Source organism: Mixophyes fleayi, chromosome 3, assembly GCF_038048845.1.
Source record: "Mixophyes fleayi isolate aMixFle1 chromosome 3, aMixFle1.hap1, whole genome shotgun sequence".
Taxonomy (NCBI): Eukaryota; Metazoa; Chordata; class Amphibia; order Anura; family Limnodynastidae; genus Mixophyes; species Mixophyes fleayi.
The window spans coordinates 104,203,174-104,317,540 of NC_134404.1; the positions used below are offsets into that span (position 1 = coordinate 104,203,174).

General features: G+C 41.2%; 1 protein-coding gene across 1 annotated transcript; it reads right to left on the bottom strand.

Annotated features, from left to right (window-relative positions):
- Positions 1–1,899: 1,899 nt before the first annotated feature.
- Positions 1,900–111,049, bottom strand: WDR49 (WD repeat domain 49). Its single transcript, XM_075200567.1, has 18 exons — positions 110,807–111,049; positions 106,719–107,159; positions 96,314–96,490; positions 92,875–93,049; positions 91,103–91,270; positions 76,469–76,617; positions 73,494–73,727; positions 55,447–55,611; positions 46,931–47,046; positions 46,007–46,137; positions 36,907–37,005; positions 30,387–30,545; positions 26,754–26,941; positions 21,937–22,134; positions 20,609–20,781; positions 8,669–8,775; positions 6,020–6,166; positions 1,900–2,241 (listed from the first exon to the last, which is right to left on the bottom strand). The coding sequence occupies exons 1-18, from the start codon at positions 110,963–110,965 to the stop codon at positions 2,096–2,098; spliced, it is 3,132 nt and encodes a 1,043-aa protein (XP_075056668.1). The 5' UTR covers positions 110,966–111,049; the 3' UTR covers positions 1,900–2,095.
- Between the last annotated feature and the right edge of the window lie 3,318 nt (positions 111,050–114,367).

Below are 114,367 nucleotides of genomic sequence, written 5' to 3' on the forward strand. Positions count from 1 at the left end.
ACTGTGATATCAGAATGTAACACAACACCGGAAACAAAGCTAATAAAAATATATATTAAATATCTATAAATTTATTATAATTAATACAGTAGACTATAATCAGAATAATAGGATTGCTTTAAATATTCCACATATAATAAAAAGCAGCAATACATATCACTGTATAAAGTGTGTATTTAACAGCTCATATCTATATAAAGGAGGAAGCAGAAAAAACTCACTGGGAAAAAATGTCTCTGACAAGTGGCATGTTGAAAAATGCTCCACATTATATTCATCTGGCTCGAAAACCTTAAAAGCAAGCGGTAGAGATAAATTATTGCTGAGTTATAAACTTAGGTAGTATAGCACAAAATATTACATTGTGGATGAGAGGTGGACACGAAGTCAAACCCTCTAGGTTAATCCAATGCAGGACAATGTAGTCCTCAATTAAAGGTGCTTCTCCTACTGCACCGCTGATGCATTTCATGTCAGACAGAGACTTTATCAAAAACCCCTCTATCATTGAGCCTGCTCTCTTTATATATATATATATATATATATATATATATATATATATATATATATATATATCCAGTCATAAGTTTATATTGGGTTACTGTCTTCTGGGATATTAGGGTTCATAAGACTTATACGTTAGACTAATATACAGTCTTTTCCCAAAATTAAGTATCCTTCCTTTAAATTTTCACACAATTTTTTTATGGCTGCAGTTTGAAGTGCAGTTCCAAGCTTTCTCCACCATATGTCATAAGATTGTATTGGGATTACCGGCTTCTGGCGTAGACGGCTGTACAGATCAACCAAGGATATCACACCATTCAACTGTTTTTGGTTCAACTAGCCGCAGTTAGTTTTAGTCACCATGTTCAAAATAAACAAAACATAAAATTATTTTCAATTTAAGTCACTCATGAGGGGATATGTACAAATGTAAAATCAGCAAAAAATGGGTGAACTTTTCCCTCACAGCCATATATGTAGAGAGTGTGCCAGGTGTGTGTGGCTCAGGTGCGGTGGGAAGGAGGGCAGCCTACGGTTCCGGACACTGCCACAGAGTGCTCGCATTAGTACATTGGGTAGCGCAGACTATCATTTTTAGTAATTATAGAAAATAAGAAAGCTGTGCGGCATGTAAGGAAGCATCTATACATATCATGATGTCATGCCATCTGCGATTGTCATATGATGTCACATAAGGTTCAGAGCAAAGTTCTTCATGTAATACATGTGGGCTGAGACCTCTCAGATCAGCTGGGCTACAAAGGGTTATGACATCAATTTTTAAAAGAAGGATAGTAGAGGTGCGTGGTCACACCAGAGGGGAGTATAGCCACCATGTCACCCACTTAGTTACCTGTTTGTGTGGTGCACTCACTAAATTAATTGTCGGCTGTGACGGACTATAAAACACCATTGCCAATTTTCTAGCAATATATTTTTTTAATCAATCCCACTACCTTATACATTAAGTATAGCCCACACCTCTTACATTTTTCCTGCTCATTTTACTTTCTGTTTCATGTAATTGTATATCATTTGTATGTTTCATGGTCCTCTCAATGTACAGTGCTGCGTAATATGTTGGCAGATAATAATAAATATGAACACATAATACGTATCTTGTTAAGCAATGGAAAGGAACAAAACAGTATTCCAGAGAGGCTATTAAGGGTAGATTTTTCTAATCTTCTAAAAAGGAAAAATGGAGGAGTTGCCCATAGCACCCAATCAGATTCTAGCTGCCAGTTATCTAGTAGATTCTAGAAAATGACAGCTAGATTCTGATTGGTTGCTATGGGCAACACCTGTACATTTCCTTCTTTCAAGGTTTGGTACATTACACCCCTGACCTTGTGGCACATGAGCAATTGGTCTTTACTTTTTTATGTAAATTTCAACACATTCTTCCATTCATTTGCATGTATCTTTAAATGATATGTTGATGCTCCCAGAAAATAATTAAATAGTGTAAAATAAAGTAGCTTGTTAGTGGATATTTTATTTCCTGTATTTAATAATCAAACAAGAACACCAACACAAGGAACTATTCACATCCACGTTCGGGGCTCCAAACGACTTTCAGATTGTGCTACTTTTTCTTCTGTCTTGCTGTTCTCTTGTTTCTCTTTATCTTGGATTCTTGAAACATTTTCTCGTTTAGTTGTTTTGCTTTTAGTTCACGTTCCAGAATGTCTCTTGGAAACAGGCTTCCCTCGTCAAACACGACTTTCAGTGCTACAATAGTGATAGAATCAACTTTACATTATTCGTGCGACTGGTTAGAACCCACAAATTCTTTATTAACACCAATGACTGTGAAATTGACTTAGTTTCATTGTAGAACAATGTCTCATTTAGTGAGACATTCGCTGGTGGGGGGAGCAGGGTGGTTAAAAAAAAACCAAAAACATACTCACGTGATCACGGCGTCAGCGTCCCTCTTCCCTCCTCTCTGCTCCGTTCACACTGAATGTCGGACGTGACGTCATCAAGTCACACCCGACATTCAGTGAGTAGCGGCGCAGAGAGGAGTCTGCAAGCAAGTCAGAAGAAAGAAGTCAGAATAGAAAGGTAAGTAAAGGAACAGTGGGGAGGAAAGCAGAAAAACACAGTGTGAGGAAAAAGGGGGGGAGAAAGGCACAGTGTGAATGAAAAAAGTGGGGGGGGGGAGCAGCATGGCACATTGTGAATGAAAAATGGGGGGGGGGAGCAGCATGGCACATTGTGAATGAAAAATGGGGGGGGGAGCAGCATGGCACATTGTGAATTAAAAAAGGGGGGGCAGCATGGCACAGTGTGATGAAGGGGTGCCAGGTGAAGGGGGGAAAAGCAGCATGGAGGGCGCAGGGTAAACATAAGGAGGCACAGAGTGGTGATGACGAAGGGACACAGCAATGTGTGTGTGATGGCACAGGGGCCTTGTAGCAATGTAGTGTGTGTGTGTGTGTGTGTGTGTGTGTGTGTGTGTGTGTGTGTGTGTGAGGTAGGTGGTGGCTAATTAATGGGTGCTATTTTGTTTGTGGGGCGATGGTGGGGCAATTTAGTAGTGGGGACTATTAATTTAAGATGGGGTGGTTTGGGTGCTATTGAATGTGGGGGTGAGTTTGGGGAGAATGAGGCCTCTTTATTAAATGTGACTGTGAATTATTTAATAGCAGTGATGGCTGTGGAAAATAGGTATATTTATTAAAATGTAAATACTATTAATTTATTGCTGGAACTGTTTGCAGGGAAGGAAATAGGTTAATTTATTAAATGGGAATACTATTATTTTAATGTTGGGGCTGGAGGAAGGCCTAATTATTACTCGTGGGTGCTATTGATTTAACGCCAGGGCTGATTTGAATTTTCTAAATGTACCCATTGTTTTTTCCAAATAGGGCCCCCAACATTCCAGAATCCAGACAAGCCGCAAATAAAGAAACCTGCAGCCACAGGTGGTGAAATTGACAAGAACAGGTAGGAGAGAGCAGGAGAGTCTGTGAAATGTTGTGATTCTAGTGGGACAATCCCAATTTTTGGTGAGTGTTCTGCCCAATGTTAGAGGCAGGCCAAGATTGTTAACTCTTTGTATACACACTGCATTGTTTATATACTACACTATGGTGCTAGGTGTCCTGATAGTCAGGAGTGCACAACAATGCAGGTTTTTTTTCTGTAGGAGGGTGGCCTAGCGTTTTTTTAACATGCTAGCCATGCCCCAATGATGCATAGCCAAGTCCCCAATCGTCTGAATACACCCATAGCTACTTTTTTTTTTTTTTGCCATTCTTAACTATAAGGGGGGACCCATGAAGTTGTTGTACCGGGGCCCTGAATTCCTCTTGGCAGCCCTGACTATCAGCTGGGGTCAATTTGCAGGCAGCCAATCAAATCAGAAGCGGATATATAGTGCAGCTGATGGTTATCGTCATCATTACGTATCTCTATGTACCTGAAGGAGATACGTCTTCTAAAATGGCTTATTTGGGGATGTTTCAAAGTCTAATTATGTTGCACCTCCATATACACTTATGGGAATATGCTCTTACTGTACTCAGCTAACCCTTGCTGCCATTGTACCCCCTTTACAGATGCAAAGAGTAACAGGTCTGACATATGCATGGTGCGCATGCCTACTATGGAAACATTTATATGTACGCCATATAAATGTATGTCCAACTCTAAATCATCATCATCAGCTATTTATATAGCGCTACTAATTCCGCAGCGCTGTACAGAGAACTCACTCACATCAGTCCCTGCCCCATTGGAGCTTAGAGTCTAAATTCCCTAACATACACACACACACAGACAGAGACAGACTAGGGTCAATTTTGATAGCAGCCAATTAACCTACTAGTATGTTTTTTCGAATGTGGGAGGAAACCGGAGCACCCGGAGGAAACCCACGCAAACATGGGGAGAACATACAAACACAGATAAATGAGGCCCAATATGACATTTTTATAGGACCACGGACAGAAGCAATAAAAAAATAATAAAATTCAGTAAATATAGTACATGCAAGTAACGTGTTTATTTTAGAGTATATTTTCAGATTATGGAAATATATACAAGTATGGTGTTGTAACCTAATTTCGCATAAAACTACATTGGCTTCTTTAAATCATCAAGTAAATTGTCTGTGTCATGAAACTCGCAACATTTTCAGTGACAGCAGTGGGAACAGCAGTGCTTACTAACGTCTGACAGGGATGTCGTCTACTAAATGGGTGTGGTCTGTGTGTGGTTCAGGCAGATAAAGTGTATGGTTTGGGTGGATCAGTGTTGTAGCCAGATTTTGCGATTGGGGAATCTTGCCAGCTAGTAAACGGCAAATATAATGCATGGGTTCTTTATACATTAGTCTCTTTTAAATGCACGTGCCACATACATACAATTCAGGCATCCATTTCTAGGTAGAACTAATATGCAAGTCACCAGTGACATCACTTCCAAATATTAACCAAATATTTATGAGGTAATGGTTCTTATTGAATTGATAGCATTCTCATGAATATTGGTCCAGCTCACAAAATGGCTAATTGCATTGGGTGTTGGTGACAGCTGAACTAAATTAAAAATATTAAGGGTATTAATTAACAGTTGTAGATGTATTTAATTGAGTGCAATTAAGTGTAATTGTCACTTTAAGACCAAGTCACTGTTCACATTTTTTGGTAATAACGTTTTAATGTGAATTGTTGGTTTCAAAATAGACATTTTATATTGCAATATCAAAGAATAAACATGTTTTTATTTGCATATTATTCTGGACTTGGATATTTTGACACAAATAGTGTATACCCAAGTATATATTTTCAAAACTTTAAAAAGATTATGTGGATGGCCGTGTATACCGAAGTAGGTCAGTAAAGACAATGACAAACTGCTACAGAGGTGGGAAAGAAAGCATGGTGGACTTATTTAGCTGTGTATAAACACTCCGCTTATTTAATGTATATTATTTAGTTCAGCATTACACAGCAGTTTATATACTGTATATTAATATCATACTGTGCATTTACTTGCTCTTTAAATCTGTAGTTCTGGAATATACCAGAAAGTTTTATAAAACATACTCCTTTACAAAGGTGATAGGAACATTGCACTCTATGTAATAGTGTACATAGAGCCCTGACGCTCCGTTCTTGAAGCAGAGTGGCGCCATATGTAATAATGAGGCATCCAACTTGGAACAGAGGAGACAGAGGGTTTTGGCACAGGGAGGATAGAAGGGAGCAAGGCCCTGACTCCTCCTCCAGCCATGTTCCCCAATGGACGGCCACACAAAGCAGTGTCCAAAAGCAAATCCAGAGGTAGAGTAGTAATGTCCCATCTTTCCTCCACATTTACCTTGATACATAGAGGCCACTGTATGCACACAATGACAGTATAAGTGCTTGGAGTACAGGAATGTGTGCACAAAAGGGGCAATCCCATCCCAACACGTCCTAGTACTTCATGACCACTGTCAATGTTAATGGCATTAACTCCAGTTCATGAACTGGAAATCAGTAGGACTACTTACTTTCTGTGTACGTGGGGAATTCTACAATGTCAGATGTTTTATATTCTATCTTCTCTCCAAAGTATTTGTCAGGATTTACAACAAAATCGGGCTTTCTCATTTCATCAGTGTCCTGCAGAGAACCTATGTTTAACAAGCTAAAGGTGCCTGCAATGAGTCGGAGAGAACAATCATTTCACTTGTTTTGTACATTTTCCCAAATTCCGTGTTAATGATTACAGCAAATGTGTAAGAAATACATTCCAGGTACTTAACTTACATCAAATGATTACACAGTATATAAAAATGCATTCCAAAAATACAGAAATACTGAACAGGAATAGGATTAAATGGATATAGATATACAACTCTCAACAGAACAATAATATGTTGTAAAGAAATACAATACCACATATAATTATTATTATGTGGCTTTTGTTACTTCCGATACGAGGGGTCTGTTTATGACCCCAGTGCAGTAGCCATCAATATGTACCTCTTTCAAAAGGGCCACAAATTACTTTTAATTTCATAATGAAAAAGCCCCAAAACGACCTCGGTGCCTACACATTACTCATACCACAATGCCCACACATGACACTCAGATCTCCCATGTCCCATTCAGACCTCTAACTTGCCATCATATGCCCTATATGCCCTCAGACCCCCAGAAGCCCTCATATTCCTTATGTACGCCAAAGCTTCATAACTTACCCCCACATGCCACTCAGACCTCCCCATATGCACATCCCCTATGCCCCCACATGCCACTCAAACCCCCCTTATATGCCATCCAGACATCCCCCTATGCACCCACATTTCACTCAGATCTCCCCGTATGCTATCCAGACATCCCTTATGCACCCACATGTCATTCAGATCTCCCTGTATGCCATCCAGACATCCCCTATGCACCCACATGTCACTCAGACCTTTCCATATGCCATTCAGACATCCCCTATGCCCCCACAAGCCATTCAGACCTCCCCACATGCCATCCAGACATCCCCTATGCCCCTACATGCCACTCAGACCCCCCTTATATGCCATCCAGACATCCCCTATGCACCCACATGCCACTCAGACTTCCCCACATGCCATCCAGACATCCCCTATGCACCCACATGCCACTTAGACCTCCCCATATGCACTCCAGACATCCCCTATGCCCCCACAAGCCATTCAGACCTCCTCACATGCCATCCAGACATCCCATATGCATCCACATGTCACTCAGATTTCCCAAAATGCCCCCACTACATGACACTCGATACCTCCCCACATGCCCTTCAGACCTCCTGACACATGATGTGAAAGCTGGTTGTTCCCATTCAGTCTTATTTTATGCTTTACGACATAAAGCATGGAATACGTCAGAGTGGGGTACAGAGCTGTTCTACGCTAGCTTTTAATTTGTATGTATAATTGTAAGTTTGTATGGTACACTGTTCATACTGATTATAACTGAAAAGTTTATTAAGATTTTCCCCATTGGCATGAAATATATAAAACACATTTTGTCATTGTGACGAAGAGCTTATATTAAAGTTATTATAGAGTTTGTTTATTTATGTGACTATTTTTCTTATTACAACTTTCCTCTCCAGTCTGCAAAGGCCTGAGCAGGCAGGAGGAGTTGCTGCCACTGGGCATGCTGAGCAGTTCCGTTTTAGATTCACTACTATGCCCAGGGTTCTAGTTAAATGGAGATATCACTATTAAAATTGTAGCCATGCTTCAACCTGCAGGATAGTGCATGACCGGAGGGTTCTGGCAACTGTAAACAGCCCCTAAGTGTGTACCTGAAGAGGGCAGAGGACTGCTGGCCAGTACCACCAAACACCCACATTAAAATAGATTTTCATAGCGACCCTGAGATGGCAGAACTAATATAGGTCAGCATAAAGAGTTTGAATAGATCAAAGAAAAGTTTTAATTTTTTCTGCTCTTGGAATTAGTAGTTCTCAACATATTAGCTTTGCGTATTGAAAATGTATTATGTATACTGGATGTAATGTATGCGTTTATTGGTACATAACACATAAATGAAAACAACAAGTTCAATGTTATGTAATTTTCCATTAACTGATTTTGGTAATTGTAATTGTCGTTTAAATGGATAAATGCTGTGCTGAATAGTATGATTTGCTAATAAGTGCAGTGTATGTGAGTAATCTTTTATTTAACTTCTGCTCCAAAGTCCTGTCTTTGGTCAGCAATTATAAATTGATGTAAGAATGATAATAGTGTCTGCGCGAAGAATCCCAGTCTACCATTACCAACTACTAGCATAAATCACTGTCAAATCAACAGCGCTGTTCCAATTATATTCTTACTTTCACCTCTGGAAAAGTTAACAGATTGATAGGCTAAAGGCTTAAGACTAGAGTGTTAAAGTACTACTTTTCCAAATGATATATAGTTGAATACTTGTGGCACTTCAGTATTCGGGAAGTATGTTATCTCCATATTTGTATTTACTGATCACAAGACTGTGTTTGTTCAAATTTGTAGGCGGTGTTTTACATTATGTTTCAAGAGCAAATCAAAAACTTCCTTTAAGTAGCATTGTGACTGGTAATATTTTATTTATGATCCTCAATGTTACAGTAAAAATGTCATAAATGTAACATCAACCAAACAAAAAAATGTCACTGGTAGTGCACTTACCAATTGCATTTTGGACTGAATCCCCAATGAAATCAGAATGTAATTTTTCTTTTAATCCATTTTCTCTGTATTTTCTACCTAAGATTGTGTTTTCCCAGGGACTATGTCTAAATAAATAAAAAGTTTGTGAAGTAAGTAAAGATGTGTATAATGTTCATGTGGCTGCAATATTGTACATAATCAGGTTAGGTCATAAGATCAAATATCAGACATATTCAAAGTAATAGAAAACATAGTGTAAGATGTTGCACTCATCAAGGCTAAATAAATATAACTGAATTAAACATTACATTTATGCATTATTACAGCTCAAGTGTACTCAGTCTTCTTACCACTCAGCTGCATTCAGTCCTCTTACCACTTAGCTGTACTCAGTCTTCTTACCAATCAGCTGTACTCAGTCCTCTTACCACTCAGCTGCATTAAGTTCTCTTACTGATCAGCTGTACTCAGTCCTCTTACCACTCAGCTGTACTCAGTCTGCTTACCGTTCAGCTGCACTCAATCCGCTTACCGTTCAGCTGCACTCAGTCTGCTTACCGTTCAGCTGCACTCAGTCCGCTTACCGTTTAGCTGCATTCAGTCCGCTTACCATTCAGCTGCACTCAGTCCGCTTACTGATCAGCTGTACTCAGTCCTCATACCATTCAGCTGTACTCAGTCCTTTTACCATTTAGCTGTACTCAGTCCGCTTACCGATCAGCTGCACTCAGTCCGCTTACCACTCAGCTGCATTTAGTTCTCTTTCCGATCAGCTGCATTTAGTTCTCTTACTGATCAGCTGTACTCAGTGCGCTTACCGTTCAGCTGCACTCAGTCCGCTTACCGTTCAGCTGCACTCAGTCCACTTACTGATCAGCTGCACTCAGTCCAGTTACCACTCAGCTGCACTCAGTTCTCTTACCACTCGGCTGCACTCAGTCTGCAGACCCATCAGCTGCACTCAGTCTGCTAAACCGATCAGCTGCACTCAGTCCACTTACCAATCAGCTGCACTCAATCCACTTACTGATCAGCTGCACTCAGTCTGATTACCGATCAGCTGCACTTGGCCAGCTTACTGATCGGATGCACTCAGTCCACTTACAGATTATCTGTACTCAGTCCACTTACCAATCAGCTGTACTCAGTGTTCTTACCATTCAGCAGTACTCAGTCCTCTTGCTGCTCAGCTGTACTCAGTCCTCTTACAGCTCAGTTGTACTCAGTCCTCTTACAGCTCAGTTGTACTCAGTCCTCTTACTCTGTTCTTTTCCCACTCAACTGTACTCAGTCCACTTACTGATCAACTGTACTCAGTCCACTTACCGCTCAGCTGTACTTAGTACTACTACCACTCAGCTGTACTCAGTTCTCTTACTGCTCATCTGTACTTTTGATACAAGCACTACATCTTAGTAGTAGTAGCAGTGTTTGCCTGTCAGAAACGTTACTGCAACATAGATTTGAGAGGTCTTCTTATATTGTCTGAGTACTGACTGAGCTGCACAAGTAACAAGCCATATGACAGATTCAGATAAAAGCAACAGACTGTACAATGAAAGTACCAAACTGTATCATTGTATTCTGATGAGTAGCAGCTCCAAGAACTTACTGCTTCATGTATTATTATTATTATTGTAGATTTGTAAGGCGCCACAGTGCTCCACAGCACCGTACAGTAGGGAAAACAGGACATACATTAAACAAGGACATACATAAAACAAGGACATACATAAAACAAGGACATACATAAAACAAGGACATACATAAAACAAGGACATACATAAAACAAGGACATACAAGGCAGACTAAATCAATGCAGACATGAAAACAAAGGGTATGGAGGACCCTGCTCATTAAAGAGCTTAAATTCTAAGTGGAAGAGAGCACAGCTGAAACAAGAGGAGTGAGTGTGACCGTGAGGGTGTATTAGTGTGAATAGTATCATCAGGGATAAGGTACGCTTTAAAAAGAGATGAGTTTTTAGAGAACGTCTAAAGATTTGAAGGCTGTGGAAATTCCTGATTGAGCGTGGTAGGGAATTCCATAAATTGGGAGAGGTCTTGTAGGTGGAAGTGAGAGATGGCTACCAGAGACGAGACAAGGCGCAGGTCAGAGGTAGGTCTGAGAGGGTGCGAGGGAGAGTATTTTGATAAATATGTAGCTGTGTCACGGGCACTAGGAGTCTTTACCCAGGGATCACCAGATGGTAGGCTTACCAGAGCAATGTAGATGGTAATCGAATACTCTGGTAGCTAGGTGATCACGGAACATGAAATGATGGCCGATGAGATGCTCAGGAAAGTCTATGACTATCAACACTGGTAATAATGAGGTAATAATACACAAGGAACTGTATGGACAAGGACACGTGAAGATAGTCGGTGGTCTGCGATAGCAAGTTGTACCACTGCTATAGGGAGGAGGAATGTCCAACAGAAACAAGGAGGTGATGAGAGTCAGCGGTCTGCGGGTAGCAAGTTGTACCGCTGTCTGAGTGAAGGAATGGAATCCAAGTGGAGGTATCCGGGTAGTCAGTGGTCTGCGGCAGCAAGTTGTACCACTGCTATGTGAGAGGATGATGGAACAGGTGATACCGGAAACAGGGATCAGTGGTCTGACATCAGCAAGTTGTACCACTGAATATATATATAAGGAGGTGCACAGGGGAAGACTGCAACACAGGATATACACAGGCACCTTATACACGATCCACAGTAATATGCACAATATAGATATACATATAGATATAAATGACTGAGCAGGTCTGCAATCTAGAAAGTCTCTTGAAGTAGTCCAGCACAATTATAACACAGTCAATGATGGCAATAGGCTCAGCGGATAGCAGACTCCAGAGAGAACCAAACACAGTCCAGCAAGATATGCAATACACAGCACAGTCAATGAGAAGTATGCATACCGTGGTTCAGCAGTAGCAGTCAGATGGGATAGCAGCGGTACCTGAGCGGCGGGAGGCCGCCTGGATAGGAAGTCCCTGGATAGGTGAGGCAGCGGTCTAGCAGGTGCAGCGCACAGGTGAGTAGACCAACAGGGACACGAATTCACAGGAGTCAGCGACACGTGGAACTGGACTCATAAGAGACCCAGGAGAATGGAGATGATCCAGCAGAGGGTAGTAGATGAGATACAAATCAAATGCTGACAGGAGGGTAGAGACCAGTGGAACACGTGAAGGCGTGGAGAGTGGATCAGCAGGAGATGGAGGATAGCGCTGACCACAGCAGCAGGACTCAGCGGCACACGGAGGTAACCAGTAGCAACCACAGGAACCAACAGCGATGGGAAACAGGAGTGCAACGCAGGGCAGGAGCTGTTGATCACGAAGTGTAGCAGATGGTAATGAAAGCGGCAGGCTCGAGGAAGTCACAGCAAAGATGAGATGAGACTGTAGTGCACGGAGGCAGCGGATAGTAATCAGCTGGCAGTCACGATGTTGAACACAGGCGAGTTGAAAGCAGGAGACTGTAGTGCACGGAGGCAGCGGATAGTATTCAGCTGGCAGTCACGATGATGAACACAGGCGAGCTGCAAGCAGGAGACTGTAGTGCACGGAGGCAGCGGATAGGAATCAGCAAACAAACTTGATGAGAAGCAGGTGAGTGAAGTAAAAGCTGGAGTGCACGGAGGCAACGGATAGCAATGAGCAAACAGTCACATAGATGTAAAATAACGTAGAAGTGGTTTAGAAGACTGTAGTGCACGGAGGCAGCGGATAGGAATCAGCAAACAGTCATGATGATACAGTTGATGGTAGAAGTGATATGGAACCACAGTAGTAGAAGTGGTTTGGAAACCACAGGAATCAGCAGCGCTGAATACACGAGTAATACAGGAACACCTTCAGAGACTCATGAGGAATGAGACTCCAAGATCAGGCAACGTGGTGTTGACCACAGGTGCTTAATATAGGGAGTGTTGCCTGATCTGCCAATTGAGTTAAAGGGGTATACACTGAAGTATAGAAAAGGGCTGCGCATGCGCAGACCCTCAGGATGGTGGACGGCCACGGTTCCTAAATGTCCGGGAAGAGGCACTCACGGTCCGGTGAGTGACAGTACCCCCCCTTTTAAAGGTGGGCACAGAACGCCTGGAACCGGGCTTGTCCGGATTTTTGGAGTAAAACTTCTTCAAAAGGGCAGGAGCATTAAGATCTTCAGCTTTGATCCAAGAGCGCTCCTCAGGACCAAAGCCCTTCCAATGAACGAGGAAGTGGAGGACTCCTCGCGAAATTTTTGCATCTAGTACCTCGGTAATCTCAAAATCCTCCTCCTGATGAACTTGAACTGGCTGCGGAGCTGAGGGAGGAGTTGAGAAACGGTTGATAATAAGAGGTTTGAGCAAGGATACATGGAAGGCATTAGAAATCCGAAGACTCTTAGGAAGAAGGAGTTTCACACATACTGGATTGATAACTTGAATGATCCTATATGGACCAATAAAACGAGGGGCGAATTTCATGGATGGAACCTTCAAACGAATATTTTTTGTGGATAACCAGACACGATCTCCAATTTTTAGTGGTGGAATAGCCCGCCTCTTTTTATCAGCGAAAGATTTATATTTGACAGATGTCTTCTTTAAACAGGTTCTGACCTGAGACCAGATATTTTTAAAAGTCTGACAAACAGTTTCCACCGCAGGAACTTGGGTGGGCGGGAGGGCAGGAAATTCCGGAAAAGACGGATGGTGACCGTAGACCACGAAAAATGGAGTTTTGGATGATGACTCATGGTACATGTTGTTATGGGCGAACTCAGCCCAAGGGAGTAACTCTACCCAGTTGTCTTGATTGGCTGATGAAAATATCCTTATAAAAGTCTCAAGATCTTGATTGACACGTTCGGTTTGTCCATTGGATTGCGGATGGTAAGAAGATGAGAGTGCTAATCGTATGCCCAAGGTTTTACAAAGGGCTCGCCAGAATCTGGACACGAATTGTACTCCTCTATCAGACACAATCTCAGATGGACATCCATGGATACGGAAGATCTCTTTAATGAAATGTTCAGCCAGAATAGACGAGGAAGGCAAACCAGACAGAGGGATGAAATGAGCCATCTTCGAAAATCTGTCCACTACCACCCAAATAGTGTTATGGTTCTTACTAGGTGGTAAGTCAGTAACGAAATCCATACTAATATGGGTCCATGGTTTGGACGGAATGGGTAGTGGTCGCAGCAACCCTGCTGGGGTTCTGCGAGAGGATTTGAATTGCGAACATAATTCACAGGAAGCAATGAACTCTTTGACGTCTCTCCTCATTGAAGGCCACCAGTAACTTCGAGAGAGGATCTCAAAAGTCTTGTGTTCACCGGCGTGTCCAGAAAAGCGAGAGGCATGGAACCACGAAAGGATTTTCCTCCTTAGTATAGGAGGCACAAGGGTCTTCCCAAATGGTAGCGTTCTGGTGGATGAAGCAGCCAGTGAGATACATTTGGGGTCTAGAATGGTATGGTTGGAAACCTCTTCTATATCAGAGGACGTAACAAAGGCTCTAGATAAGGCATCAGCTTTTTTGTTCTTGGCAGCTGGTTTGAAGGTAATTATTAATTCAAAACGGGAAAAGAAAAGAGACCATCTTGCTTGACGAGGGTTCAAGCATTGGGCAGACTGGAGATATGACAAGTTCTTATGATCCGTGAAGATCGTCACCGGATGGCGAGCTCCCTCCAACAAGTATCTCCATTCCTCTAGTGCGACTTTGATAGCCAGTAATTCCTTGTCCCCGATGGTATAATTTTTCTCTGCGGGTAGGAGACCCCGAGAATAGAAGGCACAAGGGTGGAATTTTTGCTGTTCCGAGCGTTGGGAGAGAATAGCTCCTAAGCCCACATTAGAGGCATCTACTTCTAGGAAGAAGGGGAGTGTCACATCAGGCTGTCGAAGGATTGGAGCCGAAGAGAAGGACTCTTTTAATGTTTTAAAGGCTTGAATAGCCTCAGTTGACCATTGCTTAGGATTAGCCCCTTTTCGAGTCAGGGCCACAATAGGAGATGCAATGGAAGAAAAGTCTTGAATGAAGCGTCTATAGTAATTGGCAAAACCTAAAAAACGCTGGATCGCACGAAGAGTAGTTGGCTGGGGCCAATGTAGTACAGCATTTACTTTGTCAGGATCCATCTTCAGGCCAACTCCGGAAACTATATACCCCAAGAATGGAATCTGGGGTAATTCGAATGAACATTTTTCTAATTTACAGAACAATGAATTTTTCCGTAGCCTGGAGAGGACTTCTGCCACATGTTGGTGGTGAGAGGGCAGGTCCTGTGAAAAAATCAATATGTCGTCCAGGTAGACGACGACACATACATATAATAAGTCCCGAAAAATCTCATTGATGAAGCCCTGAAAAACAGCGGGGGCATTACATAGCCCGAAAGGCATTACCAGATATTCGTAATGCCCGTCTCTGGTGTTAAACGCTGTCTTCCATTCGTCACCGGAACGAATTCTGATTAAATTGTAGGCACCACGAAGATCCAACTTAGTAAAAATACGGGCTCCCTTGATGCGGTCAAATAGCTCAGTGATCAACGGAATGGGATACCGATTCTTGATAGTAATGGCATTGAGTCCACGAAAATCTATACAAGGGCGTAATGATCCATCCTTCTTTTTGACAAAGAAGAACCCAGCTCCAGCGGGCGAGGTGGAAGGTCGAATGAACCCACGCTGGAGGTTCTCCCGTATATATTCAGATGTAGCTTGAGTTTCAGGTAACGAGAGTGGATAGACCCGGCCCCTGGGAGGAGTCTTGCCAGGAAGAAGGTCAATCGGACAATCCCAAGAACGATGAGGAGGAAGACGTTCAGACTGAGCTTTATCAAAAACATCGGTAAATGAAGCATATTGAGGAGGGAGTCCTGGTGAAATAGCTGAGATGGAAGCTTGCTGTACCTTGAGAGGAATGACTTGGGAAAGGCAATGATGGTGACATTCAGACCCCCAAGACGTGACTTGAGGGGTGCGCCAGTCAATCTGGGGAGAGTGACACTGAAGCCATGGAAGGCCTAGGACAATCGGACTTGTCGTAACAGGAAGAATTAAAAACGATATCTCTTCATGATGCAGAGCACCAATCTGAAGGGTTACTGGAGACGTACTCTGGGTGATGAGACCGTTGATAAGACGTGATCCATCGATAGCCGTCACAGTAATGGGAGTTTTTAAGGTAATCACTGGTAGAGACCATTGATTTACTAACGATTTGGAAATAAAATTTCCTGCTGCTCCGGAATCAATCAATGCCTGTGACTCAAAGATTTTGGTAGCAAAGGAAATAGTCACATCAAAAGCGCAGACTTTAGATTTCATAGACGATGGAGAGGACTCCAGGGACCCTAACTTTACCTCTCCAGAACTAGTTAGGGCCTGGCATTTCCCGATCTCTTAGGGCAGGAGCTGAGAACATGAGTGGAATCAGCACAATAGATACAGAGTCTATTCTTGACTCTTCGTTTCCTCTCCTCAGAAGATAACTTGGAACGTCCTATCTCCATGGGAATCACAGCGGGTGACACTGGACGAAATTGAGGGTTAGAGCGAAGAGGTGCTTTAGCAGAAGTCGTTTTCTCAGCCTCTCTTTCACGAAATCTCATATCAACACGATGGCATAGAGAGATCAAATCTTCAAGTGACGAAGGAAGCTCTTGGGTAGTCAGTGCATCTTTAATTTTATCGGAAAGCCCCTGCCAGAAGGCGGCAACTAGGGCTTCAGTGTTCCACTGAAGTTCAGAGGCTAAGATCCTAAATTGAATGACGTACTGGCCTACAGTATGAGATCCTTGTCGCAGACGGAGGATGCTGGAAGCAGCGGAGGTCACACGACCTGGTTCATCGAACACACTTCGGAATGTAGAAATGAATTTGGCACTATCTTGTAATATTGGATCGTTCCTCTCCCACAGAGGGGAGGCCCAAGCCAGGGCTTGTCCTGAAAACAAAGAGATAAGATAGGCCACTCTGGAACGATGGGTAGAAAAATTTTGAGGTTGGAGCTCAAAATGGACTGAACATTGGTTAAGGAAACCCCTACAAGTTTTGGGGTCTCCATCGTACTTTGACGGAGTAGGCAGGTGAAGCGTGGAAGCTGTAGACACCTGGGATGGCAATAGGGAAACGGAGGAAAGCACAGGAGCTTCAGTAGTAGCTGTCACAGTCTGTCCAGATGTTCCTTGGGAGGTTAATGACTGATAACACTGAAGTAGCAGCTGTTGGCGGGCATCCTGTTGCTCCACACGGCTAACCAGATGTTGCAGCATCTCTTTGGCGGTAGGTTCCACATCTGGGTCTGTCATGGCCTGATCTTACTGTCACGGGCACTAGGAGTCTTTACCCAGGGATCACCAGATGGTAGGCTTACCAGAGCAATGTAGATGGTAATCGAATACTCTGGTAGCTAGGTGATCACGGAACATGAAATGATGGCCGATGAGATGCTCAGGAAAGTCTATGACTATCAACACTGGTAATAATGAGGTAATAATACACAAGGAACTGTATGGACAAGGACACGTGAAGTTAGTCGGTGGTCTGCGATAGCAAGTTGTACCACTGCTATAGGGAGGAGGAATGTCCAACAGAAACAAGGAGGTGATGAGAGTCAGCGGTCTGCGGGTAGCAAGTTGTACCGCTGTCTGAGTGAAGGAATGGAATCCAAGTGGAGGTATCCGGGTAGTCAGTGGTCTGCGGCAGCAAGTTGTACCACTGCTATGTGAGAGGATGATGGAACAGGTGATACCGGAAACAGGGATCAGTGGTCTGACATCAGCAAGTTGTACCACTGAATATATATATAAGGAGGTGCACAGGGGAAGACTGCAACACAGGATATACACAGGCACCTTATACACGATCCACAGTAATATGCACAATATAGATATACATATAGATATAAATGACTGAGCAGGTCTGCAATCTAGAAAGTCTCTTGAAGTAGTCCAGCACAATTATAACACAGTCAATGATGGCAATAGGCTCAGCGGATAGCAGACTCCAGAGAGAACCAAACACAGTCCAGCAAGATATGCAATACACAGCACAGTCAATGAGAAGTATGCATACCGTGGTTCAGCAGTAGCAGTCAGATGGGATAGCAGCGGTACCTGAGCGGCGGGAGGCCGCCTGGATAGGAAGTCCCTGGATAGGTGAGGCAGCGGTCTAGCAGGTGCAGCGCACAGGTGAGTAGACCAACAGGGACACGAATTCACAGGAGTCAGCGACACGTGGAACTGGACTCATAAGAGACCCAGGAGAATGGAGATGATCCAGCAGAGGGTAGTAGATGAGATACAAATCAAATGCTGACAGGAGGGTAGAGACCAGTGGAACACGTGAAGGCGTGGAGAGTGGATCAGCAGGAGATGGAGGATAGCGCTGACCACAGCAGCAGGACTCAGCGGCACACGGAGGTAACCAGTAGCAACCACAGGAACCAACAGCGATGGGAAACAGGAGTGCAACGCAGGGCAGGAGCTGTTGATCACGAAGTGTAGCAGATGGTAATGAAAGCGGCAGGCTCGAGGAAGTCACAGCAAAGATGAGATGAGACTGTAGTGCACGGAGGCAGCGGATAGTAATCAGCTGGCAGTCACGATGTTGAACACAGGCGAGTTGAAAGCAGGAGACTGTAGTGCACGGAGGCAGCGGATAGTATTCAGCTGGCAGTCACGATGATGAACACAGGCGAGCTGCAAGCAGGAGACTGTAGTGCACGGAGGCAGCGGATAGGAATCAGCAAACAAACTTGATGAGAAGCAGGTGAGTGAAGTAAAAGCTGGAGTGCACGGAGGCAAAATAACGTAGAAGTGGTTTAGAAGACTGTAGTGCACGGAGGCAGCGGATAGGAATCAGCAAACAGTCATGATGATACAGTTGATGGTAGAAGTGGTATGGAACCACAGTAGTAGAAGTGGTTTGGAAACCACAGGAATCAGCAGCGCTGAATACACGAGTAATACAGGAACACCTTCAGAGACTCATGAGGAATGAGACTCCAAGATCAGGCAACGTGGTGTTGACCACAGGTGCTTAATATAGGGAGTGTTGCCTGATCTGCCAATTGAGTTAAAGGGGTATACACTGAAGTATAGAAAAGGGCTGCGCATGCGCAGACCCTCAGGATGGTGGACGGCCACGGTTCCTAAATGTCCGGGAAGAGGCACTCACGGTCCGGTGAGTGACAAGCTGGACAACTAATATCTGTTAGCTGGACTGTACAGGTAGTAATCCTTACCCCTATGCCAAGATTAAGGGGTTGAATAGCTGCAGCACCACTCAGACTGTTTATTTAGGGAAGAGTATTAGATTAGGATTAGGGATATGGTCATGGTTGGAAGTTATAACAAACATTTTGGTACTTTTTTGGGTATAAGTGTAAGGGTACGACTACAAACAAGTTTTGTACAGCAGAAGGATTAATTGCAGGTAGACATTACTGGAGATATAGTAGAAACAAAATAGAGCTGAAAATATACATGTTAAATAAATACTGATTAATTTTATTTGCACTGCTATTTTCAGCAGAATGGTAATTTTCTTTCACACTCGTATCCACAGCTGTACAAGTCATGCTATAATATCTAATCTCAGGTTAATACACTGAAGTTGATCAAATTTAGCATGCTACTATTTGTGTTAATTATCATATACCTGTCTGGTGTATGATAATTAGCACAAAAATGGCAATCTTACTCAAAGTTGTTGACTGTAACAGCTGAATGAGTACATCTTTAATGTGCATAATTATCCCTGGGGGCGCAAATGTTAATTTAAAGGTATTACATTGACACAGCACACATGACATTATAAAACGTGTTATCTTCAAGGCACATGGCGCACTATGAAATGTCATATCAGATTACTTATTACAGTGTTCATGTTTACAGGAAAATGTCATTTTTTTAACATGTCAGATTAATCAATTCTAACTCATGGAGCAAATTAAGTTCCCTCAAATAAGGTCTAGAAAGTGCCTAAACACTGTGGGCTCATTTAGAGTTGGAGGCATTTGGGCCCCCAACGTACAAAAGACACACATAAGGAAAAGAGAATTTGTGTGCATATGTATAGTTAGATGCAGCTCAAGATGCATCCATCTCAAACACAATAACATTTGCGTCAAGCTTACAAGTGTGCATGCACCCCATGAAAGAAGTTGTAAATACTAAAGTCGTATTACCCTACTTTTACGCAATGTAATAATAAAAAAGTCACATATACACAAAATAGAATAGTGCCATGACAGTGTTATCAATAACTGAAAGTCAGAAACTATAAAAATCAATATACAAATTAAATTAAACACAAACATCTGTTTTTCTGCTAAAAATCAAATGGGAATATTCTTTCCTACAGTAGTCCAAGTGGAAATGACAAACAAGCAATGCATCTAGATGGCCATGACTTCATATAATATAGACGAGGTGATACAGTATGAAGTACTATTAGCTGGGGAGGTCAATCTGCCATCAGCCAATCAAAAACAGCCCATCATCACTTCGTATCCGTGCACCATCCGTCCAGTACCTTTAAGAGATACAGCTCCCAAGAAGAGAATATAGTGATGCCTCCAAGTCTATTTATGTCACAATTATGTTAACGTGCCCTTATTGTACTCGCCCTATTATCGTTCTCTTCTCCAGGAGATGCAAGTCAACAATATGTAAGAATACATATACATATAGGGAGAGATTTTTGGTGTGTATACATATTACGTAAATATCTATCATACGCAAAACAACAGACATGCGCTAACTCTGAAAGAGCCCTTTACACGGTACACTAACACGGTTTACATAGGCATGGCTTCTTTGTATTCGCACTTGACAGATGGAAGCAAGCAGTTATGCAAAAAACATGTCATGACCTACATTAACGTTGCTGTGTAAACTAATTACATTTTCAATAAATGTAAAAAAAAAAGAAGTTGTTACTTACTTAAAGGGCAAGTCCTCTTTATCCTCAGTTAGCAGATTTAGAAAATGAGTTTCAGATTGTACTGCTGTGTCTCTATGGGGGGAGGCCAAGGCCTTTGTTGTTTCCTCTATACTTTCTAATTCATTATCAGCTATAAGGACTAGAGGGCATTTCTCAATCCTCCAGTGCTCTTCCTAAACAACAGTAAGCATGTATAAATTAAATAAAGGAAACCTTTACCATGTTTGTATTGATTGGATTTAAACAAGGATCACTAACAATTCTTCAACTGAAGGGTCAACAACTAACTGAGTTTTCTGCTTCTATCACATCAATGATATGGATGCTTACTGAGAGGTGGAGATGGCTGATGTGATTAAAAATGATTGAGAATTACTGTGTACACAAGCATAGAGAGTGACCCATTCATGTTAATATTTATTCTTACGTGACATTTAATATATAATGTTACAAATATGAAAACTTTATTCATAATATAAACGTTATATGAGAGCATTCTTAATTCATGCCTTATAGAAGACGTAAAGTTTCTTGCCGTCAATGATATGTAAAAAACGCCTCAAGTATCCATGGTGGGCAGCACAGTGGCTCTGGGGTTAACACTTCTGCCACACAGCGCTGGTCATGAGTTTAATTTACACACAGAGCCTTAATCTGTGTGGAGTTTGTATGTTCTCCCTGTGCTTGCGCAGGTTTCCTCCCACACTCCAAAAACATCCTGGTAGATTAATTGGCTGCTAACAATGGCTCATAAATGTCTCAGTTTTTATAGCAGATTCCATTCCTAACCCTACATCCCCAATTGTACTGCATACAGAACTTTTTCTGATTCACATTTTTTTTTTACTGCTGCCCCATGTCATCCGTACCAACATAGGGATCAAAGATTACTATACCAGCTGCATTGTCATGGCCTCTGTGTTCTGTGAGGTGAGGATGTTTTACAAAGTGCTCATCTGAACAAGCCTTAAATGTAAAAAAAACATGCACAGGAAAGAAGGAGCCGTTTATAGGCCTCTATCCATGGCTGATAAAATTTTCAATCTCCAATGAAAGCTTCCATTTAAATGATGCATTAGTGCAAAATTCACAAAGTTGTAACGTAAGAGACAAGACTAATTGCAAATAGTTGATACTGAATTAGCCTTTATGTCGTTGCATATGTTGCTGGACATAACACTCCTTTGGGGGTTAAATGTTGTTGATGTCATTTGACTAACACATCAGTATTGATCATTTAAAATTGCCAATTTATCATTAGATCAGTAAGTCAAATAAAGGGCATTCAATAGGCTCAATTTTCACAAAAGAGGTCAAGAAGTGCTCACCTGTCCAAATACTCCAACTAGATTCCCAAGTACATCACTGACACATATACTGCAGTCTGCAGATGAGGAAAGGATCAGGAGGCAATGGCTGTGTGCGCATGTTTCTAGGTGTGTGACGCAATCAGTGTGAGGCTGGAATGATGCAACTATGGGAGGGAGTTCGACACTCTTGTTTTCACTGTAATCAACGCAGTACTCCTATAGCACAAAATTTTTTTATAGTAAAACACATACAGCAAACGAAAACTTTTTTCATGTGTCATATGCAGGATTCAGCACAAAAACAAAATACTAAAAGATTTCACTGAACTTTAAATACATTAGGAAAATACTAACTTAACTTGGGGTTTGGATAGTCTAAGGAATATATCTTAACCATAGTTGCCTCCTCTTCTGGAATGTCCAGACTCTGGCAGACTAAGCTCCCGGAAGGAATCCCACTAGAGCGTGAGAGGGGATTTGTCATGATGACGCAAACCGTGTCATCGTATGCTTTGTCCTGCCCACTTCTTGTCATCATACACCTTGCCTTGTCCATACAGCCCTCTTTTTTATCTGGCTTTTACATCTCTTGCAGGGCAGAGATGACCAATAGGTAAGTATGATTGTTAATTGGTTAAAGTTGAATTTTGAAGGATACTTTCTGATAGCTTTGGAGGTTGGAACCTGTACTGAGACTTGGGGGTAAATGTATGAATCTCCGGATTCTTCATCTCCGGCGTGTTCAGCCTCTTCAGCGCTTAAATTTAAAGCGGCGCTGCATTGTAAAGGGAAACTTCCCTTTACAATGCAGCACCGCTTTAAATTTAAGCGCTGAAGAGGCTGAACACGCCGGAGATGAAGAATCCGGAGATTCATACATTTACCCCCTGGGGTTTAATTATTTGTGGTATCGGAGATGTTTGCTAACCAAACTGTAAACAGTGGGCTGGTAGACTGTGGTATCAGAGACGGAACTAGCGAGCTGTAGGGCCCAGTGCAGGGAGTCGGGCCCCATTATCTCCCCCAATGCACTGCACCTGCTGCACCTAATTTAGTTCCGCCACTGGGTGGTACGCCATACCGCCACTTCTCCTACTTTCTGCATTGTAAAACTATCAAATTCCATTCACTTACATTCCCATTCCTCTTTGACCACTGACTGTGAATATTTTCTATTGTATTGCATGCATTGCTTCCTGCTCCCTCTGCTGGTTATCCATCCTTGCCCAGCAGTGTATGATAAAGTTGTCCTTACTGTAACTTGTGAAATCAGGAAGTTACTCAGGGCTCAGATGCCATATTGCTTGTCTGCATAGTAATTCCTACCTGTAACATCCGCCATGTCTTTGCCTTGTGACAGCTTTGCGTGTATGCATAATTAATGTAGCTGTTTACTGATTATATGCTGATTTATGCATTTTGTCAGATTGACATTTCACTTCTTCAAGGTTTCCAAGCTATGTATTCCCTTATAAATGTTCTACTCATCTTTGCATATTTAGAGAATTCATCTTATACTATAGGCATTTAAGTATTGATTTCTATTAGATTCTTCCACAATCTGGTAAAGCCTGATAAAAGGAAGACATTGAGCTGTCTGTCAAACTATATTTGTACAGCGCTACGGAATCAGTGGCGCTATATAAATAAATGATGATGATGATGATGATGATGATTGCATCACATGTAGCGAGGGCTGAAAAATAACAAGAAAACCAGAGCTACAGGCTCCTGGTTGGGCTCAGAAAAAGCCTTCATTCTGCTTTTCTGGGAGGGTGACCCGGCATTACTTGACTCCCCCTCTCCCCCCTCCAGGCTGCACCCAGTACATTGGCGGTAGTTCCAACACGGAACACATGGATGTCTGCCGTGTTCCCCTTGCACCTTGCTTTGCAGGAGTATGCATAGCAAACTGCAGATAGAACTACAATCTGTTGGCATGCCACCGTTCTACATTGGTTGGAGACGAGTCCAATATCTCTATAGAAGGGGCAAGATGATGAATTTTAGTTCACACTGCTCCCTGCTTCTGCACAGCAAGAATACAAGAACCCTATAAGGTGACTTTCCTACAAGGTATGCTACGTAAGCCAAATGTAGGGAGTATAAAATAATGAGGGACATGGGTTTTATTTAACTATAAGGAAAATAAAGATCAGGTAAAATGGCTTTGGCTAGTTGATGGGATGAGGCCTTGGGCACAAAGTACTGTGTCTACAGGCTCAAGTGATTTAAACCAGGACCTGGTAAGAAGTACAAAAGAGTTTGTATACATTTTTTTCTCAGAACATTACTCTGACTCACAAGGTCAGCCATGATTAGAAAATAAAACATCAGTCATTGTAGCGAATGCTTCATAACCCTTCAGACCCCAAACACATTACAGAAAAGATTAAAGAAATTTAGTGCAAGATTACAAAGAACGTGTTTTGAAATGTAATTCACCACATCGGCCATTTAACTTGCTTTACATTGTAAAGTTACGTGTTTTTAATGCAAGTGGAGTGGATGTAAAACGGATGTAAAAAAAATTGTTACACCAAATGAGACAGTAAATATTTGCATCTTTACATGTGTTTAAAGATGCTTTACATGCTGTGTTATGCGTTATTTTGAATGCTTCTTTTTCCATTCCAGTGTGTCTGATGCGCTTCAACATATATACATATCAAATGCAAATTAAACTTACATAAACATGGCTTATATGTATTTTAATATGCAGGAAAACACACATTTCAAACATGTAACCTTACTTTAACTAAAAGTGCCATATTCCCCCTATAATAAGCCCATTAGAATTTGTTGCCAGATTACAATGTTGAGGGACAGCACTTTATTTTATAGGCAAATGTGCTTTCCTATCTGCTGGATGCATATACTGGAGAAAGCCTTTATTGTACAGTCATGGGCAAAAGTTGATAATGACACAAGTATTGGTTTTCACAAAGATTGCTGCTTCAGTGTTTTTAGACCTCTTAGTCAGATGTTGCTATGGTATGTTGAAGTAAAATTACAAGCATTTCATAAGTGTCACAGGCTTTTATTGACAATTACATTAAGTTTATGCAAAGAGTCAATATTTGCAGTGTTGACCCTTCTTTTTAAAGACCTCTGCAATTCGCCCCTGTCATGCTGTCAATCAACTTCTGGGCCACATACTGACTGATGGCCGCCCATTCTTGCTTAATCAATGCTTGGAGTTTGTTAGAATTTGTGGGTTTTTGTTTGTCCATCCTCCTCTTGAGGATTGACCACAAGTTCTCAATGGGATTAAGGTTTGGGAAGTTTCCTGGCTATGGACCCAAAATTTTGATGTTTTGATCCCCAAACCACTTAGTTATCACTTTTGCCTTATGGCAAGGTGCTCTGTCATGCTGGAAAAGGCATTGTTCATCACCAAACTGTTCTTGATGGTTGGGAGAAGTTGCTCTTGGAAGAGGTTTTGGTACCATTCTTTATTCATAGCTGTGTTCTTAGGCAAAATTGTGAGTGAGCCCACTGCCTTGTCTGAGAAGCAACCCCACACATGAATGGTCTCAGGATGCTTTACTGTTGGCATGACACAGGAGCAAGCTCTGCACTGTGGTGCCCTGATCTCGCAGCTGAATCCACTTTAGGAGACAATCCTGGCACTTGCTGGATGTTCTTAGGTGCCCTGAAGCCTTCTTCACAACTATTGAACCTCTCTCCTTGAAGTTCTTGATGATCTGATACATAGTTGACTTAGGTGCAATCTTACTAGCAGCAATATCCTTGCCTGTGAAGTCCTTTTTGTGCAAAGCAATGATGACTGCACGTGTTTCCTTGCAGCTAACCATTGTTAACAGAGGAAGAACAATGATTTCAAGCACTGCCCTCCTTTAAAAGCTTCCAGTCTGTTATTCTAACTCAATCAGCATGAACGTGTCTCCAGCCTTGTCCTCGTTAACACTCTCACCTGCGTTAGCGAGAAAATCACTGACCTGATGTCAGCTGGTCCTTTTGTGGCAGGGCTGAAATGCAGTGGAAATTTTGTTTTTGGGATAAAGTTCATTGTTATGGTAAAGAGGGACTTTAAAATTAATTGCAATTTATCTGATCACTCTTAATGACATTCTGGAGTATATGCAAATTGCCATCATAAAAACTGATGCAGCAGACTTTGTGAAAAATAATATTTGTGTCTTTCTCAAAACTTTTGGCCATGACTGTACTTTGTATGTTCATTTGCATGGACTATTTACAGGCTTGTGTTCTATGACAGAAATGCCAGAAAAACTAAAAATGTCAATTCACACTAATGCCTACTATTACCTTGGATTACTACATTCATTCATTAAAACGTTTCCATTTTTGACACATAACATTCTACTTGTCATAGCCTTGTCTATTTCTTAAAGCAAAGGGACAAAAAGTGCTACATCTTTATATTTCAAGCATTTTTTATACTATTATAGTGTTTATGTGCATTGTGATGCACTTCCACTATGAAATGTGCGTACAAGACAGTGTCAACATCCAAGGTAAAGGGCTGTACACTCTCTACTCCTTGAAGTCCATTACAATATCTTCTGCTATATTAAATCTCATCTGTGAGCAGAATCTGGCGCATTATTGTGGCTATCCCGAATTTTCCCTGGAACCATGGTTTACCTTATATGGAAGCTCATTGCAATATAATTATGCAAAAATGTGTGTGATGTAAAAAAGCACAAATGTGCAAAAATTCAAACAATTAAATAATAACCCGCTTTTTTACCAAACTTCTGTATTTTTGTCTTGTTCATAAATGACATCCAGTATTTGCTTATTCATTTTAGAAAGTTAACTATATCGCGGCAGTGGATTTACATTACCTGTATGTTCCAAACTTTTATGCACCCATCAAGGTCGCCTGTTATCAGATAGTTGTTTGACTCATCAATGGTCATAACTATAAAACTTGCACCTTCATGAGCTACAAACTCTGACATTAACTGGTTTTTAAATATGTTCCAAAATCTAACATAGCCAGATCCTCCGCAAGACACCAGGTTTGCACCTCCTGTAGTGGAAAAGTTACTATTAAGATGTACATAATACTAATATTTTCCATGTTAATCATTTGAATGTCTTAATTATATGATAAAAAACATAGACAGACAGACAGAAATTTGGCCTATGTAATAATTCAAATAGGCACTAAACCGCAGCAACCATAGCAATTAGATATTCCCTCAGATCATTCTAGTCAACGTCACAAAAGCAAATGTGTGGTTGATATAGGCTCTAACACTTTTAAATAAACCTTTTAGAATGAAAATCATTTTATAATCTGATAAATATACTTGAAAATTGCATTGTGTGCATTTTCAGGGTTGCTTATATACTTTGTACAAGAAGTAAAATAAAGTCAAAAAGGAAAAACAATTTATTATATTTGAAATGTCATAGGCATGTTTCTCTTTTCCTTGTCACATCTAAGAACATAGGAATTAGGCAATACACCTTTTCTACAGCTGTACCTTGTGAGTTATAAAGAAGTTTGCTCATGAACTTTTACAAACATTGAGCCTGAGTCATTAAGGAAAGTAAGTAAGAGTAAATATTATCCAGGACAAACCATGTTACAATGCAAGGGGTGCAAATTAGTTTATTACTTTGCACATAACTTAAATACTGGCTGATTTTTCATCTAGCACACAAATATTTGATAGATTTATTTTTACACTGAAATTTAAAGTTGATCTAGGTTATGTAATCCCCCAGCTATAAATCTGTCCCAACATTTTAAATTTAGCTTCCCCTCCAATGCAACATGGTTTTGCCAAGGTGCAAAGTTACTCCTTTGTTATCCTTTGCTCTTCTTAATGACTCAAGCCCATTATTTTTAGAATCCCATTCACATGAATAGAGAGGCATTATATATGCCTTTCTCAAGAATCGAAGCACTTTAGACATGCTCCCAAAAAACTCTGTCTGTATGTAGTGTAAAGGTAAATGATGTATTGATATATAAGTGGATATTGAAGAAGAAAAGTGAAAGACAACTTGGGGAGGAGAGGACTGAAAAAAAAAATAGGCAAACAGAAGTATGCGCTATAAACATGGCTGTGCAACTTACAGCATCTTCCCTTAAAGTTTACCCTCTACCTTAAGAGAGCCAAAGATCTAACACACGGTATGAACTGAAGGGCCTGACTGGTCTAATCAAGGATGCCTTTCATTAGACACCGTGTCAGGTTCTCTCCAGGAAGTGACATTCAAAAATGCAGTAACTGCAGGGTTTCATGGGAAGTACCTTCACTGGTCTACTAGTCTAAGTGATAGTGGGGCGGGGGTTGCAAGCTGCCATCTTCTTTAAATAATAATGATTATTTCAGACCATACTTGCCTACTTTTGAAGGCAGCTGTCCGGGAGGGGGTCCGTCGAAGGGGAGTGGCCACGTGTGGTGCTCCGTTTGGCCCCGACCCTGTCAATCTTATGCAATGTCGGCCAATCGCAGCAGGGGGGGACCCACAATGCAATGTTAAGCCCCGCCCCCTCCCATCTTCAACAACGCAGACAGCTGGATCCGGGATTTTTGCCTGCCCTCTCGGGAGTCCGAGAGAACTCACAAAAACTCGGGAGTCTCCTGGACATTTCAGGAGAGTAGGCAACTATGTTTTAGACATATAAAAGTAAGCTCTTTAGTATGTTTTATTAACCTACTAAAGTAAACGTTTACATAAATGGAAAAGAAAACATACATGACTGAAAAAATCCAAGAAAACAAATGAAATGTGAAAGTGGAAAATAATAAAATAAATATGTTGGAGAAAACAAGACCTGCAGTAGTGTGAAGCGTAGTCTACTTCATCAATTCAGTAAATCAACCAGTGCAGCTTTATAATGTATGTATTTTCCATTATTGCTGCTGATGTTTGTTTTAAAATACAGTAATACTGCACAGTGTGTGTTTTGACATAAACACACATCACTCCAGTGTTTCTTTAAACCTGCCAATTATACACATCTGAAATGAAAGAGGCTCAGCCAGGTCTGTACAAATGAGATTAGGTGATATGTGTGAGGTCATTGTACACTGCTGTGCTCTCTGTTTGAAGCCGCAGTGACTGTAGCTAGTAAAAAAAAAAAAGTCTTCATTATTTCAAATCTATAAGCCAAAATGATCTTGAAAGTACCTCTGACATGTATCAGTGTAATTATTACTGTACTCTTCAAAGTGAACCATTTCAAAGCAAATTAAATTCGAGCCAAGGATTTCATTTATTTATTTATTTATTTTAATAACATGACTTAATCAGGAAATAAAGTCTTGCTTATTAAATAGCAGCCGTATCACTTGGTGATACAAGTTATTCTGCCTATTTGTTATATAACTGTGACTTGCACACCGTTTATGGACAGGGCTTATACGTACAGTACAGTTGCTATGTGGGTTTTGATCTTTATCATATTTATATATAATGTATGTACGTACGTTATTACACTACATATGGAGAATGTAATGCATACTTGCCTACTTTTTGGTCAAAGGGCAAGAGCGAAGGACATGACAACGGGATCCACATCAGCCTGCCCCCTCACCCCTCTGCAGTATAACACAATCGCATCCTGGCAGACCATGAAGCAAATGGCGTTATCAGGAACCACCTGGCGAGTCCTGAGGACTCGAATCACATCGCCAAGGCCCCACTCTCTTTACCAACAGGAGAGGCGGCATACCGGGAGGATGTTAGGCAAGTATGATGTAAGACAATCGGAAGATTAACAATTATTTGTTATTTCACCTCCTTGCATGTACATAGGTTTATGCCAAGATCCCTCTTTTGGGTTGTGATAAGTGTTTGTCTTTGTGCAAACACTTAGCACAACCTCTTTTGTGATTTCAGCCCCCGATGAGGATGCACACACTGCGTAGTGTTACTTTTTGGCCATCCCCTTAATTAAATTAATCTTCCTAATTTTCTACAAAAAACAGTGGTCATTGGAAACTCAATTCATCTTTCGCTTTTGTACATTCAAATGGTTTTTAGTATGTGTAAGCTTTTTTTTTTAAATGCATAGAATTGCTTTCTATATGAATTAAGCCTGGATGGTGCAAAATATGTCCCATTGAAAGTACACGTAAATTGAATTGAGGGGGAGGATCCAAAAGGGGTTTAATTTTGCACCCCTGCTGTCGCCACCATCATAGCCCAACGATAATAAACTTCCCATTCAGACATTAATGCAATTATAGGCCCATCGCCAAAATGCATTTTTGAAGCTTTTTAAAAGACCTTTAGTAAATTATCCCATAAAAATCCTTCATTTACCTTTCCTTTAACAACCAGGAATGACAAATTCATACTTGCTTCTCCTATCAAAGTTTGTATATTATTTTAATTTACACTGGTGCTCTAGAGATGTGAGAAGCATTTTTCAGACAAAACTTCTGCTATAGTCAATATGTACTGTGCAAGCAGAGGAATGTGTAAAAATGAAATCTCTGGAAAGCTTTCACCTGTTGCTGAGATATGTTTTCTTGCCCCAAGGAAAAACAATCTTGTTACAGTATTATTGCTGTCAGAGTCTGTGTTGCAGAAGCCACTAAAGGAGCGTGTATATCTTCCAGAAGATGACAATGAGATGCTTCTTTTTCCAGCACTAGGCAGCTGAGAGTCTGTAACAAAAATCATTTTCAGATTGTCTTGTTTATAAATGATTATCACCTGGTTGTATCCGTGCTAGATACTGAAATACCAATAATTCCTTCACTGCCTACAGGTTCGCTGCGTTCACCTGAAATTAATTTTAAATACACAATCATTTAATTGAAGACTATTATATTTCTTACTATTTTGCATTTATAAGGGCTGCATTTTCTGGAATCAAAAGGTTTGTTTTATTATCTGTAATAGTTCTGTTGGATTTGTATGTGTGTTTGTGTATAGCTATAACGTTACAAATAAATATCATCCAGATGCTAAACAGGTTATGACCGATTTCACTTAAGCCCAGATTTAGGAAAGCTGGATTGCTGGGGGCACATTATTTTAACATCTTTCCAAATTTCTACGTTAATAAACAATGCTTTACTTATGAGGTAACATATATGTATTTAATACAAATGGGACCAGGTGGAGCCTAGGGCCATGATACTCTGTGGAAATGGCATGAGGACTGGTAGAAGTATTGGGAAAGGGAGAAGAAGATCTTGGCCTTGGTATAAATTAGAGTGGAAAGAAGCATTTTAATCTCTGGAATGGCTGTTTTCTGGGTGGTTCACATGACTGCAATTGTTTTTGTTCACATATTATTCATCTCTAAAGTATTGTCACTGGGGTGCCGCGGGCCAGCCATAAAAAAAATAAAGAACTGAAACTTACCAATCCGTGCGGCGCCGGGACCCAGCAACCTCCTCTCTCCCGCAGCTGTCACTGAATATCGACGTCAGTGACAAGCTGCGGGAGAGAGGAGGTTGTTGGTTCCCGGCGCTGCGCGGATTAGTAAGTTTCTGTTCTTTATTTTTTTTATGGCTGGCGCGGGGCAGAGTGAGAGGATCGTGGCAGCAGAGGGGGACAGAGTGACAGCAGAGGGGCACAGAGTGACAGCAGAGGGGGACAGAGTGACAGCAAAGGGGGACAGAGTGACAGCAGAGGGGGGCAGAGTGGCAGCAGAGGGGTACACAGTGACAGCAGAGGGGGGCAGCGTGACAGCAGAGGGGGGCAGTGTGACAGAGGGCTGCAGAGGGGGGCAGCATGCCAGGGGACAGAGTGTCTGGATGCAGAGGGGGCATTTTTGCATACAACTAAATAAGTATTTCTGTCCTGACCTAAATACTTATTACAATTTTTTGACCCAACTACTACTAAAACAGGACTGCTCAGTATTTATTTTGGAGGGGTGCCTTGAAAAAATTTGGAGACGCTAAGGGTGCCGCGAACTGCAAAAGTTTGGGAACCACTGGGCTATACTAAGTAATATATTAGGAGAAAATCTGAAAAGATAAAATAATGAAAAGAGTGGTCCCACAATTGTAATCTGTTTACTATATTTTGAGCAGCTATTCCTCCAAATTCTGTATGTGAGCCTTTGGAAATACGTATTTCGTACTCAGATGATTTAAATGAGACTTTTTTTTACATGTTTATATTTTTATGGATTATGCCATATTATATTATGATCAAATGTCATTGCAAGATTATTCAGCCTTGTATTAAATAAAGTGTAAAAACAAAATAAATGGCTGGTCCCAATATGGTTAGAGGATAGTGTTTGAAGTGACATTTTCACTTTTTACACCATTCGCAATTCCAGTAAACTTGCAAATCTAAGTGCAAACTGGATTTTCTGGGGGCAGATTCAAAAACCAGGATTTGGGCATGCACCTATGAATCCTGCACTTTTGTAAATGATCTTCACTATTCTCTATGAAACAGTTTACATCAAGATGTTCTGGTAACTAAACACTTGAGTGGTGAAAAAAAATCTTTAAAGAAGCATTATAGATGGTGTGCCGATGCTAGGTGGGTTGTTGCTAGGTTGGCCGTTGCTAGGTTGGCTGATGCTAGGTGGGCCGATGCTAGAAGGGCCGATGCTAGGAGGGCCGATCCTAGGAGGGCCAATGCTAGGTGTGCCGATGCTAGGTGGGCCAATACTAGGTGGGAAGATGCTAGGTGGGCCAATACTAGGTAGGCTGATGCTAGGTGGGCCAATGCTAGATGTGCCGATGCTAGGTGGGCCAATACTAGGTGGGCCGCTGCTAGGTGGGCCGATGCTAGGTGGGCCGCTGCTAGGTGGGCCGATGCTAGGTGGGCCGATGCTCGGTGGGCCGATACTAGGTGGGCCGCTGCTAGGTGGGCCAATACTAGGTAGGCCGATGCTAGGTGGGCCGATGCTAGGTGTGCCGATGCTAGGTGGGCCAATACTAGGTGGGCCGCTGCTAGGTGGGCCGATGCTAGGTGGGCCAATGCTAGGTAGGCCGATGCTAGGTGGGCCAATGCTAGGTGTGCCGATGCTAGGTGGGCCAATACTAGGTGGGCTGCTGCTAGGTGGGCCGATGCTAGGTGGGCGATGCTAGGTGGGCCGATGCTAGTTTGGCCACTGCTAGGTGGGCCGATGCTAGGTGGGTCGATGCTAGGTGGGCCAATGCTGGGTGGGCCAATACTAGGTGGGCCACTGCTAGGTGGGCCGCTGCTAGGTGGGCCAATGCTAGGTGGGCCGATGCTAGGTGTGCCGATGCTAGGTGGGCCGATACTAGGTGGGCCGCTGCTAGGTGGGCCGATGCTAGGTGGGCCGATGCTAGGTGGGCTGATGGTGCTCACAGAGCGCTTCAAGCTGCACACCTACTCACTGCTATTGGGAGATGCCTCTACAAACTACAAGTGCAACTCATTGTGTATAAATTCCCAAAAGTGTAAACGTCACATCAAAGTACAACCTCCTACCACTACAGTACAACTATTTTTTCAATAAAATAAACTTTTCTGTTTTTCTCCTAAAATACTACTCAGTTTACCTTTATTATTGGCTTAAATTAATCATGAGAGTGAGTTGACATAGGGACAATCTATATTAAATATACAGGCTCTGTGTGCATGAAGCTGTAAATTACATTGGTCAGAGCGGACCTAAAGAGCACTCCTTCACCAAAGGTGCAAAACGTGTCCCATTACAAATAGGATGATACCTGAGCTGGTGCAAAAAAGTCCATTTGTAAGAATGACCATACGCTGCAAGAAGTAAAATCTTGTTTCTGCACTGCTCTGAAATTGAAGTGCATCGATAAGCCTACTGTCTGTGTCTACCACCTTTCTCCATAAACACATGCACTTCACCAGGAATCTAGGTTTTCTTGCACAAATCAAGGAGCCTGCTGGATCAAAAGATGTCTGTGCACTGCCCAGCGGAAATTTTGCACTTCAAAAATTACCTTCAAAATAATTACATTCCTACAGAAGCCTATAAACATCTCAGAGATTAAAGGCAGGGCAACTGGGGCACTAGCACCAGGCCCCAAAACAACATGGGAAATAGAATTTGCTATTAGGCAGGCACACGCAAATGATACGGGTACTGACAGGTATATCTGCGTCTCCGTGCAGGTCTGCCTCAATGCACAATTACAGGAACATGCGCTTACTGTACTTGGACTGCAGTTGTACAGTATGTCTCTTACCTCCCTCTGTCTGCCTCTTCACGGGTAAGGAGGCATAAGTGTCAGGTCTGTATATGGATATAGGTAAACACTTTTTTTGTGCATGTGCTGTACTAACGTGCATATTTTATGCTATGCAAACATAGGTTTACACTCAACTCAGCATGAAACGTCCTTGGTTATTTCAGCCAGCAGATTAAAGCAATAACTTATTACGTGCAATGTTTACAAAAATATCATTATAAACTATAAAGTTAAGCCAAAATTCAAATGCTGATTTGTTTTTTACTGGAGATGGTGGAGGGGCACCAATAGAGTAAGCAAAGGAAATATTTTTACATTTCTTTTTCCACAATAACAGTTAATATAGACTTTTGACTATTTTAATGTGTTGGTTCTAAAATCAGAATATATTACATACAATAATTGACGCTAACAGCAGTCAGCTAGGACATCGAGGGTGATATATAGGCTGACATTTTGACCATGAGTATTGAGAGGCCATGGTCTTCCAGTTCCAGATTCAATTAAACAAATAATAAAGTTATTCCATAAAAAAAAATGTAGAAAATAGAACAAAAAACTATAACTATTAACAAAATAAAGGAAAAATATGCTTTATTTAAATAATAGAGCATTTTCTTTACTTCAGAATCATGGCTATCACCATCTATGGCGATTGCGATAAGGAATACAGGGACGATACTTGTACTGCCACTGTACATGGTAAATAGGCTTCCCCAATGTGATAGCCCGGGGCTTTGTTAAATAAGGAGAAGCCTTAAATTCGGCACGTTTTTGCCAGCATTGCTTCCTTGTTTGTTGATTCCCTAACTAAGCAATCCAGAATGTCACTACTCCTGGATAACTTAACAGTTTCCAAATTTAAGTCCACTTAGAAACAACGAATAATGTGACATGGATAGACCTAAATAACAATAAAGATAATATAATGTATAATTTTTTACGGTGTGAAACATGAGAAGTGAATAAACATGTATTTAAATCAATGTACATTTATTTGTCACTATTTGTCTCTTACTATGTGAGTGACATTATTTTAATATTTCATTCATTGACAGCAATTCATCCCAGGGAGCTCTAGATTCTGCTATTACTTTGATTAGTGACATTTTACGAAGTTGAGGAGTGGATTTTATTGTAGGCCCTCATCTCACCTTTAATAGGTGCATGTAAAGTGCACTTATTTAATTTATTGCGTAAATTTGCACCTTTTAATTGAATTGAAATCAATACACACTAATACTTTTTTTTTTTTTTACATTTTTGGGACTATTTATACTAGATAATCTCTTGTTCTAATAAGAATTATTTGGAAGTAGTTTGGGACCTCCAACATTTTTTGTTGAATGTCTTTATAGATCTCAAATTAAGATTATTAATTATGAATTGGTGTCTATATTTTTTCCCAATTATGTTTTAAAATTGTCACATGCTCTTTAGGTCATTTTCATCAATTGGAGCACTCCAGCGAGATCACAAGATCGGGGAAGTCTCACCAACAAAGGGACCTTTGGGAGGTACGGTTATCTATATATTCACCACAAGGTATTCATGTTCAGTTCCTGAAACTAAAAGTTAGTCCATCACTGCCACATTTGTTTGTTTGTACCTTCATTTCTATGAGCAGACTGTGCTTCCATATAAAGCCACTTCATTTTGATTGTATGTGACTGAGACACATAGTGAACATATTAAATAACAGTTAACCTTTAACAAAACACACTCAATAGGAGTCATTTTTTTTAAAAAATAAATAGGTTACTTAATTGTATGGTAATATTTTAATGAGCTGCTACTACAGCAATAAAAGTGACTTTAGTACTCTTTAACAAAATACAATTATCCCATCGATTTAATCAGTGCCAGAGAGGTTGTTAATTACATCTACTTAATTGTGGAAATATATACATTGCATAGGCAAGAAATATGCAAATCATTTTTGCATGGCATTTTCATAATTAATGTGCATAGACCGTTACATTAATTATAATGTACTTGACCAGGTTCTTTATACAATTATATTAGGAAACAGATCACTGAGCAAACCAGTTGATTGGAATAAAAATAAAATCATAATGCACCCTTGATTTGGATGGTGGATGTTGCAATTACATAGTTTAAATCAACATGTTAGTCACTTGTTCAATTAAAACATCAATTAATACTAGACTAAGCTTGAAACAAGTTCAGGAAGTGAGCGGATCGCAGAGAAGCAGAGGAGTCTGAAGAAAAGCAAAGGTTTGAAAGTTTAATAAGAAAAACAGTGTATAATAAAATAAAAAGCACCAATCAGAAAACACTAACCACTTCATGCTAACACGTGGCAATACAAGTAGATATTTGATTTATCCACCACATTTAAATGTTTGTAATCAGTATTCAGTAATGTTAATGTTAAACACTAAACAATGTAACTTTTACTTGGAATACCATGGCTAATAGCATGGATTGCTGTTGAGGCATTGTAACTATATGAAGTTCTAGTAAGGACCACAGTTCACACTGAGTGACAGATGTTGCCAATAGCAACTACTTTTAATTTTAAAATTAATCTTACATTATTGAATCAACAGCATCTGTGGTTGAAGGGTAGGTAATTGTCATTTACGTACAGAAAAACAACATGCGGCTGAATAGCGGAGAACTGCAAGTGATTGATAGTTATTTCCATTCGGACACTAAAAAAATATAAAATAAAAAAAACGGCAACATGCCCCCTCCCAAAGTCCTCAACTAGTCCTAGCACTGGAAATCTTGCTTGGTTTTAACTGTAACAGGGAACCAATGAGCATGGCATCCGCATACTATAGCGAAAAGGCCCCAAGCTTGCTTCATCAGTATTTGTTATTTAGTTCCTTACCCGATTTTGACCTCAGTGCTTTAGCAGGATCAGGGTGAAGTTTTCTGGAAGCATTCTCTGTATTGTTATTCCAAACTATCATTTCTCCATCATAACTTCCTGGGTGAGAAGATACAAAAAGAACAAGTCAAATCTTGTATCAGATGTCTACAGCAACAGCTAGAAGCTAGAAAATTGGCATGATGCAACATAATGTCCATAAAAACTTAGACTTTATTGATTGGCATTTCAGTGGTAGGTCTCCTATTTATATAGTGTTTTCAGAACAGTCCTGTAGTAGTTTTTTTTACACATGATGGGTCTGATTCATTAAGGAAAGGAAAGCAAAAAAAATGAGTAACTTTGCACCTTGGCAAAACCATGTTGCATTGGAGGGGGATGTAAAGCTATCAAGTATCTGTGTGCTACATGAGAAAACAGCCAGTATTTAACTTATTTGAAAAATAATAAACTAATTTGCACCACTTGCATTGTAACATGGTTTGTCAAGGGGAAAACACTCCTTAATGAATCAGCACGATATCTTTAACTCAAAAACCAATTATATAAGAATTTCAAACACAATTAGGAGGCAGTTTAGAGGTGCAAGGTAAATATGTCTGCTCGCATTCAGCGTTGCATTATCCGTAGGCGTGTTTCAACTCTAAGGGGTAAATGTATCAAAGTCCGGTTTTTTCATCTCGCGGGAGATCGGCGTCTTTGCAGCTAAAATTTAAAGGGGCGATGGCTTGTAAAGGCAAACTTGCCATCGCCGAGATGAAAAAAACGGACTTTGATACATTTACCCCTAAATATGAACATTGCTGATAAGCAAGTTAGTGTTGTATGGAACACATAGAACTAGAACGCGCTATGTGTAGAAGTGGAAAATATGGCTACAGAACACACATTTCAGACGTAACTCTAAGCCCAAAAACATGTGTTGGTAACTTGCATCTCCAGGCTATTACTGCATAGTGCTTGATCAACCCATGATCTGCCTCCTAAAAATGCTGTGCACAACTTCTGGGGAATTATGGGTACAGATGTAAATGCATCTAGCGGAAAGGGGGAAACATCACTTCAAAGTCCTGTCTGTTGTCACTTTACAGGTCGCCTTTTCCATTCATTTCTGCTCTTTTAAATACCTCATTTCACGTCACGAAAAAAAATAAATTACATGTGGAAAAAATACAAGGCATCTTCAGATTAAGCCAAACTTTACACACTCGGTTGCTTCCATCTTGACCTGCTAAGCTATAACTATTACTTTTATAAACGTGAACTGTGCTGCAGATCAACAGATCGCTGAATAGTGCTGCAGATCAACAGTTTACCAGCTTTATAAATCATGTTTTGCCACTGACCATATATACACTATATGGACAAAAGTATTTGGCCACAATTGTTACTTATTGAATTCAGGTTTTTCAATCAAACCCATTGCCAGAGGTGTATAAAATCAACCTAGCCATGCAGTCTTCATTTGCAAACATTTAAGATACAAAATGGGTCGTTCTGAAGAGCTCATTGACTTCAAGCGTGGTACTGTGATAGGATGCCAACTTTGCAATAAAATGGTTTGTGAAATTTCATCCCTGTTGGATATTCCACGGTTAACTGTAAGTGATATTATTAGAAAGTGGAAGCGTATAGGAACAACAGCAACTCAGCCACGAAGCAGAAGACCACGTAAACTCACAGAGCAGGGTCAACGACTGCTAAGGAGCATGAAGCATAAATGTCAGTAACACTCTGCTGATTCCATTTCTGAAGAGTTCCGAACTTCCACTGGCATTAATGTAAGAACAAAAACTGTGCGGCGGGAGCGTAATTGAATGGGATTCCATGGCCGAACAGCTGCATGCAAGCCTCACATCACCAAGGCCAATGCCAAGCGTCGGATGCAGTGGTGTAAAGCACACCGACACTGGATTGTGGAGCAGTGGAAACGTGTTCTGTGGAGTGGTGAATCACGCTTCTCTGTTTGGTAGTCAGATGGGCGAGTCTGGGTTTGTCAGATGCCAGGAGAAAATTAGTTGCCTGACTGCATTATGCCAACTGTGAAGTTTGGTGGAGGAGGAATAATGGTATGGGGCTGTTTTTCAGATTTTGGCCTACGTCACTTATCTCTAGTAAAGGGCAATCTTAATGCCTCAGCATACCAAGTCATTTTGGACAATGCTTTGCTTCCAACGTTGTGGCAACAGTTTGGGGAAGGCCCTTTTCTATTCTAACATGATGGTGCCCCAGTGCGCAAAGCAAGGACTACAAAGACATGGTTTGATGAATCTGGTGTGGAAGAACTTGACTGGGCTGCACAGAGCCCTGACCTCAACCCCATCAAGCACCTTTAGGAGGAACTGGAATGGATATTGCGAGCCAGGCCTTCTCATCCAATATCAGTGCCAGACCTTATAAATGGTCTACAGAATGAATGGGCACAAATTCCCACAGAAATACTCCAACATCTTGTGGAAAGCCTTCCAAAAAGAGTGGGAGCTGCTATCACTGCAAAAGGGGACCAACTCCATATTAAAGTATATGTATCACAGATGTTTGTGTAAATAAACACTGCATAATAACTGCAAAGTATTTTTCAATCTAAGGCAAATTCTTCATAGTGTCCGCAAATACATGTCTTGGATACAAAAAAATCTATTAGTCCAAAACCTAAATGTTCTTCACTTTCATTCATTTCTAAGGGAAATATGTGCTCAAAAGGGTCAGGTAATATTTTATCCTGCTGTCTTGTATAAATAAATTAATTTGCTAAAAGCTGTAATTTTACTGAATAGCAGTGATCCGTGAACATTTTTGTTTTAAAGAAAGATTTTATTATTTTCTGAACTGAAAACCGGTAGAAGAGAAACTATATTAGGGTGGTGTCACACTGGCCTTTTGAACACTTGTGATATTCCATTTAGAAAAGTGCAAGAATTCACAGTGCTCCATGATGACAGATAGAAGTGAATGGAAATGCTCATCCTGTAAAACAGGAGCAATTAAGAAAATGTTGCATGCTCCCATGTGCCAATGGAAGAGTGTTGCCTGTTCACTTCAGTGTGTCAGCATGGAGTACTATGAATGCTTTTGCTTTTCTAGCTGGTGAAGCGCTTTGGTTCAAAACGTCAGGGTGATACCATCTATACTGGTCAAAGACTGATATTAGAATAAATATTTTACCAGAGGATTTGATATAGTTCTTGTTACCATTTCTATATATGAACGTATAGGGTCTAATTCATTAAGGAAAGTAAAGCAAAAACAAATGAGTAACTTTGCACCTTGACAAAACCATGTTGCATTGGAGAGGGAGATACATTTAAAATGTGGGGACAGATTTATAGTTGGGGCAGGGCATGTCCTAGATCACCTTTAAATGTCAGTGTAAAAATAAAGCTATCAGGTATTTGTGTCCTACATGAAAAAACAGACAGTATTTAATTTACGTGCAAAATAATACACTAATTTGCACCACTTGCATTGTAACATGCTTTAGTCCTGGAGAAAACTTACTTACTTATTTTTTTGCCTTATTTTCCTTAATGAATCAGGCCCATAATGTTCAAAGGGTGCACAGGGAGCAGCATAAAAATTAAGTATGGACTTGAATAAAGCCACAGGTACCAATAGAGTAAGCTTTAGTTCAGCAGTAGGCATTAATTCTGGTCTGATTGATGTTTATAGCAGTTTAGTTTATGGGCAATAAATAAGACTTATTTCCTAACCATAACAATACTTTTGGAGAAACTGTTTCTCAGAGACTGCTTCAGGATACCACAGAGCCACCACTGTAAATATAGCTCATTGATAGGAATAAAAAATATTTCTGACAATGCTGGGAAATGACTTTCTTAGACTAGAATACAGGTGCAGTACAAATGGTGCGATCTGGTGCCTTGTGAAGTTAAGAGGATGCAGATGATCGTACTGCTGTAGTCACACCCACTGTAGTGCACATATGGAGTACAGGTAAAGATGAGCGGTGAGATTAGCGCACGTGGTGCTTGTTTGTCCAGTTCATCTCAAAGTATACTGCTCTATCATCATCTGTTATAAGACTGATCAGTCCTTCTATTCATAACTGGAATGCTGACCACATTAGCAAGATTAGCTGTAAAGACCATAAAGCAAGCAAACAAAAATACTTCATTCTATAGAAAACTAATTGCACACATCCTCACAGCCACCAAATCCCTTATAGCCCTCAGTTGGAAACGCAGCACTCCTCCATCTCGGTCCGCTCTTAAAAAGCAAATTTGGCATGTGGCGGCCATGGAAGAGATCACCTACTACTTGCACGATAGAGGTTACACTTTCAACCAAGTGTGGGCTCCTTGGCAGTTTGCAGAACGTTCGTTCCCCTCTGACCCTTAAAGACTTCGTCATGACCCATGTGTGGCGATCAGGACTCTGCACCATCTTCCAACCCTCTAACATTTACAGTTTACCCTCTTCTCGACCACGTTCCTGCGTCAGCCTTTGTGGTCCCCCCCCCTCCCTTCCCCTTCTAACTCTCCTCCACCCCCTCCCCCCCACTTAACCTTCAGTATTATTGGCTTATATACCGAAGCAAAAGCAAAAAAAAAAAGAAGAAAATATGGTCAATTTAAGTTTTAAGTTGTCGAAGTACGCCTTCGCTGGATTTTACTACAATGTTAATGTCCTTCTATGTGTATATTGTAAACGTTTTACCTCAAATTGTACATGCCTTTTATTGACTGACTATCCAAAACAAAAGAATGAAAAAAAAAAAAATATCAACTGTTCTACATTATGCCCATAAACAGAAATAGTAAATGGCCTCAGTGCTCATGATCAAATGTTCCAACGGACGTCAATTAGTGATTTCACTGTGCACTCAGTTGATGAAATAGAGTCCTATTAGTTAATCTATGTGGAATTCTGCAGTGTCCAAAGACATGCGCCATCTTAGCAAAATGGATCACGGCTTCAGTAGATATATAAAACTATGTGATATTTTATAGAGAATTAAAACAAGGTACAATATAGACAGACCATAAAAGTTTAGGGGGGTAGGCATTAAACATGAATTGGATGGTGGACATCCGGTGAAATCCCACATATTTTATAGTGTGTGTATACAGTACGCAATCAGCAGCTAGATTGAAATTCCTTGAAAATCGTTCTTCCTCTGCTCGGCCACTCTGTCAGTCTCTACATTGGTTGCCTGTTTATTACCAAAGCCAATATACAATACTTCTACTCAGTGCCGTAACTAGACATTTTAGTGCCCTGGGCGAGACAGGGCACCGGCGCCCCCCATCTAAGTGGGAGTGGCATTTGCAACATGGGTGTGGCCAACTTAAAGTGGGGGGTGTGGCTAGCACTTTACTGAAATAATTCTGTTACACATATTTGCAAATGCATGATGTGTGTGTATATATATATATATATATATATATATATATATATACACACACACACACACATACAGTGGTGAGATTCAAATAACTTAACAACCGTTTGTCTTCCTTGCCCCTCAAAACACTGAGATATGTAAAAAGGTGCTTTGGGCAATAGAGAACAATAAAATCTAATTTAAATAACTAGCATTTAATAAATATTCCTAAAGAAGGTGTTTGTTCCATTAAGTGTCATTAATTTACGGGAGAGAGAGAAACACCTCCCCTCAGATTATAACTATCATTTATTTAGTACGTGTTAGAAAATAGCTATAATCTTGTTGCTATGGGTAACGCATCCACTTTTTTTTTTTATGTGTTCACTCTTTGTAATGCCTGGCATTTATGTAGTACAACAAAAGTACTTTGTAACTGTTGTTGCCTGAGTGACTTAATAGACAGTTTCTTTTAGGGGTTGCAGCATGTGGCATTTAAAGTACCTTAAAGAAAAAAGAGAGAGAGAGAGAGAGAGAGAGAGATAAAGAGAGAGAGAGAAAGAGAGAGATCTTTCATTCACTTACCCGCAGTGGAACGCATGTGCGTTTCACCAACAGGAAGTTCGGCATTTGGAACGCAAGTTTGCGTTCCAAATGCCGAACTTCCTGTCAGTGGAAGATACGTTCCACTGCGGGTAAGTAAAAGCCTGTAGAAGGGGTGGGGAAGGGGTGTAAAACTCAAGTGCACCCATCCACGTCTAAATCAAGCTCTGTGCATCTCAAAATTACTTGTTTTTCTGCCGTATCTCTTGCTCCAACTACAGGCAGTGGTTATGACAGTCTCGTATGTATTTGCAATCAGGCATTATTAAAGAAAATTGAGTATATGTGCTGTAATCCATATAAATCAGATTATATAACTGTCTAGGAAAGTTCACAAAGTGAAAGGAAAACACTGGTTGCTATGGGTTATAGAATATTTGGACACATATATAGAGGTCTGGAGAAGTTGTATACAAGGTTTGACAACTCTTGCGTTCAACCTTACATGTGTATATTTGTCAGTACTTGTTATTGCTACTCTCACCTTGGTGTTGGAAATTTGCTGATGTGTTTTAAAAGTTCTAAAGACTGTTTTCTCCTTGGTACTGGAAATTTGCTAATGTGTGTGATAGAGGAATTAACCCCCAAGTTAGAGGCATGTATTCATACATGTAAAAACACTGATTGTGCAGAAATGTATAAGATAATGGAAATGCTAGCCTGGACTATTTGTAAAAGACAAACTAAAATATGAACAAAAGTAAGGCAATAAGGCAAACATAATACATTTTACTGGCAGTTTAAACTGCTATTCTGAGATACAAAGAATGCAAGACAATACAATTGGCAATTATTCTAACAAATCAATATTATATTTTAGACTTTGTTCCACTTCAAAACTATAATGTGTCAAATGATATAATGCATTAAAAAGAGACTAGGACGCAATGCAGAAAGATACCAGCATCTGGACATGGGAAGTAAGCTCTGAGGTGAAAGGTCCCTACCTTTAGGAGGTCAGACACTCCGCTGCCTTCCTCGTTACGTGCTCCCGAGCTCCCCCTTGCTCTCAGCTACTGTCTGATAGATAAGAGCTGTGCCGGAGGAATCTGAGGTATGCAGCACTCGGCACAGATAACTTACAAGTCCTGTTGTGAGGAGGAATTAAATCAGCTGTTCTGATGCCACACCAATATTTTATTATCATTTCTTCTGACAAAGTACTGTGTCAGATGATGGCCGTTAAGGCAGACGGGTGACTGTTAATAGTGTATGTGTCTGCCAAGTCATGCCACTGGGTAAGGGACATCATGGGGATTACAGATTTTAAAGTACTAAAGAAAGGGAGCCGCCGCGAGATCAGGTGACCCTTTTTTTTTTCTTTTTTTTTTTTTTTCTTTATTAACACTGCCGCAAATTTTTTTTTTTTACTATGCCGGCGGGGAGGGGAAGGTAGCGGGCGGCTGCTGCGCCCTCTTGGGCTTGCGCCCGGGGCGACGGCACTGCCCGCACCACCCTAGTTACGGCTCTGCTTCTACTAACATACAGAGCCATCAACAAAACTGCACCAAGGTACATCTCTTCACTTGTCTCATAATATCACCCAAGTCCACAACTATGGTGTTTCTGAGGCTGAAGTGCTATGAGATACATAGTGCTAATTAATTATGGCATTTATTTAGTAATCCCTAGCACTGGACAAGTGACAATAGATATAATTCAGCTTTCCCCACACCATAGTGTCTTTGAGGTGAAATGTTAAGAGATACATAGTAACAGTTTATATTTGTTATTAAATAATATCAGTGACTACACTAATTAACCCAATATTAGCCCTACTTTCTAACCTCCTGTAATAGACACATAGGAATGTGATCCACGTCATTATTTATGACAAAATGAAGGAATAGGCTTCACCTTTAATAAAAATTATAAACACATAACCTGTTGACTAGTATATATATCTCGTTTAACTTGGATTTACACAGCGTGAAAATAAACAATGATATATTTTTTAATTATACAAAGAATAAAATAACATATTGAGGCTCGGCATCTTTCTGCCACATTATTAACATCTTTATTTTAACTTCTAATTTTCTTTCTTTTATTATTTCGCTGCAAACGATATTTAGGCCTATGATGGGAACACTATATTTTAAATTGAATAAATAAAAGGTATATTTTAAATAAAATAATTATTACAGAGTGCCCTTGTTAAGCATGTTTCCCTCTATCACATGTGTCTCTAAATTTAACATTTCACATGCAGAGGTGCACCAATCCAGCTATATGATATACTCATTAATGTGATAGGAATATCAGTCTGGATATGTAAATAATAATACTTAGTGCGGTGGTATACAACTCCTTTAACATACAGAGCCATCAACAAAACTGCACCAAGGTACATCTCTTCACTTGTCTCAAAATATCTCCCTACTCGACACCTCCGTTCTGCACAAGATCTGTGTCTCTCTACCACTCTCATCACATCCTCCCATTCCCGGTTACAGGACTTTTTTCAGGCTGCACCTACCTTGTGGAATTCCCTCCCTCGCACAATAAGACTTTCCTCTAGTCTTCAAACCATCAAGCGTTCTCTGAAAACTCACCTCTTCAGACAAGCTTATAATATTCCTCAACCACTCTCTTAACCTCCCTAGGGTACCCTATAACCACCCTCTACACAGCTAGCACAAGAAAACAACCCCCTGACCAAACATTGCTGCTTGACTGGATCATATAGCCCACTAAGCAATCTGGCTGGACCAGTATGTAATACATAGCACTTAACTTCATGTGTCAAACTCCAATTGTCCCATAGATTTAAGTTTGCGAGCAGGGCTCTCTGTCTCTATTACCCATTATTATTTTATTACTGTGTTTGACCCCAATTGTAAAGTGCTACAGCATATGCTGACGCTATATAAATATATGTCGATGATGATGTATACTGTGCTCAAACTTTTCATAAAGTATCTTGTACTTACTGAAGCATTTTTCCAGGCCTGCGCATGCCTTTGGCTACTGCGAAAAATGTCACTATACCACTATAATCCTACGCTGCTATAAAGAGGGATATACTAAAATGATAAATGTAAGTATTTATGGGCAGATCATATGTACCTAGTATTAGGACAACAAAAAAATATGACAATTCATAGTCTATAAAACTATAAAACGGACAAAACAATATGATTTATTTTTTACCTGTGACCAGTATTTGGGGAGGCAAAAAAGCTGCACATAAGATATCATCATGATGTTGAACCCCTCCTTTCCATTCTGAAGGTTGGACGAGAAATTGAGTTAAAGTGTTACGGCGGAAAACTGTGATTATCCTTAAAAGAAAAAAATGTGAGAAGAGCATTCATTATTTTAGTAAGTGGAGCATCTATGTGTTGAAATACATGTTAAGGTTAGAGTTCAACTTTTCATAAATTTCAATTGCATTATTTTAAACAAAAGAATTGCCAAAGATAGTTATTCTTAGAGGAGTCCCTGCATAGAAAATAATTGCAGGGCAACATTTCTGACATTAAGGGTAACAGCCATGTTCTGGAGCAGGCCTATCCAATCTGGGGCTCTGCAGGTGTAGTGAAAATCTGCAAGGCATAGTTAGGAACTAGACAAAGTTAGGATTGGAGAGAGCAAAATGATCTAGGCCAGTAACCAAAGTCAAGGGCTGGAGAAAACAAAGCATTCAAGGCTGCAAAAGTTCAGCAACAAAATAGCAACTGCCAATGGAGTTCACACAGAGAGGCCTCAGAACATTTCTCAGGCAAAGATTGCTGAGAACAGGTGCCCTAAAAAAGAGGATTGCCTGTGCAGGCACTAAGGAGACATGATGTCATAATCCTGCCAAATACAAAAAATGTATTATATAATCACACATTGATACCAAGTGCACCCGAAACACAATGCCAGGACTTAGCAACCAATATGCTGCTGGGGGGAAGAGTGGGGAGGCTGAGTATGCGCACAATAGGGACTTGGGTCAGGTAAGTTAGATACTGTTACACCACGTAACTTGAGTGATATTCTATGGACTACGGCAGAGGTGGGGAACAGGCAGGCGCGTGCCTATTGCTTGTAGTAACTGGAGTCTACATTGTATGTATACAAAATACATACCTTTCCCATCCGACCACCAGTATAGCTCTCTTCAGCACTAGTATCTGCGAGATTTCTGCAGCTCTGTCTCTTCCGGCATTTAATTTATGGTGACAATGTCCGTTGAAATCCCATATCTTAAACAAAACATAGCAATAAAAATCCGTCTGTTACAACCTTACATTTTTACTGGACATATGAACATTATCACCCATTTCGTTTTCTGTAAGCATTCACTTTAGTCCTCTAATCAAACAGTAGAATATAAAAAAAGACAGAAAACATAGCTCTGCAAGCTGCAAATAAAGGATTATTTATATCAGGCTTCCCTAAGGCGCTGTCAAATTTTCATCATTTTCTACCAGAGTCCAGACAGTTGGAAATGTGGAATTTTCTCCAAATATATGTGTACCTGGTTGTTGAAAAAGTTTAAACTTGTAAAGAAATGAAGAAAGAAGTGACATATAATGGCAGTAGAAACAGATACAATTTGAATAAACATTTTCATATGGAAAGGTGATAAATGGAAAACTGAGGTTAAAGAGTTATGTCAGTTTAATATATATTAAATATATATATTGGTTGTTTTGTTTGTTTAAAATAAATCAGTCCATGGTCATTTCCAATATGATTTACTTAACTGCTTCAGAAAGGAAGGACTTGAACGTGTCCACAGTGTATTAGCATGAATAGCTCACTGCTAAGCAATTAACTGTATGTTTCAGAAAACAAACTACTTGTGGAAGACCAGCTTGTAAATTGTGTATACATACCATATAAGTCGTTGTTCTGGACTGTAAAGTATTTATTGGCCTGATTCAGAGTGAGACATACGCCTGTTTGGTTAGTGCATCTTTGTGTTTTCAGACACCATGCATGCATCAGGCTATTCAGGACAGCGACTTTTTTCCACTTACGATTCCTTACTCTTCAAGAGGAGTGACTGGGGAGGGAAGTGGTAGACTAACATAGGCAACGTACAGCAAGAGAGTGCTCGAGCAGTGTGTATGGATTCAGACTGGAACGTAGTCGCAGATATGGCTACAAAAGCGGTTTTATTTGCAGGTAGTTAGGGGCAGGTGTACGTAATGGATGATGAACATCCGAACCAGTCTGTGAATTATTCATAGACTCTTATTGAGACTTTAGTAGTCACTCGGCCATAGATTAAGATTTGCTGAGCGTTTTACAGCAAAGATAACTTTCTTTTTTTAACCCTTGTCTTGAAAGCTGTTCCTGCTGCATTAGTTGCATTATTCAAGTTTAAATGATGGTTCATAATAATTGGTTTCTAACATATAAAATTATAAAATTATATTAGGTTTTAGTACAGATAGGACATAAGTGTCTGAGGGGTGTGGTTTTTTGTCAGGCAGACGCATCTGCTACTCATTCAGGCTTGGGTGCATGTTCACATCTGAATATGGCGTATATACGCATACACTTGCATTCAACTTTTCAATCCCAAGTTGTACTTACTTTCCACTCTCTATCAGGTCTTTAGTGTCGATGTTGTATATGTTTTTATAGTGCCTATAATTTACAGACTACTTTCTGCCACATCTGTTTTACTCAGCGCTGTTCTACAGTTGTGCGATGTTTTCTGTGTTTGTAATTGAGGGAGAGTGGCTCATATTCCCATTTGGAAAAGCCTTTGGAACAGCTTTGGAAACTTTTGGCTAAGAAGAGATCAACAAAGACAGAATCCAAGCAGTGGGACGACAGGCACACAAGAGACATAGCTAGAATTTGAAACAGGGGCTTTAATAATACTTGCATTCTAAGGTGAAATGTATTAAAGTGCAGTCCTCTTAAACCACATACTTTTCAGAGATTCTCTTGGTACTGTTCAAATAGCCAGATTAAGTAAAGACCAAACCATTGGAAAAACGTAGATTAGGCACCACAGTTCCAATTTTTTTTTATGCTATGAATAGAAAGTGCTTAATTTATCATACTGCATTTTACCAAACTGCTGGATAACCTGCTGTAAATATCGTCTGAAAAAAAATAAGTGGTTTTGAGAGGCGAGATAGCTCAAACCACATGCTGCTTGAGCTATCTTGAATCTCAGACAGGGAAAAAAATAAAGAAAGAATGTGAAGAAGACACTCCCTCCCTTCTGCAATAACTAATGCCACTCAATACAGCAGAACTAGTTGGGTCAGTACTGGCTGGAAAGTGATGGTTCAAATCAGCAAGTGAAAAGAGTGGTCAATCCGAGGTCAGGGTCACTAGATGAGGTTCATGGTCAGAAAGCAAGCCAGAAATCTGGTACACAGGAGCTCCACAAAGACAATGTATCACAGAGAACACTGGAATAAAGGAGGCCTAATACTCAGGCACCATACTGTGCTCAGAGCTGGTGTAAAAACTACAGGACAGGCTTGGCCAACCTGTGGCTCTCAGGTATTGTGAAATTTCAAGCCCCAGCATACTTTGCTAGTAGACAGTCAGCTGGTAGCTGGCAAGGCATGCTGGGACTTATAGTTTCACAAAACCTTGAGAGCCACAGGTTGGCTAGGCCTGGCATAGGGGATTCAAAATAGGCAGCCAAAGTGACATCATTAGTCACATGAGAAAAAAATACATAAAAGTCCGTTGATTCTGCACAGCCACCACTAGCAAAGCAGAAGAATGCATCAGGACCCAGAACTGGGAGGAGAGCACCAGACTCCTGGAATGCCAGGAGAGCTGGGACCAGCCTGGAGGGGAAAATGCCAGACACAGTACCAAGACTCAGGCTCCAGGTCCGGTTTGAGGCACTGTGGTTATGATGTAAATTGCATCCAACTGTACCTGAGGTCCACAGAGATGATTTATATTTAGGAACAAATGCAATATGCAATGTGATATATCATAACCTATTTAAAAATATGTTTTATCAAATTTAATAAAAATAAAACATATTTTTCAAACACGATTCTATGAACTAGTAATGCAATATTTGTTTTTTTGTTACTTTTTTCCTTCCAGATTTTCAGGTGGAAGAGAATGTAATTTTCCTATGGCATAAAATATGATTTACACGGCCATTTTGTGTTCTGTGAAACCTTTTATTATATTGGTGTGACCATTATTCAAAGATGTATTTCCTCATGAGCCGTTTACCCAACACAGAGTCCTGCTTTCTGTTTCATTTACATTTAGAAAGGTAAAACCGAAGCGTTCCGTTGGATTTTATTGGTAGTTTTGTTTCATAGGCACATGAAGATTGCAAGAAATGTGTCTCATATCTCTTACATACTGATTACAGCACACTGTCTCCAGTGAATCCCACTTGACTCATTGTAGGATTTGTAGGCCTGATGGAGTTTTAGAAAGGACTGGCTCTGAAGAGTTATATTTAGGTTAATAGTTAATATTTAATAGGTATTCAAAAACAGTATAATGAAAACCCTGTGTAAATGGCTTTAGAAAATAAGGTAAGACCCTTAAACTATTTATCTGTCTGAATTTTAACTTGTGTGGTTTGCATGTCAGTGACCACACCACTTCTTATGCTTGTTGCATTGCCAATGCTTGTTGCATTGCCATAGTTTTGCCAGGAATAACTATTTAAAGAGCAAGTCAAGCCACTATTTTGAGCCAGATAATATACATGAAAGAAATGTTAAGCTCACGGTTAACGTTATATGTACACCATGTTCACCCCTCTGCAGCAGGCTACCATATTAAGAGGTGTTTCATCCATAAAAATAACAACTTGAATCTAATGAAGGGTAGATGTTCAGCAAGAACCCTGTAAGGTATGGGTAGGGTAAGGTAAGGTGAGGTAAGGTAAGGTAAGGTATGGGCTTAGCTGCTATCCGTTCGCACGTCATGGCCCTTTGTACAGGTATCGTTTGTGACCAACAGGTAAGTGGAGTGAGGCATGAATTAAGGTATACACAGATAGCGAATGACCAGGAACTCACTGGCATAGATGGAATAACCAGGAACTCACTGGCGTAAATGGAATAACCAGGAACAGACTGGAGTACATGGAATAACCAGGAACAGACTAAAATAGATGGAATAACCTGGAACAGACTGGAGTATATGGAATAACAAGGAACAGACTAAAATAGATGGAATAACCTGCAACTGTTACGAGCCGCGGCGGTACTCACAGCCGCCGCGGCTCGCTTCGGGTGCCCTCAACGGTCGGAAGCCAGTTGCAGTAGCGCCGCGTCCCGGCGGCTGGGGACAGCCGGGCGTGTGCGCAGAAAATATACATAGCCTGTGGGCTAATTTAGTTTAATATATTTATCAAGCAGGGGCTGTGGGTGATTTCAGAGCTAGGCTCTGATTGGCTGACTCTGGTATTTAGGGCAGTGAGGTCTGAAGCCTCACTGCCGGTTATAGCTTCTGTTTCCAGTCTGCTGACCTGCTCTGCTCCTTGCTCCTGCCCTTTGAATATTCTGTTGGATTGCCTGTGTATTACCCCTTGCCTGGATTTGGACCCTGCCTGTGTTTCTTGTGACCCCGACCTCTGGCGTGTTTACCGACCTTCCTGTTTGCTTGTAACCCTTGACCATGGCTTGTCTATTGGATTCATTGTCTGCTGCCGGCCCTCGACCCTTGCCTGGACTTCGCCCCGCTTTCCTGGGTTCTCCCCAGCCGGTACACACTTCACGACCCTCTGTCAGTCTGCGGCCCAGTCTGTCCCCACCACTAGGGGCTCCAGTGAACACCTGACTGGCAGAGTAGATTCCGGGTTGTGCTGTACCGGCTAGAGGAGTTCCTAACAGGAACAGACTGGTGTATATGGAATAACCAGGAAAAGATGGGAGTAGATGGAATAACCAGGAACACACTGGTGTGGATGGAATAACCAGGAACACACTAGTGTGGATGGAATAACCAGGAACACACTGGTGTGGATGGAATAACCAGGAACACACTGGTGTGGATGGAATAACCAGAAACACACTGGTGTGGATGGAATAACCAGGAACACATTGGAGAACAATTACACCCTTTCAAAGGCTAGTCTCCTCTCCCAAACGGTGCACTATATATAATGAAATTATTGGAGCACACCAGGGAGTTTATTCTGTAATTGCCATAATTGTGTTGTATTTATTGTTTCAACTTATTGAACTGTATGTACTCTTTGGGGCAAGGGGATAGGAATTCTCTGGGTACACTATATGGCATTGCTTGATATTTCTACATGACACATTATGGGAGTTCTTTATCCCCTAAAACAGCGGTTCCCAAACTGTGCGCCGCGGCTCCCTGGGGTGCCGCGGCGCTGTCACAGGGGTGCCGCGATCCCTAGCAAGAAAAAGAAGAGAAAAAAACCCAAACAGACCAAAAAAAACAACTTACCCATCATCCAGCGCCGGATCCTCCTCCTCACTGACTGCCGGGCGTGACCTCATCACGTCCGTCAGCCTTAGTGAGGAGCAGCAGCAGAAAGGACGTGAGTAAAGAAGGTAAGTAAAGGAAGTGAAGGGGGGTGCAGAGAGATACTGAAGGGGGGCACAGAGAGACACTGAAGGGGGACAGAGAGAGACACTGAAGGGGGACAGAGAGACACTGAAGGGGCACAGAGAGATGCTGAAGGGGGACAGAGAGAGACACGCTGAAGGAGGGGGACAGGGAGAGACGCGCTGAAGGAGGGGGACAGAGAGAGACGCTGAAGGGGGACAGAGAGATGGCGAAGAAGGGGACACAGAGTGTGAGATGGCGAAGAGGGGGATAGAGTAATATGGTGAAGGGGCGCAGTGATATGATGAAGGGGCACAATGTGATGGTGAAAGGGCCTAAATACATCTTACGTCATTTTGACCCAACTACTTAAAAATGGGACTACCCGGTAATTATTTTGACTCAGGGGTTGTTAGTGATCGCGGCGCCCGCAGGCACTGCCGCGACTCTCCTGGGTTCTCTGGTGACGTCCCGGCTGTTGCTACGGCAACTGGGGTGCCACTTCCGGTTTCAGTGTCCCAGTTGCCTGGGCAACAACCGGGATGCAGGGGAGCTTCTGGCGCCACGCCCAGCCAGCTGTCAAACAGTCGGGCGCGTGCGCATAGGGGGAGATTGAGTCAGCCGTGCAAGGCTGTAGTAGATCAGTCAATCAGGGCTGATTAAGGACTTAGTTTACCGCTGGTACTCTGCCTTTTCCATTGGCTGCAGGATCTGCATTTTTATTATGCTGCAGCTGAGGACACATTCTAGACTGTTTCCTGATTGGCCATCAGTACTATTTAAGGCAGTGAGGACTGAGCCTCACTGCCGGTTATAGCATCCTGTTTCAGAACTGCTGCCTGCTATCTGCTCATCTGTTTGGTGTGTAACCTGTGACTGATTCCTGTGTTTGACCTCTGCCTGTTCCTGGACTTTGAACCTGAGCTTCTGACCCTGACCGTCTGCCTGGATTCCGAATTTCTGCAAGTGACCCCGACCTTACGCCTGTCCCCTGATTCTGAACCTGAGCTTGAGACCTCTGACCCTGGCATATTCTCTGGACACGCTTACTGCTTACTCCTATCTGGACATCACGCTGCTTTTCGCCTCATCACCCATTCCCTGGGTTCCTCTCAGCCGGTACACATCTAACAACCCTCCGCTGTCTGCAGCCAAGTCTGTCCCCACCACTAGGGGCAACAGTGAACACCCAACTTCGGAGTAGACTCCAGGTTTTGTTGTACTGACTGGGGGGCTCCCTAAAAGGGGTGCCTTGGAAAAATTATGATGACCTTAAGGGTGCCTCGAACTGAGAAAGTTTGGGAACCACTGCCCTAAAACCTTGTAAATTTCATCATCTCTTTGCACCAGGCCCATTTTGGCAGCAGCACCATGACTGGGCAAACTGTCAGAATAGCCACCTTCAAACGCTTACATTATAAGCTAGAGATTCTGCCCTTCTTTTTCTCAGAAACTTTTGCAGCTTCTTGTGGCTGTTAAGATCTTTGACAGAAATAGGATCTCTCATAAAGCACATTTCTAATAAGTATAACTGTGCATCAAACTGAGACATAAATGCTTCATATGCAGGGCCGGAATAACCTGAGTGCTTTCTGGGCTAGAGCTCCGTGGCCTCAGGTATCTGAGGGTGGGCCCATGAAAGTATTTTAACTTGATTTTTTTATTTTTTTTATTTCTGTACCGTCATTATTCATAGGACTGGGGGCGACCCGCCCCAGGCTTCAAATGTCAGGTTATGGAGAATATTAGGCATTTAACAGCAAATGTTATGCTGTTAGCTGCCTGCTTTTACTGTAGTGCTTCCGCGGTGTGTAGTAATCTCCTTACTGAGGAGATCTCATGAGAGTGAGACTATGAGTCAGTCTCACTCTCACGAGATCTCCTGAGTAAGGTGCTCACTGTGTACCGCGGAAGCACTACAGGGAGTGACTGAAGAACGCCTGCAGTGAAGAAAGGACGGATCTGGACCACAAGGAATAGGAGGTAAGCACTTGGTGGGGGAGTACAGGAGGAGCTGAGCAGCTCTATTATATTATGCTGTATTATATATATCAGAGGGGGGCCTCCATTCCCTTAATCCGGCCCTGTTCATAAGCAATTCTGTGGATTTCTTCCGCAAATGTGAAGGATTAGATATGGTTGGCCTCTTTTCCCATAGCATAAAGACGTGAACTCACCAGTCCTCTAGATATAGTTTATTATCTATTAGTGAAAACATCCAAATCTCTCATTTCATTCTGCCCGTGCAACAGCGATATTGAATGGTAAATATTCATGTGGTGGAAAATGTGCTATTTTAATTTTGTTTCATGTGTGCTGTGTGTAAGAGTGTGGCTTAGAGCACCACACCATATGAAGGACCCTGACCTGGCTTCTGTTAAACTGGAGTCACACACATGACATTCCCCAGAATATAGGAAGTGGTGAGCATATATAACAGTGCCATCTAGTGTCTGACATCCATTAAAATGAACTCATTTATCATCACAAATACCACTGTCCAGAAGATGTGGGAAGAGTTGCTGTTGTCTGTAATGAAGTAGGTAAATGATACTGAAGCTGCAGGTGAATGTGAGGTTATGGCTGATCACTCACTGGCTTTGTATTAAATGCCATTGACTCTGCATGATATATGTGCTCGCTTGCACATGCGATCTAGGGGGCAGGGGGTGATTGGAGGAAACCTCATTAACCCCAATGCGGTCTCTTGTAGTGAGTGCATTGGAAAAATGGCATCAAATTGAAAGCACGCTTGATGCTAGTCAAAGCATGTATTTTGCCAGTGGGTAAGGGACCTAATACTGAAAAATTTATTTTACCTTCATGTTTAATATTTGAAAGCTTTATTGTAGTGGTTTATTGGTCAAGTGAGTCCACCAATCATCTTTTTAGGCAAAATGGTTGGATAATGAGTTCTAGCACACAAACAATCTATATGGGAGTACCACTGTTGTCTATAATGTATCATAAAACAGACCAGACATTGAGGCAAATACAATGTTTGTACAGTAAGTGACATATGATATATGACTTGGTTTTACAGCTTTCAATGGCTAATAGCATAATAGCCAAACAACGGATAGAGCTCAATGACATGTTTTAAAGCACGTCCTCCTCACCTTTACTGTTCCATCAGTGCTCCCTGTTAAAAGCCTTGTTTCATTTGCATCTAGAGCCATGGTGCTAATCTCTTCATTGCCATGACAGCCTGAAAACTGTTTGATTTTCCGTCCAGTGTCTATCATCCAGAAAGTAATTGTCGATCCCGTGTCTGAGCTTATTACCTGGAAAGTGATGGGAACAGCGGTTTCACTTGAATATAAATTGTGTTTCATTTTTTTCACCTCCTGGTAACTCCTAAATGAACACTCTCTGCTCATTACTCTTAATATTTAAAAGTGACTATTCAACAGAAAGTACAGTATATAGGAAAAACTATTCTAACCTAGTAATAAAAAATATATTTGAGCAATTACTGCTTTAGTATATATGGCTTTCATAATTGCCAAATATACAATTATAGCACAATCTCTGGCACATGGAAGTTACACTTTATCTGGTAGATAACACAAATGACACGTGTCAGCATAAATCTATAATACAACAAGTTACAGTTAAATTTCCAACTCTTTATAAGAAATACTAGTAAAAAAAAATATCCATTCATTCAATGGAGGTAAAAAGTACAGGTATAAGTATAAAGTAAAATCAGTGGTCAAAGTGGAAATTTAGAAGTGGTGGTATGGAAATTTAAACGTGGCTGTGTGAAAAATCTGATGAGAATGTTAGAGAATGGAATGTGATAGTTTTACAATGAAGGCAGTAGAAAAAGTGGCGGTATAGCATACCACCGTGTACGCCCCTACTTCCACCACTGAATAAAATTATGGCAAGTAATGGTAAGGCTGCTTACGTCAACAAAACAAAAATCTTAGGACACAAAAATCTATATTTCGGCTACACCCTCTATGGGTGACTCATAACAAAATATGCACTTTTTTTTCCATTTTTTGTTTATTTCTGAGGTAGACATTAACATAAAGCACATTGGTTATATTGAGCAAAGTATCGCACAATATGTTTACAGACATTAGTACGCTTAGATAAATGTTACAATCGAATTGCATGTCCCAATAACATGTACAAAGAGCATTTTGGTTTTTTTAGCATTTGAAGAACAAATAGATACTTGCATGAGCACAGAGACACAAGCCAGCACCCTCTGACGATTCCTGACTAACCAGATGAAATTTGTTCAATCGGAGAAGTATGCACTTTTTAATATAACATTTTCAAATTACTGTATTCATTTAGTGTTTTTATGCATGGTACGGTAAAAGTAAATGTATCTGACATGCATGGTTTGATAAAAATAGATGTACTTCTTGCAACATAAAAGTGAATGCGTCACACATGTACCATGGTTAGGAACATTATGATTTATCCTCCAACATATCACACAAAGAAACTTAACCCACCCCAAAATTGCCAGTGACATATTGTGCAGAGAATCCACTGCCACAAATTGTCAGCCATATATTGCACAGAGGAGTCTTCCCCCAATTGCAGGTCACATTTTGCATAAAGATGCCTCCCAATTACTGACTATATATTACACAAAGATCCCCCCATTCAGGACCAGACTGGCCATCTGGCACTTCTGGCATATGCCAGAAGGGCCGATGGCTGTGTGGGCCAGTCCGGCTACCAGCACTCTCGGGTCCCTGCGCTTTATGTTCCGCACGGCTGCGCGATGTGACGTCATGCGCAGCCGCGTAGGAGCCCTCAAAATGTGCGGTTTAGCTGTCGAGGGCCCAGAGTGAATGCCAGCAGGCTGTTGAGGTAAGTGTTTTACATTGTCTTTTTATTTTTAGTATTTGAATTCCTTTCGGGAGATATGGAAAATGGTGCAAGGGGGACAGGGACAGTTACTTGGGGGGTGAACATATCTGCAGGTGGGGAGTGAGTGAACATGGCTGCTGAGGGCGAGTGAGTGAACAGGGCTGCTGGGGGGGGGAGAGTGAGTGATAACAATGCAAAAAGTACTGTAATATTATTATTATCTGGAATAGAGGTGGGCCTGCGTGCTTTAAATGCCATTGCTGATTTTTAGTCCCAGTCCGCCCTGCCCCCCTTTACTAACCATAAATTGACCAGAGAGTCCTTCCCCCTTGACAGCCTCCCTCCATTGCCTGGATCCCCTTCCACTTAGCTGATTTTTTTTTTTTTTTGATTGGTCACATACATGTGCTGCCAATTTGGCCACAGAACATGTCACTTAGCCAAGCACATGATCATCCTGTTTCTCCTTAAAATTAAAACCATATTTAAACTCCCCAGTCTAATGTATCACATAATTGGGCAGGAGGTATGATCAATTGCCCCCGTGGGATGCTAGATGGAGAGAAATGAGGAATAGCCCTTTAAAATCAGCTTTTGACTTTGATGCAGAGCTTGGCAGTACCATTGTTGGTGTTTAACTACAATGCACAAATGTGTGTATGCTAAAGATAGACACAAAGAACCTCATTTAGAGTTAGGAGCAAACCTAGGTAAAAGGTGTATTTCCCCCCCTGTACAAACCATGTTGTGATGCAAGGGATGTAAATACATTTTATTTGCATGCTGGGAAAATACTGTCTGATTTGCATATAGCTCAATAATACTGTTCAGCCTTATTTTTACACAGCGATTTAGAGTTGAGCTAGGACACGCTCTCTTATAACTCTAAATCCACGTGCACATTTTAAATATTCTCCCCCTGCAGCACAACATGGTTTTACCCTGGTGCAAAATTGCTCCTTTTAAATGGATTTATGCCTAACTCTAAATAAGACCCAGGAAACTGAACTATATTACAGCAGCTGACAATCACATTTGAGCAAATATTTGGGTGAAGAGTGTCTGGCATAAAATTTTCTTTCAGCACCCAGACAAATGTCCTAACGTTCCTCATATTTTGGCTACTTTAGTTAACAAAGTCCCTACTTTTTATTATCCATTTGTACCTTCTAGTAGGAGCTACAGTCCCACAACTAGATAGGTTTTATTGAATTTGTTGCTGTCTTCTACAGCAGCTCATGAATAAATATTTGCAAATGGAGAACGTCTTCATGACCTGGTCACAGTAGAAAAGCTATTATAATGTGATCTTCATCACCTGGTTTTAAATGTTTGAAAGTCTGTGATGGCTCTTTTCCCAAAATCAAGGGCGGTCTGTTCCTCCGTCTGCACCTACACTATTCCTTTAGTTTAATCATTTTTTTCCACAGTGGAATGCATAATACATTATATGTATTTTTTTCCAATTAAGACAATGGAAAATATTTCCAAGTTTGATCCAGGAAAGAAAGATTCTTAAACGTGTAATATATGATTAAACAAACAAAACGACCCTCTTTCCCTGACCTTAGTCACCAACTGCAACAATGGACCGCAGTAAACTGGTTAACCATTAATCTTCAAGGTTCATGTGAAACAAGCTTGAGAAAGATTTACCGAGCTATTAAATGGAAAGGGTAAGGCAGTTCTGTGAGCCATAGCACTGACACATGAAAGAAGCTGCTGTTTACTGAGTAATGATTTTCTATTCTAGTGTAGACACCCTGTTTTTATTTCCAGCAGTTGAACTATTTAATTATAAAGCCAAAACATATTCTTATTGGTGTCCATTTGGAAACAAAGACACTGGTAACAACAGCAAAACTGTTCTGCACTGTAGAGCTAGAGAAATAAGGGGGTGTTTATGAAATAAGTACAAGTTCTTTTTTGACTTGACGTAAATATAAATAGCAAAGACCACTTAGTATCTATATTATACCTGTTTAATACAAAATGTAGTTGTATGGTAGGTATACCTTTTACATGCAATATTTTTCAATTATACAGGACATACAGTGGAGGCCATTTAGCTTTGGGTGCGCTGTGCTCCTCGATTTGAATAAATATTCCTAGGAGTCCGACAGGGCGCACATGTTTGGACACTTTTGCCGAGGAACAGAGGGTAGGAGTTGAGAGGAGTGGACGTGTTTCCCCTGAAGTATGGAAGAGGTGCACTGTTGCACCTTATAATACAGAGCAGTATTGCAATGAGGTGAAGGGTAACATTTAATGGGGCGTACCTGGCCATAGCTGGCTGTTCACTGGCTAAAAAAGGACTTGAATCCTGCAACAACTCATTGCTGGTGGAGATCAGGTACCATCCTATACTCACTCCTCACAGAGGCTACCAGCCTACCTGGGCTGTCACCCCAGTAGTTCTAGTATAATGGGATCCTTAAGAACCCTGTGTATTTCATGAAAAGAAAAAATAAAAGATAACATACATACACAATTTTCAAATAAACTTTAATTTAATAAATGACACCCTCAAACCCACTTTCACCGATTATTAAATAGAAAATAAATTCTTCTTTTAATCTTTAGTGATCCGTCATAGTCCATCATAGTCCAAATGGGAAAACATCATCATCATCATCAATGCCTTGCATTGTCACACCTGTGTCTCTTCTTGGCCCCTAAGTATCCTGAAAAGCTTTGTTATGATAGTACTTGGGCCTTGCTCCTTTCCTGTCTCCCCAGCACCTTGTATGTCCTACAGTCAATTTTCTGCTCTGTTGTTCCTTTGTCTATGTTCTGCTTATTTATTGTTCTTAGTTGTATACCTTCATTGTTTTGTCTTCTTCCAAACCAATTAAATATTCTTTGATTACATTTACCTGTCTCTGATTTGCTGCCTGTTTGAACTGGTATGTATACTCACCATGAGATTCCTCTAACCCGAATAATCTAAACTGTGCAGTGGATACTTCATACAAAGTATTAGTCCAATTGGAATATATCTGTTGTTTGTGACGCTTGCCACAGAGAAATGGAAACATCTTTTGGAAAGAACACGTCATCCCTTTACCATCTTCATGGACCATAATAATCTCCAGTTTCTTCAGACAGCATTTTTCTTTTCCTACAGTCAAGTCCATAAATATTGGGACATCGACACAATTCTCATATTTTGGGCTCTATACACCACCACAAAGGATTTGAAATGAAACTAACAAGATGTGCTTTAACTGCAGACTTTCTGCTTTAATTTGAGGGTATTTACATCCAAATCAGGTGAACGGTGTAGGAATTACAACGACTTCTATATGTGCCTCCCACTTTTTAAGGGACCAAAAGTAATGCAATTGCAATAACTGCAATTTTTCTGGTCACCCTGACATTGAGTCATAATTTCCTGAATGAATCCAAATTGAAAGTTGATTAACAATGTCCTCATCCTTCCTTATCAGTAAAACAGTGGGGATGCACACATCTTTGGAGATATTCCTCCTTGTAATAAGTTCAGTTATCTGGGTCATAGTAGACAGCTTTTAGAAGCAGGGCCGGATTTACCGTTAGGCAACCTAGGCACCTGCCAAGGGCCTAGCGGCTCTAGGGGGGCATAGCTGGGGGGGACAGGAACAATTAAAAAAAAAAGTGATGGTGAAGAGGCACAGAAGTGGTGATGGTGATGGGCACAGAGGTGGTGATGGGCACAGAGGTGGTGATGGTGAAGGGCACAGAGGTGGTGATGGTGATTGGCATAGAAGTGGTGATGGTGAAGGGCACAGAGGTGGTGATGGTGATTGGCACAGAATTGGTGATGGTGAAGGGCACAGAGGTGGTGATGGTGAAGGGGCACAAAATTGGTGATAGTGATTGGCACAGAGGTGGTGATGGTGAAGGGCACAGAGGTGGTGATGGTGAAGGGGCACAGAATTGGTGATGGTGATTGGCACAGAGGTGGTGATGGGCACAGAGGTGGTGATGGTGAAGGGCACAGAGGTGGTGATGGTGAAGAGGCACAGAATTGGTGATAGTGATTGGCACAGAGGTGGTGATGGTGAAGGGCACAGAGGTGGTGATGGGCACAGAGGTGGTGATGGTGAAGAGGCACAGAATTGGTGATAGTGATTGGCACAGAAGTGGTGATGGTGATTGGCACAGAAGTGGTGATGGTGAAGGGCACAGAGGTGGTGATGGTGAAGGGCACAGAGGTGGTGATGGTGAAGGGGCACAGAATTGGTGATGGGCACAGAGGTGGTGATGGTGAAGGGCACAGAGGTGGTGATGGTGAAGAGGCACAGAGGTGGTGATGGTGATTGGCACAGAGGTGGTGATGGTGAAGGGCACAGAGGTGGTGATGGGCACAGAGGTGGTGATGGTGATTGGCACAGAGGTGGTGATGGTGAAGGGCACAGAGGTGGTGATGGTGAAGGGCACAGAGGTGGTGATGGTGAAGGGGCACAGAATTGGTGATGGGCACAGAGGTGGTGATGGTGAAGGGCACAGAGGTGGTGATGGTGAAGAGGCACAGAGGTGGTGATGGTGAAGAGGCACAGAGGTGGTGATGGTGATTGGCACAGAGGTGGTGATGGTGAAGGGCACAGAGGTGGTGATGGTGATTGGCACAGAGGTGGTGATGGTGAAGGGCACAGAGGTGGTGATGGTGAAGGGGCACAGAATTGGTGATGGTGATTGGCACAGAGGTAGTGATGGGCACAGAGGTGGTGATGGTGAAGGGCACAGAGGTGGTGATGGTGAAGAGGCACAGAATTGGTGATAGTGATTGGCACAGAGGTGGTGATGGTGAAGGGCACAGAGGTGGTGATGGGCACAGAGGTGGTGATGGTGATTGGCACAGAAGTGGTGATGGTGATTGGCACAGAAGTGGTGATGGTGATTGGCACAGAGGTGGTGATGGTGAAGGGCACAGAGGTGGTGATGGTGAAGGGGCACAGAATTGGTGATGGGCACAGAGGTGGTGATGGTGAAGGGCACAGAGGTGGTGATGGTGAAGAGGCACAGAGGTGGTGATGGTGATTGGCACAGAGGTGGTGATGGTGATTGGCACAGAGGTGGTGATGGGCACAGAGGTGGTGATGGTGATTGGCACAGAAGTGGTGATGGTGATTGGCACAGAAGTGGTGATAGTGATTGGCACAGAGGTGGTGATGGTGAAGGGCACAGAGGTGGTGATGGTGAAGGGGCACAGAATTGGTGATGGGCACAGAGGTGGTGATGGTGAAGGGCACATAGGTGGTGATGGTGAAGGGCACAGAGGTGGTGATGGTGATTGGCACAGAAGTGGTGATGGTGAAGGGCACAGAGGTGGTGATGGTGAAGGGCACAGAGGTGGTGATGGTGATGGGCACAGAGGTGGTGATGGGCACAGAGGTGGTGATGGTGATGGGCACAGAGGTGATGGTGAAAGGGCACATGTAATATTGTGAAGGGGCAAAAGTGACAATGAAGGGGCACAGTGTGATGATAGAGGGACAAAAGTGACAAGAGCACATACTTGGATTTATGCGTATTATTTTTGCAAACAACTTAAGTAAGTATTTCTGCCCTGACTTCAATATTTATTAAGTTGTTTTAAAAAACTACTTAAAAAAACGGGACTGCTTGGTAATTATTTAGGGGTGCCTTTTTCTGCAGCAGGGTGGCCTTGCTCTTTTCACATGTTAGGTACGCCCCCAAAGATGCAAGCCACGCCCTCACCTCCTTTGGTGGCACATGCTTTCATATCTACTTAACTATAGGGGTATATTGTAGGCATGCGGCGGCACATGCTTTCACTTCTACGTAACTATAGGGGTATATGGTAGGCTGCAAAAATATAGTGCTATGGATTGTTTCAGTGAGGGGGCCCAAAAACAGTATCTTAGTATTTACCATCTGCTTTTCTTCTCACAAAGCTATTTATCATCTCTCTCAATGGTCTGCCTCCTCACATTGAATCTGATCAATGTGTTTCAAAGCTTTGTGCAATTTGTTTCAAAGCTTTGCAAAAATTAGGTATAAACTTGGCTTTTCTTCTGTGTACAACCCCTAGTTTAATGGTCTGAATAGCACTAATCAGATCCTAAACACTGCTACCAGACTTATGCTTTGAATACAGAACTGATCTCCAAGACTTATGGAAAGAAACTCGTAATCCTAGGATCTGTGAACTGGGTGTCCTGCAGCAAATACCTTTTTGCAGGGGTACCTGGAAAGAACGGAAATACATTTCATCTAGAGATGAGCGGGCTCGGATATCTGAAATCCGAGCCCACCCGAACGTTGCCGATCCGAGCCGGATCCGAGACAGATCCGGGTATTCCCGCCAATTGCAAAACTGAAAACCGAGGCTCTGAGTCATAATCCCGCTGTCGGATCTAGCGATACTCGTATTCTATAAATTCACCGCTAGCCGCCGCCATCTTCACTCGGGCATTGATCAGGGTAGAGGGAGGTTGTGTTAGGTGGTCCTCTGTCCTGCTATATCTCGTGCTGTGCTCTGCTGTGCTGTGCTGTGTTCTGCTCAGTCCAGTGGTGCTGTGTCCTGTGCTCTGTCCTTCTGAGTTCAGTGTTGCTGCTGGGTCCTGTGCTGTGTCCTGTTCAGTCCAGTGGTGCTGTGTTCTGTGCTCTGTCCTTCTAAGGGCATTGTTATTTCCCCATTATTCCCAAGTTATAAAAAAATTTAAAAAAAGTTATAAAAAAAAAAAAAAAAAAAATTATAAAAAAAAGAAATTAAAAAAAAATATCCAAAAACAATCCTGCAGTATAAGTCCATTGGTACTGCTATATTACAAAGTTCACTGATTCAGCAGTATAAGTCCAGTGGTACTGCTATATTACAAAGTTCACTGATTCTGAAGTATAAGTCCATTGGTACTGCTATATTACAAAGTTTACTGATTCAGCAGTATAAGTCCAGTGGTACTGCTATATTAGAAAGTTCACTGATTCTGCAGTATAAGTCCATTGGTACTGCTATATTACAAAGTTCACTGATTCACTGATTGCTGCATTGGATGCTGTCACAATAGAAAAAATGGTGGAGGATTATTTTGCTGACACCATCCAAATAGACATGTCAGACAGTCCATATTGTTACTGGCAGGAAAAAAAGGCAGTTTGGAAGCCCCTGTACAAACTGGCTCTATTTTACCTGAGTTGTCCCCCCACCAGTGTGTACTCGGAAAGAGTTTTTAGTGCAGCGGGGAACCTGGTCAGTGAGCGGCGAAGGAGGTTGCTTCCTCAGAACGTTGAAAAAATGATGTTCATAAAAATGAATTATCAATTCCTCAATCAAGTACAGCACTGCCCTCCAGATAGTACAGAGGGACCTGTGGTTGTGGAGTCCAGCGGGGACGAATTGATAATGTGTGAGGAGGAGGAAGTACACACTGTAGGGTGAGAGGAATCAGAGGTTGAGGATGAGGACGACATCTAGCCTCAGTAGAGCCTGTTTAGTTTGTACAGGGAGAAATGAATAGCTTTTTTGGTGTGGGGGCCCAAACAAACCAATCATTTCAGCCACAGTTGTTTGGTAGGCCCTGTCGCTGAAATGATTGGTTTGTTAAAGTGTGCATGTCCTATTTCAACAACATATGGGTGGGTGGGAGGGCCCAAGGACAATTCCATCTTGCAACTCTTTTTTTTCTTTGCCAGCTCTTTTTGTGGGGGTCCAAACAAACCAATAATTTCAGGCACAGTTTGGTAGGCCCTTTCGCTGAAATGATTGGTTTGTTAAAGTGTGCATGTCCTATTTCAACAACATAAGGGTGGCTGGGAGGGCCCAAGCACAATTCCATCTTGCAACTCTTTTTTTGCCATTATGTGACCATTCAACAGTTGTTTGAAATGAGCACAAAGTAAAACAAAGTTAAAACAAATTCAACAAATTAAACCAAAAGTAAAATGCCCTGTCATAATCAAAAACAAGAGGTATTGATGTGCTAGAACTACTGTAGTGTTTATAAGTTATAAACACTACACTTGAAAGCTTGAGCCTTTAAATGAAAAAGTCACTCTTCATTGCACAAATATTTGCAACAGGGACAGTTTTTATGTTAACAAAGTCAACAAATAACAAATAACACTTCGACCCTGTCTGTCTTTCACATACTTGATGGGATCTCAATGATGAATGCTATGTACCATGGTCGTCTAAAACAAGAGGTATTGACGTGCTATAACTACTGTAGTTTTTATAAATTATAAACACTACACTTGAAAGTTGGAGGAGGTATTGTGGTACCAAATTGGGTACCGGGGCCACTCCACTATGCAGTCCAGATAGAGGCGTATCAGATATTAAACAACGTTGACTGTTGCTGCCAAATCATAAATTAATGAAAATGACCTGTCATCGTCAAGAACAAGAGGTATTGACACGCTCGAACTACACCCTGTATATGCTGCAGAGGATGTAGGAGCAGGCAGCTTTGCAGTGGAATTCAGACCATTTGAAGGCGGAGGTATTGTGGCCCCGGTACCAAATTGTGTACCGGGACCACTGCACTATGCAGTCCAGAAAGCTACCCCGGTGAAGCGTTTTGGACTAAAAACAATATTGTGAGGTGTGAGGTGTTCAGAATAGACTGGGAATTAGTGGAAATGATTGTTATTGAATGTTTTTGAGGTTAATAATAGCGTAGGAGTGAAAATAAACCAAAAAACTTGATTTTAACACTTTTTATGTTTTTTTAAAAATAAATCCGAATCCAAAACCTTAAATCCGAACCAAAACCTTTCGTCAGGTGTTTTGCGAAACAAATCCGAACCCAAAACCTTAAGCAAATCCGAATCCAAAACACAAAACACGAGACACCAAAAGTGGCCGGTGCACATCCCTAATTTCATCCTGCACCCCTGGTGAGCCAGCGGCAACCACTAGCAGGATGATGTGTGCACAACTTGTGCCTGTTACAGACAGAAGGATCCCTCCTATCATCTGCAATGTAGACCTTACTGTTTTCTAACTCTATATTATTTATGGTTCCTTTTTCCATTTACACACACAATTATTATAAAAAAAAGGTTTATCTTTCTAACCAAACATACTCTGATTTATAGAAACATGCAAATTGTTTTCATGCAAGATAGATGAGAGGTAGGAGCCCTTACTACAATTTTGGAATATACAGGGTGTTTCAAAAAGATGGACCTGATTTGAAATCGCTATATCTCTATATGCAACCACAAACCTCCTATGCATTAAACTCTTATCACTTGAAAGAGCGGGGAATAGAGTTTCAAATGACTACCGCTAGATGTCTCTCCCAGAGCACTAAAGACTACTGTGCAGATTGCCCCCCTGGAAATAATTTGAATACAGAACTGATCTCCAAGACTTATGGAAAGAAACTCGTAATCCTCCTATGCATTAAACTCTTGCCACTTGAAAGGGCCGGGAATAGAGTTTCAAATGACTACCGCTAGATGTCTCTCCCAGCGCACTAACAGCCCCTAGCTTCAGTTGTTCGCAAGCTGACGACCCCGCAGCAAAAGGAATTTTACGTTCTGCAGTTCAGCAATACTGAATTCGTAAATGCGGTGCAGTGTGCGTTTCAACGGCATGAGAAAACAGGCTGTTTATGTAAGGGGAAGAGCACTGGGCGACCATGCACTTCAGAGAAAACATAAGAAGAATTCAAGAGAGTTTTCTGCGTAGCCCACGCAGGACCACTCAACATGCTAGACGAGAACTTGCGATTCCTCATACGACTGTCGTGTGTTAAAGCGACATTTAGTTATCTCGAAATGCTGCAGAACTGGTTCTTTCCACAACTTAATGAAGATTCCGATGACTTCTTTTTTCAGCAGGATAGAGCCCCACCACATCGGCTCCTGCAGGTTCAACGCTTTCTAAATGACACACTGCCTCAACGTTGGATTGGTCTCACGGGACCCCAAGATCTCCAGGCATTACACCCTGCAAGTTTTTCTTGTGTCGATATGTAAAAATAAACAACTGTGTTTTTGTGCCACCAAAATTACGGCAGCGGTGATATCAGTGGAAAAAGACACTCAGAGAGGCGTTTGGGACGAGTTCAACTAGCTTGATGTTGTCTGTACAACAGGTGGGGGGGTACAAAGAGCCTTTATAAAATGGTTAGTAAAATTTGCTAACTCATTAAACCGTTTGTAACTTTTTCTGTAATTGTAACATGTTGCCATTGTGAAAAATATTGCTTTGAAATTGGGTCCATCTATTTGAAACACCCTGTATTTCATTTTATTTTACAATATTAACCATTGGGGTTTTTCTTTTAATAAAACTTTTAGGCGCTTGTACAAAATAATAATCAAACTGTCTATATTTGGTAGTACACATTAATCTCCCCCAAAAAAATCACAGGGTCAATTTACAATGACACGTTAATGCTGTCTGCAAAACTACAACAATTGCAGGGGCTACGATGGCTATGGGCCCTGGATGTCAAGGGGTCTTGCGTATGGTCCAACCTCTATGATAGCCCACGCTCCGCTCTTCTAAGGTCCGGCAACTGTACAGTGAAGAACTTTCCGTTCCAGAACTGAGCCTTTACTTTTTAGATTCACAAAAGCTATGGAAGTTTCTTCACTGCTTCCATTTTGCCTACTTTTTATTTTGGTAAGAAGAGACGAACTTAGGGTGAATATTTTAAATTACTAAATAAAATGTTCATAAGATTTAGACGACTCTCTCTCTGTATCTGTATATACTACAGAACAGTATCACTCATTTACTTCCCATGAAAACAGAATTCAATGTGTACATAAAGAAATGCACAACGTAATTGAAGGGCCATATGGTACCTAGCAAGGTTGTCTAAATCAATCACTTGGATAACCACATAAAATTACATGCAGTTAGACATGGTTTATGACGCCAGTAGAAATTTTGCTGCTCCCTTAGACATCACTTTAATCCTTTTGATGGGCACAATTGGAGAAGAGAACTATATTTTAAAGACATTATTCTATCCTTCACAATGTATAGTACTATGCTGTATGTAAGGTTGTGTGAGTGTGCAGTGCCATCTGATATTTCAGTATATTACATGAAATATTACACTGATATTAGTCAGTGTCAGTTATTTGTAATAGTTTGTTATGAAATAAAGCTGCATACAATTATTCATGTACCGCTGTTGACAGTAAATTGTACACTGTACAGTAATTGTGATATTCTGTTCTGTGTTATAGTTGTGATGGTGTTGAATTAGCTAAATTAAGTAACAGTACTGTAAGTTGTACCTGGGCAATCAGTCAAAGCTACTGAAATTCACATACAGCGCTGTATTCATAAACAGGATGAACAAACATCACACTACTGTAAGAACAAACATCACACTACTGTAAGAACAAACATCACACTACTGTAACAGGAGAGAGGCTGAGTAATGAACAGAATACAAAAAATGTACATTGGACCTCATTTCCAAAGCACAACTGAGTGTGCACCTGAAATCACCAAAGTGCCTATATCTATCACCTGGCAAACTTCTGCAAACTAGAAATGTGGCCAGATTTGCGGCAGGGAGGGGGAATCTGAAAAGTTACACTGCGCAAAAGTGTAAATATCACATTAAAGTCACACCCTCCTTCCGCAAAGTAAGCAATGCCATAAAATATGTTGTGATTTGTTGCGCCCATCCTGTTTTACAGAAATGCATTGTACTTTGTTACATTGCTTGTGTTTCATCAGGGTGGGTGTTAACTGTTGGGGAACAGTAATGTTCAAATAATTACACAGATTCTCAGTGGGATTGAGATCTGGGTCATTCCAGAACAATCATTAGCTTATATTTTCACCAATCCAATGTAGGTTTTGCTGTACGCTTTGTGTTGTCCTGCTGTAATATACATTTTGTCCCCAGTCCTAGGTCTCCTGCAGACTGCAGTAGTTTTCCTCAAATAGTTCTCTATTTCTTGTCTCTATATTTGACAAGATTTCAAATCCCTAAATCAGAGAAACAACCCCATAACATCATGCATCATTATCATCACTGTGCTTCACGGTAGGGAAAGTGTTGTTTAAATGACACTGTGCACTGCCACAAGGAAAACCTTGGCGGTCATCTAAAGGGCCAGGGTTTAGCGGAAGAGGCAATCTAGGAGGGAGGGTGCCCAGGGTGCCTTTGCTGGCCCTGCTTGCATCGCACATACTGTCTAGAGTAGAAGCTAAAGTGTTTTTGCCTCATCAGACCATACATAGGTATATGGGTCCTACACATGGCTGCCGACAAACTGTAGGTGAGATTCCATTGAGTTCTCTTCCAATGGTTTTGCCACCCCCCCATGTACATGTATTTTTGTGAAGTGATCGACTTGTTGACCCATTGGCCATTATTTACCGCCCCTACCAAGAAAGACCATGGATGTAATTTCCAAGGAGCACCCAGTGCACACTGAAAAACACCTTTGTTTTGCACCAATGCACCTCGCCATATCTACACACTCCAGCCTCTGCAAACTAAAAGTGATGGGTAGGGAGGAAGTACGATCTTTAGAAAGTTCACTGTGGAAAAGTCTCCACCAATTTCATTTGAATAAAGCCTTCATTTTTGTTGTAGTAGTAATAGTAGTCAGTTTAGCCTTATTTATGGATTAAAGAAATCATAGGAGTGACCGGACATTGCAAATGTTTTTCCTATGCACTTTTGTGTTTGTGAAGTTTTTCATTGGTCTATACAGAGTGCACTTAGAAATACATCCCTCCACTGAAGGCCTATACTGTAATGGAACCCATTCAGCAGAGGTCCATGATGTCACCACAGAAGTGCCTTGAAAGTTTTGCGTGTCGTAAATAACATCCTAAATGTTAAAGTCAACACGTACGTCCCAAGAGGTTATTGCAGAAAAATGAAACAACAAAAACTAGTTTAAATTTTTATGCTGGATATTCCTTTGTTCCAAATCGATGTAATGCATACCTGCCCACTCTCCCGGAATATCTGGGAGACTCCTAAATTCTGTATAGGTCTCCCGGACTCCCTGGAGAGAAGGCCACTCTCCCACAATTCTACCAGCTTAGTGGACAGGATGGGAGCCTCCGTGACGCGATTCAATTCTTTGCATTGGGGGGCAAAGTGAAGAGATTCACCGTGCCCCGCCGCCTTCGTCCTCACGCTTCACCTCCCTTCCGGGACCTTACAGAGTGAAAGAGTGTAAAGTTGGTAAGTATGATGTAATGTTACACCTAAAATGATACAGTCCATTTTTTACTTAGGACACTTATTGTTCTTCTAAATCTTGTGAGGATGGATTGAAAGATTAATTTAGCATTTATCCATAGTACAATAATTACTAAAAATGTCAGCGCTTATTTGGGGACAACTAGCTGCACTTTACGGTTATAACTGTATCAGCAGCATTGCGCACAGGTTAAGACAATACACTAGAACATGGGCAGGAAGGTGTTTCATTGGCCACTCATCAAACGACTTATTCCAGTATTGCTGTGGGTCACAATCAGGTTGAGATGAACTCTGGTAGGTGTCCACGATCTTGTGCCCGTAAGTTGCAGAATTGAGTCGCTCCATATCCTCATTTGTTTTATAAAAAAAAACTGCTTTATCCTTCCTATCAAAATAAATTTGCTTGGGGGATTGTTAATAGATTTATTATTTCCACTGGAAGGGAGTGTTGGTGACAGTTTGTTGAATATGTATGTTCATTATTACAAGAGATGTTCACTGACCCCTGTGTTCTGGTTTTGGTTTTGGATCTGGATTAACTTTATGTTTTGGTAAAACTGCCCTTGGGTGTTTTGGTTTTGGACCATGATTTTTTTCTAAAATCCCTTTTTTTTTTTACTAAAATCACATATTTTTGCTTTTTTTCCCCCCTACATTATTATTAACCTCAATCACACTAATTTCAAGTCATTTGCAGTCAATTTTGACTGCAGATTTAGAAGAACAAGCCTGCCAAACCTATTATTTCTATTTCAGCAATGACAATTAGCAATGGAGCTCTCCTCTTTGTGTGTTACCTATATAACACAGTACAATGTGACTGCAGATTTAGACGACCAAGCCCGCCAGACCTATTATTTCTATTTCAGCAATGGAGCTCTCCTGAATGTCACTGGAGACTTTAAAGAACACTGCTACCCCTCCTCTTTCTTTTCTACCTATGAAGCTGCCCAACTGCACTAGAGACTGCCAAGAACTGTGTTCCCCCTTCTGTGTTCCTCTGTGAAATGGCGCTGGATCGCGGTGGAGAGCGGTACTTATAGAATCCAAAGCTTGCGAGATCCAAGATCCGACAACGTAACAATGATGTTTTGCCTCGTTTTCAATTCCGAGGGCGCACGAAAGTACTCAGATCTGCTAAGTTCAGGTGTGTTCGGTTCTCGGGGAACCAAGCCTGAGCATCTCTAATTAGGCTGTTGTGAATACATTGACACATTTTTCTCTGACATATTTTCCCTTCTTGCTGCATGAATGACTGTTGAGTTTAGTGTTTTTACAAATACACCGGTTGATATCACAATTTATTTCTATTCCTAGGCAGGTAATGGTGTTATTAACATGTACAGAATTTGTTATTTGGCCAGTCAGTGCGTTTTAACAAATACAACGGTTAAGATCACAATAAATTGGCTGCATATATTTACATCTAGGAAGCAAATGGGGCAAATGACAACTACAGAAAACAATTGCAGCCACTGTGTAGTTGCTATGGTGTAAAGTATATAAAGATAAGAATGGAAAAGGTAAATCAGGCAGACAATGCTGCAGTGCTGTTTATACAGCTATGGAGTAAATGTAGGGCACATAAGTGTTCAGTAGTATGGGCTATTAATAGTCATTCATAGACACTATCACCAAATACAAGGAAGAATTAGTGTCTGATTGCTCCTTTATAAGGCAATAGACAAGTGATATATTTTGTTGCTTGCTAACTGGCTTCTGTATATTGTAATCAGTATGGTTGGAATGATTCTTTAGTGTTGGATGATTAGTTGTTAAAACCTAATGTTGAAAATGATTGTGGCGTACTGTTACAATGTCCAAACCCTGGAGCCAGGGAAGGAACAGTGCATCACAGAGTCATATGGCAAAATGTGTGGAAGGGCCCAGTGATTTCACTCTAACCTCTGCTCTGCTCTTTTTCAGGCAGTGAATCGGAAGCTTTGGAGGGATAGGAGCGGCCCATAGCTGCCGCACCCCCCCCCCCCCTCCCCCACTGCCTGGAATAGGGACGAAACATAAAAGTTTCGGCTTTAAAGACATGGCCATTTTAAATGTCCCTTGCAAAGTTACCGAATGTCAGCGACTTGCAAAATCTGCTGTTTAATGCATTTACCCCAGGGCCCCATAGCAGCAGCACCAGCTGCAGCGGCTGTAGTTCTGCCACTGCCTGGAAAATAACTAAAGAAGCTGCTGCAATAATTCAGATGTTGCAATTCAGGTATCAGTGTTGCACAATGTCCTGACTATAGGGATCTCCATCTCCTATTGTGAGAACAGCTGTTACCTGGCCATCCATGTACTGCTACTCATTTATGAGTTTTCCATTGCACTGGAAAGATTTTCCAGATGTGCTTTCAATAGGATAAGCCGCTTGTCAACAAAACCAAGGACAAAACAACCCCTAAAACTTCAGGAGTGGGTGCAATATCTCGCAGCGATCCAAGACCACTTGAGTTTGAAGATCTTGTGGACCACACACAGCAACGACTGTAAACATTTGCTCTCTCTGCCCAGCTGCCCCCCTCAACAGGAGCAAACTCCTGCTCCTCTGCAAACGACAGCATCTTGCTCTGCCAATCCATGTGGTTTGGCAGGAATCTCGGTGCACATGTTGATGTACACAGCTCTTAAGACGCTGTACCAGGGCTGTTTTGCTCTTTGTCTGCTGTCTAATGGCTGAGGGCTGTGGTTTTAGCTGTTGGCGATGAAGAGGAGAGAAAATTCTGCATGACATTTTTCAATCATATTTTCTACCTTTATGCTTCGTATATTAACAATAAAAATGTATACAATTATAATTTCAGGGACTAGTTATCCTTACAACTTTTAAAGAGCAGAAGAATTGAGAAACAATATAATGACTAACAGTAAAATGGTAGATACTGCAGTTTTCTGGTTCATTGCCCACATCTGTCTGGAGCAGGAATACAGCAAATCATATAAAGAGCTTGTCAATAGCAATCTGCAACACCCTGGACAATGATCACTACTGGACAAAGATCAGGACTCACTAACTAAACCAATGATTTGCTATTGATCTGAAGTAACTCTATAACTACATCTGTCTGTGGTATTCAGCATCTGCTTCCACTGACTCTCGCCCCTAGTGACACCTGTGATAACCTCAAAGTAAAACACATCTGCAACTTGGATTTCAAGCTTACCTGCTTGAATGTAGTGTTGTACAGCACACAGGTTACTGGCTTCTCGTGACTTGTGATTCTTTTTCTGGTCTCCTGTTTTATCTCTAAAACTGACAGCTGATTGTTGAAAGATAAAAAGAGACGTCCATGGGGCTCATAGAAATAGAAGGACAATTGAAATTCTTGCGTTTTGGGGAAAACTCCGGCTATGCGTTGTATGCACATCTGATGATGAATATCCCATATCCTCAGCACCTGAAAGATATGTTATGCTGCAGCGGTAAATCATATGCACGCTTCTGGCAACAATTCCTAGCACTGTAGCCCATGAATATGTCCGATGCGCTAGATTGTTGTTTTTTTTCTTTAAAATAATGTCTATTACGCAGCACAAAATAATAACACTTTTAATTAAAAAAAAATTGGATATATATATACCGTATATACTCGAGTATAAGTCGACCCGAATATAAGCCGAGGCACCTAATTTTACTACATAAAACTGGGAAAACTTATTGACTCGAATATAAGCCTAGGGTGGAAAAGAGCGCTAAATTAAAAACCTAAATGAAAATGATAGGTTCAATCTATGAAATCATTTCTAGCTAGAGGACAAGGAACATTCATAAATGATTATGAAATCATTGGGTACAAACTAACTTAAAAAATAAAGGGGGGGGGGGAGAGAGAGAGAGAGAGAGAGAGAGAGAGAGAGAGAGAGAGAGAGAGAGAGAGAGAGAGAGAGAGAGAGAGAGAGAGAGAGAGAGAGAGAGAGAGAGAGAGAGACTTTCAATGCATACTGTGCATATGATGCGTTTTTATAGAATATCTTAGCAGCATACAGTTGTTCTATGATAGCAATATCTAGTGTCTCCAAACCTATGTAGCCGAACTGCATTATCTGCTTACCTGTCAGCCGCCGGGAGGGAACATCAGTATAGTGAGCTGCCGCTGCTGAGATCAAGACAGATGAATGGAGAAGGCAGTGTCCAAAAGATGCCGCTATGCCGTTATTCCTGACTACAGGTGGAAGCGGACGTAGGGTGAGATTTTTTGTTACCTACCCGGCAGTGGAACGCATATGCGTTCCAACAACAGGAAGTTCGGCATTTGGAACGCAAGTTTGCGTTCCAAATGCCGAACTTCCTGTTGTTGGAACGCATATGCAGAAGTTGACAGCCAGGGACCGGACACCAGGTAAGTTCACCCGTGTATAAGCCGAGTGCCCTTTTTCAGCATACAAAAGTATGCTGAAAAACTCGGCTTATACACGAGTATATACGGTATAACATCTATGTCACATCCACTGTGTGTATTTTTATGAGAACAAGTTCCGAAGTGTGCAGCAGAACTCAATTTTGATATGAAAAAAAGCTTGAATGGGCAGCACGGTGGCTAAGTGGTTAGCATTTCTGCCTCACAGCACTGGGGTCATGAGTTCAATTCCCGACCATAGCCTTATCTGTGTGAAGTTTGTATGTTCTCCCTGTGTTTGCGTGGGTTTCTTTCGGGTGCTCCGGTTTCCTCCCACACTCCAAAAACATACTGGTAGGTTAATTGGCTTGTATCAAATTGACCCTAATCTGTGTGTGTGTGTGTGTGTATGTATGTTAGGGAATTTAGACTGTAAGCTTCAATGGGGCGGGGATTGAGTGCGTTCTCTGTACAGTGCTGCGGAATTAGTGGCGCTATATAAATAAATGATGATGATGATGATGATGATGGCATACACAATGGTTGAATAATGCACATCTCTGCGTGTATCAGAAAATGGGGACAGAAGAACATCACTGGCCTAAAACAGCACCATAACGTAACATGCCTGATCATCTAAAAGCATGAACATTTCCATTGGCCATCAATAAAAAAAACATATGAAACAGTGAAGCATTGTTATAGCTTTCGTCTTGGTATATAGAGCACTTTTAATATTTGTTTTATTATTAACATTAAGTAACATTATTTTATCACTACTTTGCCTTCATATCAAATAACAACCTTATTTTGACAGAGTGTTATTTGCAGATGAAGGAAATTGTCAGGTTAGTCATACCAAATACATATATTACATAGTTGCATTTTGGAATTGGTTCAGATGCATGCTGAATTACTGCATGGTAACAATTATGGTCACAGTGTAGATAATATAGCATGTGTATGTCATAGTGCCCCCTCCACTCTATCTGGGTGCCTCTTTTATTTATACCACTACAAAATGCCACATATACTGCCTACTCTATATTAAAACTAAGATATAAGATAGGAATAGTAATTCTACAAGCACTGACATACCCAGACGGTTAATGGCAGACCCAGCTGGCTGTGACTTGTAGTTCTACAAGCTAAAATGGGGTTTTCTTACTTTCTGACACTGGGCTGGGTATTTCTAGAGGGGATGGCCCCAGCACAATTTTTTTGTGAACCCCACTCTCTAGGGTATTCAGCCCAGTCGTGAACAGCTTGGGGTTGGTTGTTATTATGGCAGGGGGATCCCTGACGTGTGCCCCCCTGCTATAGAGCCACCCACCCCGACTGGTTTCCCTAGTGCTAGTTGCAGTAGGCTGCAGTAGGCTGGCAGCGCTAGGGTTAATAGTGTTTATATAGGAGGGGCCACGCTTTTTATTTTTTATCATTCCTCTGTTATTCACATTATACAGCCGACGGGGCCTGCTTCTGTATAGCTGCCGGACCTGCTTGCATTGCCCGCTTAATGTCAGCAGTGTGATTGTCAGCATTTTCAATGTCAGCAATCACACTGTTGGCATTTCTTACATTTAGGTATTTCTATTGTCGGGATTTATTTCCTTTCACTGTTTCTAATGTTAGATATTTCTTACTTGTCATTATTTTATATGTCAACATTTTACTGTCACTGTTATCAGTGTCAGCATTTTCGTTAAAGGAATTTCGTACCCCGCCCGTGTTGTAGTATATCCAACCATAATAGCTGTACACTCTACTGGCTTATTCTAAGAAAAGATTGGTGAAACACATACCTTGTCTTTAGAAAAACTAAAAAGCTGCTTGCGACTGGCAATGAATTTGACAGTAATCACACTAGCCATATTGCCTTGAAGAACTCCAGTAGGTTTGGAGATAACATAGGGGTTCCATAGACAAATCTTGTTATCAATTCCAGCAGTTGCTACAATGAAAAAAGTCAAAACAACATAGTTCCTTAGTAGTAACAAATAAGTGTAGCGTTCACATATTCTGAAAATACATCAAATCACACATGCAAATAATAACAGATTAAAGTCGGAAAAATATGTCCTATAAATTGTTTTTATGTATTAATACTGACAAACAACATAATATTGCTTCTCTTATATTATCAATGCTGTAATTTGCCATAAATACTTGTATAGTGTATGTTATATGTTTGTTAAAGGTTAGTTTTTCATCAAAAGACGATATAATCACGTACAGGGGTCATGTCATATTGCTGTTAGTGGTAGAGAGTATTAAGGTGCCCTGTCCACCTATGCTGCACTCACTTTAATGTGTATAGATGAGTCTGCCCAACAGTAGCACCCTTTAAATTATTAAAAACTTTGACATATATAAACACACCCAGTACATACGCACAGTGGATGCAGCCATTTGGTGAACTGTTCAGAGATGTTGCCTATAGCAACCAATCAGATTCTAGCTGTCATTTTGCAGAATGTACTAATTAAATGAAAGATATAATCTAATTGGCTGCTATAGACAAAATCTCCTCTTTTTCAAAACAATAGTTTAGTAAATATACCCCACAAACAATAGTCTTAGTAATGCAATCACCATGATTACCTTTCCAGTGCTGGTTTGCCCTGTACTATGTTCATGTGCTCATAAATTCATGGGAAAACAGATTATGAATACACTAGGAACCAGCCTTTTTTGCCAACAGATATATGTTAAGAGAATCTGTGAATGACTCAGTGATCTTAATAATTCTTAGAGACTTCACAAGTTGCATTCTTACGTATGAATATAGCTTCTATCCATAAAATGGCTGACTCCACTGTAAGTGACAGGTGATCTTTAAATATTAACAAAATACATGTGAAAGTCAAGTGGAGAGTTTTTATATATTGATATGTGGTATGATTGTGAAGCTATGTTTATTACAGTGAAAATTTGTGATATAATGTTTTTGATAGTATAATTTTCTTTCCTGCTCTGTCCTACCTACCCCCTCCTGCCCCCCCCCCCCCCTCATTCACCACATCTTGTTCTCTCTCCATTGTTCCAGAGATGATTTCTAACCCAACAAAAATCTTTACCCATCCTCATCTAGTATATACCCCTTATTTCCAGCATGCATTGATTGCTTATTCACATCCTAAAGAAACCACCTATTGAACAATCAAATTGGTGTTGCTCTAATTACTTTATATTTAGTTTTTTAAATCTTGATTCCACATACTGCTCTTACTGCAGTATCTAATATCCACTCATTTAAAAGTCAGCAATCATTGCTAATTACTCTGTGCCTATTCCACCTTTGATACAGCTGCTGTCCCCTTCACATCACACCCCCACTCTCTTCACACCATCTTTACAATATGACACTACTAGTCTACTCTCCCCACTCATGTATTGTTCACTATTATCTATTATTCAATGCACAGAAACTGAATGACAAGACCATAAAAAATTACCGACCGCTTAAGAAATATCCACACTTTTTTTTTGCATTTCATTTTTTGCTTATTTTGGTTGGAAAACAATAGTCAAAATTTCTTATTTGACTGTGTTTGAAATCTGAATCATCAAATGTATAACTATACAATATATAATGACGTTGAAACATTGTGCATAACTTGCTCTACCGCCAGTTTTACAAGGATCATCATCATCTCCCTGTGTTTGCGTGCGTTTCCCCCGGGTGCTTCGTTTCCTCCCACACTCCAAAAACATACTGGTAGGATAATTGGCTGATATAAAAAATGGACCCTAGTCTCTACCTGTCTGTCTGTATGTATATGTCTATGTGTGTGAGTGTGTGTCTATATTAGGGAATTTAAACTGTAAGCTCCAATGGGGCAGGGACTGATGTGAATGAGTTCTCTGTACAGCGCTGCGGAATTAGTGGCGCTATATAAATAAATGATGATGATGATGATGATCATCATCAACATTTATTTATATAGCGCCAGCAGATTCTGTAGCGCTTTACAATTGATAACAAACAGTAATAAAACAATACTGGGTAATACAGACAGAGAGGTAAGAGGGTCCTGCTCGCAAGCTTACAATCTATAGGACAATGGTTTGATACACAAGGGTAAGTGCTATATCATATTGAATATTTGTCTTGCTAGAATGCAAAGGTTGCAAAGTAATTAGTGGGCTGTGTGATCAGTCACAGAACTATGGCGGTCAGAGAGTTGCTGTCTTGTGTAATATAGTAACCTAGGGAGATTAACAGGGTGGTAGAGGAATATTATAGGCTTAATACACATTGGAAATAAGTAAAGATCTATACAATCAGTTGGTGAAATTGCTTCCATAGGGTAAAATTGGGGACATTAAGGAAAAACTGTGTTGAGTATAAGCTGTGTATTTTGTGTGCAATGAGTTTTAATATCAGATGGATCATTTTTATAAAATTTGTACAAATTATGTCATATGAAATGGATGATTGGATTATAAATATTGGACTATATTGATGTTCTCTGAATGTATGTTCGATGTAAACTTATGTAATGGATGAATATTTAAGTGGATTGCTGTTTTAAATTAGTTTCTATGTATATACTGCTACTTTTACGTCATGGGTATTACCTTTTCTGGCAATTTTTATAATATTATGAAGCATTTATACAGGTGTTCAGGATGTTATGCAGATGGTTTCATCTGCTAAAGTAGCTATTAGTATGTAATTTAAAGTACATTTTCTGAAGAAAGATTTTGTGAATAAATATTACATTTTAAGGAAGTTTTACTCACAAGACTTATATCACCTCTTCATATACACCAAGGTGTCATCTTCACTTCTCCTTCTTGACCTGAGTAAAAATCTGACACCATCTGTCTTCAAATCTAAATTTAAAAGCTATCTCCTAGATCACTAGCACTGCTGCAAATCCCAATAGTGGCTGCACTTATCAGCACTTTTGTCTACCCCCTGACACATGATACCACATTAATGTTCTTCTTTCTTTAGCACTTACAATATAATTTTATTTAGTTTATTTACTTATTGTTTCTGATGTCTTCTACAAAGATGTTGTGATGCTAATAGCATATTTGTTCATGTTAACTTACGGTATGTTTGAATACAAATATATATTATGTTTTAAATATATTTAATATTACCTTTCACAGTCTAATATTACAGAATGTAAAAGAGACACACCATAAATTTGACGTATTGGTGTGGAAAAGTCATAGGTAAAGCATTAAGTCCAGGGGCCTGATTCATTAAGGATCTTAACTTGAGAAACTTCTTATTTCAGTCTCCTGGACAAAACCATGTTACAATGCAAGGGGTGCAAATTAGTATTCTGTTTTGCACATAAGTTAAATACTGACTGTTTTTTCATGTAGCACACAAATATCAACTTAAAATTTCAGTGGTCAAATAATCTATCAAGTATTTGTGTGCTACATGAAAAAACAGTCAGTATTTAACTTATGTGCAAAACAGAATACTAATTTGCACCCCTTGCATTGTAACATGGTTTTGTCCAGGAGGCTGAAATAAGAAGTTTCTTAAGTTAAGATCCTTAATGAATCAGGCCCCAGATAACAACTATGTGCAGAGCCCCTTACACAACTCCATATACAGCGCACTACAGACCTGTATGTATGTCCTAGTACACAATGCATGTGTGACTCGGTATATAACTGCACTCACCCCAATATGCAATGTATGTTGATCACAATACACTTACACAACTGCATGTACACATTAGTGGAAAGCTACATGCAGATACCAATACACATTCCACCTCTGAATATACATTCCTGTACACAAGACACATACATCCCTGTACACAATGCATGTAAAGGGCAGTCTAAGCCGGTACATTATGTCGATAAATGGCAAATAGACCATAACAAGGCATAGCTCATTTTAAACATTTTCTGAAGAAAGATTAAAAGGATCAAAAGCTTTTCTGTGAGCTACCTTATATTCCAAAAACAATAAACTTCTGTAATTACCTCCTAAGCCACAATGAGCTTTGAATGCTAAAGGTATAAAACATCCAAACACAGCATAGGCATTTAAAGGAAAATTATCTTTACCAAACCAAAACACATTTATGTAAATATTGTAACACTGCATGGTCGACCTAACTGGGAAATATCAACATTACAAGAGTGCACTCAAGTGGGATGTTGAGTTACGGCAGGACGTCTATATATTACTATACGTATGGACAAACATGAAACTGAAATGAGCAGCAGGCAATTCAGATACTATATATATTTTTTACTGTATTTGTCTCACCAAACCTGTGAGACTGGCACAGTGATAAACATACACATTCAGCTCTATTGTATTATACGGTATAATTTCATATATGTCCAAATCTGTAATGTAAATGATATAGAAGAGATTGTCCGCCTTCAGTATACCTTCCCTTTAATAGTGTCAGTTTTGTAGTTTTTTTTATTTTTTCTTGGAATCAATGAATATTTGGTGTGTGCAGTAACATAGACACTGTAATTCAATGTCATCATCTGCAGTATGTCAAAAGCAAACCTAAAATTAACAAGATAGATGTATGAACTTTATTTCACACAAAGGTGAGTCTGATACCACAATCTTCCTGTGTCAATTTGACAGCAACTTCACTACTGCGTGCTACAATGTTCCAGCTCCTTTCATTCCATTGCTCTCCCCACATTATGACACTGCCACTGTAAAATGCAGCCAGCCCTCACAGTCTCATGACACTGCTGTCCATAAAATCAACACACTTATTATCATCAAAAATAATCTGTGCTGCTTTTAAAATTCCAATGAGTTGATTGGCTGCAGGTTGTTCTATCCTCACCCACTTCAAAATTGGAGCCATAAAGAATGAGCAGGAAGTGTAAATTGAATAAGAAAGCTGATGGTCTATGATAGACTATGGTCAAATGTACTTTAAAAGTTATACCTTATTTATAAAGGGGTTCAAACAACATTTGGAAGACGTCCAGTTTAAAATTTAATTTTATAAATGGACTAAAAATCTCTATAAATAATGGAACGATGTTAGGCAAATTCTGAAGTGTGTTTCTACTCAGGACCAGTGTCACTCACCAGACTGTGAGTGCTTCTTCCCGTGTGTTTAGGAACCGTGGCCGTCCACCATCCTGAGGGTCTGCGCATGCGCAGCCCTTTCAAACCTTCAGTACCTGTCCCTTTAGTTAATTGGCTGATCAGGCAACACTCCCTATTTATAGCACCTGAGTTCCATTCCTCGTTGCCTGATCTTGGAGTCTCATTCCTATGAGCCTCTGAAGGCGTTCCTGTGTTTCCTCGTGTATTCAGCGCTGCTGATTCCTGTGGTTTCCAGACCACTTCAACTCTCCTGTGTTTCATCGTGACTGTTAGCTGATTCCTATCCGCTGCCTCCGTGCACTACAGTCTTCAGACCACTTCAACTCTCCTGTGTTTCATCGTGACTGTTAGCTGATTCCTATCCGCTGCCTCCGTGCACTACAGTCTTCAGCTCACCTCAACACTCCTGTGTTTCATCGTGACTGTTAGCTGATTCCTATCCTCTGCCTCCGTGTACTACAGTCTTCAGACCACTTCAACACTCCTGTGTTTCATCGTGACTGTTTAGCTGATTCCTATCCGCTGCCTCCGTGCGCTACAGTCTTCAGCTCATCTCAACTCTCCTGTGTTTCCTCGAGACTGCAACAGCTGATTCCTATCCGCTGCTCTCCGTGCTCAACAGTTCCAGCTCAGCTCTACTCTCCCGTGTTTCATCGTGGCTGCACCTGCTGATTTCTATCCGCTACCTCCGTGTGCCTGCAGAGTCCTGCTGGCTGCTACTCCTCGGTTCCGCTCGTGTCTGCAGCAGCTGATCCGCTCTCCGTGCTTCTCAGTGTTCCTGCTGGTGTCTACTCACCAGTCTGCATCGGATCTGCGCCTCACTGCTTTCATCTCGTCTAGACCATCGCTACTCTTCAGGGTCCTCCAGGAGTCCAGTTCTACATACTACTGCTTCCTGAGTATTTGTGCTATCCCTGCTGGTCTACCTACCTGTGCGCTGCACCTACTTGATTACCGCTTCACCCTCCAGGGACTTCGCATCCTGCCGGCCTCCAGCCGTTCAGGTATCTCTGCACTCCTGTCTGACAGCCTGCTCCTGAACCACGGTATGCATACTTCTCATTGACTGTGCTGGTGTATTGCATATCTTGCTGGACTGAGTTGTTCTCCTCTGGAGCTTACTATCCGCTGAGACTTTTGCCATCATTGACTGTGTTATCTTTTGCCCGGATAGTTTCTGTGACTTTATATTATTGCAGTGCTGTTCGTCATTACTATATTGTGCATGTCATTGTGGATCAAGTTCAAGGTGCCCGTGTATCCTCTGTATTGCAGTCTCTCCCCGTGCTCCTCCTCACATATATTTTCAGTGGTACAACTTGCTAGAGGCAGACCACTGATTCCTGTTTCCTGTGTCACCTGTTCCAGTGTCCTCTCACATAGCAGTGGTACAACTTGCTAACGCAGACCACTGACTCCCCGGATACCTTCACCTGGATTCCATTCCTTCACCCAGACAGTGGTACAACTTGCTAAACGCAGACCGATGACTCTCATCACCTCCTCGTTTCTGTTGGACATTCCTCCTCACTATAGCAGTGGTACAACTTGCTACCGCAGACCACTGACTACCCTCACGTGTCCTTGTCCATTCAGTTCCTCGTGTATTACTACATATATATTACCAGTGCTGCTAGTCATAGACTTTCCTGAGCATCTCTATCATCTGCTGTCTCCTGTTCCGTGATCACCCCGCTACCAGAGTACCATATTACCATCTATACTCCTCTGGTAAGCTTATCATCTGGTGATCCCTGGGTAAAGACTCCTAGTGCCCGTGACAACCAGCAGTATAGGCAGAATGCACAGAGTTTACAGAGTCACAATATATTCAGCCGATGGTTATGACAGATGAAGAGCAGGGATCTGAAGGTAAATCTTGTAAAACGTGTATAGTGTGTACACAGGAATTGGCTGATCAGGACGCAGTTGTTGATAAAATCATTACTGATATTGCATTGGAAGAAATATTCTGTAGTGTGTACCCAGCCTTAAGACCAAGCTCTCCAGCTCCCGATGAGTTATCCACCAGTCATTCCAAACACTTCTCGTGGATATCAAACATACCGACCCATCACAGGGGGAGTCCCTCTATCGCTCTATCGCTCAAGGGGATGTTACATATGTGTATCTATTTGTACATGTGGATACCATAGTGACCTGGGGCCTGGTGTCCCAGACTCTGTCATATATGTTCTCACAACTCCAAAACTACAAGATATAAGGATTCAGTTTAGAAGTAATCAGGAGAATTGTTAGGCTCTCGAAAGTCCTGGGCTCCAGCCCTGTAAACCCAGCCAACATATTCATAATTGCCCTGGCTGTGCATGCCACATGATATAAGGTAACAAGAGAACTTAATAAAAGATGACTTTTCTGTTTAATATATCTATACTTTTCAACCTCACACAACAGTTTAAATATCACAAGGAAATTGCTACAAATCAATTGAAAACATTTAAAATAAAAACCAAGTGTTTTTTAAAATGGGTCTAGCAAAGGTCTTGAGTGTAGTCACTTCCATCACCTATCAAATGCTATACAAACTACATTTTTGTTATTACAGAGAAATTAAATAAATGTCATTGTGTTATTATGTGCGTTGTTGTTTTGCGTCATCTCGTGTCCCTACGCAATGCATGTAGCCATTAATCTTATCAACTGTCTGTACAATTCTTTTACTGAAATCATACTGCGTATGGCAGAATATATAGCTGCAGCTAGCTCACCAGAAATGTCAGGCACACCTTGTACATGCTAATCATAATAGCTGCATCTAGACCAGAAGCACATCACAGTGATGCCTGGGGTATAGAGTATATGATGTATAAGAAATAAGATGCAGTTGCTATAGCAGCAGTCTGAGAATTCTGTCAATGCTGTTACAATTTGTTTTTGTAACAAATTTGATTAACTTTTTGTAGACTTCATACATCCAGAAAGACAGTTTCATTTATATCTGCCTGGAGAATTGCCCTGAATCATGGAAGAGAAGTCAGCTTTGGCCCAGTCATATACACTAACACACACCTGAAAATTGCATGGTTTCAGAGAAATACAACTGTGCTCTTCATGCTACAGTGTGTGAAATAAGTATAATTTACTACGAAACATCATGTGTGCCGGTTTACCAATATTTTATATCAAATAGTTTCAGACATATCAACTTTAAAAATTATTTCATTGCAATCCTTTAGTCACAACTAGCAAAGCTAATGTAAAAAGCATTGCAATGTGGCTTGACAAAAAACAACATAGTACAGTGAAGGACTAAATAATTATCATTAGGGATGTGCACCGGCGACTTTTGGTGTCTCGTGTTTTGGGTTCGGATTTGTTTCGCAAAATACCTGCCGAAAGGTTTTGGATTCGGATTTTTTTTGAAAAAAGCATAAAAAGTTCAAAAATCAAGTTTTTGGGCTTATTTTCACTCCTACGCTATTATTAACCTCAATAACATTCAATAACAAGCATTTCCACTAATTTACCGTGTATTCTGAACACCTCACAATATAGTTATTAGTCCAAAACGTTGCAACGAGGTATCTTTCTGGACTGCGTAGTGGAGTGGTCCCCACAATATAATAAGAAAACCATCAACTGGTCTTAATCGCACCAAAAAATGTACCTGGACTGCGTAGAGGAGTGGTCACCACAATATAATTTAAAAACCCTGAACTTGTATGATTCGCAGTCGCACCAATAAATGTATCTGGACTGCGTAGAGGAGTGGGTCACCACAATATAATTTAAAAACCCTGAACTTGTATGATTCGCACCAATAAATGTATCTGGACTGCGTAGAGGAGTGGGTCACCACAATATAATTTAAAAACCCTGAACTTGTATGATTCGCAGTCGCACCAATAAATGTATCTGGACTGCGTAGAGGAGTGGTCACCACAATATAATTTAAAAACCCTGAACTTGTATGATTCGCACCAATAAATGTATCTGGACTGCGTAGAGGAGTGGTCACCACAATATAATTAATAAAAAACCCTCCACGGGTCTGAATTTCCCAAAAGAAAATTCTGGGCTGTGTAGTGGGGTGGCCCCGGTACTAAATTTGATACCTGGCCCACAATACCTCCTCCAAGTTCCAAGTGTAGTGTTTATAACATATTAACACTACACTAATTCTAGCACGTCAAACCCTCTTGTTTTAAATAATGACAGGGCATTTAACTTTTGATTAAATTTTTGTAATTTGTTGACATTTTGTTTTACTTTTTGAACATGGCAAACGACTGTTGAATGGTCACATAATGTCAAAAAAATAGTTGCAAGATGGAATTGTCCTTGGGCCCTCCCACCCACCCTTATGTTGTTAAAATAGGACATGCACACTTTAACAAACCAATCATTTCAGCGACAGGGCCTACCAAACAACTGTGGCTGAAATGATTGGTTTGTTTGGGCCCCCACACCAAAATAACAATTCATCTCTCCCTGTACAAACTAAACAGGCTCTACTGAGGAAAGATGTCGTCCTCATCCTTAACCTCTGATTCCTCTCCCCCTACAGTGTGTACTTCCTCCTCCTCACACATTATCAATTCGTCCCCGCTGGACTCCACAACCACAGGTCCCTCTGTACTATCTGGAGGGCAGTGCTGTACTTCATTGAGGAATTGATTATCCATTTTTATAAACATCATTTTTTCAATGTTGTGAGGAAGCAACCTCCTTCGCCGCTCACTGACCAGGTTCCCCGCTGCACTAAAAACTCTTTCCGAGTACACACTGGAGGGGGGACAACTCAGGTAAAATAGAGCCAGTTTGTACAGGGGCTTCCAAACTGCCTTTTTTTCCTGCCAGTAACAATATGGACTGTCTGACATGTCTATTTGGATGGTGTCAGCAAAATAATCCTCCACCATTTTTTCAATTGTGACAGCATCCAATGCAGCGACAGTAGACATGTCTGCAATGGTTGGCAGGTCCTTCAGCCCGGACCAGATGTTATCAGCATCCCCGCCAGCGGCTCTTTTAGGAAAACTGAGCTTTTTCCTCGCAGCCATAGATGTGGAAGAAAATGAGGGTGGAGCTGTTGGCATGTCACGGTCCTCTTCAGAGGACAATCTCCTGACCAGAAGGTCTTTGCACCACTGTAGACTTGTGTCCGCCGGAAACAGAGACACAACATACGCTTTAAACCGAGGATCGAGCACGGTGGCCAGAATGTATTCCTCTGACTTTAAAAGAGTGACCACCCTCGGATCCTGGCAAAGCGTACGAAGGGCTTCATCCACAAGAGCTACATGCTTTGTTGGATCGCAATGCTTTACCAGCTCCTCCCTCACTTTCTCCAGCTGCTTCTGCAACAGCCTGATCAGGGGAATGACCTGACTCAAGCTGGCAGTGTCGGAACTGACTTCTCGTGTGGCAAGTTCAAACGGCTGGAGAACCTTGCACAACACGGAAATCAGTCTCCACTGCGTTTGACTCAGGCGCATCCCCACTCCTTTGCCTATGTCGTAGGTGGCTGTGTAGGCCTGAATGGCCTTTTGCTGCTCCTCCATCCTCTGCAGCATATAGAGAGTGGAGTTCCAGCGCGTCACAACCTCTTGTTTGAGGTGATGGCAGGGCAGGTTCATGCTTTTTTGATGTGCCTCTAGTCTGCGATAGGCACTGGCTGAATGCCGAAAGTGTCCAGCAATTTTGCGCGCCACCGCAAGCATCTCCTGCACACCCCCGTCACTCTTGAGGTAATGCTGCACCACCAAATTAATGGTGTGGGCAAAACATGGGACGTGCTGGAAATTGCCCATATTTAATGCCCACACAATGTTACTGGCATTGTCTGACACCACAAATCCCCATGAGAGTCTAAGTGGGGTAAGCCACTGGGAGATAATTTCCCTCAGTTTCTCTAATATGTTGTCAGCGTTGTGCCTCTTATTAAAGCCTGTAATATACAATGTTGCCTGCCTTTGCACGAGCAGACATTTTGTAGATGCTGCTACTGATGCAGCTGTTGCTGTTGCTGCGGAAGGCGATGCATCTACCCAGTGGGCTGTCACAGTCATATAGTCCTTTGTTTGCCCAGAACCACTTGTCCACATGTCCGTGGTTAAGTGGACAGTGGGTACAACCGCATTTTTCAGAGCACTGAGGACACTTGATCGTACTTCTCTGTACATTTTTGGTATCGCCTGCCTAGTGAAGTGGAATCTCGAGGGGATTTGGTACCGGGGACACAATACCTCCATCAACCCTCTAAATCCCACTCCACTGATGGCGGACACCGGGCGCACGTCTAACACCAACATTGCAGTTACAGCCGAGTAGAGTGACTACTATCGTATTTTGTGGTCATGGCAAACGACTGTTGGACGGTCAATTGTTTTGTGAAAGACTTAGCGGTCTTACGACTTCCCCTTTGGGAAGATGACCGACTAACAGCAGCAACAGCAGCAGTGGCAGTAGTAGGCGTACCGCTGCAGGATTCCTCGGATGAATCCCGTATTGGAGAGGACTCAGTCTGGCTGCTGACTTGGGCTGCAGGACTCAATCTGATGGAGATCGTGGAGGAAGTTGACGAGGAGGGTGTTGCTGGTGTGTATCCAACTGGACCACGGGATTTAGGTGTCCCTGTACCGATGACGGTCCTAGCCCCAGTTCCTGAACTAACCACTGAACTATGAAGGTTATTCAAGTGACGTATAAGGGAGGATGTCCCTAGGTGGGCAAGATCCTTACCCCTGCTTATTTGAGCTTTACATAAGCTACATATGGCCATACATTGGTTGTCCAGATTTGGATAAAAATAACTCCAGACCGAAGAGGTGCATTTTTTGGTCTTCTGACCAGGCATGACGATGGGCTTTTTCATCCCATGGACATCAGCTGTTTCCCCCCCTGGTGCCTCATTTACAATAACCACATCACCATCCTCATCATCAAGTTCCTCCACAGCGCCAGCTACATCATCAATAGCCTCCTCCCGAGCCACCTCTTCCCGTACAGTGATGGGAAGGTCAGGCTTGACAACCACCAACACCCTTGGACTCGCCTTGGGGATTTGTGATAATTTCTCTTTAGAAGGCAGAGTTGTTTGCTGTTTTGTTGCTGACAGCATAACTCTCTTCAATTTTTTGTAGGGGGGGGAGGAGGAGGAGGGCTAAGATCCTTGGGTGAAGATGGACCACTAGTCATGAACACGGGCCAGGGCCTAAGCCGTTCCTTGCCACTACGTGTCGTAAATGGCATATTGCCAACTTTACGTTTCTCCTCAGATGATTTTAAGTTTCTCTTTTTGCTTTTTTTTGAGAACTTGGGCTTTTTGGATTTTACATGCCCTGTACTAGGAGATTGGGCATCGGCCTTGGAAGACGACGTTGATGGCATTTCATCGTCTATGTCATGACTAGTGGCAGCAGCTTCAGCATTAGGAGGAAGTGGGTCTGGATCTTTCCCTACTTTATCCTCCAAATTTTTGGTCTCCATTATATGTAGCACAAGATACTGCAGAATGTGTGAACCTGGTAATATTGCAGACAGTACCAATGGACTTATACTGCAGGATTGGTTTTGCAAATTTTGTTGTAATTAAAAAAAAAATTGTATTTTTTTTTTATAACTTTTTTTTAATTTTTTAAACACTTTGGAATAATGGGGAAATAACTATGCCCTTAGAAGCACAGAGCACAGGACACAGCACCACTAGACTGAACAGGACACAGCACAGGACCCAGCAGCACCACTGAACTCAAAATTGACAGAGCACAGCACACAGCACCACTGGACTGATACTGCAGAACACAGCACAGCACAACACAGCACTGCACAGCACAGAACTAAACAGCACAGCACGAGATCTACCAGGACAGAGGACCACCTAACACACCCTCCCTCTACCCTGATCAATGCCCGAGTGAAGATGGCGGCGACTAGCGGGGAATTTATAGGATCCGAGTATCGCGAGATCCGACAGCGGGATTATGACTCAGAGCCTCGGTTTCAAGTTTTCATTTGGCGCCAATACCCGGATCTGTCTCGGATCCGACTCGGATCGGAAAGGTTCAGGTGGGCTCGGATTCACAAAATCCGAGTGCGCTCATCTCTAATTATCATGCATAATATGACAAAACATATCATATATATATAGCCCGTGATGCCAGTTTATACATATAACCCCATACCACAGTTCCATGACCAGTCAATTGAGTATCCATCCCTGTGCCAGGACTCCAGAGTTCAGCATCACTGATGCAATTACCTATTATTATTATTATTATTATTATTATGTAATATTTATAAGACACCACAAAACGTCTGCAGTGATTAGAATGTGTACCATCATATGTATCATTTACAATCACTATAACTAATGTAGCAATGATCACATTACCATATAGGAATACCTAGAAATGAGTTCAGTTTACTTTAAGGGTAAGGTTGTCTTTGGCCCTGGATTGGTGGTGGATAAATTTATATATTTCAGGAGCCCTTGGAGCCACTAGAGGACTCCACAATACCTTTGTGATAAAGTTGCAGATGAAATTGTGATATACGTGCAGTAGCATGTAAGGGTCACACAGCTGAAGCAGTAGATTAAGCTACAGTGGACTAGACATGCTGGGGAGAGGACATTCCCATCCGATCACAGATTAATCTATTATACAGACTATGTGCACAGACTCAGAATGACCAGTTAGAAATCCAAAGCGGAGAAGTCGTACTGCTCAGGAGGGCTGCACGCGACTCCTTGAGGGTTACATGTGGCCCGAACACCTGCTCACCAGCTGTCCATGTGTATGGTGTATGGCAGCCCAGCCTCTACTAGGTATTCTTACAATACTCCCCTCCATTTTTATAACATACTTCTTTACCTTATCTATTATGTTTACTCATATACCCCAAACTTCATTTAGAGACTGAGTAGACCATACAGGAACTGGTAGAATCTATGTTGCGGGCTAGGGTTGATAGATCATACATATTTATAAATGTTGCTCAGGGAGCTGCGAGCTGAAATTATTACCGTATTAACGGTAATATTTTTCGAGCGCGGGATTTTCGGCGATCCCGCCTTCAATTGAATATGCCCCTTAATGTATGAATGACAGCTGCTTTGGTCTGTCATGAGCAATGCCATTAAATAATGATCTTGATGGAGAACAGGTCAACCCCTTGAAAGCAACTACTGTAGGCATAATATAGTTACAAAAAAACATACTATTGCTTTAAGATGAATGGGCTTTTTATGCCCTGGGCTGTATTTAAAAACATGCCACATAGGCCTTTAGTGCAAAACAAAACGTAGAATAAAAAGTGTTACATTTTTGTTCCATTAAACTGCCAGAAAGATGAATAACTACAGCCAAACGCAGGCTTTCAGAGCCCTGATACATACCAATTATATTTAGTCCAGAATCATAGTCAAAGCCATTAATTCCTTTAGTAATGTTCAGAGATGTTGTTCTCAAATGAGTTTTGCCTTTTTCTCTCCAGGCCAAAACCACAGTGTTATTGTCACATGTAGTACACGACAGAAAAGCCTCTAAATGAGAGCTGTAACTAACTGAGGGCGAAAACAGAAATATCCTCATTAGTTTAACACAAGATACTATTTGAAATTACATCAGGAAGAGCTCTGCAATAACGAAAAATGTCAAGCAAATCCAAGAATGGATCTTTATTACCATGACGGATGGAAATGTTATTAGAGTACTACAGTTACATTAAGGTCAATTAAGAAGCTGTCATATTTTTAATCAAACCTTTCCTACTGAACCAAAACATTTCTTGAAACTATCTGTATCAAATGTGTAGTCGCGTTCGGTGACTTTATTACGCCATAATGCACGGAACATGCTTTCTCTAAATGTACTGGAAATAGGAATATCAATCAAGAGGTTTTAGGTCAAATGAGACAGGAGATTGCAGGTACAGCTCTCTGAGCAATTAGATTGCAATATTTCGGCGGTGATAACAGAGAAGTATTGTTAGCTTCTGGGTAGAATAATCTTACTTGAAGCAATTGAAGCAAAACCAAAGCATATCCTTAACAGATATCTAGTAACCTTCCCGCTGCTAAATGTGATGTGATATTGTTCAGGTAGACGAGTAAAATATTGTTCCATTAAAATGGCTAGAGGAATTTAAGCATTCAATCATATTTCTATTGGAATGCACATTCCTACTTGAAAAGTTCAGCACAGCAGTAGGCAAACTTAGCCACTCTGTTTAATGATTACATAAACTATGCATCATCCTGGGCCACCCAGTGGATGCTTGAGCACAATGAGCATTATAATTCACCAGCAGCTAGATGGCAAGCAGGAAAACCAGGGAAGTATCATTACGTACATCTATAGTTACGAGTCGACATTAATAAATTATAGATTATATGTATGTAAAAATAGGTGAATGACACTATCTTCTGTCAATTCTGTGTAAAGCATGAGCACAATTCATTCTGCAAACAATTTCCCTACTTACTTGCATTTAGTATCATGAGTGTCCAAAAACATATTGGTAGGTTAATCTTAGGGCTCTATTTATTAATAGGTGAAAGACCTGGATTTAGGGCTTCTCCCTATTTAATAAACCCCCCGAGCTGATGAAGGACTGTTGCCGGCCATAGCCTTCACCAGGGGGGCTCCAGAGAAGCTTCCACATGTAAAGAAGAAGTTTTAAACATAGACATCAATGGAAGAGTGATTCTTTATACTGGTGTCACACCAACATTAAAGAAAGGTGCACATGACATTGAATAGCAAATATTGTTTCTTTGGCATTGAAGAGTACTTGTGTTCTAAAAACACTGTATGCAGATATTATAGAAAATGAGCAGTCTGTTGAGTCAGAGGCTGGCTGGACTGAGGGGTAGTGGGGCATCTGCCCCCCAGGCTGGTCCCATAGAGGGCTATCTTAAGCTGGGTCATTGGGCCTCCTGCATTTATTTTCCTTTAAAATGTTTTATTTTTTTCCTAATAGGCTGCTGAGTCGAGTCTTGCCCCAGGGGCTGAAATTTGCCAGCTCTCCCCAGTGTCGAGGGAGACACTGGAACATACAGTAACCTAAAGTGGCTGGCTAAAATGTCTGGTAATGTAAGTTCTAAAACATTGAACTTTGTTGGCCTTGATGTATCAGCCAAAATACAATGGAAAATAAACACATCACCTTGGCGCACCCAACTGTTTTCATGGACTTTGTGCTTTACAATGCAGCAACATTTGTGAAACCCAGAAGCCACTTCATTCCATGTAATATAGAGGGTAGTTTTTTGATCCTCTGTAGAATTTGTTGATCGTTCAAACAAGGATATCATAGCAGTTGTGAAGCAGATAGCCTGGACCTAAGAAGATAACCATAATAACACAATTACAGATAATACATTTTAATTAGCTGTTATAATGAGTATGGTATGCATACCATAAAACTAAGTGTTATAAATGCAATATGCAATAGTGTATGTTATGTTTCCTGTTGTAACTTCATTTCATAAAGGTGCAAAGCAATTTGAAAGGGTTAGGGGATGCAAAGATTGTGCTATAAATGAAATATATTGTAGACAGAGGAAAGAGAACCCCCGGAAGAAATCTGCCTGTCAGATGAAACGCATTGGGTATGTCCCCATTTTGACGTCATACAGGAAGTAACCATCTTGCGTTCCATTGTGGAATGCTCGCTGCCCGCCACCTGATTTACTTCATCTCAGCTAATTCAGCCATCCGTTGTCTACAATTATCCTATCTTACCAGCCTTTTTGAGCAACTTCAGATCTCCAATACAGTAAGTGGTTGCTATATTCGGGACCAGTGCACATAAGGACAGTGAGTTAATTGAGGTCTTAACCTCTGCGTTGTTTCTACCCCATCCTTTGTTTACCTCATACACCCCTTTGGGATCTGATAATTGGGCTCATTGTTGTGAATCGGACTATTGGATTTCTATGGACATACTATCATTTGGACTGTCTCTCCTTTGTTAATGTTTATGTATTGCATATGGTTTCACTCCCAATGGCTTAGTGGCTAGCCTTTTTTTGCCATAAATCATTGTTTATGAGCATGTAATCTCACATCTTCACTCAATGTGCTGTATGTTTTATTACAGTTTTATTACTATTTCAATATTATTTTAGTGTATAGATACACTCAATAATAAACTCCATACTACACTTTTTCTTATATGCAAATAATCTCTGTAGGCAATTGAGCGTATAATTTTATTATCACATGTATGGCAAATAGGAAGGGAGTCCTGTAATTATAGCAGCTGTTGCCGACTAAGAGTTGAGCGCAGTCCTATGCCCCCATTTCTAGAGATAAGAGAAGGGTCCACATGCCAGGGATAACACTGCTGTTATTTACATAACATGTTATATACACAGCTATTGCAATATAATACCGTGCAAATCACAGGTATATTACTGTATACACTCATTCAGAAAACTATAGTTCTCTAGAGTGCCTCTGGGAATTTTAATGCAAATTGAGTCAGCCATTTTTGGGTGCAGAGACTACAGCCCAGGCTACTCTTTAGAGCCCAAGAATGTACTAGAAGTCTTCATGAGATTCTTGGGGAAAAGGGGAGGAGCCAAAAATGGACTGGCTAGTGGGAGAAGTGATGTGTGTGACTGCTGGCTGAGCTAATGGAGGATCTTCCCATAAAGAGCCAATGAATACTATAGTTGAATTGTTGTCCTAAAGGATGTTTGCAGACAGCACAGAAAGAAGCACTTTTGCAATATAGGAAAAGACCTAAATTGCCACTGCCCATGAGATGTCAGCAGGACTCATATGAAGACAGATATGTTTATTGTGTTTTGCAATGTTCAAGTTATTTAAGTGAGACATCAAATAACTGTGTTATTGAAACCTCTGATCGGGACTGTAATATTGCTATAGGGAGGTGTTATAGCACTGGCTAAATGAAGAGTTTGTTCAGCCAAAATCTGTTGTATTTAAATTTATCTGCAAGCTGACTGAAACTGCCTAAAATGGTCGCTGATGAGAGAATTGCAAGTTGTTTAACCCTACAGTTGCTTAGAGAGTTGCTAAGCCCATTAGACAGATTGCTCAGTGAAAACTGTCCTTTACGCTGGAAATCATTTGTTTTGCAAAATTGCTGTTGTTTACAGATGCTCAGGAGTCATGCATGCATCAAGGTTTCTACTGATATCAATTTGTACAAGTAAACGAGGGTTGTCCAACCCGCGGGCCGCGGGCCGCATGCGGCCCAGCATGCCTGTAAATGTGGCCCAGCAGGAGTTTAGGTTGTGGCAAGGGGGCAGGGCTGTTAATGAAAAAAAAAATCCTGCAAAAAAAGAAAAAGATAAGAAAATACTCACCTTGTGGTCACGCGGTCCCTCCCTGGTCTCCTCCTCCGTGCGGCGCTTGCAGTGAATGTCGGGCGTGACGTCATCACGTCCGACATACATTGCGGACCACAGCACATAGGAGTCACCTGCGCGAACTATCAGCAGCAGTGAAACGGAAAAAACAAGAGAAGAGGATCAGAGAACAAGCCAATTAAAAGGTAAGTTAAGGGGTTTTTTTTTGTTTTTTTTATTATTTCAAGGGACGCTGACCGGTGCATAAACTCACCTAGTCATGGAGCATCACGGACCTTATCTTCCAGTCTTAATGACTGCTGTATTGAAGCCCTTCATAAAATGTAACAATATCACTTGATGTTTGACAGCAGCCATTAGCATGTCATTGAAGCACCGAGCAACAACAAGGAGCATTAGCAATGTTTTCTATGTTTATTTTGGATGATTAGCTATCATTAGTGCTAGTGTATTTTATGTGCGGCCCAAAACAACTCGTCGCCTTCCAATGTGGCCCAGGGAAGCTAAAAGGTTGGACACCCCTGAAGTAAACAAGCTTCATGTGTCAGCTGACACTTCGTTTAAACCTGTGGATTATAAATTACCCCCTTGGGTTCTGTATATCATAAAGTGAACAAGAAAGCATCTAATCTGAACCAACTGGATTACTCCTTGCTGCATCTCTGCTGATTTATTTGTGATAAGTATGATCTGTATATTTGCACTAAAAGTATTGTGATTGATTGGTCTATATTATCTGCTGCCACAGCATTTAGTGTAATGGTCTAATTAACTTGTAGCAAACGGTTGTCTCCTAAAGTATCTATACAGTGAAATCCATTTCACTGATGCACAGTGCCTAAGTCTAAAGTGGGATATATTTATCCTTATGTATTGTGTTGCGACCTATGTATTGTGTTGATTTAGGTTTGCATATTGTTAAACCAAGATTCCTAAAATGTTATTTATTTTGTGACATGTTGAATAACATTGCATGTTGATGGTATTGTGCTATTATTCTCTACACTACTTCTACTTATCTGCTGCTGTGGTAAAGTCTTATGCCACAAGCACAAGTTTATGCAGTTTTAGCCCTGTGTTCCTTGTTTTATTCCAACACTACTGAGGGAACCTTCGTCTTTCTACCATACCTTCGGGCCTGTAGAATCCTTCCTTACACTACTTTCATGGTGCCAACCATCTGCCCCGTTACAACATAACTGTTTAGAGTGCTTAAATGTTACACAATAATGAATCAAAGATCAGCATTATTGCTAGATTTACCTGTCCATTGACATCTCCAAATGTAAGAATGGCATCATTGCCATCATCAGGGTTGTGCCAGTAGTCCATACATATCGGTGTGCCAGGAAGACCTTGCAGCTTGTACTGGCAAAATAGGTCCTGCTTGGAGTTAAGATCATAGAAACATATCTCCTTACTGGTGAAAGCAACTGCAATCTGTAGGATGAAGAACATTGACAGCAGAGACGTAAGACTCTGTGTGGGTTAAAGGATTTATATGGGGGTGCAACACTAGCCTTTTAAATTTTTCAAATTCAAGTACCAATGAGCATTCCGCTGTAATCATCTTTAAAGTAAGAATGTCCTAGGAATAGGAGTATTCTTGTTTTATATACAAATGTGGGTTTTTACTATAAAATACATTGTAGGTACCACATTCTTATTACTAGGGATGTGCACTGGCGACTTTTGAGGTCTCGTGTTTTGTGTTTTGGATCCGGATTTTCGTTATTTTTGAGGTTCGGATTTGTCTCGCAAAACACTTGACGAAAGGTCTCGGTTCGGATTTAAGGTATTGGATTCGGATTTTTTTTGAAAAAAACATAAAAAGTTTAAAAATCAAGTTTTTGGGCTTATTTTCACTCCTAGGCTATTATTAACCTCAATAACATTCAATAACAAGCATTTCCACTAATTTACAGTGTATTGTGAACACCTCACAATATAGTTATTAGTCCAAAACGTTGCAACAAGGTATCTTTCTGGACTGCGTAGAGGAGTGGGTCACCACAATATATATTAAAAACCCTGAACTTTTATGATTCGCACCAATAATTGTACCTGGACTGCGTAGAGGAGTGGGTCACCACAATATCTTAAAAACCCTGAACTTTTATGATTCGCACCAATAATTGTACCTGGACTGCGTAGAGGAGTGGGTCACCACAATATCTATTAAAAACCCTGAACTTTTATGATTCGCACCAATAAATGTACCTGGACTGCGTAGAGGAGTGGGTCACCACAATATATATTAAAAACCCTGAACTTTTATGAATCGCACCAATAAATGTACCTGGACTGCGTAGAGGAGTGGGTCACCACAATATATATTAAAAACCCTGAACTTTTATGATTCGCACCAATAAATGTACCTGGACTGCGTAGAGGAGTGGGTCACCACAACATCTATTAAAAACCCTGAACTTTTATGATTCGCACCAATAAATGTACCTGGACTGCGTAGAGGAGTGGGTCACCACAATATATATTAAAAACCCTGAACTTTTATGATTCGCACCAATAAATGTACCTGGACTGCGTAGAGGAGTGGGTCACCACAATATATATTAAAAACCCTGAACTTTTATGATTCGCACCAATAAATGTATCTGGACTGCGTAGAGGAGTGGGTCACCACAATATCTATTAAAAACCCTGAACTTTTATGATTCGCACCAATAAATGTACCTGGACTGCGTAGAGGAGTGGGTCACCACAATATATATTAAAAACCCTGAACTTTTATGATTCGCACCAATAAATGTACCTGGACTGCGTAGAGGAGTGGGTCACCACAATATATATTAAAAACCCTGAACTTTTATGATTCGCACCAATAAATGTATCTGGACTGCGTAGAGGAGTGGGCACTGGGCACCACAATAAAATATATAAAAAACCTTCAACAGATCTGCATTACACTACACATACGGCTGCTCCTCCATCCTCTCCATCATATACATGTTGGAGTTTTAGCGTGTGACAACCTCTTGTTTTTGATAATGTCAGTGCATTTGGAATATTTTTCAATTTGCCCCACACCACTGAATGTACTTTATCTATGATACGCAATACGCATCTATCTATCTTGACTGCGTAGTGTGGTGGCCCCGGTACACAATTTGGTACCGAGGCCACAATATAATTTAAAAACCCTCCACGTGTCGGAATTCCACCAAACAAGTATCTGGACTGCATAGTGGGGTGGCCCCGGTACCCAATTTGATACCGGGGCCACAATACCTCCTCCAAACATGCTCCAGACAATTCGTCATTGACAGACCCCAGACAGACAGGGTCGTAGTGTTATTGTTTGACTTTGTAAACCCAAAAAAATGTCCCTGTTGCACTTGCACATAGTCGTGCAATGAAGACTGACTTTTTCATTTAAAGGCACGATCTTTAAAGTGTCAGAAAGAGAGAGAAGACACAGGAGAGGAGAGTTGTAGCTGGGGACCTGGGGTGGAAGCTCCCAGGCTCCCCCAGCATTGCCTGGAAGTCTGAGCGTGGTGACTGAGCCAGGGCAAGGAATGTGTGCCCTGGATGAGGGGGAGAACTCCATGCCACTATAGTGAACCCAAGAGAGAGGGGGACACTGCACATGGAAGAGGCCCTGGAGTGAGGGCTGCTACAAGAGGCATGGTAGCTGTAGTGTCAGATCCTGAGGCTGAGAGTACACAGAGTGACGTGTCAGAGCACAGGAGACATTATCCCCGCAGAGGAGGGATGAGCTGCAGTTGAGAGGTCTGTTGTTGAAATAGGACATGCACACTTTAACAAACCAATCATTTCAGCGACAGGGCCTACCAAACAACTTTGACTGAAATGATTGGTTTGTTTGGGCCCCCACACCAAAAAAGCTATTCATCTCTCCCTGTACAGACTAAACAGGCTCTACTGAGGCAAGATGTCGTCCTCATCCTCAACCTCTGATTCCTCTCCCCCTACAGTGTGTACTTCCTCCTCATCACACATTATCAATTCGTCCCCGCTGGACTCCACAACCACAGGTCCCTCTGTAGTATCTGGAGGGCAGTGCTGTACTTCATTGAGGAATTGATTATTCATTTTTATAAACATCATTTTTTCAACGTTGTGAGGAAGCAACCTCCTTCGCCGCTCACTGACCAGGTTCCCCGCTGCACTAAAAACTCTTTCCGAGTACACACTGGAGGGGGGACAACTCAGGTAAAATAGAGCCAGTTTGTACAGGGGCTTCCAAACTGCCTTTTTTTCCTGCCAGTAACAATATGGACTGTCTGACATGTCTACTTGGATGGTGTCAGCAAAGTAATCATCCACAATTTTTTCTATTGTCACAGCATCCAATGCAGCGAGAGTAGACATGTCTGCAATGGTTGGCAGGTCCTTCAGTCCGGACCAGATGTTATCAGCATCCCCGCCAGTGCCTCTTTTGGGAAAACTGAGCTTTTTCCTCGCAGCCATAGATGTGGAAGAAAATGAGGGTGGAGCTGTTGGCATGTCACGGTCCTCTTCAGAGGACAATCTCCTGACCAGCAGGTCTTTGCACCGCTGTAGATTTGTGTCCGCCGGAAACAGAGACACAACATACGCTTTAAACCGAGGATCGAGCACGGTGGCCAGAATGTATTCCTCTGACTTTAAAAGAGTGACCACCCTCGGATCCTGGCAAAGCGTACGAAGGGCTACATCCACAAGAGCTACATGCTTGCTGTAATCGCAATGGCTTACCAGCTCCTCCCTCACTTTCTCCAGCTGCTTCTGCAACAGCCTGATCAGGGGAATGACCTGACTCAAGCTGGCAGTGTCGGAACTGACTTCTCGTGTGGCAAGTTCAAATGGCTGCAGAACCTTGCACAACACGGAAATCAGTCTCCACTGCGCTTGACTCAGGCGCATCCCCACTCCTTTGCCTATGTCGTAGGTGGCTGTGTAGGCCTGAATGGCCTTTTGCTGCTCCTCCATCCTCTGCAGCATATAGAGGGTGGAGTTCCAGCGTGTCACAACCTCTTGTTTGAGGTGATGGCAGGGCAGGTTCAAGCTTTTTTGATGTGCCTCTAGTCTGCGGTAGGCACTGGCTGAATGCCGAAAGTGTCCAGCAATTTTGCGGGCCACCGCAAGCATCTCCTGCACACCCCTGTCACTCTTGAGGTAATGCTGCACCACCAAATTAATGGTGTGGGCAAAACATGGGACGTGCTGGAAATTGCCCATATTTAATGCCCGCACAATGTTACTGGCATTGTCTGACACCACAAATCCCCATGAGAGTCTAAGTGGGGTAAGCCACTGGGAAATAATTTCCCTCATTTTCTCTAATATGTTGTCAGCGTTGTGCCTCTTATTAAAGCCTGTAATGCACAATGTTGCCTGCCTTTGCATGAGCAGCCATTTTGTAGATGCTGCTACTGATGCAGCTGTTGCTGTTGCTGCGGAAGGGGATGCATCTACCCAGTGGGCTGTCACAGTCATATAGTCCTTCGTTTGCCCAGAACCACTTGTCCACATGTCCGTGGTTAAGTGGACAGTGGGTACAACCGCATTTTTAAGAGCACTGAGGACACTTGATCGTACTTCTCTGTACATTTTTGGTATCGCCTGCCTAGTGAAGTGGAATCTCGAGGGGATTTGGTACCGGGGACACAATACCTCCATCAACCCTCTAAATCCCACTCCACTGATGGCGGACACCGGGCGCACGTCTAACACCAACATTGCAGTTACAGTTATACGCTTTGCAATAGGGTGACTACTATCGTATTTGGTGGTCATGGCAAACGACTGTTGGACGGTCAATTGTTTGGTGAAAGACTTAGCGGTCTTACGACTTCCCCTCTGGGAAGATGACCGACTAACAGCAGCAACAGCAGCAGTGGCAGTAGTAGGCGTACCGCTGCAGGATTCCTCGGATGAATCCCGTATTGAGGAGGACTCAGTCTGGCTGCTGACTTGGGCTGCAGGACTGAATCTGATGGAGATTGTGGAGGAAGTTGACGAGGAGGGTGTTGCTGGTGTGTATCCAACTGGACCACGGGATTTAGGTGTCCCTGTACCGATGAGGGTCCTAGCCGCAGTTCCTGAACTAACCACTGAACTATGAAGGTTATTCAGGTGACGTATAAGGGAGGATGTTCCTAGGTGGGCAAGATCCTTACCCCTGCTTATTTGAGCTTTACATAAGCTACATATTGCCATACATTGGTTGTCTGGATTTGGATAAAAATAACTCCAGACCGAAGAGGTGCATTTTTTGGTCTTCTGACCAGGCATGACGATGGGCTTTTTCATCCCATGGACATCAGCTGTTTCCCCCCCTGGTGCCTCATTTACAATAACCACATCACCATCCTCATCATCAAGTTCCTCCACAGCGCCAGCTACATCATCAATAGCCTCCTCCCGAGCCACCTCTTCCCGTACAGTGATGGGAAGGTCAGGCTTGACAACCACCAACACCCTTGGACTCGCCTTGGGGATTTGTGATAATTTCTCTTTAGAAGGCAGAGTTGTTTGCTGTTTTGTTGCTGACAGCATAACTCTCTTCAATTTTTTGTAGGGGGGGGGAGGAGGAGGAGGGCTAAGATCCGTGGGTGAAGCTGAACCACTAGTCATGAACACGGGCCAGGGCCTAAGCCGTTCCTTGCCACTCCGTGTCGTAAATGGCATATTGGCAACTTTACGTTTCTCCTCAGATGATTTTAAGTTTCTCTTTTTGCTACTTTTTCTTAACTTGGGCTTTTTGGATTTTACATGCCCGGTACTACGAGATTGGGCATCGGGCTTGGAAGACGACGTTGATGGCATTTCATCGTCTATGTCATGACTAGTGGCAGCAGCTTCAGCATTAGGAGGAAGTGGGTCTTGATCTTTCCCTACTTTATCCTCCAAATTTTTGGTCTCCATTATATGTAGCACAAGATACTGCAGAATGTGTGAACTTGGTAATATTGCAGTACCAATGGACTTATACTGCTGGATTGGTTTTGCAAATTTGGTTATAATTATTATATATTTTTTTTTTTTTAAATTTTTTTTTTTTTTTTACTTTTTTTTTATTTTTAAAAAACTTGGGAATAGTGGGGAAATAACTATGCCCTTAGAAGCACAGAGCACAGGACACAGCACCACTGGACTGAACAGGACACGGCACAGGACCCAGCAGCACTACGGAACTCAGCAGGACAGAGCACAGGACACAGCACCACTGGACTGATACTGCAGAATGTGTGAACTTGGTAATATTGCAGTACCAATGGACTTATAATGCTGGATTGGTTTTGCAAATTTGGTTATAATTATTATATATTTTTTTTTTTTTAATTTTTTATTTTTTTTTACTTTTTTTTTATTTTTAAAAAACTTGGGAATAGTGGGGAAATAACTATGCCCTTAGAAGCACAGAGCACAGGACACAGCACCACTGGACTGAACAGGACACGGCACAGGACCCAGCAGCACTACGGAACTCAGCAGGACAGAGCACAGGACACAGCACCACTGGACTGATACTGCAGAATGTGTGAACTTGGTAATATTGCAGTACCAATGGACTTATAATGCTGGATTGGTTTTGCAAATTTGGTTATAATTATTATATATTTTTTTTTTTTAAAATTTTTTATTATTTTTTACTTTTTTTTTATTTTTTAAAAACTTGGGAATAATGGGGAAATAACTATGCCCTTAGAAGCACAGAGCACAGGACACAGCACCACTGGACTGAACAGGACACGGCACAGGACCCAGCAGCACTACGGAACTCAGCAGGACAGAGCACAGGACACAGCACCACTGTACTGATACGGCAGAATGTGTAAACTTTGTAATATTGCAGTACCACTGGACTTTTACTGCTGAATGTGTGAACTTGGTAATATTGCAGTACCAATGGGCTTATACTGCAGGATTGGTTGTGAAAATTTTGTGGTAATTAAAAAATATTAAAGTAGTTTTTGGTATTTTTTAAAAAAACTTTTTTTTATTTTTTTAAACACAGGGGAATATTGGGGAAATAACTATGCCCTTAGAAGCACAGAGCACAGGACACAGCACCACTGGACTGAACAGGACACAGCACAGGACCCAGCAGCACCACTGACCTCAGAAGGACAGAGCACAGCACACAGCACCACTGGACTGATACTGCAGAACACAGCACAGCACAGCACAGCACAGCACAGCACAGCACAGCACTAAACAGCACAGCACTAAACAGCACAGCACAGCACTAAACAGCACAGAACTAAACAGCACAGAACTAAACAGCACAGAACTAAACAGCACAGAACTAAACAGCACAGAACTAAACAGCACAGAGGACCACCTAACACACCCTCCCTCTACCCTGATCAATGCCCGAGTGAAGATGGCGGCGACTAGCGGGGAATTTATAGGATCCGAGTATCGCGAGATCCGACAACGGGATTATGAGTCAGAGCCTCAGTTTCACTTTTGAATTTGGCGCCAATACCCGGATCTGTCTCGGATCCGACTCGGATCCGCAACGTTCGGGTGGGCTCGGATTTCAGAAATCCGAGTGCGCTCATCCCTACTTATTACTAACATAACTGTGATAACCGTGACTGTGTTACATGTTAAAAGTGTAATAACGTTACATAGCTATGTCATAGTTTGAGAACACATATAGGGGCATATTCAATTGTTGGCGGAAACGGCAAAAATCTTGCGGCGCGGGCACTATTACCATCATTACGGTAATAGTGCACGTAATATCGTTATTACGGTAGTTTTCTCGCTGGATTTCAGCTCGCAGCTCCCTGAGCCGCGTAATAACGGTAATAGTTTTAACGCCACAGGGATTCAAAACAATTGAATATGCCCCATAGAGTGTGCTGAGCGGTGTAGTTTGATGTCCCTGTACAGAATAACCACCTACCAATTATCCAACTGTCCAACTGTATAGTTGTTTTTCCTGCATTATTCCACTAGAGGGCTCTTCATCTGTTCACACTAACCACTTCTCATCTACTGTACTTGCTTGTAATGTGTAGGCCCTTTATTTCTATCTGCCTTTGAAAATGAGTTTTAGACCAATATATTTTACTTCCTGAAAAGTATCATTTGAAATCATGTGATTAAATCACCTTACTAGCCCATCTTTATTTTTTAAACACTGGAATATTGCTGACATTAGGGAGGGATTTTCAGCAAAATAAAATAAAAATATACTATGCCATACTGGCAAGTGTCTAAATGTTATTCTAAGGCTCTGTGTGGTCAAATAAAAAGTAACATTAAAACCTTTACAGTTGTCATTTTTATATATTTAATATGATGGCAAATCTTTAGATAGTACTTCAAAAATATGATTAATCACTTTCATCTGTAAAATTCTAGGGTCTCATTTAGGGTTGGAGCTCCCAAGTTCAGTGTGTGCACAGATTTACCGTAAGTGTGGCACTCCACTTGGAAATGCTACCTTTTCTGAATGAGATGAGGCCTAATATCAGTAAGGGGCCTGTCTACGTTAATTAGAGTAACCTGCTTCTAAATGACTGGAGCATGCTAATTGCTCTGATTGTGTACTTGCATATAGATCCCTAGTGGGTTATGATTGAATTTCAATGTATCCATGAAGTTCATTGTAGCAATGTGTCATTGAAGTTTATTAATACACTGTAATTTATTCATAACCCAATGAGGGGCTTATGTGTAAATAGCCATCGCTAATCAAAGCAGTTCTCTCCCAATCCAGCCAATCAGAGTCAAATTGCTCTGATTACCTTCTCGCGGACAGGCCTCTTTTCATTCATTCTCAGTGCGGCTCTATTGGGAACAAGTCCTGCACCATTTCACAGATTTTGTTTTTTTTAACCCTTGTATTACTTCAGAAAGAAATTAAAGTCTCTAAGAATCTATGCGTGCAATAAAAATGGAAATTTGAATGTGTTTATTTAGTATTAGTTTACGGAGTGGAACTGTAGTTATCAAAGGGTCCTGAGGTTTTCCAAGAATCAGTATGCTCTGGCAGCCATGGGCTTGCTGGAATTTGTAGTTCCACACTGTAAACTAAAGTTTTTCTAACTTTAGCACAATACCGCAATGCCCACCAGCCAGGGGAGTTGAACTATTTAGCAGCGGAATGGTTTTCCCTAAGTGGGGTGTGCCTCTGTATTATCAGTAACCAGCCCAGGGTATGTGTGCCAGTAGTAGTTTAAGATGGGGGGCATGTTGATTTTTTTTTTAACATTATTTAGTTATTTACACTTTTTTTTACACTATGGATTTGCATACCTACACTGTATTTTGAATTGTACATATGTTAATATATTTGTCATAGAACAACACATAACAACAGATAATGACATTCTACTCTAAATGATGCCATTAGTCAGATGTGCCCAGATACAGTGATAGAACTACTGCGGGTGCAGCTCAGATGCCCAGAGGTGAGTGTGGCCCTACAACGCCCCCCCTCCCCCCAGCGAATAACTCTGCTCCGAAGAGTGGCATATGTGGGCAGAAGGAGGCTCGGAGCTTACAGCTGAATCGCCAGTACCCCACCCAAACTTTGTTATAGGGCCAACAATGCAGATTGCAGCCACTGCCCAGAAGCACTGGCTTCAGATATAACTCTCTCAGCTACTACTGCCTGAGTACCATACCTCCCAGCATTCCCTCACCACAATTTTGGACATATACTATATGAAAAACACTGATACTGCTCAGGGCCAGATTAACCATAAGGCCAACTGGGCTACAGCCCAGGGGCCTATGGCATCCAGGGGGCCCTTGAAAGTGCTCAGCAGCAGTATTGATCGGTTCGGGGCGGGGGCGCCCCCAGCGCGATCAGTGCTGCTGAGCACTTTCACTGCAGTACTTCCCCGGCGCGCTGTATTCTCCTTACTGAGGAGATCTTGTGAGTCTCACTCTCACGAGATCTCCTCAGTAAAGAGCGTACAGTGCACCGGAGAAGGAGGTAAGTGCCGGGGGGTGGGTTTGCGGGCAGCTCGGATCACGGGGCCTCCATTCCCTTAATCCGGCACTGATACTGCTACAAGCACCAGAACAAACTAAAATCAGAAAAAAATATGGCGTGGAAGCTATTATTTTACATTTACGCATCCCACCTACGCTTTGGGAGTCAGTTGAGACCTTGGTAATGTATTCTATAAATTAGTCCCCACATTTTTTTTCTCTAAGTTGCAGATTGCTCAAGGGAGCAGTGTTCCTAAGGAAGGACCAAGTGTTCCCAAATTTGGGGACACTGAGTCCAAAAGATGGACAATAGAGCAATCTGTGCAGTGACCTGCTGAGAATACTGGTTATATAACACAAGTGTGTAGCTGCAGGTTCCCTCCTCTTTGCAGTGCCTGAATGTATTAACTGTCAGGACAGGTCAATAGCTGTGCCTTGTTTACTCAACCTATTGGTATTCCAGAACCAGAGCTCCACAGAACCGTATAATGGATGTACCTTTTTTATTTAGATTTATGCTTTTCATTACTCACTGACATTTCTCGTTTATTTAGCCTTTCTACATAGACTGGCAATTACGTTTCTTGATCTAGTTCCCAAACCTAAGCCGTGCCAGCACAGGGCACACTCTATACTATGCTGCAGCTGAATGACAGATAGAATTAATAATAAAGCAGACAATGGCTCCCTCCTCCCTTTTCTTATTGATATTTGCATTACTTATATTTGCATCCATATTTACCTTGTTTACATTGGCCAGAAACACCATGCTCGTTGCCCATACATCTTTCAGCTTGACGGTATCTGTGCAGATCCGCAGGCTTCTTTGTAGTTTTAAATTCTCTCCCCAGACTCCCAATAATCCATCCTTGCTCAAAGTTACGTAGCGACAAGAACATTTCAAATAAACTACTTTTTGGATGTTTTCCTTGTGAATTAATGGAAGGCTGCGAATATCCCTCCACTGGGGAATTACTGATGATTTCACTCGTTCATCTTTCTCGTAAAGCTCAAGCAGCATGAAGGATGTTAATTTGTCCCAATCAATGAAACCTTCGCGACTCACATCTATTTTATCAAATAAATCCCCGTATTCCTCCTTCACACCGTGCCCCACGGCTGCGTATGTTCTCTCCATGAATTCCTTCTTGCTCATACATTCTGGCGGCTCTAGCTCTGGGGACTTGAGAACAAACAAACATGACATTGTTTTGAGTAGCAGCCCATCTAAAAACAAATTTCCAGTAAGACAGGTTATATTAATATTTAGTCCATAGAGTATAGTTTAGAGTTTCTAACGATGCCACATAAAGCGCTTTAATCATATGCTCAAACATGAAAGTAATGGTTCCTTTTCATTCTTTTTAATGGTGTATGAAAATGGTCTACAAAAAAACTTTGAAATACTCATGTTGCTGAAAGTTATGAGTGTGTTAAAACAGTCATGTCCTCCCCAATATATACAAGGCTGAAAGAGATTTCAAGTATGCTTTTAGCATATGCCACTTAAACATATTGTGCCTGATTCATTAAGTAAAGTAAAGCTACTATAAACTCTACCACTAGACTGGTTCATTTATTTGGTAAAATATACCATGTTTTTATTATTAGTAACAATGTTTACTATAATTAATGTTTATCATTATTGTGTATTAATATCAATGTGCTATTATTATTATTATTATTATTATAATATGTATATGTTTTTCGTTATTGTGCTTCAAGGAAATATTACAATAAATCTATTTCCTTTAATATTATATCAAAATAGCAATTTTTTAAAAGATTTACATTAAACTTTAAACTTCTAAATTAATATTTAACATATTGCCATGCTATACGATGCTTATCAGTAAATTATTTGCTGTTAAATTGAAGGTCAATCCTCCTAAACATAAACTTTGGTCTAAAGTCGACATCAATCCTCTAAAACTAGTTTCCAGATGAACTTAATCTTATCATAATAGAGATAGAGATCTGAAAAGTGTCCGAAATGCCTGGGAGCATATCCCCATGCTTGACTGTGCAATGTACAGCAGGGGGCGACATACCACCTGTGCAGTTGGGGCCTCTGGGATAGGAGGACCCATAAGGTTTAGCTTTAAAAAAAAAATACTAAAAGGGGGCTATATCTGGGGAGTACAATGACTAGCAGCAGAATGGGAGCCAAATGCTATAAAACCTTGGGATAACCAGGCTCTGCTGCTTGCCTGTTGCTAGGTGTAAGAGATATTGGTATCTGTCAGATATATGTGGCAGTCAGCTCCCAACGCACTGATTTTAATTGTGTCAAACAAGAAATCATACAAATCCTCTCGTACACTAAGAGCAAATTAGTGTGTAGGCAGCTGACTGACAGCTCGCAACTGCTCTTTCTTCTAGTAATGAGGCATATGCAGGGCCACCATCATGGGGGGGGGGAAGACAGGGGCTACGACTGTAAAAGGGGTCGGACAGACTTGGGGCCCGTACTGTCTGGGGGGCCTGTTGAAACTGCCTTTACCACTACCTTGCATTAAACATTTATTAAAATGTTTTATTATTTTAAGTTTGTGTCTGGTGATGCGGCAGCTACCAAGCCACTGATAGGCTGGGACCACACCGCCAGAGACCTCATCACCGTTCGGCAGGCTTCCATTCTGTAAGTGACTGGGTGTCACCGTTCCATCAGGAATGATAAGGTAAGTACAGATATTATTAGATAGAGTGGTGACAATGTTTGGTTATTAAGTGCTGCGTGTAGTAGATTTAGTAGGGAGATTAGGGAATACAGTGAAATATGTCGAGTTTAGTAGTACTTAGGAGTATTTTTGTAGACAAGAATTTTAAATATATGTGTCCCATGGCCTATCGATATTATTTAAGGGTGAACTTTTTCCCACTGATTTGCAGATGGGCTTGTTGTTCTGATAATGGCCTCTAGTGGTTTTCTTTCAAATTGGTAATAAACTGCAATGATCTACTTGACAAATTCAGTCAACATGAGAGGGGAGGAGACCCATAAAGACACGAAGGTCTTCTTACATAAGAGTATGTGTGGCCCTCTATAGGAGTCATAACATCAGTGTAATTACAGGTAGACATGCCTTGTGGGTGGAGTGGGAGTCACATTGTAATACAAGCTTTTAGAGGTGTGTGTGAGGGAATCACTGTAGATGATGATAAATATTTTGAAGTTCTAGCGATACATGTGGATTATACTTTTCATTGTCAACTACACTGTAAAGATTTCACTGCTACCCACATTGCAGAAAACCCATCACCTGTCCCCCTTGAACAAACAATAAGATATCACTAAATATTCATTAGCCCCTTTGCACCGATCTCATTAAATGTTAAGGGCATGTGCGGAGATTTGATGGGCATGTGGGGAAGTGTGGGGTGCGTATTGTTGCTCCAGGTGCTATGCTTCCACCCTACACCTCTGCCACAGGACACAAGTTGGGAGGATAGACGAGGGGCGGGGACCCTTAATTTTTGATGGCAGCCCTGGGCACATGCTTGGGACCATCGCTAGGTCTCTATTGAGAGCAGAGCAGAGGGAGGCCGGGAGGCGAGTCTGGCATCACCGGGCCCCTGCCAAAATTTGGGGAAATCTGCTATACACTACTCTCCAAATTGGAAGGTTGCTATCCAGTTGCCACCAGTTTGAGAAGTTGGATAAACACTAGCCACAAGTTTGGGAGGTCCAATATATATTATCCACCAGATTTCAGGTCTTATTCATATACTAGCCACCAGCTTGAAAGTCTGATTTGTGTACTAGCCTACACATTGGAGGTCTGCTTTGAATAGTAGCTGTCAGATTGGATGTCTGCATTATTTAGTGGCCTCCAGATTAGAGGTCTGTACAATTGTATAATTTGAATCAGGATAGGCTCTGTTGTAAACTAGTCACTGCTTTGTGTACTATTCTCTATTTGCATGTGCAGTTACGTAAAGATGAAGGTATGAGAGGCTGAGAATGACCAAGATAGACAGAGCTGCTGCCGAGGACTGCAGTCCTACCGCAATGGTGAGGAGGAGGCAAGTTACGGCTGGATTCTGCCACACCACCACTTGACAATTTACAGTCACTACCAGCAGGTATTAGTGAGCTGGAGAGGACTGTCACTATCTAATTGAGGTCTTAACTTTAAATATGAATTTATTTACTGCCGGTTACACAGTGCTTAATAAATTAATATTAATTTTCACACTTGATATGTCATAAGATAGTAAGAAATCAGGGTTGTATTAATGCTCTTTAATTTAGTTAAATCATATGAATTGATATCTCTGACTATAATAATAAACTGGCGGTAAATATATTAAGTCAGATTGCCTGACAGCAAAAGGATTCTTTACCAAATTATTTTTTTCACTGCATGGACTGCTCATAGGATCTGCAATGACATATGACAAATTAAAGGCTAACGCCACATAAAACTGACCTTTACCTAATATCCCATTCAGAATTCTCTTTTGGAACCTCCCCTTCTACCACTATTCCTATACCTCTTGTTATGTCCGCCAGTGTTTTACAATGGCGGACATAGCAAAAGACCACACTGCCATACTCTTTGGATGTATAGAGCTGACACACATTAGATACATATTTTGCCTTGGATTTTATAAATTCCATAGAAGAACATTTTTAAAAGGGCTGTCATCAAAGCAGGCATATTCTGTTCCTTAGGTTCAAATGTGGATACGCTTAATACACGGATCAGCCAAGCACTATCTCTATATTTCAAAATAAGTACTGACCTCTATAGTCATACATTGAAAGCAATAAAGTGACAGCAACATTTTTTTTTTTTTTGCTTTTGTATTATTTTGTTAACTTACCTTAAACAGGTTTTGAATTTCAATAAAATCTTTTATGCGAAGCCTGTTTTCAATCGATTCCCCTAGATGTCTGCCCCCTTCAGATCCTTCTTCGCTTAGCAGAGCTGCTGCAGACGTACTGGGCTGTCTCTCATTAAGGTGAGCGCTTTGGCTGCTCATCTCTGCTTGTGAATCAACTCCTTTGTGCTTTGCATTGAAAACATGTCAGAAGTGCATTATCATTAAAGATCTGCATTAAACACATCGGCTGCAAATATAAATAAGCAGTGTAAATTATTTAAAAGGCCAGTTAGACTTGAACTGTGGGAACAAGTTTTGTTACATACCTTAATAAACTCGGAAAAGTTTGAAATTCTTTAAAGATTCATACTTGCAAAGTAGTTTTCTGCTCCAAGATTTTACTGAGTGTGAGAGGTTGCATTGATGGCTGTGGAGGAATGTTTTTGTCTTGACTTCTAGGCTTGTCAGTGAATGGTTACTTAGCAACTCTACACAGAGCTGGTCAACACACTATCTGTCCCACAACTTTTCATGCAACAAACAGAACTGGATATGCATGGTGTCATTAAAACATTAACATTTTCAACTAGTGTAAGCAAAGCTATTGAGATTGTTTACAAACTAGCATTCTATATTAAATGACTATGACAATTATGGTGGTATGTGGGCCAGTACAGTGCCACAGTGAGTAACATTGCCAGCTCACAGCACTGGGGAGCATAGATTCAACTGCAACCAGAGCAGTATCTGTGTGGAGCTTGCTCTCCCCATGTCTGCATGGCCCTCGTACCACAAGAAATTATATAGGAAAAAAAATGGACCCTAGTGTGTGCATAGTAGAGAATTTAGATTGTAAGCTCCACTGAGGCAGGGATTGATGTGAAAGATTAGAACACCACAAATATTCTCTGTAAAGCACTGCATAATATAAAGTCACTATAAAATTAATGGTTAATAAATAAAATATATGAGAATGCATAGTATATATTATAGCATCTGTACTTTTTGTTTTAGCCACCAAAGAAGTTTCATGATTGGCAGATACTGCAATTCCTTCTATTGAGCACCTTACCTTTCTGGGGCCCATGCCGCAGGATACACTATTCTGAGTTAGAGTTCCTTGATCATCATCATCATTTATATAGCACCACTAATTCCGCAGCGCTGTACACAGAACGCATTCACATCAGTCCCTGCCTCCAATAGAGATTACAATCTACATTCCCTAACATATACACACACAGACTAGGGTTAATTTGATAGCAGCTAAATAACCTAGTAGTATGTGTTTGGATTGGACCTGTGTACAGAGCATGTATCTGCAACTACTGGCATTCTTATAATGTACATAAGTTGGTGTATTGTTCCTTATTGATAAGACTACCTATGGAATATTGAAGTGATTTCAGAACTCACTTTTACTTCATGTTCACCTGTGTATCATATTGTACACAACCAACGTTTTATTCAGTAACATCCTGTAAGTTATACCCTCCATCACAAAGTGACAATGTATGTAATTATTTGTATATACTTTGCTCAGTCACATCTTACATTAGAAAACGTACCTACATTAAGATGTCAAAGAATAAATGAAGTCCCCATGCTCTGTCTCTTTTTATGGATAAAGCTATTCTTAGGGACTTGTAATAACATAGCATATTATTTTTTATATATATATATATATATATATATATATATATATATATATCTATCTATCTATCTATCTATATCTACTATATAAATGCCTAGTGGCGTGTGTGGGGAAAAAAACACCAAGCTGCAGCGCCACCTGCTGGGCAGAGTTATACACTGACCTATATATTTCTTGAAGGAGAAGTGACAGTTGGGAGTGGTTGGTGGTTGCCGGGGACGACAGCGGGGAGTTTTTAACACCTTAAGTAGCTTGATGAAGGATGTGGCGATGAAGATGAAGGATGAGGTGATGGAGAAAAATGATGAGGTGGTGACATGTGGACAAAACCACGTTAAAAAAAAAGGCGCTTGCGTCGGGAAGTAACGCTCTTTTCCTGAGGAGGCCTGGGCTAGGCCCAAATGCATGACAAGAACCTTTCTAACACCATAAGTAGCTTGATTTGACTAGAATGCATGAGTATCATGCACGGGTTAACATATACATATACATATACATATATATACATATATATATATATATATATATATATATATATATATATATATAGCACATACATATTATCCACCCTAAGGTAGCCTTGGGGGTGTTGCATGGGTGCTTTGAAAGCTCACACTTTTCCAGCAAGAAAACTGCTAGTGTTCATAGTGCTCTGTCTCGTGATGACAGGTTACATAAAGTGAAGGTGAAATGTCTCTCCCGTCACATAGGCGCAAGGAAAATCAGAAGACACTGCATGCAACGTTTCAAACCTAATTGCTTCCATGTGACAAGTGGAGTTAGTTCCCCCTCCATGTCAACCTATCACCATGCAGCCAATTGAGGGCTATGAAGACCAACGTTATTTAGCTTAGAAACCACCAGCTTTTAAAGAGTCTATTGTGACACCACTAAAGCTATAAACTATTTCTCTTCATCCCCATTAAGAAGTGATGAACTGAAAAGTTGTACCCACTTACACAGCAGAAACTGCTTTATTAGGGGTATTTTATGTCTTCCTGACCAAACCACAGTTCTGTTATGCATTGTTTAACTCAGGAATGTGTAAGGAATTTCTTTTGGCAAATATATTTTAATTCAAAAAGCATTAATTGTGGAAAGATTATTATTATCGTAGATTTGTAAGGCGCCACAGTGCTCCGCAGCGCCGTACAGTAGGGAAGACAAGGACATACATAAAACAGGACATACGTAAAACAAGAACAGACGAGGCAGACAAATGAATGGAGACATGAAAACAAAGGGTATGGAGGACCCTGCTCATTATAGAGCTTACATTCTAAAGAGATGAGGGCACTGCTGAAGCAAGAGGAGCGAGTGTGGCTCATAGTGGAGATTGGGATAGTTGTGAGGGTAAAAATAAACAATAGGAAACTTCTGCAGAATTCTTCCAGTTACTTTGACCATATCAGTGCAACCCCAGAAAATAAATTGTAATAAAAGTGTTGGAATACCAAATGTGTGTATAATACTTATGGGTATGACCAGTGCTTTTTTTTTGTAAGAAAAATGGTGCCATAACGTAGTCAATCACTGTACACACACGTCAGTTGTGTAACGAAACATAACGGTCGCCGACTGCAGTAACCACACAACCAATCACAAGCTGAGCAGCGCCACAAGCCAAGCAGTGCCATCACAACCAGCGTGGATGATGTACACACGCATCAGACTCGACACACAAGCAGCCCGCATGCACCGTTTTTATGATTTTGCCGCCGAAATGCTACACTCGACAGGGCGATTCAAGTCCACGTGGACCAAACATCAAATGTTCAAAAGTTACTTTTAAAACTTGGAAAATCCATTGAAAAAAGATGCCAGAACTCAAAGCAGCACTGGGTATGACACATATATAGGGCCTAGAAACAAAACTAGATTTCTTTACATTTCATTTTACTTTAACC

What these genes read in the sequence shown, in the direction of transcription:
- WDR49 (XM_075200567.1), bottom strand. Translation starts at nt 110,965, where the DNA reads ATGAGCAGCCAAAGCGCTCACCTTAATGAGAGACAGCCCAGTACGTCT. An exon ending in AAAGAGGACTTGCCCTTTAA is followed by an intron (nt 8,776 to 20,608) that starts GTAAGTAACAAC and finishes TTATTTATTTAG; the next exon opens with ACATAGTCCCTGGGAAAACA. An exon ending in TTCAGTCCAAAATGCAATTG is followed by an intron (nt 6,167 to 8,668) that starts GTAAGTGCACTA and finishes GACTCATTGCAG; the next exon opens with GCACCTTTAGCTTGTTAAAC.